This window comes from Acartia tonsa, chromosome 13, assembly GCF_053477335.1.
Source record: "Acartia tonsa isolate MP-2025a chromosome 13, ASM5347733v1, whole genome shotgun sequence".
In the NCBI taxonomy this organism is placed as follows: Eukaryota; Metazoa; Arthropoda; class Copepoda; order Calanoida; family Acartiidae; genus Acartia; species Acartia tonsa.
The window spans coordinates 1,289-126,258 of NC_137272.1; the positions used below are offsets into that span (position 1 = coordinate 1,289).

General features: G+C 33.2%; 6 protein-coding genes and 3 long non-coding RNA genes across 9 annotated transcripts; 5 read left to right on the plus strand and 4 right to left on the minus strand.

Annotated features, from left to right (window-relative positions):
- Window positions 1–25,917: 25,917 nt before the first annotated feature.
- On the minus strand, window positions 25,918–27,679 carry LOC145303690 (uncharacterized). Its single transcript, XM_080145291.1, has 8 exons — window positions 27,599–27,679; window positions 27,401–27,490; window positions 27,203–27,271; window positions 27,078–27,119; window positions 26,897–26,971; window positions 26,717–26,803; window positions 26,437–26,538; window positions 25,918–26,343 (listed from the first exon to the last, which is right to left on the minus strand). Exons 1-8 carry the CDS (start codon window positions 27,665–27,667, stop codon window positions 26,038–26,040), a joined length of 840 nt encoding a protein of 279 aa, XP_080001417.1. The 5' UTR covers window positions 27,668–27,679; the 3' UTR covers window positions 25,918–26,037.
- A 4-nt stretch (window positions 27,680–27,683) lies between these two features.
- LOC145303691 (uncharacterized) lies at window positions 27,684–29,099 on the minus strand. The gene is made up of 7 exons (XM_080145292.1): window positions 29,037–29,099; window positions 28,890–28,955; window positions 28,758–28,805; window positions 28,557–28,625; window positions 28,364–28,462; window positions 28,230–28,283; window positions 27,684–28,121 (listed from the first exon to the last, which is right to left on the minus strand). The coding sequence occupies exons 1-7, from the start codon at window positions 29,094–29,096 to the stop codon at window positions 27,795–27,797; spliced, it is 723 nt and encodes a 240-aa protein (XP_080001418.1). The 5' UTR covers window positions 29,097–29,099; the 3' UTR covers window positions 27,684–27,794.
- A 157-nt stretch (window positions 29,100–29,256) lies between these two features.
- Window positions 29,257–30,697, minus strand: LOC145304365 (uncharacterized). The gene is made up of 8 exons (XM_080146232.1): window positions 30,584–30,697; window positions 30,327–30,380; window positions 30,192–30,245; window positions 30,063–30,113; window positions 29,895–29,954; window positions 29,709–29,804; window positions 29,554–29,625; window positions 29,257–29,463 (listed from the first exon to the last, which is right to left on the minus strand). The coding sequence occupies exons 2-8, from the start codon at window positions 30,333–30,335 to the stop codon at window positions 29,257–29,259; spliced, it is 549 nt and encodes a 182-aa protein (XP_080002358.1). The 5' UTR covers window positions 30,336–30,380; window positions 30,584–30,697.
- A 16,699-nt stretch (window positions 30,698–47,396) lies between these two features.
- Window positions 47,397–75,576, plus strand: LOC145304367 (xyloside xylosyltransferase 1-like). Its single transcript, XM_080146233.1, has 7 exons — window positions 47,397–47,458; window positions 47,546–47,590; window positions 47,724–47,835; window positions 48,038–48,160; window positions 53,645–53,683; window positions 75,314–75,346; window positions 75,454–75,576. The coding sequence occupies exons 1-7, from the start codon at window positions 47,397–47,399 to the stop codon at window positions 75,574–75,576; spliced, it is 537 nt and encodes a 178-aa protein (XP_080002359.1).
- Window positions 63,159–65,411, minus strand: LOC145303804 (uncharacterized). Its single transcript, XM_080145424.1, has 4 exons — window positions 65,278–65,411; window positions 64,433–64,526; window positions 64,102–64,191; window positions 63,159–63,579 (listed from the first exon to the last, which is right to left on the minus strand). The coding sequence occupies exons 1-4, from the start codon at window positions 65,409–65,411 to the stop codon at window positions 63,160–63,162; spliced, it is 738 nt and encodes a 245-aa protein (XP_080001550.1). The 3' UTR covers window position 63,159.
- Window positions 75,577–86,930: 11,354 nt separating the features above from the next.
- LOC145304368 (xyloside xylosyltransferase 1-like) lies at window positions 86,931–93,074 on the plus strand. The gene is made up of 7 exons (XM_080146234.1): window positions 86,931–86,990; window positions 89,965–90,056; window positions 90,450–90,494; window positions 91,410–91,521; window positions 92,008–92,139; window positions 92,579–92,615; window positions 93,049–93,074. The coding sequence occupies exons 3-7, from the start codon at window positions 90,487–90,489 to the stop codon at window positions 93,072–93,074; spliced, it is 315 nt and encodes a 104-aa protein (XP_080002360.1). The 5' UTR covers window positions 86,931–86,990; window positions 89,965–90,056; window positions 90,450–90,486.
- A 1,029-nt stretch (window positions 93,075–94,103) lies between these two features.
- On the plus strand, window positions 94,104–94,749 carry LOC145304094 (uncharacterized). The gene is made up of 2 exons (XR_013873975.1): window positions 94,104–94,210; window positions 94,511–94,749. It is a non-coding gene; the product is annotated as an uncharacterized LOC145304094 (long non-coding RNA).
- Window positions 94,750–105,618: 10,869 nt separating this feature from the next.
- Window positions 105,619–107,155, plus strand: LOC145304234 (uncharacterized). The gene is made up of 3 exons (XR_013874033.1): window positions 105,619–105,753; window positions 105,893–106,003; window positions 107,112–107,155. It is a non-coding gene; the product is annotated as an uncharacterized LOC145304234 (long non-coding RNA).
- Window positions 107,156–108,461: 1,306 nt separating this feature from the next.
- On the plus strand, window positions 108,462–112,824 carry LOC145304321 (uncharacterized). Its single transcript, XR_013874065.1, has 4 exons — window positions 108,462–108,520; window positions 109,020–109,078; window positions 111,620–111,790; window positions 112,075–112,824. It is a non-coding gene; the product is annotated as an uncharacterized LOC145304321 (long non-coding RNA).
- Window positions 112,825–124,970: the final 12,146 nt, after the last annotated feature.

The following is a 124,970-nucleotide window of genomic DNA, read 5'->3' on the forward strand; positions in this document are numbered from 1 at the left end:
TTTTATTTTTTTTGTCAGGGACATTTGGGTGACCCCTCAAAAATTTTTAAAAAAAAATTTTTTTGTCAGGGACATGGGGGTGACCACACCCCCCCAAAAACGATAACATGTTAAACAGAGTAATATTCAAAGCAGATTCATAGGATGGTTAAGGGAATGGGTTCGATCCCTACTTGTTTTAACACAATAAACAAAGTAATATTCCATGCAGATTCATAGGGTGGTTTAAGGAATGGGTTCAATCTGGGAATGGGTTCGATCCGGGAATGGGTTCGATCCCTACTTGTTTTAACACAATAATGGTTAAGGGAATGGGTTCGATCCCCACTTGTTTTAACACAACAATGGTCTAAAAATGTTCAGGGGGGGATGTTTGGTTAGGTCATCCCCCCCCAAAACATTTTTAAGAAAAATCAACAATATTTGGTTAGGTCACCCCCAACCCCCTGAACATTTTTTAAAAATCAAATTTTTTGAAACTTTAAACGAGTGTAGCGCGCGAACCCCTTTAGCTAGAGTCCAGCAATTAATTTCATTCAAAAGCTCTCAAAACGTACATGCAATTTGCCGTCTTTAAAAGCCAAATCGTTCAAGGAATCGCCCTGTACGATTAAAAATCTGATTTTGCTTAAAATCGCCCTAGTCTAACCTAAAGTTTCAAATTTTGCACTTTTTTTTACATGCGCTGATAAATATTAACTGCCCCGTGCCTATGATGAAAACTAGAACCCTCTAGGTTGAGTGAATCACGCAACCTTTCCAAAAATATAAAAAACCTAACCTAATTTTCAAATCGTTATTTATCGGTAACCACTGAACCGAATTGGACAAGACCAACGTGGTTGAACGTGTCTTGACAAGACAATTATTTTGAGTACTTATACGTCATTGTAGCTCAAAAATTGACTGTTTGACAGATGTATTTTTAACATTTTTTAAAAAAAATGTCAAATGATTTTTTGAAACTTAAATGAATGTAGCGGACGAACCACTGGACCAATCGGTTCAAAATCAAAACCATTCAAAAGCTCTCAAAATGTACATGCAATTTGCCGCCTTTAAAAGCCAAATCGTTCCAGGAATCGCCCTGTACGATTAAAAACCTGATTTTGCTTAAAATCGCCCTAGTCTAACCTAAATTTCAAATTTTGCAGGTTTTTTTACATGCCCTGATAAATATTAACTGCCTCTTGCCTATGGTGAAAACTAGAACCCTGTAGGTTGAATGAATCACGCAACCTTTCCAAAATTAGGAAAAACATAACCTAATTTTCAAATCGTTATTACTCGGTAACCACTGAACCGAATTGGACAAGACCAACGTGGTTAAACGTGTCTAGATCAGACAATTATTTTGAGTACTTACACGTTTCTGTACCTCAAACCTAACTGATTTGAGATAAAAAAACTAAAAAGACGTTTTTTTGATCTCATTTCGGTTAGGTTAGACCTAGAAAGCTAATTAAGTACTCTAAATACGCGTCTCAATGAGACAAACAACTTCTCTCTCCATGGTCTGGAGCTGAGACTAATTTAAGACACGTTTAACAAGGTAAAGCGATGAGGCAAAAAATTACGTTTCATAGGTTAAGTAGGTTACGGTGAACCACTGGACCGATTTGGACATGACCAACGTGGTTGAATTCGTCTTGAAAAGACGAATTTTTTAGAGTACTTACACGTCAATATAGCTCAAAATTGACTGATTGGCGTCAATTTTAGAAAATTTTAGGATTTCGAAGAAAAAAATTACAAGTGTCTTTTTTAGTTTTTCGAGGCTGGAGGCCGCCAGAGGCCTCTGGCGAGGTCGATTACATCGGACACTTTTGAAGAGCTCGTCGCGCTGATATCCGTAGACACTTAAAATGTTAGATTCGGTCAACTAGAACCGAAGTTACGAATTTTCTTAATCTGGACAAAAATAGGGATATATATGTAAGTTCAAAATATGGTCTATTTTCTGGGGTATAGGTTAAAAATCGAACCTAACCCAAGAGGAGTCGATTTTTTCAAAATTTTTTTTTATAGGCATCAAGAACATGCCCATGAAAGCTTAAGTTATAAAAAGCTAGGATTTTTGTTGAAAAATAAGCGCGCTACAGGCCTCGCACACTTTTTTTGCTTTTCGCACAGTTTGCAAGTGTGCGGCACAGAGCTAGGTTTGAGGCCTAACCTAAGCTACTTTTAAGCTACTTTTTAGGTTAGCATTTTTTAGGGAAGCCCTTACTAGTCCCAAACTACCTATTAACAAATTTGCTAACCTAAAAATGTTAATATTTAATAGCTAGGTTTACTGTCTTAACCTAGTTTCTGCACAAAAGGGTGGCCAAGCATAACCTAACCTAACCTAACCTAACCTAACCTAACCTAACCTAACCTAACTAAGGCTTTACTACCCTTTTCTCGCACAGAAGCACACTTGCACACCAAGGTAGGTTTGAATAACGTGCGGGCTAAGTGTGCAGAACAGGGTAGGTTTCAACTTAGTCTTTTTTTTATTGGAGTATCAAGGGGGTTCAATGTTTTGGGGCATAACTTCCTTATTTATTGACCGATTTTAACCATCCAGACCTCTATGGAAACGGGGGAAGCTAACCAAAACAGCCAGGGTGTTTTAAAAGGGGAGGGGGGTGGGGGGAGGGGAGAAAAAGGGAAGGAAGCTAACCAAAGTTAACTTTTTATCATATATTGTCTGTTTTAGTGATGAAGTATCCATGGATAGGTGAACTTTGGGGGATTTTTCAAGGGCGAGGGGGGGGGGGGGGGGGAGGGAGAGGGGAAGGAATCTAACCTAACCATCATAACTTCCTTATTTATTGTCCGATTTTAACCATCCAGGCCTCTATGGAAATGGGGGAAACTGCCCAATACAGCCAGGGTGTTTTTAAAGGGGTGGGGGGTGGGGGGAGGGGAGAAAAAGGGAAGGAAGCTAACCAAAGTTAACTTTTCATCATATATTGTCCGTTTTTAGTGATGAAGTATCCATGGATAGGTGAACTAAACAAACATTTTTCAGGGGGGGGGGGGGGGTGACCTAACCTAACATTGTAAATTTTTCTAAAACTGTTCAGGGGGTTGGGGGGACCTAAAAAAACATTTTTCAGGAGGGGTGGGGGGTGACCTAACCTAACATTGTAAATTTTTCTAAAAATGTTCAGGGGAGTGGGGGCAACTAAACAAACATTTTTCAGGGGGGGGGGGTGACCTAACCTAACATTGTAAATTTTTCTAAAACTGTTCAGGGGGTGGGGGGACCTAAAAAAACAGTTTTCTGGAGGGGGGGGGTGACCTAACCTAACATTGTAAATTTTTTCTAAAATGTTCAGGGGGTGGGGGGACCTAAAAAAACCTATTTTTAGGGGGGGGGGGTGACCTAACCTAACATTGTAAATTTTTCTAAAAATGTTCAGGGGGGGTGGGGGGACCTAAAAAAACATTTTTCAGGGGGGGGGTGACCTAACCTAACATTATAAATTTTCTAAAAATGTTCAGGGGGGTAAGGGGACCTAAACAAACATTTTTCAGGGGGAGTTGGTGACCTAACCTAACATTGTTAATTTTTCTAAAAATGTTCAGGGGCGTGGGGGAGTCTCGGCGGGGGGGAGAGACCCCACCAACCCCTCAAAAAAAAATTTTGTTTTTTAATTTTTTAATTTTTTTTGTCAGGGACATGGAGGTGACTCCCTTGAAATTTTTTTTTTTAAATTTTTTTTTGTCAGGGACATAGGGGTGACCAAACCCCCCCAAAAACCTAACTTCTTTGTTTATGGACCGATTTTAAAAATTCTTTCAACATCCCTTAGGGTTGGAGGTGGGGGAGTCTCGGCGGGGGGATAGGACCCCCCCACCCCCCCCACAAAAAAATTTTTTTTCTTAAATTTTTTTTTTATTTTTTTTGTCAGGGACATTTGGGTGACCCCCTCGAAAATTTTTTTAAAAATTTTTTTTGTCAGGGACATGGGGGTGACCACACCCCCCCAAAAACGATAACACGATAAACAGAGTAATATTCAAAGCAGATTCATAGGATGGTTAAGGGAATGGGTTCGATCCCTACTTGTTTTAACACAATAAACAAAGTAATATTCCATGCAGATTCATAGGGTGGTTTAAGGAATGGGTTCAATCCGGGAATGGGTTCGATCCGGAATGGGTTCGATCCCCACTTGTTTTAACACAATAATGGTTAAGGGAATGGGTTCGATCCCCACTTGTTTTAACACAACAATGGTCTAAAAATGTTCAGGGGGGGGGATGTTTGGTTAGGTCATCCCCCCAAAACATTTTTAAGAAAAATCAACAATATTTGGTTAGGTCACCCCCAACCCCCTGAACATTTTTTTAAAAATCAAATTTTTTGAAACTTTAAACGAGTGTAGCGCGCGAACCCCTTTAGCTAGAGTCCAGCAATTAATTTCATTCAAAAGCTCTCAAAACGTACATGCAATTTGCCGTCTTTAAAAGCCAAATCGTTCCAGGAATCGCCATGTACGATTAAAGATCTGATTTTGCTTAAAATCGCCCTAGTCTAACCTAAAATTTCAAATTTTGCACTTTTTTTTACATGCGCTGATAAATATTAACTGCCCCGTGCCTATGATGAAAACTAGAACCCTCTAGGTTGAGTGAATCACGCAACCTTTCCAAAAATAGAAAAAACCTAACCTAATTTTCAAATCGTTATTTCTCGGTAACCACTGAACCGATTTGGACAAGACCAACGTGGTTGAACGCGTCTTGACAAGACAATTATTTTGAGTACTTACACGTCATTGTAGCTCAAAAATTGACTGTTTGACAGATGTATTTTTAACATTTTTTAAAAAAAGTTCGATCCCCACTTGTTTTAACACAACAATGGTCTAAAAATGTTCAGGGGGGGGATGTTTGGTTAGGTCATCCCCCCCAAAACATTTTTAAGAAAAATCAACAATATTTGGTTAGGTCACCCCCAACCCCCTGAACATTTTTTTAAAATCAAATTTTTTGAAACTTTAAACGAGTGTAGCGCGTGAACCCCTTTAGCTAGAGTCCAGCAATTAATTTCATTCAAAAGCTCTCAAAAGGTACATGCAATTTGCCGTCTTAAAAGCCAAATCGTTCCAGGAATCGCCCTGTACGATTAAAAATCTGATTTTCCTTAAACTCGCACTAGTCTAACCTAAAAATTCAAATTTTGCACTTTTTTTTACATGCGCTGATAAATATTAACTGCCCCGTGCCTATGATGAAAACTAGAACCCTCTAGGTTGAGTGAATCACGCAACCTTCACAAAAATAGAAAAAACCTAACCTAATTTTCAAATCGTTATTACTCGGTAACCACTGAACCGAATTTGACAAGACCAACGTGGTTGAACGCGTCTTGACAAGACAATTATTTTGAGTACTTACACGTCATTGTAGCTCAAAAATTGACTGTTTGACAGATGTATTTTTAACATTTTTTTTTAAAAATGTCAAATGATTTTTTGAAACTTTAAATGAATGTAGCGGACGAACCACTGGACCAATCGGTCTAAAATTAAAACCATTCAAAATTTCTCAAAATGTACATGCGATTTGCCGTCTTTAAAAGCCAAATCGTTCCAGGAATCGCCCTGTACGATTAAAAATCTGATTTTGCTTAAAATCGCCCTAGTCTAACCTAAATTTTCGAATTTTGCACTTTTTTTTACATGCGCTGATAAATATTAACTGCCCCGTGCCTATGATGAAAACTAGAACCCTCTAGGTTGAGTGAATCACGCAACCTTCACAAAAATAGGAAAAACCTAACCTAATTTTTAAACCGTTATTACTCGGTAACCACTGAACCGATTTGGACAAGACCAACGTGGTTAAACGTGTCTAGATCAGACAATTATTTTGAGTACTTACACGTTTCTGTACCTCAAACCTAACTGATTTGAGATTCAAAAAACTAAAAAGACGTTTTTTGATCTCATTTCGGTTAGGTTAGACCTAGGAAGCTGGTTAAGTACTCTAAATACGCGTCTCAATGAGACAAACAACTTCTCTTTCCATGGTCTGGAGCTGAGACTAATTTTAGGACACGTTTTACAAGGTAAAGCGATGAGGCCAAAAAATACGTTTCATAGGTTAAGTTAGGTTACGGTGAACCACTGGACCGATTTGGACATGACCAACGTGGTTGAATTCGTCTTGAAAAGACGAATTTTTAGAGTACTTACACGTCAATATAGCTCAAAAATTGACTGATTGGCGTCAATTTTAGAAAATTTTAGGATTTTGAAGAAAAAAATTACAAGTGTCTTTTTTAGTTTTTCGAGGCTGGAGGCCGCCAGAGGCCTCTGGCGAGGTCGATTACATCGGACACTTTTGAAGAGCTCGTCGCGCTGATATCCGTAGACACTTAAAATGTTAGATTCGGTCAACTAGAACCGAAGTTACGAATTTTCTTAATCTGGACAAAAATAGGGATATATATGTAAGTTTCAAAATATGGTCTATTTTCTGGGGTATAGGTTAAAAATCGAACCTAACCCAAGAGGAGTCGATTTTTTCAAAATTTTTTTTTATAGGCATCAAGAACATGCCCATGAAAGCTTAAGTTATAAAAAGCTAGGATTTTTGTTGAAAAATAAGCGCGCTACAGGCCTCGCACACTTTTTTGGCTTTTCGCACAGTTTGCAAGTGTGCGGCACAGAGCTAGGTTTGAGGCCTAACCTAAGCTACTTTTAAGCTACTTTTTAGGTTAGCATTTTTTAGGGAAGCCCTTACTAGTCCCAAACTACCTATTAACAAATTTGCTAACCTAAAAATGTTAATATTTAATAGCTAGGTTTACTGTCTTAACCTAGTTTCTGCACAAAAGGGTGGCCAAGCATAACCTAACCTAACCTAACCTAACCTAACCTAACCTAACCTAACCTAACCTAACCTAACCTAACCTAACCTAACCTAACCTAACCTAACCTAACCTAACCTAACCTAACCTAACCTAACCTAACCTAACCTAACCTAACCTAACCTAACCTAACCTAACCTAACCTAACCTAACCTAACCTAACCTAACCTAACCTAACCTAACCTAACCTAACCTAACCTAACCTAACCTAACCTAACCTAACCTAACCTAACCTAACCTAACCTAACCTAACCTAACCTAACCTAACCTAACCTAACCTAACCTAACCTAACCTAACCTAACCTAACCTAACCTAACCTAACCTAACCTAACCTAACCTAACCTAACCTAACCTAACCTAACCTAACCTAACCTAACCTAACCTAACCTAACCTAACCTAACCTAACCTAACCTAACTTAGGATAAGTCCTCTAAAAATGGGGTTTTGAACTCAAGATTTTGAACTCAACTCATTTAGGGTCTGAGTTCTAAGTAGTGAGGTTAGGGTACCTCAACTAAGTAAAAGTGATGTGGTTAGTTGAGGGTACCCTTCTCAACTCAGGTTAACCTTGCAAGTTTTTTTTTGGTCAGTGACATGGGGTGAATACACCCCCCCAAAAACCTAACTTTGGTCCTAACCTTTGTTTATGGAGCGATTTTAAAAATTCTTTCAACATCCCTTAGAGTTCGGGGTGGGGGAGTCTCGACGGGGGGGGGGACCCCCCCCCCACCCCCCCAAAAATTTTTTTTAAAATTTTTTTTTTTTTTTTAAATTTTAAAAATTCTTGGTGACCACCCCCCCCCCCCAAAAACCTAACTTCTTTGTTTATGGACGGATTTCAAAAATTCTTTCAACATCCCTTAGAGTTTGGGGTGGGGGAGTCTCGGCGGGGGGGGGGACCCCCCCCCACCCCCCCCAAAAAAATTTTTAAAAAAATTTTTTTTTTTTTAAATTTCAAAAATTCTCGACGGGGGGGGGGCCCCCCCCCCACCCCCCCAAAAATTTTTTTTTAAAATTTTTTTTTTTTTTTATTTTAAAAATTCTTGGTGTCCACCCCCCCCCCCCAAAACCTAACTTCTTTGTTTATGGACGGATTTCAAAAATTCTTTCAACATCCCTTAGAGTTTGGGGTGGGGGAGTCTCGACGGGGGGGGGGACCCCCCCCCACCCCCCCAAAAAATTTTTTTAAAATTTTTTTTTTTTTTTTAAATTTTAAAAATTCTTGGTGACCACCCCCCCCCCAAAAACCTAACTTCTTTGTTTATGGACGGATTTCAAAAATTCTTTCAACATCCCTTAGAGTTTGGGGTGGGGGAGTCTCGACGGGGGGGGGGACCCCCCACCACCCCCCCTAAAAAATTTTTTTAAAATTTTTTGTTTTTTGAAAATTTTGAAAATTAATTTTTATGATAAATCGATCAAAAATTAAGCAATTTTAATATTTTTTTTTCCTAAAACCATTGTCTTATAATTATCTTTCGATTCATAAAAAGACCTAACCACTGGACCCAATTTTGAACCATTTTTTTTTAAAATATATATATCAGCTTTAAATGGATTTTGGTTACTATAAAAAGTTTTGAATTTTGCGGGTTTTTTTACATGGGCTGATGTATATGGACTGCCCCTTGACTATGGTGAAGACTAGATTCCTCTAAGTTGAAAGAATCACGCAACCTTTGCAAAAATAGGAAAAACCTAACGTACTTTTCAAATCGTTATTGCTCGGTCCCCACTGGACCGATTTGGATAAGACCAACGTTGTTGAACGTGTTTTTTTGAGACAATTATTTTGAGTACTTGCACGTCTCTGTAGCTCAAACCTAACTGATTTGAGGTTAAAAAAACTTGCTGAGACGTTTTTTATCGTACAGGGCGATTCCTGGACCGATTTGGCTATTAAAGATGGCAAATCGCATGTATTTTTATAGAGTGTTCTAATGGTTTTGGTTTCAAACCGATTGGTTGAGTGGTTCGCGCGCTACGTTCGTGTAAAGTTTAAAAAAAAAAGAGAAAAAAAAATTTTTAAAAAATTTTTTTTTGGGGGGGTGGGGGGTCCCCCCCCCCCCCCGCCGAGACTCCCCCACCCGAAACTCTAAGGGATGTTGAAAGAATTTTTGAAATCGGACCATAAACAAAGAAGTTAGGTTTTTTGGGGTGGGTGTGTTCACCCCAATCTTTTTGAAAAAAAACACAGCCTTCCCCCCCAGAAAACCTAACTTCTTTGTTTATGGAGCGATTTCAAAAATTCTTTCAACATCCCTTAGAGTTTGGGGTGGGGGAGTCTCGACGGGGGGGGGGACCCCCCACCACCCCCCCTAAAAAATTTTTTTAAAATTTTTTGTTTTTTGAAAATTTTGAAAATTAATTTTTATGATAAATCGATCAAAAATTAAGCAATTTTAATATTTTTTTTTCCTAAAACCATTGTCTTATAATTATCTTTCGATTCATAAAAAGACCTAACCACTGGACCCAATTTGAACCATTTTTTTTTAAAATATATATATCAGCTTTAAATGGATTTTGGTTACTATAAAAAGTTTTGAATTTTGCGGGTTTTTTTACATGGGCTGATGTATATGGACTGCCCCTTGACTATGGTGAAGACTAGATTCCTCTAAGTTGAAAGAATCACGCAACCTTTGCAAAAATAGGAAAAACCTAACGTACTTTTCAAATCGTTATTGCTCGGTCCCCACTGGACCGATTTGGATAAGACCAACGTTGTTGAACGTGTTTTTTTGAGACAATTATTTTGAGTACTTGCACGTCTCTGTAGCTCAAACCTAACTGATTTGAGGTTAAAAAAACTTGCTGAGACGTTTTTTATCGTACAGGGCGATTCCTGGACCGATTTGGCTATTAAAGATGGCAAATCGCATGTATTTTTATAGAGTGTTCTAATGGTTTTGGTTTCAAACCGATTGGTTGAGTGGTTCGCGCGCTACGTTCGTGTAAAGTTTAAAAAAAAAAGAGAAAAAAAAATTTTTTAAAAATTTTTTATGGGGGGGGTGGGGGGTCCCCCCCCCCCCCGCCGAGACTCCCCCACCCGAAACTCTAAGGGATGTTGAAAGAATTTTTGAAATCGGACCATAAACAAAGAAGTTAGGTTTTTTGGGGTGGGTGTGTTCACCCCAATCTTTTTGAAAAAAAACACAGCCTTCCCCCCCAGAAAACCTAACTTCTTTGTTTATGGAGCGATTTCAAAAATTCTTTCAACATCCCTTAGAGTTTGGGGTGGGGGAGTCTCGACGGGGGGGGGGACCCCCCACCACCCCCCCTAAAAAATTTTTTTAAAATTTTTTGTTTTTTGAAAATTTTGAAAATTAATTTTTATGATAAATCGATCAAAAATTAAGCAATTTTAATATTTTTTTTTCCTAAAACCATTGTCTTATAATTATCTTTCGATTCATAAAAAGACCTAACCACTGGACCCAATTTTGAACCATTTTTTTTTAAAATATATATATCAGCTTTAAATGGATTTTGGTTACTATAAAAAGTTTTGAATTTTGCAGGTTTTTTTACATGGGCTGATGTATATGGACTGCCCCTTGACTATGGTGAAGACTAGATTCCTCTAAGTTGAAAGAATCACGCAACCTTTGCAAAAATAGGAAAAACCTAACGTACTTTTCAAAACGTTGTAAAATGATGATTCCTTGGACGATTTTTAAGTTTAAGGACAATTTTCGCATGTACTCTTTGAGCTTAGTTCAACTACGTTGGTCTTGTCCAAATCGGACCAGTGGTTACCGAGCTGTGATCGATTGAATATTACAACTTTGAGTAGTTGTAAAATGATGATTCCTTGGACGATTTTTTAGTTTAAGGACAATTTTCGCATGTACTCTTTGAGCTTAGTTCAACTACGTTGGTCTTGTCCAAATCGGACCAGTGGTTACCGAGCTGTGATCGATTGAATATTACAACTTTGAGTAGTTGTAAAATGATGATTCCTTGGACGATTTTTAAGTTTAAGGACAATTTTCGCATGTACTCTTTGAGCTTAGTTCAACTACGTTGGTCTTGTCCAAATCGGACCAGTGGTTACCGAGCTGTGATCGATTGAATTTTTACGTTTTTTAAAGAATTTTAAAAGTCATTTTTCGTGATTTATTGACATAAATTCATGATTTTTTTTTATGCATAGTCAAGGGGCAGTCCATATTTATCAGTGCATGTAAAAAAAACCGCAAAATTCAAAACTTTTTATAGTAGAAAAAAATTACAAGTGTTCAAATCGGTTTTTCGAGGCTGGAGGCCGCCAGAGGCCTCTGGCGAGGTCGATTACATCGGACACTTTTGAAGAGCTTAATGAGACAAACAACTTTGCTTTTCATGACCTAAAGCTCAGACTAATTTTAAGACACGTTTTACAAGGAAAAAGATTAGACGAAAACTTAGGTTAAAAAGGTTTAGTTAGGTTACATAGAACCACTGGACCGATTTGGATGGGACCAACGTGGTTGAATGTGTCTTGGAAAGACAAAATTTTAGAGTACTTACACGTCAATATAGCTCAAAAATTGACTGAATGAGGTCCAATATTAGCTGAGCTAAGGATTTTGAAGAAAAAAATTACAAGTGTTCGAATCGGTTTTTCGAGGCTGGAGGCCGCCAGAGGCCTCTGGCGAGGTCGATTACATCGGACACTTTTGAAGAGCTCTTCGCGCTGATATCCGTAGACACTTTAAATGTTAGAATCGGTCAACTAGAACCGAAGTTACGAATCTTCTTAACCTTGGTAAGATTAAGACATATATTTGTAATTTATATGTTCACTCAAAGTTTTCATGATAAAGTTAGTTTTTTAGGGGTTCGTCAAAACATGCCTCTAGAGGCATCTGAGAGTGATCGGTCAGAGTAACTACCCCCCCTAAAATTGCCGATTTTGGGGGGGTCGTTACTCTGACGTTTCTCAAAAAAACGACTCCTTCACCCCTAAACTTGATGAGTTGGATCTTGAGTTGAGCATGAGTTGACCATCTTGAGTTGAGTTGGGGTTTTTTCGGTGAGGTTATTAACAGGGTTAACAACAACTTTTTTGAGATTTTCTTTTAGATTCTTTCTTGTTGGGCTCTGAACTAACAACTAAGTTGATTAGAATCCCCAAAAAGGGCTTATTAGGTGAGGTTAACCTGACGATTTTTTTGAGTTAGGGTACTTAGCCTAACCTAACCTAACCTAACCTAACCTAACCTAACCTAACCTAACCTAACCTAACCTAACCTAACCTAACCTAACCTAACCTAACCTAACCTAACCTAACCTAACCTAACCTAACCTAACAAGAGCTTACCTACCCTTTTCTCGCACACTTGCACACTTGCACACTAAGGTAGGTTTGAATAACGTGCAGCTAACTGTGCGGACTGAGGTAGGTTTGAAACTTAGCCTTTTTTTATTGGAGTATCAGGGGGGGTTCAATGTTTTGTGGCATAACTTCCTTATTTATTGTCCGATTTTAACCATCCAGACCTCTATGGAAACAGGGGAAGCTAACCAATACAGCCAGGGTGTTTTTAAAGGGGAGGGGGGTGGGGGGAGGGGAGAAAAAGGGAAGGAAGCTAACCAAAGTTAACTTTTTATCATATATTGTCTGTTTTTAGTGATGAAGTATCCATGGATAGGTGAACTTTGGGGGATTTTTCAAGGGCGGGGGGGGGGGGGGGGAGAGGGGAAGGAATCTAACCTAACCATCATAACTTCCTTATTTATTGTCCGATTTTAACCATCCAGGCCTCTATGGAAATGGGGGAAACTGCCCAATACAGCCAGGGTGTTTTTAAAGGGGTGGGGGGTGGGGGGAGGGGAGAAAAAGGGAAGGAATCTAACCTAACTATCATAACTTCCTTATTTATTGTCCGATTTTAACCATCCTGACCTCTATGGAAACAGGGGAAGCTAACCAATACAGCCAAGGTGTTTTTAAAGGGAAAGGGGGAGGGGGGAGGGGGGAAAAAGGGAAGGAAGCTAACCAAAGTTAACTTTTCATCATATATTGTCCGTTTTTAGTGATGAAGTATCCATGGATAGGTGAACTAAACAAACATTTTTCAGGGGGGGGGGGGTGACCTAACCTAACATTGTAAATTTTTCTAAAACTGTTCAGGGGGGTGGGGGGACCTAAAAAAACATTTTTCAGGGGGGGGGGGGTGACCTAACCTAACATTGTAAATTTTTCTAAAACTGTTCAGGGGGGTGGGGGGACCTAAAAAAAACATTTTTCAGGAGGGGGGGGGGTGACCTAACCTAACATTGTAAATTTTTCTAAAACTGTTCAGGGAGGTGGGGGGACCTAAAAATACATTTTTCAGGGGGGGGGGGGTGACCTAACCTAACATTGTAAATTTTTCTAAAAATGTTCAGGGGGGTGGGGGGACCTAAAAAAACATTTTTCAGGGGGGGGGGTGACCTAACCTAACATTATAAATTTTTCTTAAAATGTTCAGGGGGGTAAGGGGACCATGGATAGGTGAACTAAACAAACATTTTTCAGGGGGGGGGGGTGACTTAACCTAACATTGTAAATTTTTCTAAAACTGTTCAGGGGGTGGGGGGACCTAAAAAAACATTTTTCAGGGGGAGTTGGTGACCTAACCTAACATTGTTAATTTTTCTAAAAATGTTCAGGGGCGTGGGGGAGAGACCCTCCAACCACCCAACAAAATTTTTTTTTTAATTTTTTATTTTTTTTGTCAGGGACATGGGGGTAAACCCCTCGAAATTTTTTTTTAAATTTTTTTTGTCAGGGACATAGGGGTGACCAAACCCCCCCAAAAACCTAATTTCTTTGTTTATGGACCGATTTTAAAAATTCTTTCAACATCCCTTAGGGTTGGAGGTGGGGGAGTCTCGGCGGGGGGGAGGGACCCCCCCACCCCCCCCCAAAAAAAAAAAAATTTTTTTAAATTTTTTTTTTATTTTTTTTGTCAGGGACATTGGGGTGACCCCCTCAAAATTTTTTTTTTTAAATTTTTTTTTTCAGGGACATGGGGGTGACCACACCCCCCCAAAAACGATAACACGATAAACAGAGTAATATTCAAAGCAGATTCATAGGATGGTTTAGGGAATGGGTTCGATCCCCACTTGTTTTAACACAATAAACAAAGTAATATTCCATGCAGATTCATAGGGTGGTTTAGGGAATGGGTTCAATCTGGGAATGGGTTCAATCCGGGAATGGGTTCGATCCCCACTTGTTTTAACACAATAATAGTTAAGGGAATGGGTTCAATCCCCACTTGTTTTAACACAACAATGGTCTAAAAATGTTCAGGGGGGAGATGTTTGGTTAGGTCAACCCCCCTTAAACATTTTTAAGAAAAATCAATGATATTTGGTTAGGTTACCCCCCACCCCCCTGAACGTTTTTTTAAAAATCAAATTTTTTGAAACTTTAAACGAGTGTAGCGCACGAACCCCTATAGCTAGAGTCCAGCAGTTAATTTCATTCAAAAGCTCTCAAAACGTACATGCAATTTGTTGTCTTTAAAAGCCAAATCGTTCCAGGAATCGCCCTGTACGATTAAAAATCTGATTTTGCTTAAAATCGCCCTAGTCTAACCTAAAAATTCGAATTTTGCGCTTTTTTTTACATGCGCTGATAAATATTAACTGCCCCTTGCCTATGGTAAAAACTAGAACTCTGTAGGTTGAGTGAATCACGCAACCTTTCCAAAAATAGGAAAAACCTAACCTAATTTTCAAATCGTTATTACTCGGTAACCACTGAACCGAATTGGACAAGACCAACGTGGTTGAACGCGTCTTGACATGACAATTATTTTGAGTACTTACACGTCATTGTAGCTCAAAAATTGACTGTTTGACAGATGTATTTTTAACATTTTTTAAAAAAAATGTCAAATGATTTTTTGAAACTTTAAATGAATGTAGCGGACGAACCACTGGACCAATCGGTTTAAAATTAAAACCATTCAAAATCTCTTAAAATGTACATGCGATTTGCCGTCTTTAAAAGCCAAATTGGTCCAGGAATCACCCTGTATGATAAAAGACCTGTTTTTGCTTAAAATCACCCTAGTCTAACCTAAATTTTCGAATGTTGCACTTTTTTTTACATGCGCTGATAAATATCAACTGCCCCTTGCCTATGGTGAAAACTAGAACCCTCTAGGTTGAGTGAATCACGCAACCTTTCAAAAAATAGAAAAAACCTAACCTAATTTTCAAACCGTTATTACTCGATAACCACTAAACCGAATTGGACAAGACTAACGTGGTTAAACGCGTCTTGACAAGACAATTATTTTGAGTACTTACACGTTTCTGTACTTCACACCTAACTGATTTGAGATAAAAAAAACTGAAAAGACGTTTTTTGATCTCATTTCGGTTAGGTTAGACCTAGGAAGCTGGTTAAGTACTCTAAATACGCGTCTCAATGAGACAAACAACTTCTCTTTCCATGGTCTGGAGCTGAGACTAATTTTAAGACACGTTTTACAAGGTAAAGCGATGAGGCCAAAAAATACGTTTCATAGGTTAAGTTAGGTTACGGTGAACCACTGGACCGATTTGGACATGACCAACGTGGTTAAATTCGTCTTGAAAAGACGAATTTTTAGAGTACTTACACGTCAATATAGCTTAAAAATTGACTGATTGGCGTCAATTTTAGAAAATTTTAGGATTTTGAAGAAAAAAATTACAAGTGTCTTTTTTAGTTTTTCGAGGCTGGAGGCCGCCAGAGGCCTCTGGCGAGGTCGATTACATCGGACACTTTTGAAGAGCTCGTCGCGCTGATATCCGTAGACACTTAAAATGTTAGATTCGGTCAACTAGAACCGAAGTTACGAATTTTCTTAATCTAGACAAAAATAGGGATATATATGTAAGTTTCAAAATATGGTCTATTTTCTGGGGTATAGGTTAAAAATCTAACCTAACCAAAGAGGAGTCGATTTTTTCAAAATTTTTTTTTATAGGCATCAAGAACATGCCCATGAAAGCTTAAGTTATAAAATGCTAAGATTTTTGTTGAAAAATAAGCGCGCTACAGGCCTCGCACACTTTTTTTGCTTTTCGCACAGTTTGCAAGTGTGCGGCACAGAGCTAGGTTTGAGGCCTAACCTAAGCTACTTTTAAGCTACTTTTTAGGTTAGCATTTTTTAGGGAAGCCTTAGTAGGTCCCAAACTACCTATTAATAAATTTGCTAACCTAAAAATGTTAATATTTAAGAGCTAGGTTAGTCAACTTAACCTAGATTCTGCACAGAAGGGTAGGTTAGTTTTACCTAACCTAACCTAACCTAACCTAACCTAACCTAACCTAACCTAACCTAACCTAACCTAACCTAACCTAACCTAACCTAACCTAACCTAACCTAACCTAACCTAACCTAACCTAACCTAACCTAACCTAACCTAACCTAACCTAACCTAACCTAACCTAACCTAACCTAACCTAACCTAACCTAACCTAACCTAACCTAACCTAACCTAACCTAACCTAACCTAACCTAACCTAACCTAACCTAACCTAACCTAACCTAACCTAACCTAACCTAACCTAACCTAACCTAACCTAACCTAACCTAACCTAACCTAACCTAACCTAACCTAACCTAACCTAACCTAACCTAACCTAACCTAACCTAACCTAACCTAACCTAACCTAACCTAACCTAACCTAACCTAACCTAACCTAACCTAACCTAACCTAACCTAACCTAACCTAACCTAACCTAACCTAACCTAACCTAACCTAACCTAACCTAACCTAACCTAACCTAACCTAACCTAACCTAACCTAACCTAACCTAACCTAACCTAACCTAACCTAACCTAACCTAACCTAACCTAACCTAACCTAACTTAGGCTAAACACAGTAAATCTTGCACAGATGAACCTAACCTAACCTAACCTAACCTAACCTAACTTAGGCTAAACACAGTAAATCTTGCACAGATGCACACTTGCACACTAAGGTAGGTTTGAATAACGTGCAGCTAACTGTGCGGAATGAGGTAGGTTTGAATCTTAGTCTTTTTTTATTGGAGTATCAAGGGGGTTCAATGTTTTGTGGCATAACTTCCTTATTTATTGACCGATTTTAACCATCCAGACCTCTATGGAAACGGGGGAAGCTAACCAATACAGCCAGGGTGTTTTAAAAGGGGAGGGGGTGGGGGGAGGGGAGAAAAAGGGAAGGAAGCTAACCAAAGTTAACTTTTTATCATATATTGTCTGTTTTTAGTGATGAAGTATCCATGGATAGGTGAACTTTGGGGGATTTTTCAAGGGCGAGGGGGGGGGGGGAGGGAGAGGGGAAGGAATCTAACCTAACCATCATAACTTCCTTATTTATTGTCCGATTTTAACCATCCAGGCCTCTATGGAAATGGGGGAAACTGCCCAATACAGCCAGGGTGTTTTTAAAGGGGTGGGGGGTGGGGGGAGGGGAGAAAAAGGGAAGGAAGCTAACCAAAGTTAACTTTTTATCATATATTGTATGTTTTTAGTGATGAAGTTATCCATGGATAGGTGAACTTTGGGGGATTTTTCAAGGGCGAGGGGGGGGGGGAAGGGATCTAACCTAACCATCATAACTTCCTTATTTATTGTCCGATTTTAACCATCCAGACCTCTATGGAAATGGGGGAAGCTAACCAATACAGCCAGGGCAGTGGGGGGGGGGGGGTGACCTAACCTAACATTGTTGATTTTTCTAAAAATGTTCAGGGGAGTGGGGGGACCTAAACAAACATTTTTCAGGGGGGGGGGGGAGACCTAACCTAACATTGTTGATTTTTCTAAAATTGTTCAGGGGAGTGGGGGGACTTTAACAAACATTTTTCAGGGGGGGGGGGATGACCTAACCTAACATTGTAAATTTTTCTAAAAATGTTCAGGGGGGTAGGGGGACCTAAAGATACATTTTTTAGGGGGGGGGATGACCTAACCTAACATTGTAAATTTTTCTAAAAATGTTCAGGGGGGTAGGGGGACCTAGAGAAACATTTTTTAGGGGGGGGGTGACCTAACCTAACATTGAAAATTTTTTTAAAAATGTTCAGAGAGGTGGGGGGACCTAAAAAAACATTTTTCAGAGGGTGGGGTGACCTAACCTAATATTGTAAATTTTTCTAAAAATGTTCAGGGCCGTGGGGGAGTCTCGGCGGGGGGGAGAGACCCCCCAACTCCCCAAAAAAAATTTTTTTTTTTTTATTTTTTATTTTTTTTGTCAGGGACATAGGAGTGACCCCCTCGAAATTTTTTTTTTTAAAGTTTTTTTGTCAGGGACATAGGGGTGACCAAACCCCCCCAAAAACCTAACTTCGTTGTTTATGGACCGATTTTAAAAAATCTTTCAACATCCCTTAGGGTTTGAGGTGGGGGAGTCTCGGCGGGGGGGAGAGACCCCCCCACCCCCCCCAAACAAAAATTTTTTTTTTTAATTTTTATTTTTTATTTTTTTTGTCAGGGACATTGGGGTGACCCCCTCAAAATTTAAAAAAAAAAAATTTTTTTTCAGGGACATGGGGGTGACCACACCCCCCCAAAAACGATAACACGATAAACAGAGTAATATTCAAAGCAGATTCATAGGATGGTTTAGGGAAAGGGTTCGATCCCCACTTGTTTTAACACAATAAACAAAGTAATATTCCATGCCAATTCATAGGATGGTTTAGGGAATGGGTTCAATCTGGGAATGGGTTCAATCCGGGAATGGGTTCGATCCCCACTTGTTTTAACACAATAATAGTTAAGGGAATGGGTTCAATCCCCACTTGTTTTAACCCAACAATGGTCTAAAAATGTTCAGGGGGGAGATGTTTGGTTAGGTCAACCCCCCTTAAACATTTTTAAGAAAAATCAATGATATTTGGTTAGGTTACCTCCCACCCCCCTGAACGTTTTTTTAAAAATCAAATTTTTTGAAACTTTAAACGAGTGTAGCGCACGAACCCCTTTAGCTAGAGTCCAGCAGTTAATTTCATTCAAAAGCTCTTAAAACGTACATGCGATTTGTTGTCTTTAAAAGCCAAATCGTCCTAGGAATCGCCCTGTACGATTAAAAATCTGATTTTGCTTAAAATCGCCCTAGTCTAACCTAAAGTTTCGAATTTTGCGCTTTTTTTTACATGCGCTGATAAATATTAACTGCCCCTTGCCTATGGTAAAAACTAGAACCCTGTAGGTTGAGTGAATCACGCAACCTTTCCAAAAATAGGTAAAACCTAACCTAATTTTCAAATCGTTATTACTCGGTAACCACTGAACCGAATTGGACAAAACCAACGTGGTTGAACGCGTCTTGACAAGACAATTATTTTGAGTACTTACACGTCATTGTAGCTCAAAAATTGACTGTTTGACAGATGTATTTTTAACATTTTTTAAAAAAAATGTCATATGATTTTTTGAAACTTTAAATGAATGTAGCGGACGAACCACTGGACCAATCGGTCTAAAATCAAAACCATTCAAAAGCTCTTAAAATGTACATGCAATTTGCCGCCTTTAAAAGCCAAATCGTTCCAGGAATCGCCCTGTACGATTAAAAATCTGATTTTGCTTAAAATCGTCCTAGTCTAACCTAAATTTTCAAATTTTGCACTTTTTTTTACATGCGCTGATAGATATTAAAGGCCCCGTGCCTATGGTGAAAACTAGAACCCTCTAAGTTGAGTTAATCACGCAACCTTTCCGAAAATAGGAAAAACATAACCTAATTTTCAAATCGTTATTACTCGATAACCACTGCACCGATTAGGACAAGACCAACGTGGTTAAACGTGTCTAGATCAGACAATTATTTTGAGTACTTACACGTTTCTGTACCTCAAACCTAACTGATTTGAGATAAAAAAAACTAAAAAGACGTTTTTTGATCTCATTTCGGTTAGGTTAGACCTAGGAAGCTGGTTAAGTACTCTAAATACGCGTCTCAATGAGACAAACAACTTCTCTTTCCATGGTCTGGAGCTGAGACTAATTTTAAGACACGTTTTACAAGGTAAAGCGATGAGGCCAAAAAATACGTTTCATAGGTTAAGTTAGGTTACGGTGAACCACTGGACCGATTTGGACATGACCAACGTGGTTGAATTCGTCTTGAAAAGACGAATTTTTAGAGTACTTAAACGTCAATATAGCTTAAAAATTGACTGATTGGCGTCAATTTTAGAAAATTTTAGGATTTTGAAGAAAAAAATTACAAGTGTTTTTTTTAGTTTTTCGAGGCTGGAGGCCGCCAGAGGCCTCTGGCGAGGTCGATTACATCGGACACTTTTGAAGAGCTCGTCGCGCTGATATCCGTAGACACTTAAAATGTTAGATTCGGTCAACTAGAACCGAAGTTACGAATTTTCTTAATCTAGACAAAAATGAGGATACATATGTAAGTTTCAAAATATGGTCTATTTTCTGGGGTATAGGTTAAAAATCGAACCTAACCAAAGAGGAGTCGATTTTTTACAAATTTTTTTTTACAGACTTCAAGGACATGCCCATGAGAGCTTAAGTTAGGAAAAGCTAGGATTTTTGTTGAAAAATAAGCGCGCTACAGGCCTCGCACACTTTTTTGGCTTTTGGCACAGTTTGCAAGTGTGCGGCACAGAGCTAGGTTTGAGGCCTAACCTAAGCTACTTTTAAGCTACTTTTTAGGTTAGCATTTTTTAGGGAAGCCTTAGTAGGTCCCAAAGTACCTATTAACAAATTTGCTAACCTAAAAATGTTAATATTTAATAGCTAGGTTTACTGCCTTAACCTAGTTTTTACACAAAAGGGTTGGTTAGCCTAACCTAACCTAACCTAACCTAACCTAACCTAACCTAACCTAACCTAACCTAACCTAACCTAACCTAACCTAACCTAACCTAACCTAACCTAACCTAACCTAACCTAACCTAACCTAACCTAACCTAACCTAACCTAACTTATTCTTACCCACCTTTTTTTGAGTTTGAACTCAGAACTCAGCTAAGGTGGGCAAAACTAATTTGAGTTTGCAAGGGTGGGCAAGGAAATAGTCTTTTTTTTAGAGATTTCCATGTTTTGGGGCATAGCTTTCTAATTTAATGTCCGATTTTAGTGATTCAAATATCTATGGTCAGATAATTGTAAGGGGAATACACCAGAAGTGTTTTCATAGGGAATGGGGGTTGGGGAAAGGGGAAAAAAGGGAAAGAAGCTAACCAAACCTTATTATCCACCATAGACTTCTTATTTGTTGTCCGATGTTGGTGATTGATGTATCTATGGTGAGGTGATCTTTAGGGGGATACATCAGAAGTGTTTTCATAGGGGAGGGGGGTTGGGGAAAGGGGAAAAAAGGGAAGGAACTTAACCTAACCTTTAATTTTTGCTATAGAAGTCTTATTTATTGACCAAATTTAGTGATTGAAATATCTATGAACAGGTAATCATAAGGGGAATACATCAGAAGTGTTTTCATAGGGAAGGGGGGTTGGGGAAAGGAGAAAAAAGGGAAGGAAGCTAACCAAACCATACTTTTCACCATATACTTATTATTTATTGTCTAATTTTGGTGATTGATTTATCTATGGTTAGGTAATCTTTAGGGGGATATATCAGAAGTGTTTTCATAGGGGTGGGGGGTTGGGGAAAGGGGAAAAAAGGGAAGGAACTTAACCTAACCTTTACTTTTTGGTATAGAAGTATTATTTATTGACTGAATTTAGTGATTGAAATATATATGAACAGGTAATAGTAAGGGGAATACATCAGAAGTGTTTTCATAGGGAAGGGGGGTTGGGGAAAGGGGAAAAAAGGGAAGGAAGCTAACCAAACCTTATTATCCACCATAGACTTCTTATTTGTTGTCCGATTTTGGTGATTGATGTATCTATGGTGAGGTGATCTTTAGGGGGATACATCAGAAGTGTTTTCATAGGGGAGGGGGGTTGGGGAAAGGGGAAAAAAGGGAAGGAACTTAACCTAATCTTTAATTTTTGGTATAGAAGTCATATTTATTGACCGAATTTAGTGATTGAAATATATATGAACAGGTAATAGTAAGGGGAATACATCAGAAGTGTTTTCATAGGGAAGGGGGGTTGGGGAGAGAGGAAAAAGGGAAGGAAGCTAACCAAACCTATACTTTTTAACATAGAATTCTCATTTATGACCAGAATTTAGTGATTGATGTATCTTTGGACAGGTAATCTTTAGGGGAATACATCAGAAGTGTTCTCATAGGGGAGGGGGGTTGGAGAAAGGTGAAAAAAGGGAAGGAACTTAACCTAACATATACTTTTCACCATAAACTTCTTGTTTATTGACTGTTTTTAGTGATTGATGTATCTATGGACAAGTTATCTTTAGGGGTACACATCAGAAGTATTTCATAGGGGAGGGGTAGAGTGAAAAGGGGGAAAAAGGGGAAGGGAGGGGAAAATTTCTTTACTTTTCACCATAGACTTAATATTTATGGCTGGAATTTAGTGATTGTTGTATCTATGGACAGGTAATCTTTAGGGGAATACATCAGAAGTGTTTTTACGGGGGAGGGGGGTTGAAGAAAGGTGAAAAAAGGGAAGGAACTGAAGGAAGGAACTTCACTTTTCACCATAAACTTCTTATTTATTGACCAAATTTGGTAATTGAAATATCTATGGACAGGTTATCTTCTGCAGACGTTATTATAATGTTTATAGATGTTTAAGATTTCTTTTTATATATATATTTATTTGCTTAAAAATGAACAAAACTTAAACTCACCTCCATGGCATAGAAGTGTTGTCCTCTACGGAAGATTTCTTTAACAGCGTTATAAAGTTTCTGACCATACATTGCCTCATCCATTATTATTTTGGTAGGAAACTTTGACATTGTTTTCTTAACTGAATCATTTAACTTTGGGAACTTTGGATTTGAAACAAAATCAAAGACAAAAAGACGTCTTTGCCCTTGTTTTGGGAAGTAGTGTTTATTGGTAAAGGCTCGTGATGACTCTGGATCAATACAGCTGATGACAGCTGCTGTAAAATTTATAGCAAACTCATCATTTCTTCTCTCTGTGAATACTGGATTGTATTTGAGTTTTGCTAATTTTTGAAGAACTTCTTCATGTTCTACAGTCTCCAAAGTGATGCCTTTGACATTTTCTCCTTGTAGTGATGAATCCAGCACTCTATACTCCTGAGGTTGTTTTAGACCAAGTTGCTCTTGCATATATTTAGAACGTTTTTCATTTCCTTCTCTTCTTTCTTGTTCTTTAGTTTCAAGGTAGTGGTTGTATGCAGTTTTTTTATGGTGCCCAAACACTCCTGGTCCAGACACTCCTGATTTCCATGCTCCAGAGACCTGAGCGTGTCTGTTGGCATTAAAGGTATTGATTTGCTGTCCATCGATGCCTCGCATTTTTCGAACACTACTCAAAATGTTTTTAGTATCAAGATGCAAGATAACCTTCCTAGGAATCCCATTTATTCCTTGTTGTTGTCCTACTCCACTAGTCAGGACAGGGAAATAAAACCATTCTTTTGGGTGGGTATCTTTTGTTATGCCAAAGTAGGAATAATACTTTGCTCGGATGGGCAGAAATTGGTTCTTCAGGAAGTCATACATACCCTTGTCCAAACTGATAGTTGGAGTTCCTGTTTTGGTTGATAGTAATTTGTTTTGTGCCATTGTGTTGCAAGGATTATTTCCAGATATTACATGGACAGTAACCCTATCTAGATGATCACTTCCCTCATTAGCTGTACCTAAACCTTGCAAGGTGAGTAAAACATAGTTCTGCTTTCTGTTTCCATCATTTGTAGACATCAGATGGCATATTAGTTGGTTGGCTTGTTTCCATTCTGTATTCATTCTGTCTTTATCCATCTCAGATATTTCACACTTAGTTGTCAGAGCATCTGTGATCATCTTGTTGACAACTTCAAGCTTAGCTTCCATCATTGGTTTGAGAGTTTTGTTGGCATAATTCATGTTGTCAATCATTTTTTGCAAGGTATCTTCTTCTGACACTAGCACCTTGATTTCTTTTGAACTTAAAGTTTTTTTCTCTAAGTCCCTCATTCTTTGCAAAAGTTTATTCAGTTCTGCTGGCACTACATACTGACATGCATTGCGGTACCTTTCCAACATTATTGCATTATGGTATGCGCCTGCCATAAATGGCTCACTGTTGATTTTATTTAGTAGAAACAATAAGAACTTCTGCAATGCATGTATCTTTATTTTCTCACTGGCAAATTGTTTGGTATGCAAGTCAACACATTGTTTGAAGGAAGAGCCTGGCACTGTAAACTTGAATTGAAATGAATCTTCATCCAGAGGATTAATATCTTTGCCTTCGCAGGGGACCAAATCACTGATCTTGGATACACCATTTTCTTTAAGTGTGGAATACAGTGTTTTTGGTTTGTTACTGAAAATGTGAAAAGCATAATCTGTCAGAGTCTTTGCACTTCCTTCATATTTGAGGAAATCACTGAGAACTTTCTTGTCTTCAGGAACCAAGTGGCTATAGTTGGATTTTTCAAAAAACCTTTCTTTGTTCATCTCTTTGTAAGACTTGGTTGCCATCATTAGACTTTGTCTGTCATATTTTTTTTGTTGTTCTGTTCTCACTGGGGCTGCTTCATGATGAATAAGACTTTCAGTTACAGCTTTCCACATATGCAACTGTTCCTTCTTGTTTGTTGGTAGGAGGCCATCAAATGGGGTAAGTTGTTTTTCTTCTTCAATGTCATCTAAGGTACAAGAAGGGAGTTGGCCATATGGAAAGCCACAGTTTCTCTCAAATTCGGTCACTGAACTCCTGGATAATGAGTTTACATTAGGTTGAACTTGATTAGCAGGAGTAGGTTGGTAATCTTTGTCCTCATAATTGTCCTTATCTTCATCTACAGATTTGTTGATGTTGATATATTTGCACTTAAGTTCCAACATGTGCCGCTTTGTGAATCTGGTTTGTTGTGTTGAAATTGAACACAGAGGACAAGTTTTCAGATCCTCAGCACTTGTATAGTAACCAAATACTTCTTTTGTAATCTCTCTCACTTTGTTGATTTTTTTATCCTTGATTTCTTGAAGAGTTTCTTCAGTAAGTGGACCACTTAGAAGTGCCAAGATCTTAGACTTCCACAAGTTTCTTCGGTCGTGGTTGTCATCTACTCTTACATGCTTTTTCCTTGGCATTGGTGACATTTTTGTTTTCTTGGGTTTCTTTGCCATAGCATAAGTAATTGGTGGGAACTCGTTTTTTAAAAAACACAAGTTTCCAAAATAGCAATTTTCCAAATACTTCATGGCGACTTGTTCAGCAACTTGTTTAGTCACATCAATGTTTGAGTTCCTAAAACAAAAAATTATCAAGCATAAATAAAAGTATTGCAGTTTTCCAATCTATTTGATAATGATGATTACATAACAAATTGAAACACAGTGTTTACTGAAATATAATAATTTGCTTAAATTTACCATTGTTCACATGGAAGATGCATACAGAAAGAAGACATAATTTCTCCACATGATACAATATCTTCTATTGGGATTGACTGCCTGTCGAATCCCCTATCTGCTAAGGTGATTCTGTAGGATAGGGGACTTTCCATTATTCTAATCAGAGATTGCCTTTTCACATCATCAAGAACAAGACAGGGATGAACATCTATGTCATTGAGTATTTCCTTCAACTTAACCAGGAACCTGTAAATAGCATATGGTTAGAAAGAAAACTTAAAGATTATATCACATATGCATTGAAACCATTGTTTAAAAATTAGCATGATAAATTACTCACTCATAGTTTTCATGATAATAATCAGCCATCTTGCTCTCGTTGTCCTTGATGCTGTTCATTGTTTCTTCAATGAAGATCCTCTTGCGATCTACATCTTCAAAACTCATCCTTAAAAAGGAAAAAGATTTGAAAGATTTATGCATTTATCTTGATATTACATTAAAAATATTAGTGATGATGAAAATGTTTGCAATAAAAAGTTACTCACCAATGCAGTAGATCTCTGAACTTGTTAAAACATTCAGGATGCTCAACCAGAAAAGATCTAAGAGAAGGCATGGTATCTGAAAAAATAGATTTTTTTATTTCTTTTATTTTATTTTTTGGTAAAAAAATAATAGTTAGGCAATTAGGTCAATAACAGGTCAACAAAGAGTTGAAGGCATTTCATGGTTATGTTGAATTATTTTGACTTTGGTCTGCCAACTGGTAGACCTTTTTCTTTCATGTTTTTAAAAGCCAACACAGCCATGTAACGCCCAGCATCAGCTTTCATGAATTTTTTACAGAGGTTGGTTTTTTTGTTGCCTTTGGTGGGCTTCCCAGTGTGGAACACATGTTTCAAGATGTTGGTGTTGGTCGTGAACATTCCATCCTTCTTCTCTTTTACATTCTTCCAATCTTCTCCATGTTCTGCAAAGTTCGGGCACACATGCATCTTTAGGTAAGCCAAGGTTGTGCGATAAACCCTATCCTCTCTTTCCGTTTCCTAAATACAAATCATTATCAGCCCTGCAATATTATGAAATTATAAATAAGAAACAAATTCCTAACCATATGATTTTTCATTTAGAAAACATACCTTAAGATCCTGTTCCATGAGTTCATCCAAGGTAGGACGGTCAACCATATCATTGGAGTTTTCATCATCAGTAGTAGAATCAGAGGATATTTCAGAATCATTCTAAACAATAATGCAAGTGTTATTATTTTAATAAGATAATTTAATAAAACTTCTTGCTTGTCTCAGCAGAACATGTATTGATCCCCTAACTACAAATCATTATTAGCCCTGCATTATAAAGAAATTATAAATAAGAAAAACATTCCTAAACATATGATTTTTCATCTAGAAAGCATACCTTAAGATCACGCTTCATGAGAATAGCCAAACGATGGCGGTCCACCATATCATCTTTTTTGATCTTGACTGAACATTTATTGATCTCCTAAATACACATCATTATTAGCCCTGCTTTATAATGAAATTATAAATAAGAAAAACATTCCTAAACATATGATTTTTTTTATAGAAAACATACCACAAGATCTTGTTCACATAAAGCAGCTGTATCTATGAACTCACTATCAGAATAATCTTGTGGTTCTGTTTTGATCTAAAAAGAACACATTGTAATTTTTGGATTCAATGCATTATTTTGATAAAAAAGGATTATTATAATATATATTAATTTATAATATAATGCAATTTATAAAACATACCTCAACATACTCTTCCATATCTTCATCCCTCTCAAACTTAATCTAAATATAATTTATGATAATTGATGGCATAAAATTATTCAATATGCATTGTCCATGAATTTATTTAGTTTATCCCTACATACCTCAATATTAGAAATATCCTTGGAGTTTTCATCATCAGTAGTAGAATCAGGGGATATTTCAGAGTCACTCTAAACATTATTACATTAATATTATTACATTATATTATTACATTAATAAGATAATTTAATAAAACTTCTTGCTTGTTCTAAAGTAGTAGAGTACTTAAAAGTTTGAAAAGTATAATTAATAAATCTTACTTCTACTGTATTGGAAGAGGATTGTTCACAAACAGTTGTGCTTCCAGTAATATCCATACTCATAGGAGTAATCTCAACACTTTCAAAATCCTATAAATAAAACATCACTATAGACAACTACCATGTATAAAAGTGTTACTGCTTTCTAAGCTAAGATAATCAAAAGTCACAGTATAATTTTTATTTTGGATAATTCACCTCTGAATTATAGTTCTCCATCTCCATATCACCCAGATCTCTGAACTTATTAAGGATATTTTCAGCCATATCAAAGTGATTGTATCTGAAAAAATATATTTTTTGAGTTTTATTGTTTTTTTTTCAAAAAAATAATGGTCAAATGGCATCATATCATATCCAATATATCCAAGAAGATGTCAAGCAATACAACTTCTCAGTTGAAAAGCCTTTTCATCAAATTGGCTTTGCCCTTATCTGAGATTGGTACAGCATTCTCGGCTTTGAGTGCTGCATAAACAAGTAGACAGTTGTATCGCTTGACATCTTCTTTCATAAATGCAATACATTTTTCAGTTCTACTATTAGATTCTGGGCCTTTAAGGTGTTTAATCAGATGAGTAGGGTTAGGTAAGGAGTAAGTTTTCCCCTTATGATGTTTTTTGTTTGGACAGTTCTTCAACATGAGATCTTGGAAGATTTCTTTATCCAATGGTATCTTCTTCACCCGGACAGAGCACTCAGAATGAGGAAGGGCAACATCCTAAATACAATTCATTACAATCATATTGAAAGTATATTAATTGTTATTTCATTTCACAAAATATGTAATATTTGACAATTACAATTTCAAATCCATTATTATTTTTACCTGGTTTTCTTTATCTGACGAAACATCATCTTGTTCATCAAAATGAGAATCATCCTAATTAAAATTCATTATAAGACCATGAACTATATGTAAATTAAAAATAATAACTTATGACTTTCAGTTAAAAGACTTACATCAAATTCAAGAATCACTTCACAGAATTTACTGAGGTCTGGTATATCCAATGGGTGGTCCTCCTCTTGTGGCTCTACCTCACCAAGATTGTCTTCATTCTAAATAAGATTCAATCTTTGACCCCACTGACATTATAATCAAAAAACAATAATGTAAATCTTTAACATGAGATCTTTAATTTAGAAAACATACCATTTCGATTTTATCTTCATCACCCATAAGTTCATTCATAAGTTCATTCTCCGTCATATCTATTTTAATCTAAAAAGATCACAATGTAATACCAATCTAAATCATTGCATGACTTTTAACATAAACATATAGGCCTGAATTGGGTCATTAGCATAAATTAATTAAATTATTATTGAAATGTTAAGAGTTAGATAAACAAACCTCTAACTCATCAAGTCTATCTTGATCAGAAACAGTTTCTTTCGCCTTCTAAAAAAAACAGAATGTCATATTTGTAATGCATATAATAATCAAAAGAAAGCATAATTTTCATGAGACTAATTATATGCATACCTCTAGAGGATTATTTTCTTCATTGTTTGTCTCAATCATTGGGGTAATCTCGACTGGAGTGAATTCCTAAAAATAACACATTAGTATTTTCTTTACTAAGTTAAGATAATTAAAAGTCACAGTATTATTATATGTTGGTTGATTTACCTCTAGGTTGGGCTCAATCTCCATCTCCTCATAAACTCCACATTGTTGAGATTCAGACATTGTTGGGCTGAAAAAATTAATTATTTTTCTTTTTTATAATGTAGAAAAAAATAATATCATAAAAAATGATGAAAAAAATTGTTTTTGTTTGGTTTTCTTTTTTTTTTGGTTAAAAAAATATAATTTACACTAAAAAATAAAATGAAATGATGACAAATAATTATTTTTTAGAGGAGAATGACTCTTTTAAGTCATTTATAATTTTCTCCTTGTTTAGATCATATACTCTTCTTTCGTAACAAGATTTCACTCTACGATCATTTGGGTTGATTGGATCCAGATGTTTCAACAAGTTTCTGCGAGTTGTGAACATCTTACCACAATGTGGAAAAATACACACTAACTCTGTTGTACGTCTTTTAGCAACCTTAAAAGTATATTAATTGTTAACTCATTTTACAAGATATGTAATATTTGACAATTATAATTTAGAATCAATTATTATTTTTTTGATTACCTGCTGTTCATCATCGGAAGATTCAATAACTGGTTGAGCACATCTGACACGTTTCCTTTTTATTGGACTTTCCTATAGAAAGATAATTTTAATGTCATGATGTCATTAAAATAAAGGTTTCTATATATTTTCTGCAATATAATGATAAAGTAAACCTGTGAAGTGTCAGATTCTGTAGATGAATTTTTTGTTAGTTTGCAGTCAGCATCATCTGTAGAGTTGTTATACTGTTCATCCTGTAGACTTTCATCCTATAGGAAGGAATGATAAACAAAAATAAATTTTATATATATTTTCTTATATTCTTTAATATCATGATAAAAAGAAATAGATTACCATACCTCTGAACTTTCAAAATCATTTGGTGAATCACTAGAACTGGTAGCAAACATGTCTACACTCTAAACAAATATGTAATTATCATTATCTTATTTAGATAATTTTAACAAAAATAGAATTATTAGCATGTAAAATACAATTAACATTTTGAAAGGATGATAGATGAATACCTGTTCTCTCAATGATTTTGAACAACAAGGAACAGCAGTATCAGGATTATTCTAAAGTAGTAAAGTTAGATTACCTTTTTTAGATATTTTTAATTAAAAATAAGTTATAAGGTGTAAAGAGATGGCTACCTGAAATGAATCTCTCCTATTTCTGCGCAGTATTTCTCCATCATGTGTGTCATCCTAAATTATGTAGAAAATGACTATAGTAAGAGAAACTATTTATGAAATAAATATTTTAAAATATGTTTTGTTTAAACTTACTTCAGACATATCTGTACTAGATGCAGATTGTTCACAAAAAGAACGTATGGAATCCTTAATAAATAATCCTTTATTATTATTGAAATAAAAGCTTTATAATTATTTAAAAGATTAAAAACATTTAAGAGAATTAATTTTATAAAAATTATTTATCAGATGTAAATGATTATGATTATAAATATAGATATTTTGAAATGTGTTTTGTTTAAACCAAAAATTAACTATGTGAAAAAGTTTTATTTAAATTAATTTCTTACTTTAGACAAATCTAATGTGGAAGAATCTTGTTCACAATTAGTAGAACTTTCAGATGTCAGAGTATCCTAAATAAATAAAGATATCAATAATGAAATGAAAACACTTATTTAAAGTATTTACTTAAATAAAAGATATTTAGTAGAATTATAATTATAAGAAATCTTAAACATCTATATTGAAATGAAATTGCCAAAAAAAAACAACCAAATAACGGCTGATTTTTGCCAATCAAAGGCCTATTTCAGCCGATATAGGTTAGGTTAGCTTACACTAAGTTTAAAAATCTTGTCATTTCTTTATTTATTAACAAATCTACAAGTTTTAAGTATCTAATGATATCAGCGCGACGAGCCAGTCAAAAAAGCCCGATGTAAACGAGGTCGTCAGAGGCCTCTGGCGGCCTCCAGCCTCGAAAAACTAAAAAAGGTTTATTCTTTCTAAAATCTTTAGTTTTCAACGGATTTTAACGTTTTAAGCCTCTAGAAGCATCTACTCATCAAGGGAAATCCGATGGTGTTATCGGCTGACCAATTTTAGCTGATTAAAGGCCGATTTCAGCCGATTTCAGCCGATTAAATGTTAGGTTAGCTGACACTTGTCATTTCTCTATTTATTAACGGATTTACACGTTTTAAGTGTCCAATGATATCAGCGGGACAAGCCCGTCAAAAGTGCCTGATGTAAACGAGGTCGTCAGAGGCCTCTGACGGCCTCCAGCCTCAAAAAACTAAAAAAGATTTATTCTTTCTAAAATTTGTCAACTTTAATCGGCCGAAATCGGCCTTTAATCGGCGAAAATCGGTCAGCCGATAACACCATCGGCTTCTCCTTGATGAGTAGATGCTTCTAGAGGCTTAAAACGTTAAAATCAGTTGAAAACTAAAGATTTTAGAAAGAATAAATCTTTTTTAGTTTTTCGAGGCTGGAGGCCGCCAGAGGCCTCTGACGACCACGTTTACATCAGGCACTTTTGACGGGCTCGTTGCGCTGATATCATTTGACACTTAAAACATGTAGATCTGTTAATAATTAGGGAAATGACAAGATTTTTAAACTTAAGTACATTTTGTCAACTAACCTAACATTTAATCGGCAAAAATCGGCCTTTAATCGGCCAAAATCGGTCAGCCGATAACACCATCGGATTCCCCTTGATGAGTAGATGCTTCTAGAGGCTTAAAACGTTAAAATCCGTTGAAAACTAAAGATTTTAGAAAGAAATCTAACCTAATACAGAAAAGTACAGCCAAATGATATTTTTTTGTAAATTTATAAAAGTTTACTTGGTGGAAAATTTAGAAAATATTAAAATATATAAAATATTGAAATTTATAATAATACACATTCTGTCTATCAAAATGTATACCCATATTTTTTTCATATGGATTTCAATGACTTTAAAAGCTCAGACAAGGAGGGCCTACCCACAGGGCATGGCAGCTACTTGGCGATTGCATCCAAGTAACCATAACTCCTACTTGCCCTATTCAGATTTTGGCCTGAATTTCCACTCTAGTGGATAAGCTACCCCTACAGCTTAGCATTAAAAGTCCCCCAAAAACCTAACCTCTAACATCTAACTACCTTGTCTATCTAAACAATATCATATGTAGCTTAATTCTTCACCTATTTAGAAACCCTCCTATAAAAAATAAAAGAGTCTCCGGGACAGCTCACCCAGTCAAGACTTAATTGATATTTAGCTAAAATAGGTGAACAATTAAGACATCTCCAGCCATATGATACTGCCACTTAAAGGGACCATCCCAAGCCTAAAGCACAGCTGCGACGACAGTAGGCACCCTGACTTCTGTCAAGGATTTCTCTGCGGGGGGGAAATGTAAAAAGAAAAAATTGGCCAAGCTCCTTTTTTTCCTAAGTTTATGGAGATGTTTCTATGTTGACATCTAAAAATTAACTAACATAGATTTACAAATTACACCCTATTTATAAACTCACATGTGTTGTTATAAGCAAAATTTGAGTACTGAATAGAGAGCATTGAGTTGAGTTGGGGGTGGGAAATTGTTTTGCAAATACCTAGCCTCGAAACCTGATACCTGCAATAAAAACAAAATAAAAAAAAACTAAATTTTTTTTATAAATCAAAAATGGTTTAACTAAGAGTTTCCTGAATTTTTTTACTGATTTTAAATCAATTTGAATTTTTAAAATCGGTTTATAAACAACCGAGATACAAAATGGTTCAATGTTTGGTTAGATTAAATGTGAAATTTGATCTCAATGAATAAAAATTTTTTTAAAAATTTTAAAGAAATAAAAAATGGTTAAACTAAAACATTCCTGAATTTTTTTACTGATTTTAAATCAATTTGAATTTTTAAAATCTGTTGGTAAACAACCGAGATACAAAATGGTTTAATGGTTTGGTTATGTCAAAAATTTATTAAATCACACATACAGCTTCATGTATCTTTTTCAAAAGGTCTTTAGGAGTAGAATTGAAATCCTTTTTTTTTTTTTGAAACCATTCATAACCAACGGTTTTAGAATATTTAGAACCAAAAATATTGGGTTAGGTTAGCTGACAAAAATGTCATAAGTTTAAAAATCTTGTCATTTCTCTATTTATTAACGGATTTACACGTTTTAAGTATCTAATGATATCAGCGGGACGAGCCCGTCAAAAGTGCCTGATGTAAACCAGGTCATCAGAGGCCTCTAGCAGCCTCCAGCCTCAAAAAACTAAAAAAGATTTATTCTTTCTAAAATTGGTCAACTTTAATCGGCCGAAATCGGCCTTTAATCGGCGAAAATTGGTCAGCCGATAACACCATCGGCTTCTCCTTGATGAGTAGATGCTTCTAGAGGCTTAAAACGTTAAAATCCGTTGAAAACTAAAGATTTTAGAAAGAATAAATCTTTTTTAGTTTTTCAAGGCTGGAGGCCGCCAGAGGCCTCTGACGACCACGTTTACATCAGGCATTTTTGACGGGCTCGTTGAGTTGATATCATTTGACACTTAAAACGTGTAGATCCGTTAATAAATAGGGAAATGACAAGATTTTTAAACTTAAGTACATTTTGTTAGCTAAACTAACTTTTTATCGGATTTTAATCGGCCGAAATCGGTCAGCCGATAACACCATCGGATTCCCCTTGATGTGTAGATGCTTCTAGAGGCTTAAAAAATTTCTAAAAATGTAAAGACCAAAATTTTGTGACACATATTACCATTTTTAGAGAAAAATAAAGAAAAATTAATTTAATAAATAGTCAAACTTTAAAAGGGTCTCAAACCTGCAACCTTTAAGATATAAACTTAATTTCTTGTACAATAATAGGAAATACAGTAGTCTATCAACAAGATTTGAAATTTTTTAAAAATCTTTAAAGGCCTTGAAGCTAGAAGGCTAGTAGGGACAAATCAACAATGTTTGGTTAGGTTAGGTTTGAGTTGACTGACATTCCAAAAATCAGTTGGAGGTGGTAGATAATTATGAGAAATGTATAAACACACAAAAAAAGATTCAATATATCAATAGACAAATAAGAATTAAGTGGTTGAAAAGTAAAAAAAATCTTAGAAACATCAAAACTTTAAAATAGCCTCAAACCTGCAAATTTTCAGATTTGCCCTTGATCTGTTGTACTATAAGAGCAAATAAACAAGTCTATCAACAAGATTTGAAATTTTTAAAAAATCTTTAAAGACCTTGGAGCTAGAAGGTTTGGTTAGGTACAACCAGGAATGTTTGGTTAGGTAGGTTAAAGTTGACCGATTTTCAAAAACTCAATTGGAGATGATACATAATTATGAGAAATGACTGTGCACTATATATTGTTTCAATATCTTAATAGACAAAAAGGAAAATTGTGTTTAAAAGAGCTTACTGCCAAAAAAACCATAATTTTTTTTTTCAATGCTTGGTTTAGAACCTTTAACCTTCCACTAGAGCTGTGACCTGTTAGCATGTTATAACTGAAGGTCAGACATTTCTAAAAATGTAAAAGACAAAATTTTCTAACACATATTATCATTTTTATCAGGGAAAAATGGATAAGAAAATAATTTCAAAAACATCAAACTTTAGAAGGGCCTCAAACCTGCAACCTCTGAGTTATGGCATTCATTTGTTGTACAATAATAGAAAATATATATATTTATCAACAAGATTTAGAATTTTTTAAACATCTTCAAAGGCCTTGGACCTAGAAGGCTAGAAGGGAAAAATCAACAAAGTTTGGTTAGGTTTGGTTTGAGTTGACCGATTTTCAAAAAATCACTTGGAGATGGTACATAGTTATAAAAAAATGTATATACACAATAAATGGTTTCAATAACTCAATAGACAAACAAGAATTACATTGTTGTAACATAAAAAATCAGTAAAAAACATGAAAACTTTAGAATAGCCTCAAACTTGCCATATTTGAGATATGGCATTGGTATGTTGTACAATAATGGCAAATAAATAAGTCTTTTATCAAGTTTTGAAATTTTGTTAAAATCTTAAAAATCCTTGGAGCTAGAATGCTATTTAGGTAAAACCAGCAATGTTTGGTTAGGTTAGGTTGTGGTTGACCGATTTTCAAAAAATCAAATGGAGGTTGTTGATAATTATGAGAAATGCATATGCACAATAAATGGTTTCTATATCTCAATAGACAAACAAGAAATTAAGTTTTGTAGGATCTTATCGTCAAAATATAGCCATTTTCCACTTTCAATGCAGGGTTTCGAAACTTTAACCTTTAGCTACAGCTTTGTCCTTTTAGTATGTTATAACTGAAGGTCTGACAATTCTAAAAATATAAAAACCAAAAATTTTGGTCAATTAGGAGCTGAGCTACGATTTTTTAAACATCAAAATTTCATTTTTGATCGGTTTTTTGAGGCTGGAGGCCGCCAGAGGCCGCCAATCACTGCCTTGAGAAGGAGCAAAAATGACCAGCTCGTCGAGCTGATATCATTAGAAACTTAAAATGTCCAAATCGGTCAACCAGCGCCAAAATTATGAAAATACTTAACCTGGTAAAATTTATAGATAATATTCTATTTTCAAAATATGGTCTATTTTTTGGAGTCTAGGTTAAAAAAAACCATAAGTGGTTGAAGGAGTCAAAAAATGGTTGGCGACCATAAAATATGAAAAATTTCTTTTTTTATTTTAAGAAAATCATCTTAAGCAAAGTTCATTGTGGTGTTAATAGTTTTGGAGATATTAGCCCAACTCACTTTTTTTTTTGATACTCATTTTCTCTATTGAGTTGAGTTTCGTACTTTTGAAGCCTAATCTAAGCTAGCCTAACCAAACTTTTTAGGGATTTTTTCACTAGCAAATGCTTCTTATGCCATAAGGTATCTGCTAACAAAATGCTAAAGTTCCCAGACTGATATTTCTATGCCTAGGTTAGGTCCCCTAACCTAGAAAGGTGGGTAAGAACAACCTAACCTAACCTAACCTAACCTAACCTAACCTAACCTAACCTAACCTAACCTAACCTAACCTAACCTAACCTAACCTAACCTAACCTGAGTTTATGACGATTCTAACGGTGTGCATAACATTTTTCTACTATCAACACAAGCTGGGCAATTTGAATTTGTAATGATCCAAAAATCTTCCAAAAATAGGTACTTTGGAAAAACCGGTTTTTAAGGCATAATTTGTTAAAAATCTCTAAGTTTTTTTTTTATTATACAAAACTCCCCAACCCAATGAAGAAATTAAGATATATATCATTAACTTCTGTCAATAGCAAGTGGGTTAAATTAAGTAAAAATTTTGTCTTATTAAAAAAAACACCCTGTATAAGTATAGAATAGTAACACCTTCATCAGTTTACAAATTAAGATATTATTTTAAGTCTAGATAGATAACAAAATAAAGGAAATAATGTCTTTGTACATCACCATTGATTGATCCAGGTAGAAAACAAAATGATACCAATTGATATCTTGATGGACATGCCCAAGCGTGTTGAATCCTGAAAATTGTCAAAGGTGTCACAGAAAAACACTGGGTTTAAAAGGACTCTCCACAGAAAAAACAACTTTGGATTTTTGAAAATCTAACCTGAAACTATTATTCTCTGTTCAATTTTAGGCATTTTTTGTTTTTGTGGCATCGTGATCGAAGCCCTTTGAAAATTTTGTCCGCCGCCTATTTGTACTACCGCTATAACAATATATTCTACACTTTACCTCCACTCAATATATGTTCGCCGCTAAAGAACATTTTCTCCATTCCAGAGATTTAACTCGCCAACCCCTATTCATTCTCATACGCAATATTCTCTCCCCTCATTACAATTCATGCTACAAATGAAAAAATAAGACAACGTAGCTTGGAGAAGTAGAGAAAAGGCCTAGAACCTGTAAGAAGCTTCACTGCAAAGGGTAACCATATTGGTTCAGTTATTAGTAAGATACTTTATTACACATTGCACAGACAAACAACCTGCTACTTTTATATAAGGATAGAAGTTTACAATGCTATTAAATCTACTCATCAAGTCTTCATATCAAGGATGACAACATCCATAAAAGTGAAGATCTAAAAGCAAAAGGATGGAAAGACAAAAGAGCAATAACTCTTGTAGAGTGTTAGAACTTGAACAGCAGGACATTGATTTCTAAGTCTAAACACAATTGTACATAAATTTGATGCAAAACTGCGTAAATTTAGGAAACAGTAGGGACATTCTTTCATTTATAGGATTTGATTATAGAGACACCTCGCTTATAATACTGTGCCTTGTTGTCATTATTCCAAAAACCAGATAAATAGGATAATCATACTATATAAAAAAATGTCAAAATGTTAAAAATCAGCAGATTTTAAATGGACGTACATACTTTCTGATTATCGAGTTTCTATGCTTTCTAAATGATACCCAACTGTTAGAGGAATCACCAGGCAAAATCGATAGGACTATTCTAACATGTCTTTTTTAATAATTAAATAATATCCAACAATGACTAAACAATACTAATATTTTTGTAGAAATAAATTGAAGAGTTTGGACAGGGGTCTAATGTGATAAGATAATGGACGATAAATGTATTACATCCCTAATGATAATAAATAAGATTACTCCTTCCAAAGATTAAAATTATTGGTTGAAAAATTTCTCAGTCCCCTTTCCAATGACAATAAAATAACTACTCTCGATCATTGGTCAGCATTAAATCTTTGGATATTTATATATTGAATTTTTTATGGTTGGTTCCAAGTTATCAAAGTCCAAACTTTTTTTAACAATAATTTTGATTTATTTCTTTTAGCAATGCTGAGAAAAAATATTTGCACTTTCACTCAGATTACCTTGCTGAGTACTGAAATATCCTCCCCAAATATAGGGAGGGTGAAGATACCCTTGCCCGAAATAGCTATAAACTGTCCTAGGACTTATGAGAAGCTACACTGTAAAGGAGAACCATATAAGTTCAGCGGTTAGCAAGGCCGTACAGAGAAACAGACACATAATGATTCATAAGGCACACCCCACCCAAAGGCGTGTTAGGTTAGAAAAAAAAACCCGCAGAAATGGTTTACACAGGAAGTACTGGGACCTTATGGTGGTTTCAGAACATGCTTTCTCTAAATTGAGTTAGTAGCTTCCGATAGTAGAAAATTTTAAAATTACTTTTGGTGATCAAATATTACTTTTATTTTTAGACTACCTTCACCTAACCTGCTTTATTGTCTTATTTTGTCTTTCGTGTTTATCATGCAAATTTGCTGACATTGCAGTTGAAATGACAGATATTGGAGCTTTCTAAAAAGGTCTCAAACATTTTTCTAGCTCTAATACTTTTTTAGATATCTTATTTCAAAGTAATGCTGTAAAATCATCTTTTACACAGCAAAAAGTTGAAATATAAAATTAGTTATTTTAGAGAAAATTACAAGTATCTTCATGTAAATCTTTCTAATATTGCTCCAAATTGACCAAATTGGACAGTTAAGGTGCCTAAAACTAACTACATTCAATGGACAATCCAAATCCACACTTTTTGAGACTTTAAAAGTTAACAGGAGAAGGCTAAATTGAAATATCAAAGAAACAAATGTAATTTAATTTTAATTAAAAATCACTATTAAGGCATTTTTAATAATGTAAAAGGAGTTTTAAGGTACAATAAACTCAAAATTAATTATGATTTATTATTTTTAAAAATCTCAGCACTAGTTTAGAGTACTTAATAGTGTTTATCAACAAAAAAAAATGTGGCCTAAAAATAAATTGTTTTTTTTTAATATATGTGAGATCATCCAACAAAGTCTTTTAATTACTATGTTTTTTTAGTTAAGGTGGCAAAAACTAATTTTGTTTCATAAGGTTATAAAAAATCTAAAAAGCCAATCAACTTTTCTTATAAAAAATTACTAGAATTAGTAGATTACATTTGTAACCTACTTAGAAATGATTAAAATTCTAACCAATTTTTGGTTTATTTTCAATGTTTATGTCTATTTTTCTTAAGATATGTTTCTATTGGTTCAAAATATCAGATGATTGTGTTTTATTGGCTTTCTAATTACAAAGTGACAACTTTATAAACCATAACTTACCTTAAAATCTTTTCTAAAGTCGATTAAATTTCAATTTTTTTTTTTTTAAATAGGAAATATTTTTTCCTTTAGCATTTTTAAAAATCACTTCAGCATGCTCCTATTAGCTTATATAGTCTTACAAACTATGTATTTGGATTGTCCATTGAAAGTAGATAGTTTTAGGCACCTTAACTGTCCAATTTGGTCAATTTGGAGCAATATTAGAAAGATTTACATGAAGATACTTGTAATTTTCTCTAAAATAACTAATTTTATATTTCAACTTTTGCTGTATAAAAGATGATTTTACAGCAATACTTTGAAATAAGATATCTAAAAAAGTATTAGAGCTAGAAAAATGTTAGAGACCTTTTTAGAAAGCTCCAATATCTGTCATTTCATCTGCAATGTCAGCGAATTTGCATGATAAACATGAAAGACAAAATAAGACAATAAAGCAGGTTAGGTGAAGGTAGTCTAAAAATAAAAGTAATATTTGATCACCAAAAGTAATTTTAAAATTTTCTACTATGGGAAGCTACTAACTCAATTTAGGGAAAGCATGTTCTGAAACCACCATAAGGTCCCAGTACATCCTGTGTAAACCGTTTCTGCGGGGGGTTTTTTCTAACCTAACACGCCTTCGGGTGGGGTGTGAAGGATAAGATCAGGTTCTCATCCAATCATGTATAGCATCATATTCCAGATAATTTTCCACGGGGCTAGAAAATCTAGTATTTATCTTATAATTTTTCATTTAAATCCACGGAAAGCTGTCAATGAATAGCTATTCCAGTATTAAAGTAATTTCTGCGGTTTCACAAATAACAAAACGAAGCATAAAGGGGAGGGGGTTAATGCAACAACTTAGTAATCAATGAGTAAATTGCACTTAGAATTCGAATTTTGATCTGAAATTTTGCATGAGTAATCCTTGGTAGGTCTATTTTCCCTAAATTGAACAAAAATTTGGAAAAGTAACAACTTGGTTTAATTCATGGTAAATTGTAGATGCTGCATCTAAGTTTCAAATAAATTGAACATGTGAACGCTATTTTTAAAGAAAAGCTTCCCTCCCAATTAAATTAAGTAAGTCATAATTATGTGTATGAATAATTTGATACACACGCTGACCTTGACAGACACACTTCTTTTAATTGGAGCAGAGCTTGCCCTCTGACTTTTAAGGCGAAAGTCATAGTTATCACAGCTCAGAATTAGGCAACCTTTATGCACTATTTGGCCTGTTTCTTATTAATATACACATATATATGGACCATGTAGGCAAACCTATTGTAATTTATCAATGTTATAATTTTATATCCAACCATATACCTATTGTAATTTATCAATGTTATATGTTTATATCCAACCATATACCTATTGTTAATTATCTATTTAACTATTTCTGTATATGAGCCATACCTTTTTCTCAGATAACTTTCTTATCCAAAGTACCATGAACAATTTTACGCTCACGCTAACTTACAAACACAGTCTACAGACAGACAACACTCTAAATCCAAATATTTAGTTTTCTTTATAGCTTGCAAGCACTTTAAAACTCAGTTATCATTTAACTTGCAAACCAACTGATTCTCCCTCTTCTCTCCTGGCTTAAGAAGGTAAATGGCATAGTTTATTTAGCATGCATTGTTTAGTTTAAATTTAGGTTCCTTTGTACTTGGCATATATTGTGCATATGACTTTTGTTAGAGGCCTAACTATATGCACAATCATGACTTGGACTTAGGCACATCTCATCCTACGCTACTCACACTTACTATAAGTATTATGTAACATTAATATCTGACTGATCTATATGTAAATACAATTAACTTTATTAAACTGTTATCTTTCCTTTTAATACTTTACTATACTGATCTTATATTGATCTAACATCAAAAACCAACCTTTACTCTTAGGTTAAAGCACTGTAATACCATGCGTGGGTATTTATGAATCGCCACGGATTCAATAAATTTGTATTATAATTGTGGGAGTAAAAGGACAAAGCATTCTATACTGACACTGATGTTGAGAATACTTATGGGTATTTTATTTAAATTCTATTTTTAAGCAGTACTCATGAGAGAGCATTCCCCACATTCAAACCCATGGGCAAGCGCCCTATTCACACTACCAAAATAATAGTGTATCGCTGCGATATGACTTAAGATCTTATACATTCAGTCAAATGGCCGGTAAGATTGCCACCAGCCGCACATCCGCTGAACCGCCTGAGGATGAGCTACTAAAAAGTGGTAATACATGTGGCTGAGCCACAGACACACAGATCATTCCCTTTTTATATCAAATCATCTAGGATTAAGCTAGAAAGGTGTTTAAGGTGTCTATAGAAAGCTCTTTGCATGCCCTAACAAAAACTCTACAGGATATGGGTTCTATCTCCAATATATAAAATAAATCTTCAAGATTTTGTATTTTTTAAAATTCCTGTTGCATAAAATGTGTTGTAATATTAGAGACCCCATATCATTTCAAGTTTATTGTCAGGCAATAATTCTGCATCTTCAGACACCTTAACCACCCTTGTAGGTCAATCCTAGCCAATTTGAGACAAGAAAAAATGTATTGAGAACTGCTACAAAAACTGGCAGGATTTTTTAAATAAAAGATTTTAGGGAAAAAAATCACTTTTGTCAAAAAATTCCAATACATGCGAATCAGAAATTACCTCTAATTTATGAATAAAGCTTAAAAAAACATAATGACATGATAAAAAGTATGATTTAAAAAAAAGTTTGGATGAAAAAAAGGATGTTCTTTAGACTTATTTTTAACCAAATTCTAGTTGCGAGTTCTTAATGGAACCAAGACAGGCATCATCATCATTGCCATATCATTCATTAGCGATCAAAATAAAAAGTTTTTTGGAAGTATGTTTTTTTTGGGTAGAAATAAAAAATTGACCAGAATAACCCCACGCCACCCTAGTTGATTCCTACATAAGGGGGGGGGGGGGGTTTTAATGCAACCATCTCGTAATCAGTGATTAAATGGCACTTAGAATTCGAATTTTGATCAGAAATTTTGCATGAATAATCCTTGGTAGGTCTATTTTCCCTAAATCGAACAAAAAGTTGGAAAAGTAACGGCTGGCGGCTCAGCCGTTTAGCCGTTTTTTGCCTATTTTCAGGGCAAATTCATCATTAATTACGTAGGAATCAACTTTTTAAAACATATCTTTGGTTTAATTCATGTTAAATGATAGCAATAACCAATTTTTAAATTTCTAGTACCAACAGCTACCGGCTAGAACCGTTTGATAAGGTTTTTGAGTGAGAAAAAGTATTATGTGAAAATAGGTTTCGTGACTTTTTTGCTCTTAAGATAGTAATAAAATGGCAAAACAGCTGAGCCGCCAGCCGTTAGCCATTACTTTTCCAACTTTTTGTTAGATTTAGGGAAAATAGACCTACCAAGGATTATTCATGCAAAATTTCTGATCGAAATTCGAATTCTAAGTGCTATTTAATCATTGATTACGAGATGGTTGCATTAAAAACCCCCCCCTTAATGATAAATTTATCCTGAAAATAAGAAAAAAACAGCTAAAAGGCTGAGCTGCCATTAGCCATTACTTTTTCAACTTTTTGTTCAATTTAGGGAAAATAGACCTACCAAGGATTACTCATGCAAATTTTCATATCAAAATTTCAATTCTAAGTGCCATTTACACATTGATTACGAGATGGTTGCATTAATCCCCCCCCCCCCTTTTTACAAATTTTGTATTAGCCAACAAGTCTGGAAATAATCTAATAATATATTTTTTTTAAAGCGAAGCCATTCTATAATTAGGGTCGGTCAGTCCGTCAGTAAGTCCTTCCGTCAGTCCATAACGGTTAGCTCTTTTCGTTAACTTAGGCATGTTAGTTGTCCTATGAATTTCAAACTCTGCATGGTGATTCCTGTAGTAGTTAGGTACAATTTATAAAGCGTAACAACTCTATAATCGTTACCAGAAAGTCCGTACGTCCATTTTAAACATGTTGATTTAACTTTTTTAACAACAAGTTTTATATGATAAAATCATTCGATTGATCTGATTTTTCGAATACTGATTTCTTGGACAACAAAGCATCTCTATACTTAAATCCTAAAAATGTAAGTATTACAGACAATTTTCCACGAATATCAAATTAAGATATCATAAAAATAATACCCGTATTGTTAGGCCGGACCATTTAATATCCACGGAAAGCTGTCTATAATACGACGCGATGAATAACTATTTTTGTTTAATAAAGATGGTTGCGTCTAACAGTAGCGATAAACTGTTTATTTTATGACTTTTAGCCTACTATGTTTTTTTAAGCGAAGCTTTTCTATAATTAGGGTCGGTCCGTCTGTCCTTCTGGTATGTTAGAATTGCCCTATCGATTTGCATGGTGAATCCTGTAGTATATAGTTACGTAGCAACTCTATAATCGTTAGATTGTCCGTACGTCAATTTTAAACAAGTTGAATTTTAACTTTTTTTTAACAACAAGTTTTTATATGATAGAATCATTCGATTGATCTAATTTTTGGAATAGTGATTCCTAGGACAACAAAGTACATTGTTATAAGCAAAGCATCTCTATACTCAATTCCTAAAAATGTAAGTATGTCCTTAAATATTATCATGTATTAGCGTAGTTTTTCAACAAATTTGCTTAAATTTTGTTTATAATTTTATACATTTATATTCTGATTATTCAGTTATGGCACTCTACAAGTGTCAATGTTCGTTTGTCCTACCGTTTCAGAGCTTCGCTTTTATGGATGTTGTCATCCTTGTTGTTTTATTGTCATTGGAAAGGGGACTGAGAAATTTTTCAACCAATAATTTTAATCTTTGGAAGGAGTAATCTTATTTATTATCATTAGGGATGTAATACATTTATCGTCCATTATCTTATCACATTAGACCCCTGTCCAAACTCTTCAATTTATTTCTACAAAAATATTAGTATTGTTTAGTCATTGTTGGATATTATTTAATTATTAAAAAAGACATGTTAGAATAGTCCTATCGATTTTGCCTGGTGATTCCTCTAACAGTTGGGTATCATTTAGAAAGCATAGAAACTCGATAATCAGAAAGTATGTACGTCCATTTAAAATCTGCTGATTTTTAACATTTTGACATTTTTTTATATAGTATGATTATCCTATTTATCTGGTTTTTGGAATAATGACAACAAGGCACAGTATTATAAGCGAGGTGTCTCTATAATCAAATCCTATAAATGAAAGAATGTCCCTACTGTTTCCTAAATTTACGCAGTTTTGCATCAAATTTATGTACAATTGTGTTTAGACTTAGAAATCAATGTCCTGCTGTTCAAGTTCTAACACTCTACAAGAGTTATTGCTCTTTTGTCTTTCCTTCCTTTTGCTTTTAGATCTTCACTTTTATGGATGTTGTCATCCTTGATATGAAGACTTGATGAGTAGATTTAATAGCATTGTAAACTTCTATCCTTATATAAAAGTAGCAGGTTGTTTGTCTGTGCAATGTGTAATAAAGTATCTTACTAATAACTGAACCAATATGGTTACCCTTTGCAGTGAAGCTTCTTACAGGTTCTAGGCCTTTTCTCTACTTCTCCAAGCTACGTTGTCTTATTTTTTCATTTGTAGCATGAATTGTAATGAGGGGAGAGAATATTGCGTATGAGAATGAATAGGGGTTGGCGAGTTAAATCTCTGGAATGGAGAAAATGTTCTTTAGCGGCGAACATATATTGAGTGGAGGTAAAGTGTAGAATATATTGTTATAGCGGTAGTACAAATAGGCGGCGGACAAAATTTTCAAAGGGCTTCGATCACGATGCCACAAAAACAAAAAATGCCTAAAATTGAACAGAGAATAATAGTTTCAGGTTAGATTTTCAAAAATCCAAAGTTGTTTTTTCTGTGGAGAGTCCTTTTAAACCCAGTGTTTTTCTGTGACACCTTTGACAATTTTCAGGATTCAACACGCTTGGGCATGTCCATCAAGATATCAATTGGTATCATTTTGTTTTCTACCTGGATCAATCAATGGTGATGTACAAAGACATTATTTCCTTTATTTTGTTATCTATCTAGACTTAAAATAATATCTTAATTTGTAAACTGATGAAGGTGTTACTATTCTATACTTATACAGGGTGTTTTTTTTAATAAGACAAAATTTTTACTTAATTTAACCCACTTGCTATTGACAGAAGTTAATGATATATATCTTAATTTCTTCATTGGGTTGGGGAGTTTTGTATAATAAAAAAAAAACTTAGAGATTTTTAACAAATTATGCCTTAAAAACCGGTTTTTCCAAAGTACCTATTTTTGGAAGATTTTTGGATCATTACAAATTCAAATTGCCCAGCTTGTGTTGATAGTAGAAAAATGTTATGCACACCGTTAGAATCGTCATAAACTCAGGTTTTTAGATATTAAAGAACTATTCCTTTGCTACACATAGTTCAGGAGCTACGTGGTAAAATGTTCCAACTGACTTAAAACTTTTCAAACTTTCTTACATTTTCCAACGTAGCTTCTATACTACAACTAGCATAAGTATGAAACATATATTTCCAAAAACTAGAGTATATGACGATTCTAACGGTATGCATAGCATTTTTCTACTATTAACACAAGCTGCGCAATTTGAATTTTAAAAATGTATGCATTTTTGCACACCTTTTAAATTTGTCATGATCCAAAAATCTTCCAAACATAGGTACCCGGTTTTTAAGGCATAATTTGTAAAAAATCGCTAAGTATTTTTTTCTTATACAAAACTCCCCAACCCAATGAAGAAATTAAGAAATTAAATAATATTTTTGTCTTATTAAAAAAAAACACCCTGTATATACAACCACTAATTAAAATCTCAGGAATAATTTTTAAAAAGTATTGTAAACAATTATTTAAGAATTGCAGGTGCAAATAAACACAATTTTAAGTATTTTTAAGTATTTATTAGAATTACCTGTTCTTTACATCCAGCCTTAACGAGTAGCTCTTATAGTTAATTGAAGCATATTAGAATAATTAATTTCAAAATTGCACGTTGATTCACTGTAAGTTACTCACAATTTATAAGGGAGGAAATCTTTATAATCATTACTAAAAATTCAGGGTTCATTTAATTTTATTCTGTGAAAGATTAAAGTTTTTTAATTGCAAAAGTTACCATAAAGCTAATTGATTGAGAAAATTCAACCATATTTTATATTTTTAGGTTTTCTATTGTTATCTCCTTTTTTAATGATAAATCACTGTGCCATAATAGTTATTTCTCGTATCGTATTATAAACGGCTTTCCGCGGATATAGAATGTACAATTATAAGCACCACTGGGCACCACTGGGCTAAAAAAAACTAGTTTTAATCTTATGATTGTACATTTCTATATTCGTAGAAAACTGGATATAATACAATGCTAGACATAGTTTTTTCGTATTCATGAGAACCGGTTCCTATCCACCGGATTCAAATGAATACGAGAATAGTTATTTCTTGCATCGTATTATAAATGACTTTCCGCGGATATAGAATGTACAATCATAAGATTAAAACCAGTTTTTTAGCCCCTAGGTGCCGTAGGCACGGGCTAAAAAAACTGGTTTTAATCTTATAATTGTACATTTTTATATTCATAGAAAGCTGGATATAATACGATGCTAGACATAGTTTTTTCGTATAGATGAGAACCGGTTCCTATCCACTGGATTCAAATGAATACGAGAAAATTAATTCCAATCTTCATGAATTTTAAAATAAACAACCTTGAGTGTATCTTGATATCTCTTCTCGTTTCCTAGATAGAATTGGGGAAAGGGTTAAAAAGCAAAATATCTATTTCAAAGTTTAAACAAATTTTATTTGAATTTGTTGCAAAATTTCCCAAAATTTTTAGGACTTTCTTTTAAAGATGCATTGCTTATAATATAATACCTTATAATCCAAGGAATCATTATTTTAAAATATCAAATGGATACAGGCTTTTTGGTAACAATTGCTACCATGTCTGAATTGTACCTTATTGTCATCACACAAATTTTGAAACTAACAGATAAATATGCAAAGATTAATGTTAAGAGCTATCCGTTATTGACAAATAGATGGGCAGATTGTATGGAAAATCTTTGCTTAAAAAATGGTTTTAATGTTAAAATGTTGTCTTTTGCTCAGAGTATAAAAAGTGCTTTATGTATCATGTTTGTTATAAAATCATTAATTTTAAAATATTTTTTTTCAGGATAATTTCTACATTCAATTCCTGATAATGCATGAATTTCCAAAATTCATAAAGAAAATCATTCGTCTTGATATTGATATGCGCTTAAGGTTGGTGGAATTCTTTAAAAAGTTTAATATAAAGTTATGTCTTACAAAAATTAGGAAAATTTTAGTTTTTTTTATTTATTTTTATAGGGTTGATATAGGCTTGTTACATGATCAGTTTAATCAAATGAACAGGTATTTATTATAAACAATACTGAATATATTGAAATCATAATTATCTGTTTTTGGACTAAAATAAATAACAAAAATTGTTTTTGACAATATTGCTTGAATTATAAGGCAAAAGATTGATTTTTTTTATTCTTAGACAAGAAATATTTGGCTTAGCAAAGGATAGGAGTGAAGCCCACGGCATTAGATCTTTGAAATATCTAGCAAAAGTTAGTTCTTCAAGTTTTGGACAGACAGGACCTTATCAGGTAGTTTAATAACCTATAATAAAAAAGACTATGCCTGTTTATTAAAAATCATATTAAAACTATCATTAAAATTGTTTAATAATTATCTTTACCTGGGTGAAACTGCCAGGTTTGCCTTCATTCAGTGCTTTTCTTAAAATGTTTTGCATTAGTAGGGTTTATCAAGAAGTAATAAAAATATCATCACTATATTTATCTATAGGCTTTAAATGGTGGATTACTGTTATTGGATATTGAAAAACTGCGGGCACAACCTGAAATAATTGCTCCAGAATATTTTAACAAGATGAAACAAGAGTTTGGCTATATCCCAATGACTGATCAGGTAAAAGTTCACACAATCTGGCATCAAAATTTCAGGTTGTAACTTTTATAAATGTGAGAACTCATGACTGTCATGAAACACATAGCACATCCATTTGTTGTGGCAAAGGTCATAGGATCAGATCTTGGCCTGACACCACATCATAACTAAAGACTTCCAGGAAAAGTTTGTTCAAATAAAGGTTTTAGTTGGTTGTCTGATGCATTAAACAATAAGGTCAGTCATAATCACTAAAATTAAAGGGACTGTGAACGTAAATTTTTCTCATCTTAATATCAAATCTTAACATTATCTCATTCATAATATCTCACAGATAGAGCAAAACGCGCTTTTGTTTGCTTAACCCATTAATGACAATAGGGTCTTAAACGACGCACAAATTCAAACCTATACTATCACTCTATTTTTTTGTGCTGTCCTTTTTAAATGTTTGTATAGAGTTTGAATAGAGCTTCAAGTTTTGTCCTCTACATTGCTTGGGCTCTCACTTAATTCGATGACCAGATGAAATCATATTTTCATGGCAGAGGTGGAAAAAATAGGAAAAAATTTCCACACCAGGTCTAACTTTTTTCTATTAATGAATTAAAACATACTTATTTATAATTAATTATAGCATTTATTATATATTTTTAGTTTCTGCTAAGTTTTCTTTAATTTTAGTTAGTTTACATACTTTTTTTTGATAATTTGTTGTGCGTCCTATTCGACGCATTCGGACTAATCATTTTAGCCATTGCGTCCTTTTTGACCTTATAGGACTAATCATTTTAGAATTTTACTGTATAATCTCCTATAATCTGCTAGTTGCTTCGCCCCTAACCTCTAGGGTGGGTGGGGGATGTCAGGAAAATAGCACAAAACCATCCCAAGGTGTTTATAAAGCTTCCCTGATAAGTAAAACCAATTCAGACCCGCAATTTCTGTAATCTTTGGCTTGAGACAAAAAACCTTACTACTTTTTAGTATGGAATACAATACAAGCAGCGGCTACGCCCCTAGAGGCATCTAGGGGCCCTTAGGTTGCGGGGGGAGTCAAATCCCCTCTTTCAATTACAATTTTTTAAAGAAAAAGTTTTTTTTTAATTTTGTTTTTTTTTATTTTCTAGGGGTGATTTCTCTCGGGATGGGGGTGGTACCCTCCTTCAAAATAGCTATAAACCTTACCAGGACCTAGTAGAAGCTACCATGTAACGGAGCACCATATAGGTTCAGTGGTTAGCAAGGTCCTTTGATACACACACAAAGACATACAATAACCTGTTACTTTATTTTAAGGATATAAAAATAGTAGCACAGATAATCTACAACTAGGGTCTGTCTGTACGTCCACCTGTCTGTATTTCCATAATTGCATCCAAATAAATAATAGCTACCTTACAACTAGGGAAAGTATGTATGTCTGTCTATATATCAAAATTACAGCCAATTAAAGACTGTAAATATGTTTATACTTCTGTAATTTTTATTGTAGCCTAGCTGTTAAGGGATTCATGAAAATAGCGCAGATACTCTACAATTATGGTCTGTCTGTATATACACAATTGCATCCAATTAATTAACAACTACACTACAACTAAGAAATGTATTTGTTAGGGATCTAAAGTAATAAGTCAATGGCCGATAAATTGATGTACTTACTCAGGGCTATTATACCATAAAATCTTTCTGTAGATTACATTTAGTGGTTGAAACATTTGGACACTTAACTTAATAAACCAACCAATCAAAATACAAATACAATTCCCCAAAGTTGGCAAGACAACAAATAAGAAAAAGTTATTATTAAACTTTGGGGACTAACAGGGGCTGGGAGGGGGGGCGAGGGTTTGTCATGTATTGGGTTGTTCAATATAATTGTCGACAAAATCATATTTCTTAGCTAAAGCATTGTAATAGAGTGATAGGATATCTCTCTGTGTATCTGCTTAACTGATATGCTTCTTTTTTTACTTTGTAGCTTCTCATAGGTCCTGGGAAGGTTTATAACTATTTTTTGGGAGGTTACCTCCACCCTCCAAAGAGAAATCGCCCCTTAAAAAAAACAACCAACACAAGAAAAAATAGAATAAACTACATGAAATTAATTCTTTTTAAATCTAAAATAAAAAAAAACATTGTTGTTGAATTCAATGACCTCTCCCCATCTCAAGTGCCCCTAAAGGCCTCTAGAGGCGTAGCCATTGGTACCAAATAATTATATTCTGAATTGTTTTATACAGACGAATGGACGTAGAGACAGACACTGATTCTAGAGTATCTGTGTGATGTATCCTTATAATAAAGTAACAGGATATACATTCTACATGTGTCTGTGTGTACTAAGAGATCTCACTAACCACTGAACCGATATGGTTCTCCTTTACATGGTAGCTTCTCATAGAACCTGGTAAGGTTTATAATTATTTTTGGGGAGAGTATCACCACCCTCCAAAGAGAAATAGCCCCTTAAAAAAAAACCAAAGAGAAATCGCCAACACAAAAAAAAGAATTAACTTAATTAAATTAATTCTTTTTAAATCTAAAACAAAAATATTGTTGTTGAATTCAATGACCTCTCCCCATCTCAAGTGCCCCTAAAGGCCTCTAGGGGCGTAGCTACTAGTACCAAATAATTATATTCTGAATTGTTTTATACAGACGAATGGACGTACAGACAGACACTGATTGTAAAGTATCTGTGTTATGTACATCCTTAAAATAAAGTAACAGGATATACATTCTATATATATGTGTCTGTGTGTACAAAGGGATCTCACTAACCACTGAACCGATATTGTTCTCCTTTACATGGTAGCTTCTCATAGGACCTGGTAAGGTTTATAACTATTTTGGGGGAGAGTACCACAACCGCCCTAGGAGAAATCACCCCTAGAAAATAATAAACCCCTCTCAAATTTTTTTATCAATTTTTCTCTAAAAACTGTAAGTAAAAGAGGGTGTTTGACTCCCCCCCAACCCAAGGGTCCCTTAATGCCTCTAGGGGCGTAACCGCTGCTAGTATAGTGTTCCATACTATAAAGTAGTAAGGTTTTTGTCTGAAGCTAAAGATTATAGAAATTTCGGGTCTGAATTGGTTTTACTTATCAGGAAAGCTTTAAAAATATCTTGGGATGGCTTTATGCTATTTTTCTGACATTCCCCACCCACCCTAGAGGTTAGGGGCGAAGCAACTAATAGATTATACAGTAAAAGCCTAAGATGATTAGTCCGATATGGTACATAATAGACGCATGGGAAAAATGATTAGTCCGAATGCGTCGGAAACGACGCAAAAAAAAAACTTCTTTGGTATGCCACAAATCAAAAAATCTAAAAATACAAATGTCTTACAATCCCTTAAGGAAGCTGAGTTTAAAATTTGAAGCGATTCTGACGACAGGGGGGAAGTTCGGCACTAATGGGTTAAAAAACGGCTTTTTCCAAGGATTTTTATAAGGTACAGGGAATGGAAGAAATTTTCCGTATTATATAAAATGTCCATTAAATTGATTTTTCCTCCCATTATAGCTAAAATTAAACTTTTTCACATAGTTCTAGATTTTTCCTAACAGTTAAGCTGACTTTTAACATAATCCTGCTTTAAACCAATGTATAGTTACTTAGAAATTGATAAAATAAGCAATATTTTTTATTGAAAACCAAATACAATAACAAAGCCAGAAACAGGTTTTTTATTATTATCCAATTAACTTTAGATGGTCCATCTCTCGCCCACCTTTAATTACAAATTTGTAAATAATAAAGACGCAATATTTCTTTATAAACAGTCTGATAAAAGTGTAAACTAATTCTCCAAAGTGGGTTATTTATTGTCCAACACAATAAAAAAGGATATTATTATTTTAAATAACCTATGAGATTCAACCCTTTGTAGACAGTGAGGTATTTTTTTGTTAATAATACGAATTTAAAATATGTCTTATCTTACCTAATTACTTCGTTATAAAAAACTAATTGGCAATTTTATAGCATAAAATAAATCCTTAACAGTAAGTAAATTGTTTCAACTATATATGACAAGTTAAATATCCTTACAAACATTATAAAGAATCAAAAACGTTCAGATTTTCCCTGTTTTTTCCTTTTTCCCTCTCAAAATACCATAAAATCAAGGCATTATTCCTGGATATTTTTGTTAATAGGACGTTTTTGGTTGATCAGTGTAGTGAAATGTGCTTAGTAAATGTTAAGATTTGATAATCAGATGAGAAATTTTTACGTTCACACTCCCTTTAACAAAACTTTTTAATGATAGTGAAGTAGTTACCTTTTATAATACTAATAAGGATTTTAATTGCCATTTATCTGAAAATGTATTTCTTCCATATTAATCTAACATTAAATTTTATAACTCTGCACACCATAAATCTTGATGTAATTTTTAATATATTAATCAGGTTAAGATAAAGCCTATGCTGTTATAGATTGCTGCAATCGTTTTTTTTGGTCCTAAAACTATACAGCTAGACCTTTATTCTATTTCAAATCAGTGCAGAAATCAGGACTTTAAAAGTTATAATAGGAGAATAACTTATATAAAAAAAAAATATTTTATTGAAGCATTTACTCTATAATTTTATTATGCTTTTTGAAGCTTAATCTTTTTCTGTTCTTTTTAATTTCATTGTAGCTAGGGTGATAGAATGCTGTTGATCTCACCTGTAAGCTTTCTTAACATCTTTTGTTATCTTTTCAACTCTCGCAACACTTTGTGAATGAATTGGATAGTCAGGAGAAACGCCAGGAAAGATTACTGTTCATCATTACTGACAGTTTTAAGATTAGTGGAAAAAAAGTTTTCTTACAATAAAAATGCTATACATATAAGAAAATTTTGAAAAGAATGTATATGGTAAATCCTTATTAGTATCATAGTAGGAAACTATTCCCCATAATTCCATAAAAAAGGGAATAGTTATTTCTCGCATCGTATTATAAACGGTTTTCCGCGAATATATAGAATGTACAATTATAAGATTAAAACTAGTTTTTTTAAGCCCCGAGGTGCCGGAGGCACCGGCTAAAAAAACTGGTTTAAATCTTATGATTGTACATTTTTATATTTGTAGAAAGCTGGATATAATACGGTGCTAGACATAGTTTTTTCGTATGGATGAGAACCGGTTCCTATCCACCGGATTCGAATGAATACGAGAAAACAATTACTGTACTTAACAAGCAATGTTTTGTTCAGAGATACACTAAAGTAAGATCTTGTGGTGTATCCCGTACTCATAGGCATATTCGAGGCTATTATATTTATGAAGATATTACCAATAGCTGGATGCAATGCTTGGATTTTATAGCTACCAATAGCCAATTTACACATTATTTACACCAGCACAACAAAATAAAATATTTAGGAATAGCAAAGACTCATCAAATGCTCATAAAATCCTAAACATTAAATGTATAAAAATAAGCAAGATTTCTGTTTAATGAAAGCCAAATTTATATGTGAATTAAATATTTTACTTTTAGGGAGGTTATCACCTGATGAGATATAAACACCCAGAGAAGGTAGAAATTTAAACATGTTACAACTTTTGTAACACCTCCGAAAAATATAAACCACAACCATGCATACTGCGCGTGCGGACAACCAGACAAGAAGGAAGCACAAACTACCTGTAGAAGAAGCCAGTCTTTTTAACACACTCAAAGTTTAACCATATATATACTCTAGTTGAAATGTCAAATTAGTGAAATATACCTTGTTGATAAAATATCTTAGTTAATTAAGTACGTAAAAATGTAATATGGAGGCTTAGCCACCGTCGACTTTTTCGAACCGGTAAGTTTTATTCAATTTTTATATATTCATTTTATATAAAAATTTATTTTTTTTTCCCGCGGGGTACTGTCCTTACTCAGTCCCTCATAAAAAGACTCATTTTAGTATATATATAATATCTAAAGTCACAAATCCCTTTTATAACCTAACCTTTACACAATATAATATAGCATCACACTGCTATAATTGTTTGTAAAAGTTATTGTTAAACTAATTCAATTAATATACCATATCTAAAGTCACAAATCCCTTTTATAACCTAACCTATATATTGTACTATAGCATCACACTGCTATAATTGTTTGTAAAAGTTATTGTCAAACTAATTCAATTTATATAATTCTGTACGATTTTTTACATATTACACATAGCGTCATACTGCTATAATTGTATGTTAAATTTTGTCAGTTATTATAAATATATATTTTTAACAAAAATATCCGTTTTGAATTCATCCCTAAATCCATATAAATATTTAAGGCTACATACTGCTTTTAATAAGTCATGGATAGGAACAGAGATTATGACGTCAGCGATGACGAAGGTTCTATAGGAATGAGGGATAGATGGAGAACTTTCGGACGAAGATTTGTAAGAAACACACCTAGAGCACCTTTATTAGTCCCTTCGGCCCCTACTCCACCAGTTAATTCCCAAAACTCCAATTCTAATAATGAAGATCAATTAAATGCTTTAAAAAATAATATGGGAGAAATTGTAAGTAGTTTTAACAAAATGGCAAGTGACATATCCAACCTGCAGGTTGGTTCTAGTAATGCAATAAGGAATGATTTCAGCCAACCCCCTCCTAGCCTAAACCCTATACTTAGTTTTGGCCCTCAGAATTATCGCTACGCTACAACTGATATTCCCGTCTACAGGTCAAACCAACGAGATTTATCTCCTACGGGATTATCCACAATTCATGCTAGGGAACTTCTCTCTTCAATAGAGGACCATATAAATAAGGCTAAAGGGTTGGATAGAATAAACAAAGAATTACTATTAGATCAAACTAGCCAACAAATAAAACAAATCTTTAAAGCACAAAACACTGAGAATACTTACAACGCCCCTCATTTAAAGTGTAAAACCTTTAACAACCTTGAGCCCCCTTTCTTAGCAAATAGAAAAAACACGTATAATGCAGATAAACTTTTCCAAAAACAAAGGGTTATCCATCGTCAATTGATGTCCATAGAAACAGTAGGGCTTAAAGCCTTTTTAAATCAGTTGGATAGTTTTGATCTTTCGGACTTTAGTCCATGTGAATACAATATGTTAATTCACATGTCCATATCTAAGGAAATCAAAGAAAAATTGGAAATGGCTGGGGGTAACCCGTTAGATCTCCCTACTAGCGAATATTTAAATAAACTTAATCGTCTTCTCAATGGGTCTATTACAAATATGCTAGACATCGATGAAAATTTTGCAAAATTTAAACCTTCTTCTAAATCCATTATGTCTATTTTGTATGAATACAAAAGATATATAGAAAATATTTCTGATGCTATAATTTCTGAAAAAGAAAAAAATAGGAGAATTATTAGTGCGGTATACAAGTACATCCCTTACGGCTTACGTCATTTTCTCAACTCAACCGCTGCCATTCAAAATGGCCAAATTACCCTTGCAGCTTTCGAAAATTTTTTGCGCACCCACGAAGCTTCGATCGACAGTTTTCTTTCTAAAGAGTCTAGAGTACATAAAAACGTCGTTAAAAGGGTCGATGTAGACTGGGAGCAGGTAGACATTTGCGCAGAAGATCTTTACGATCACCTAAGTGATGATGAATGCAATTATGGCCCACAGAATGTTTTTAAGTTAAACAGCTATCAAAATAAAGCTTCCCTAAAATGCGATATTTGCAAAAGGATAGGACATAAAAATAGTCAATGTATTTTTAACCCTAACGATAGCCTTAGAGTAGCAAATCTTCAGAATGTGAAAATAAAATTTTGTCTCCTTTGTAGAGATAAGGCTCACACTGACACTAAATGTCCAAACTTCCCTAATGTGAAACCTATTCCAATTGCTTGTCCCAATTGTCAAGATGCTGGATTTTATATGTATAATCACCCTGTAGATGCTTGTGTAAAGAATAATTTTTTAGAGAAGTTAAAAAGATCCGAAGTAAACACATAAGAAAACGTTGCAAAAAACTTAATACTTATGATACTGACTATCTTTCTTCTTCCTCTTCTGATAATGAAGATATTAATAACAAATATAACAAAAAAACCTGTTACAGATTGTATGGAGAATCATATCGTCACCACAGATATGGAATCTGGTTTAATTGTAAACAACGATAAAAATATTGCCAATACAGATATTATGTTAAATAAATCCGTCCTTGTCGAAAATAACGATAACAATATCGCCAATACAGATATTTTATCTAATCAAACCGCGTCTATTACAAATGTATCTAAATTAATAAATACAAATATAACAGAAAGTAGTAATGTATTGACAAAACAAACACTTTTCATGGAAAAAGATGATTTAAATGTGAAATATACTACTACAAATGCTCCCTTTAATAAAAATTCTTATCTCACAAAGAATTATATACAACCTTCCCTGTCAAAGTTTATAGGAAAGACATCTTTTATGTGTTCTAACCTTTGGAATATTATAATTAATTTTAAATTCATTTCTCAAACAGGTTTATATTATCTAATACCTTTCCTACTATGCGTCTGCTCATTAAACCCTGAAATAGCAATATATATTTTTGCTTTATGTGTTAATATAATATGCGCCAGTAGTTTAATGTTAGGCTTATTCCCACTGTATAAACTAAAAATAATTAGTAAATTAACATATACTATTCCTAATAAATTTAAAAAATCAAAATTGAACAGGAAATGCAAATCTTCCAAAACTAGATTTAAACCTGCACATTTTAGCGGCCCTTTAAAGCGTATTTATAGTAACCTAATAAAAGCGCCGAAAAATTCAAAAGATTACATTAAACAAGTGGATCATAGAACTGGTTTAGAGCCTTATATTTTTGAAATTTATCATAACAATACAAAACTACTGTTCGAAATTGATAGTGGTGCAGGTTCTAATCTCGTATCCCGTGAGTATTTAGAACACTTAATCCCTAATTATAAGGAATATTTTTATAAAAAGGCTAAAAATACCCTTCAGTCAGTAACTGGCCATGATATAAAATGTTATGGTTTATTCAGAATCCCTTTTTATCTCCCAAACTATGGTGATATAGTCTTGGACGTCCTAGTAACTGACAATGTTATTGATAATTGCTTCTTATTAGGTAGGGATTTTATTAAGGCAGCCTGTGTTACAATAGTATATGACGATAGCATAAACAGTGCCAGGCTGGAGTACAACAGAAAATTAGCCCCTAAAGTTAAAGTTAACGACCATTTAACGTTTCTTCCGTTTGAACAAAAACTAATTAAGGAAAGATTGTCAATAACAAACAAAACACTTCTTATGAAATTAAAAACAGTTTTTCTAGCCCTTTGCTATACAAGCAAACTTTTAAAGAAAATAATGATATTTATATCACCGCTACCAATAAACTAAATATCCCAGTTAGTCACAAAATTTCCTCTATTACATTAATAGAAAAGCAAAAACAACCTTGTAATAATAATAAAAATAATGCCATTTTTATTTTTGAAAAAATTATTTCCAAGAATTGCTTTAATTCTATTTTTCCATTATTAGCCTACCTTTATACACAATTCTGGATAGCTTTGATAAATATTAAATTTACTTTGGATGATATTATGACAGTCTTACCCCTAAATTTTATATCAAAACAAATACTGTTATTCTTGAATAAAACCCTTTTGCTAAATAACTTAATTTCCCATATTTTGGTATTGTATACTGACAAATATACAACTATTAATAAAATAGATAAAACAATAAAAAAAGAGGTTAAACCATCCCAAAATGTAATAGATGAAAATGAGTTTTTTCAATCTTTTCAAAATGATTTAGACATCGGACTTAACATCTCAGATGTTTTAGAAACAAAGTTGTCTACAGTACAAGATATAAAAGATTCAATTACATGCCAATTTGAAAAGGTTAAATCAAGAATAGCTAATTTAATTTATGATCTGCAAGTTTACTCAAAACATACCTTTGATTGCGGGTCCCTCAATGAATCTTTTATACCCAAAATGTCAGTAAAATTATCCAGCCCTGTATATCGTAATACGAAGCCTTATAGCCTTAAAGCAACAGACAGAGAAGCTGTCGATAAATTCTTTGATCTACTTCTTCAAAATGGGTATGCTGAGATAGCTCCCCCACACATGTCATTTGGCAACCCTGTCTTTACTGTCCCTAGCCGCAGCGAAGATAAGTCAGAATTGCCTCGCATCATAATAGATGCCAAATACAGCAATGAAGCTGCTTTTGGGGGAACAAGTGCCGCACTCCCTGATTACAAAAATCTGTTAAGCCCAATCATTAAAAAATCTAAATATATAACCACAATTGACCTGAAAAAATGCTTTTATAGCATTCAGGTAGACAAAGAAAGCATGGATTCTGGGGCGATGAATGTTTTGACAGAGAAAGCAGCATACATAATGAAACGCGCTCTTACGGGATTCTGCCAAACGCCGTCCTACCTCGTTCAGACCATGCAAAAATACTTGCACTTAGACAAAAATGGTCAATTAGATTTTATTCAAAATTTGCTTATTTTTATGGATGATATTATCTTATATTCTGAATCAGAGGAAGAATTACAAAATCATATTTTAGAAATAGAAAAACTTTTAAACAGGTTACACCTGATAGGAGTAAAAATTTCAACTTCTAAATGTACACTTGCTTTTGATTTAGATAGTTCAGATGAAATTCATATTCTTGGGTATAAAATTAAGAATAGAAAAATCCTTTGTCCTGATAAAAAACTTAATGAAATAACAACTTTAGGGGAACCTGATTCTTTGAAAAAAATGCAAAGCTTGTTAGGCAAAATAAATTATTATAGATCTATTTTTCCCCTTTCTGTTCATGAACAATGTAATCTATTATATAAAAAATTAAACCCTTTTATTTATGATTCAGAAGCTAAACTAGCTTTTTCTAAAATTAAAGAGTTATTATCAAAAACCGAAAGGTTTATTGATGTCCCTAGTGAAAACAGTGTTAACGTCTTACTAACAGACGCGTCACATTATAGTATAGGGTCAGTACTGCTGAATGTCAATATGTCAGAATGAGTTAAAAAATTCCCTATTAATTCGCACAAAATTGATCCCAATATTATTCATCCCTATCCTAAAGATACAGAATATATATGTTTAAATGAAAACATTATAGAAAGTATTTTTAAAACAGCGAGAAAACTTAATCATAGATCTTTTCCAGAAGATTTTACTAGCGCCATGACACACTTATATACCATCCTAAATCTCTATGATTACGATTTTGTAGAGTTCATGCCTTATACCAATAAAAAGAAATGTTTGTCTACGCTACATAAGGAAGTTTTCTGTAAAACAATTCAGCAATTAAATACTGATTTTTTGATTAACAATGATCATATTTTGTATTACCTATTATATGGGTGTACAAAAATGTTTAAAACAAATATAGTATTTTCTACACCCTGTAGTACAATTAAAATCGGAAATTATAGCGAAGATATATGTTTCTTACTCCATGATTCCTTAATTTATGGATTGAATGTAAAAACAACCAGCATTCTCTGTAAAAAAACTGTGCTACGCTTCGGACCTAATCTTATGACATTATCAGAATTTAAAGACTATTTTATAAATATCATTAAAAATAACACATATGAAATGAACAAACATTTGGTTAAAATAGTTAGCTTTTACTCTAAAGCGATTCCCTTAGGTTGTTTAGAAAAACAAGGTATAGCATATCTAGAAATTTTTAGTGTATATGCTAGCCTAAGATATTATGAACCTCAAATTACTAACAAATGCACTTACCTTTTGTTAGATTCAATGGTAGTCAAAGGAGTATTAACAAGACATAAGTTTTCATCACGAAATGTCAAAATTGATAATTTAGCTAATAAATTATACTTCTGGTATAAAGGTACGGCGTTATATTTCATACATGTAACAGACAAACAAAATTTGGCTGATGTTTGGTCGCGCCTCTGTCCTATAGAAATTTCAACTTTTAATAATAGTGTAAAGCCTTATTATACTGATGATTACCTAACTATATCAGAATTTCCAATTTTGGGTAATAACAGCAATGAAAAAGAAGGTTATTCAATAAAAAAAGTACATACTAAATTTCCCAACGTAGGAAAATACTTTTCAGATAAATTTAAAGAGTATTTGTCTACGCCAAATTTTATAAAACTACAACTGGCAGAAAAAAACTGCCCTGATTCCCTCCCTCATACAATAAAATTTATAGATGGTAAAATTTTACTACCTCAAATACTATATTTACCTTACATTTGCTTTATCCATTACTCGCTGATGCATATGGGAAATCAAAGGCTCTGGAATTATGTAAACAATTATTATTATTTCAATAACAGAAAATTAGCAAAACTCATTTGTGATAATCTAACTGCTAACTGCCTACTTTGTATTCAGAATAAGCCAAACTCTTTGCGCCTAAAAGAAGGATCTACCTTTGACAACTCCATTAATTCTCCTAATAAGCTCATTTATTCTGACCTTCTCGAGCTACCTACCTTTGAAAATAAGGTTAGAAAACAAGACCCTAAAGCATTGCTAATAATTAAAGACGTTTACTCAACGTATACTAGTATATATATTCTTCAATCTAAAACATCTAGAGCTATTATGAACTGCCTGAGTAACTACTTCTCAGTACATGACATACCTGCTTCATTTATTAGCGACAATGCTTCAATTTACAAAAGCAAGTTAATAATGAATTATTTTAATAATCTTAATATTAAAGTTCTTAACAGCTCAATCCTTAAATCTAAATCACGTGGATTTATCGAACGCGCCGTCCGTACCACAAATGAAATGTTGCGAATTTATAGAGAAAAATATACTACATTAGATCTTAGTCATATATTGTCTATAAGTTGCGCAATGCTAAATAAAATCCCCTTTTTAAATGAAAAATTGTCACCATATAATATTCAATTTAATTCTTTAGATGGAATAATGGATGGTGAATTTAAGGATCCGACCGAAAACGTTTTTCAGTATGTGTTGAATGATAATTTAAATCTATACTCAGAACAATATAAATTAGAGGTCCAACAACTAATCAAAGATTGTAGAGATAGAGTAGTTCAATACAAAATGCGCAATTCCGATAAGAGAAATAAAAATAGAATAGACCATAGTTTTCATATTAACGATATTGTTTTTACCAAATTAAACGACAAAAGCTACGGTTTTAAATATAAGCCACTGTTTGGCCTTGTACCTTATAAAGTTGTTGACCGTAGTGATCAAACAATACATATTCAAAATCAAATTTCCGGTCAAGTGGTTATGCGTCACGCAAGCGATTTAAAGAAGGTTAATTTTAATAAACTTTCTAAACTCGATATTGACAAATCATTGGCAGAAGCCTTTAAACTGCTTTCATATGAAAATATAAATGAACTGTTTAACATACCAGTTTTAAAACCGAGGAATTTAGATAAAAATAAAAACCAAGATCTCCAAGAACCAAATTACCTAGATTCTTCATCTAGCGAGGATGAATTATACAGTAACGAAAATCACGATTTAGATAACAATGAAAATAGCATAAATGATTTAGAAACTATATTAGAGGAATAAAGAAATCAATCTCTTTCTTTTCCTTTACCTTTATTTACACAGAAAAATGTCTTTCATACTAGATATTTATGTGTATATTACTATATAATGTATTCCCCCTTTATTAAAGACCCTTTGTATGTATCTTTCCATACTAAGATATTTATGAGTATGTATCCTATTATTATATCTACTGTACATAATATCCCAAAAATTGTGACTTATGGTTTATTTATTCTGAATGTTAATAAAAAAAATAATTGTAGAAATTATCAAACCTCATAAACATTTTTTCTAAAATTGCCTTTTTCTTTCAGACGGAAGGATAACGCATTCATCGAGTTATATCATCAAAATAACACACATCCTATACTATTAAAAGACTTAAAGGTAAATATTTGACGGAAATTATTTTCGCTCAATTTTTATATTGTTATATTTTAAAAGACAACCATCTTCATGTCTGATATGAAATCTTTTCTCCATGTTGAAAAATGTCTTTTTAAAAAAAAAAAAAGAACAATTAAATCTTTAATGTTAATCTTTTAATATTATAGGAACCCTGAATACCCCCGTGTCCTACCTATCTTGTATAAAGGCAAAAAACTACAAAAACATAAAAAGGTAATTATTAAAATATATTTAAAATACGCTAAAACGATATTTATCAAACATAATGTGTAAAAATTTGTAGTACATCCATAGCTAGCCTAATGGTTTAGTGGTAAACCTATCCGGTACGGTACGCACTTTCTAAAAAGGCGTTTCTGTGCCAGGGCAAGCTATGCAGGACCGCCGTATATTATTTTTTGCAAATGTTTTGCAAAACTGGCTAAAAAGACTTATATACCAAATATTAGTATTACGTCATTATACTAGTGTTTTTGTATTTTAAATCGTTATACAAGTATATTAGTTCTAAAGCCAATGCAAATTCTTTTACCAATTATTTTACACATAATTCCATCCTTTATATTGTAAATTAAACAATTTGCGGAAAAAATAAGAACACCTTCTTGTGCAAAACAAGATATTCTACCTAGCACGAAATAGCATGACAAAGCAACATAAAAACTAGCTTTACTAGGCTTGGCATCCGGGTTAAGCTAATCCCTACTAACGTTTTACAATTTCCGCAAGTTAAAAACAAATTTGCAATATTATTTTATTTTTAAATTTTATTACGTGTAATGAATTTTAATAACATATCAATAGGTTGTACATTTTTATAATAGATAACAATTAATGATTGACATACAAGAAAAACGTCAATTACAAAACAATTATTTTATTATTACCTTTACATCAAATTAACATTTAATAGTTATTTTTTCCTACAAACAATAAGGGTTTGTTAAGCAATGAAAGAATCTAAGCAAAAACGGAAATGATAACTAACCACTACATATAAAAGTCCTACCAACAGGTTACTAATTTCAAACATTAAGTTAATTGTCATTTACACTGTCCTTAACATTGTCCTTGCTTACAGGATTTACTGGGTCATCGCACATAGTAGATACAAAATTATAATCAAGACCTTCATTAGCCTTTTTCTGTTCATAACAATGCGCCCTAATTTTATTTAGTCTCCATTGGTGGTCAAACTCCACCAATTCCTTAGAATCAGAATCGGTGTCTAACAAATGTTCCGGCTTAACCGACTCAGCCTTGAAACTTCTGTTTAAAGTGGACGCGGCCCTATGGTTTTCGATTTTCGCATCTATATGCTCGAGTTTTTGTAACAATGTTTTCCCCTGCTCCATATGTTCCAATTTCTTCTTGCGTCTCTCGTTAGCCCGTCCTTGATAGTACTCCTTACATCTCTTCAGGCTGAAACCTACAGCTGCTAAAACAACTGCAGAAACCTAAATAAAATTAAAATAAAAATAGAATTATTTAGACCCTATTTTTCTAACTTGTTAGTATATTATCTTTTGTTGTTAAACAACTAGTTCCCAAACTTCTTTGTGTGTGTAAGAAAATAAAGGCTTGAAAATTATTCTTTGTTATGTACCATAAATAATATATAAAACTTAGTTAGGAAATTATGTTACCAACATTATAAAAAAGGGGGGTAACTAATCACGTCCGCGATTGCGGCAAGATAATTGAGTCTTACAGTTTCGCCTAGCCGTTGAATGAAAAATTTTTCTCCCCTTTCGTTCACAAGGTTCTTTTTTTGCTTGCGGAATTGATTCTTATCTACGCAATTAAACTAAATCAAATTTCTATTCTTTGTGATACATAAATAAACGTTTTTATTTGCTTATACCGCATCTTTTATATTTACACAACAAAATGCTTATTAATTATTTATTATGAAGTAAAATAATAATTATAAGTATTTGCTTTTGAAGCCAGTAAAAGTGTTTTGTAAATTATCTTACCAAGAAACATGAAAGTACAAAAACAATCAGAAGTAACCATCCGTTAGCTTCATTCTTGCAAGTCTGACGTCCATCGAGTCCATAGGTTTCCTAAAAATTAACTATTAAAAACTTTTTCATAACAAGTTGTATATTGGATATAAAAATCTCTTGCAAGTCCATCGAGTCCATAAGTTTCCTAAAAAATTAACTATTAAAAACTTTTTCATAACAAGTTATATATTGGATATAAAAATCCCTAAAAATATTCTTATTTTTCAGGATCGACCATCCTCCATAAAACATCGCAGATTGTACCTAATATTGAAGAATTATACAAGGTAAAACTCACCTTGAATCCCAATAAAGCATTGAAGACCGCTTGTCTAGTATCCGAGGTCAGATTCATCTTGTTGTACTTGATCTCATCACCGGTTTCTTTTTCCCTTAAAAAATACGTAAATTTATAATATGTATCTAAAAAATATATCTATATAAAGACAGATGTAAATATATATATTACATAACCAATCTGCATTAAGATATATTATTTTATATTTTTATGTCTGCACAATACGCAGATATGGAATAAATATTTCAGAAAAGTATTTGTCTACACATTACCATAACGATCGATATGGTCTTATATTTGTATACAATTTGTAACGGTTTTTAGTTGGGTTTCGTGAATATCGGAAAATTCAAATCTCAAAAGTGGTCAATGTTTTTACACTACTCACACAAACAATAAAGTGTGCGCTCATAAAATACTATCTTCCTGATTTTTCAAGTAAATAGTGTTTTTATGCTCAAAAACATACCAAAAAATCGCGAAAAAGTAATAGAAATTGCACATTAATGTACATAAATTATATTTTTGAAATAAAAACCCCAAAAAGTTCCAACCCTTTAGGTATAAAATTACCGGTTTTTCGAGTGCGCACTACGTTTATTGGAGCGCCAATGTCAAGGTACATTATGAAATACAACAACCCCTTTTTGTGACGCAAAATTACATACATATATATACATACATACATATATATATATACATGTACATGGACAATTTAAATATATTTTTCTTCTCATTTCATATTATTAAACAAAATTCAGCGCCTTATTTAAGCATTTCAATTCAAACTTTAATAAGTAATATTTGTACTGAAGTGGTTTAAATTTTAAATACTATAAATTTACCTTAATAAGTCAATAATGGAGGTTAAAGAACTTTCAGACTTAACAAAATATTCGGCTGTCCTTTGTGCCAGAACAGCCTGGCACTCGGTCACACACGACTCTTTGTCGCGGCAGGAAAAAGTCACATCCAACATTCTTGCTATATGGCTATTAAAGAACTAAAAGTTTTTTTTCATATATTAAAATAATTAAAAAGCCTTACTCTTAATATTAAATTAAATTAGGACAAATCAAAAGAAAAAGAGGGGTGATACAAGTTATACAAATTAAATAAAATTAAAATTGTATTCAGGTACGCTCTGATTTCACCTTCGCTCCCTCTTCCTTCACAGTAGGAACAGACAACTCGCTCATTTCAATACTGGTTTGCTTCGCAGGTAAATCATTCGCCGTATCAACTTTACCCTGCACCATCAATTTTCTCTTACTGTTTAAACCTGAAATGACATTAAATAATTAACTTTACATAGCTAAATCCCTAGTTATATCATTTTAGACCAATATTTCCATGTTGTTTTAATATTACATAGCACAATCATTACTGTTTAAACCTGAAATGACATTAAATAACTTTACATAGCTAAATCCCTAGTTATATCATTTTAGACCAATATTTCCATGTTGTTTTAATATTACATAGCACAATCCTTAGTTAAAATCATATTAAAACAATATTTTTCATGTTAAGGAATTAAAAATGAATCAACCGCCAACAAACATCGGAATCCCCATGGACAGCCCAAAAGTTCATCAAGATTTCTACCGAGAAGAAAAAAAGGATTCCCCGGTTGACCCTTATATAGCTACTAACCCAAACCGAAATAAAATATTTTTGTCCCTTCCTGCAGCCGAGCCTGATCTGTGCTCGGCTAACACGCTTCACGTAATATCAAAAACTGGCGGTATGTTTGTATCTAGCCAGCACAATGCTAAACTTCCCAATTCCTTAAGCAACAATTTTTTCATAGTCAAAAAAAAGTATAACCTTGCTCCTAATGATCTAACAGCTCTCACCCAACAAATTGTAGCCCATGTAAAAAATGCTGGAAAAAATCAAGTAGTATTTTCATCCCTCTTATTTGATATCAATGTATTTCATTTTAGAAAAAAGATTGTTGATAAAAAAGATGTTCTATCGAGATTTAATTTGCCCAGCAATACCCAATCGAACATAGTTGTTGACTATATAAAAACTGTGTATGAAAAAGTTTCCCCTTTTCTTTCGAATGAAAAACACCTCGAAGTGGTGTACCTTGAGTCCCTGGAAAGCAAATCTTATTACACAAAACCCCATACTACTCGTTCTGTACATCTGATTGAAAAATTAGTTTTTAAATGCGACGAAGTACTAAAATCTTGTTTTACCAAACTTAAACATGCCCTTTTTAATTGTACCTCATTTAATGTAACAACTAGTGACACAATTCTTGTAATGTTAGCACATTTAAGCCGCAACCTTTGCGATGAACTTGAAAACCTATATTCCGCCAGAACTGGTATCGTGTATTTGCACGGCTACTATGTTTATCAGGAATGGTTTAAATCCGAAATAGCAGCTCAGTCCCTTCTAATAACCTTTGCTTTGATTAATTGTTCGGCGATTGCATATTTTATGCACAATATCTGTTCCATTGATTTAATGAATCTTGCTTTATTCAACAAATGTAAATCTCATTTAAAAATCAGTTATATGCAAAGCCACCGCTATGTTGGCAAAGAGGGTTTCAGATTTGAAATCAATACAGACTGCGTTCATTGGCTGAGAAACAATAAGTTATACCCATTACCACCCCACTTAATTGATCAGTATGAAAAGCGATATAACATTCAAACAATCCCTTCCTTAAGGGATCTTAGCCCTGTACCTACAGTGTGTACTAACACCACGGTACCTGTAACCATACCTGCGGCTAATGTTGCGGTCTCTGTAGCACCGCACAGTAGCTTTGCTGTCTCTCATGTGACGTCAGCACCTTATGTAGCTACCTCAAATTCAATTTCCCATTCTCAAATAAATGTCCCACCTCAACAAAATGTTCCACTTTATAACCAACAAATTTATCAGCCTCAACAAATGGTTATATCAGGCCCATATGTAACATCTACTGCAGAACAATCCCAAACATTGACTAGTCCATATCATTATATTCAGCCATTAGAACAAGTAGCAGGACTTTCATTTGTTAACCCGTCTGAAACAATAGCGGGACATTCTTATGTTAACCTTGAAGAAGACACAGAAATGGTTGAAAACAAAGTACTCTCGGTTAATACAGAACCAACCATTCAAGATTTGCTTGCTAATAAATTTGATGACCTGTCTAACAAATTAATGACAAAGATATCAAATATTAGTTTTAGCTGTACACTCCCCGACAACGAAAAACAGCAACTTGAATGTGAAAAACAAACTCTTGAAAACACCATACAATCATTAAAAGAAGAAATAGAAAATCTAAGAGTACAAAACCAAACTTTATCTGAATTGGAAAATGATTTGCATGTTGCTAGGCAAGAAATAAGCAAACAAAATGACCAAAACTCTACTTTAGAGCTTGTCCAAAAAGAATTAGATCAACTGAAATATGATAGAGATCAAGATGAAAAGTTTAAAACCAGAATTATGAGAAAACTCAATGTTAAAAGTTCAACAGATATATTACCTGAAATTACATCCTTACAGGAGAAATATGAAGAATCATTAACAAATTATACAATGAAGGACAATCAGTACACTCATTCGCTAGAAAGAATAAAAAACATTGCAGATGATAATAAGAACTTAGAAATTAAAGTTGAAACAATTCAAAATACTCTTAATGACAAAGAACAAACTTTAAATGCTACAACTAGGCTACTAAATATGTGTAAAAAATACATGCCAGCGAATTACAGCATTATGTTCCATGCCTTTGACATTGAAAATCCTGAAAACGAAATTTTTCGGGAATGTGAAGACACTGGATTTCAATCCTGCAAAGAAAACGCTGATGCCGCACTTTCTGTGGTTAAAGACATCACGATAACATTGAATAATACCCTCAATGACCCAGAATTTGGAAAGAAAACCGATTCTGAGCAAGCCGCAGATTTCGCTAATTTAATGACAAATATTTTAAACAACCAAGTCATAACGAAAGAAATATCAGATGAAAAAGGGTTTATTCAAGCTATACAACATTTTCTATCCATAACTGCAGCCGGTCCTACACCAGCGGGAGCAGCCATGACCAATAAAAAAAGAAAAGCCCATAATTAAATATTCATATATGTTATATTTACTTATCTGTACTTATAAAAATTTTGTAAAATATTATATGCATATTATATGATAATAAATCTATTTAAAAGATGGATCATTTGCAATAAATGATTATGAAAAGTTTTTGTAAAATGAGCTGTTGTTATTGCAATCAACATTTTAAATAGTTAATAATAAAATAACCTTAATTACGCCCACGGATTAATATGGATATTATAAAAACTTTTGGTCGCCTAGAAATATAAAATCTCTATAAACCTTTAGTCGTCATACAGACTAAAAATATAAAAAACCCTATAAACCTTTTAGTTGTCATACTGACTAAAATTCAAAAATACACATAAAAATGTGAAAACTCTGTAAACTTTTAGTCATCATACAGACTAAAAATATAAATTTTCTATAAACTTTTAGTCGTCATACAGACTAAAAATATAGAATCCCTATCAAACTTTTTAGTTGTCATACTGACTAAAATTACACATTAAACAATTGGTATAATAAGTTTTGCTAAATGTAGCACTAATTATAGATCAAATAAAACTTTTTGCTTGCATTAGAGTATAACCTATTTTATTATTATTTCAAGAATCAAATTGCGCTTATTAATTAAATAAGTAGAATATGACACTTATGCACAAAAAGATTTTTAAGGATCTATTTCCCTACGTATTTATTTTGATACAATATAAACCTATAATGTATTATGCAACCATACTTGCAAAAATGTTATTGTAAACGTATAATATATCATGCAATCATACTTGCTAAACCTTATGTATTATGCATCCACGATTGTAAAAATTATTGTCGCATAATTATAATGTATAAATGTAACAAAAAATGCAGCCAAACATGCTAATAAAAAAATAAAATAAAAATTTGTTGTTTTATTTCTACAATATGTAATATTAAAAAATACCTTTGTATAACAAATAAAAAGTGATGATGCAGGAATATGTAGCGAAGAAAGTCAAGGCTATCAATAAAGGATAAGACCTATCTTCATCTCCTAGCTCAAGCTGCTTCACAACGGCGTTGTTAAACCCCACTCCACATACATCGTTTAATTTCGGCTCGAAATCCTACGAATTATTAATATTAAAATATTTGTTTTTCAACACACAACAATTAATGGTTCCTTAAACGCCCTAATTTAGTATTATTATTTAATAAAGTAAATTTTTGCTTTTAATTTCACATCAGAAATCGAAAAAAAAAGTTAAATTAATATTGTTCTTAATACCTTAATATTTAACCAACTTTAATTGTTACTTACTACGTCATATAATAGCCTATAAATAAAAATTACAAAAATACCTCTGGTTTTAAAACATAATGCAAAAATAGGAAAGGGTTACCATCTAGACACTTATCTGGGTCTAGACCTAACACTATCAAATTTTGCATATTTTGCAACAATTGGTACGCATTTATTTCCATTGTTATCTATAAATATTAACGCTTTAGTAGTAAAATTAATGATCGGTTAACCCCCTTCCCTTATTTTTAATATCACATAAACATATTAATAATATTTCTTATCACTTATTCTCTATTATAACTTATTAATTATTTTTCTATAGAAATATTAATTATTCCAGATCTGTAAAATAACTATTAAATAAATTGGTTTATATAACAAAGTTACCTTACAACTTACCGCCCTTTTCCAATAGTAATACCAGTTTTTGTAAAAAGGGGGGTGTTATTATGGTTATAATACCAATAGCGCCGTATTATACCTATTTCTGATTTAATTATAATTTTTAATTTTAAAAAATTATTCCTTTTACTTACGATTTTGTTGAGTCGTATAATATTTACATTACATGTATAATGTTTTGTACAAAAATTATATTAATTTTTGTGGTCTCCTTGATACTGTTTACCAAAGCCGTATTATATAAACAATAACAAATATTTTAATTTTATTTAAATCATATTTTTATTTCTTTCAGACAATATGAAAATAAAATGGCTGAATATCCTTTTGCTGTTTCTTCTCCTACACCTAGATAAAGCAGATATAGAAGGTGACATAAAATTGAAACTTGGAAAATCCCACTTTTCACCCTTAGTAGTAGTAGACGAAATATTCACCGAGAGAAAAGGATTTTCATTACAAGTCCTCGCCATAAGTGATTTGATTAAAGTAAAAACTCCTAGTAAATCATTTTTTACTTCAATCTTACCTAGCTCTTCTACTCCAAAATCACTTGATTTATGGAATGAGATTATTGCCGAGGCTAAAAGGGTTAAACAATCCTATAGCCCCTTTTTTGATTCCAGCCAAACTACTTGCTATATAACTAACATTCAATCAGCCCTTAAACACGCTCTAGATGAAATATCTGATGGCAGAGTTAAACGTAATTCCGATTCAGATAGTTCTAATCAAGATAGTTCCACTACTACTACTAGTACAACAGAAACTAGTACCCCAGACCCTTACACAGAGGCTAAAATTAATGAACAGGTTAAGCGTGTAATTGATCTTGTAAGAAAATTAGATACACACTATAATAAGCCGAAAAAATCTTCAATGCAGATTAAAGCTTCAACGTACCACGCTATTAAGATTATACTCGCTTGTTGGGTAAATAATAGGCATAGAACATATCTTGTGCACACTTATGAACAGGTATTAAAACACACTGGAGTAGCCTATTCAGAAACAACTAAATCAGAACAAGAATTTATGCCCTTAAATGAATTGAGGAGACAGCTCCTTGAACTTATACTTATGTCTGTATCAGGTACACTCAGATTAGACTTTACAAACATTCCCTTAAGTGAACCTGAAAAAGCGTGTACCGTTGATCTTGAAAACCTTACCTATGAAGAGTTAAGATCAGTACAGGATGAACAAGACATAGCTTCTTTTTGTACTTCTACACCCCAAGTTTGCATAGAAAAGGAACCCAAAATGAATGTTAGGAAAAAACTCCTTGATTTTGGCTTAGGGGAGGCTGATGCTACCAAGCTAATTTCGGAATCCCAAACTTTGGCTGACGTATATAGTAAAGCTATGGACATTAAAGCCACTCAAAACACATATACCTTAACTAGAACCGTAAATTACGGAGAAATGGTTAATATTGACACCACTAAATTAAGTAATAAATTTAAGGAAGGCTATAAATCTGAAGACGCTATGTTCAATATATTATCACCCATATTAAATGAATTAAAATTTCTAAATATTGTTTACGCTACCGAGCTAAAATATCAAGATAAACCTTTGTCAGCAAAATTTTTCAAGTGTGCAGCCCTACAAGATAAAACACATTTTTCTCGTCATGGAAATAAGCTTTATTATTACCTTAATAAATTCGAAAATAAAAATGTTTTCTACCCCTTGCCTTTTTGTGCTGAAACCTGTAAAATTTTAGTTGCTGATCCTTATGTAGAATTAGACGATAATAAATTTGGAACTATATCCACCTCCTCTGATGCTAAATATGGTTATGTAAGTAAAATAACTCAAAACAAACCTACATGTTCTATGATAAAAAAACCTAGTGATATATGTATCTTTAAAGATATATCTTATGCCAAACAAATCTCTATACTCGACCTATTTGTATACCACTGTACAAAATCGGAAGGTTGTAATTATTTTAATGAAGGCATAATAGTGTCAAAAGGTTTTATCACTATATCCGAGTTTAATCTAAACTTTATTGACACAGAAAACGATTCTAATATATCCTTTTTCCCAGAGGAAAATGAAATATTACTCAAAGGCTTAATATATTCAGCTATATCTGGCGCAGTTCTTGTTTTATTCGCTGCCGCTAAAAAATTTGTTATATTTTGTTATAACAACGCCCGCTCTATGGCTACTTGTTCTTGTTGTAAAAATAAAACTGAAAATACAAGAAGAAGTACAAGGTATACGCCAGCTAATACACAAGAACCTGTGTTTATATCTCCCCAAGTCAATCCTAATCAAGAATAATGATTAAAGCTGGCACATTATTTACCTGTCCCTAAATTAGGCATTTTATAATTCACTCTTTATAAAATTGCGTCAACATTTTATAATTCACTCTTTATAAAATGATTAAAGCTGGTATATTATTTACCTGTCCCTAAATTAGGCATTTTATAATTCACTCTTTATAAAATTGCGTCAACATTTTATAATTCACTCTTTATAAAATCGCGTAAAATATATCAGCCGTTAATTCAGTCTTTAATTGGCTAATAATCAGTTATAAATCAATCAATAATCCCTTCTTTATTCGATTGAATAATTATTATAAAAAGATAATTCAAACTTTATCTAGTTGTTGTAAAACATGTCAGCCGTTAATTCATTCTTTAATTGGCTAATAGAATCGAAAAATAAATCAATCAATAATCCCTTCTTTATTCGATTGAAGAAATTATTATAAACCATTCTTTATAATTAAATACTTGTTCGAATCAATATAATAACCAAGTTGTCATACTTTATTTGGTTTAATAAAAAGAAAATCAACAAAACAAAAAAATCAATATAATAACCAAGTTGTCATACTTTATTTGGTTATAATATAAAGAAAATCAACAAAACAAAAAAAAAAAACAATAATTATGATATTCAATTCTTATTATAATTATAATCAACAATTCGTATATACTATAATTTTGGCGACATTTATTTATCTTTGTTCTTAATTTTTTATTGTGTTACATAGTACTGCAAAAATAATAAATTTTCTTTAACAATTCAAACATTTTCGCCAGTAATTATGATACAAAATTAATATAATTCACTGATAATTGTAATACAAAATTTATGTAATTTAAAACATTTGTTAATATGTGATCTATGTATTTTAATATGTTAAATATAAATGAAAACTCAAAAAGAAAAATTGAATCAACTTTTTGCAATTAAATTAAAGTTACAAAATCATTTACTTTTGATATTTTTTATGCTTAATGACAATTACCAATTAAATACAAATAGTAAATATTTCCCTTTGATTAAGAAAATGATATTGATTAACATTTTTTAATATTTTGTAATATGTAATATGTAATTGCTTACTATGTAATAAACTAATCATAATGATACGAAGCAGCGCCACTTCTTCACAATTGTTCGTTGTAGTTCTCCTTCAAATTATTCATATTTTCCGCGAGCTTCTACCTTGCAATTTTGGTTGAATCATCATATTGTCATCGAAACCTGAAAACAAAAACATTTACTATGTTGAAGACGACTTTTGAAAATAACTTCTAAATCTACAAAAGATAATCCAGGTTACTGAATGATTGTAAGTTCCTGCCTCGTTGGCCTCATAAAGAGGGGGGAGCATGTTACAACTTTTGTAACACCTCCGAAAAATATAAACCACAACCATGCATACTGCGCGTGCGGACAACCAGACAAGAAGGAAGCACAAACTACCTGTAGAAGAAGCCAGTCTTTTTAACACACTCAAAGTTTAACCATATATATACTCTAGTTGAAATGTCAAATTAGTGAAATATACCTTGTTGATAAAATATCTTAGTTAATTAAGTACGTAAAAATGTAATAAACATGATATTTAATTTGAAAAGTTGCAATCTTATTAAAAGCGAAGATAGATAGCTTTTATTCGTTAATTTAGGCATGTTAGAATTGTCCTATCAATTTCAAACTTTGCATGATGATTCCTGTAGTAGTTGGGTACGATTTAGAAAGCGTAGCAACTCTATAATCATTACCAGAATGTCCGTACATCCATTTTAAACATGTTGATTTTTCTACTTTTTTAACAACAAATTTTCAAGTGTTTTAATTATCCGTTTGATCTGATTTTTGGTATATTGATTCCTGGGACAACAAAGAACAATATTATAAGCGAAGCAACTCTATAATCAAGTCCAAAAATGTAAGTATGTCCATAAACATTATCCTACTAATTTACCTACAATTTTGATTCGACATTTATACATTTATGTTCCGATTTTTCAGTTCAGATACTATACAAGTGTTAATGTCCGTTTGTCCTACCGTTTCAGTGCTTCGCTTTTATGGATGTTGTCATCCTTGTTAGATTTAAATTGGTAACAAAAAAATTTAGGATCAACAAAGTATTTATTTATGATATTTTAAAGTGGTAGTGCGAATGGGGCGCTTGTCCAAAATCTGGTATATGGAGATCGCTCTTCTATGAGTACTACTTAAAATCTACTTTTATTGAAATACCCATAGACATTCTCAAAATCGGATGTCAGTGAAGAATGCTTTTCCTTTTATTCCCACAAGTATAATACGAATTTGGTTGAACCCGTGGCAGTCCAACAAATACCCATGCACGGTATTATATTGCTTTAAACTAAGAATAAATGGCTGGTTATGATGTTTCGATCTATATAATAAAAAGCCAAACATTTTACCCTAACTTATTCATTTAATAAAAAACGAACCGTGTAGTATTACCCATATATGGTGTTATATTAGTAATGATAGGTTGATATTACATTAAAATACATTAAAAATGCCTAAGGGCTGACTATATTATCTGTGTCTTGTGCCCTGAAGCGCGCGCGATAATTACACTGAGCTGTCAATCAGAAGTTGGAAGAATATCCCTTGTTGTATAAATTTATGATGAAATTTATAATAAAGTAAAGTAAGATTAATCTAGAAGCGAAGCTTTTCTTTAAAAGTATTTGTCTGTACGTTCAAATCGTTTGAAATTTAGATCTTGCATCTCCAAAAGTGTGTAAAACTATCATGTATTGGTTGTTTATGTATCTAATATTACCAATATTTAATTTACTTAGGTGTATATGCTCCCATGTCTGTACAATTATATGGTAAATATCATCTTATTTTTTTTTTTTTTTTGATTTGACAACATTTTGACTAAATATCTAAAACAATTAATCATAAATGATTTCTTATAGCTATTTTATTTCTCTAGCCAGTTTTTTGGATAATTGAAGAACAAAACTTAGAGTATCATACCTGCCTTTCCAAACCTTATATTGAACATTATGCTGGAGAAAGCTTATATGCAGAAGAAGTTCTATTTTTATTCAAGTAAAATTTATAATGTTTAATTTTATTGGATTTACTAAATAACATTTTGTATGATAAAAAAACCTTGTATCTTTCTCTTATTTGTACTTTGTTGATATATTTTTTTTTGTTTACATCTTTGCAAGGGTGGTCTAGATTTAGGAATACTCTGCATGTTGTGAATTAAATAATCTAAATTATGAATTTACTTACAAAACTTAGGTTTCCTATTCAAAAATGTAAAATTCTGTTTTTAGATACAATTACCTACTGAAACTGTCTTTCTGGTGTTGGAATCCAACTTGGCATCATTGTTATTAGTTTAGTTGGAAAATTTGTAAAAATAAAGAAATTTGTAAAAATAAAAGTCAGAAAATATTGCTTAAAATAACCATGAGGAAGTGATATTCCCTCCCCCCCCCCCCCCCCATCCAAATTGTACTCGCATAGGCAACCCTAAAGAAAGTAATAAGTAATCCTTATGATAAAGTAACAAGATGTTTGTTTGTACTGAAGGATCTTGCTAACCGTTAAAACGATATGGTTCTCCTTTACAGGATAGCTCCTGGGAATATTTATAACTATTTTGGGGTAGGGTACCACCACCTTCCCAAGAGAAATCGTCCCTAAAAAAATCCCCCCCCCAAAAAAAAATTTTAAACCTTTTTTCAAAATCTAAAGTAAGAATTAAATTCAACTCCCCTCTTCTTAAGTTACCCTTTAATGGGCGTAGCTACTAGTATATGCATAAATCAAAAATATCATTGTGTATCCATGCACATTTCTTTATTTTTTTTATAGGTAAAAAAAAGTTTATGTGTTTTTTCACATTGTACTTGTCAAAATTTTAAAATCCCCAACTCCTTATTTCTAAATAAATTTATCTACTTCTGAAGGGAGCATTTTTAAAATCAAATTTTTATTTTTAACCTTTGATTGTCTTTTTAAAAGCGAAGCTTTTCTATAATCAGTGTAGGTCCGTCCATCTGTCCGTCCGCTCGTCCGTACATCACAGTTAATTTCGTTAATTTAAACAGGTTAGAATTTTCCTATCGATTCCAAACTTTGTATGATGATTCCTGTAGTAGTTAGGTACAATTTAGAAAGCGTAGCAACTCTATAATTAATACCAGAATGTCCGTATGTCCATTTTAAACATGTCGATTTTAAAATTAATTGGTTCTTCAGATTTTTTGAAAACTGATTCCTGTTACAACAAGGTACAATGCATAAGCGAAGCATCTCTATAAACAAGTCCCAAAAATGTAAGTATGTCCTTAAACAGTATCATCTATTTATGCAGTTTTGCAACAAATTTACTTATAATATAGTTTGTAGTGATGCATTAATATTCTGATAATTCAGTTCTACAAGTGTTAATGTTCGTTTGTCCTTCCATTTCAGAGCTTCGCTTTTGTGTATGTTGTCATCCTTGTTTTCAGATGAAAATGCAGTTTTTTCTTCTAATTTTTCTATTCTACAGTGCTGAAACTTATTCTCCTCTGAATAATTTAGAAATTATTCCTAAAACAGGTAAGATTTCATTAAAGTTGCATGATGATTCCTATAACAGTTAGGTACGACTTTAAAAGCGCAGCAATTTTATAATCGTTACCAGAAAGTCCATTTAAAACATGCTAATATATTTGGACAACAAATTTTTGTATGTTAAAATCATCCTATTCATCGTATTTTTTGAGTACAGATTCCTATTACAACATGGTAGAACAACAAAGTACAATGTTATAAACGAAGCATCTCTATAATCAAGTCCTAAAAATATAAGTATGTCCTTAAAGTGTATCATGTATTGCAACAAGTTTACTTACAATTTTGTTTAGACTTGTGCATCCAATTGTGCTTATTTAGTTCTTGCACTCAACAAATGTTAATTTTCGTTTGTCCTTCCATTTCCGATCATGGATGCTGTCATCCTTGTTTTTATATACAACTAAAATATTCAAAATTTGATCAGGACAAATCCCAGAATAGAAGCTATTCTACAATTCAATGTTAAATATTGAACAACAAGGTCTAATAATCAAAGAAAATATGGAAGAAATTACTAGAAATAAAGAAGACAATCATCTTTTCAAAGGAATTATTTTTATATTTACAGATTGAATAAATGAAGATTTTCTAAATCCGGAGGATCTTTGTAACTGCTAAACCGATATGGTGCTCCTTTATGGTGTGTTTTTTTTTTGAGGGGGGAGTTTACTCTAAAGTACATAGACAGGGTATGAGCTATATCTAACTCTGCCAACTTTGAGATTTTAACAGAAAAAGTAAAAAAAAAATAAGGGGTGATCAATTTTTATTGGGAGGGTGGAGATACACCAAAGTAGTTGATTCTCTAGATCTATAATAAGCTTCTCTGTAAAAGGAGAACCAAATCGGTTTAGCAGTTAGCGAGATCTTTTGCTACAAACAATAAAAGCTTACTACTTTATATAATATAGCATAGAGTGATCAACACAGTTTAATTAAACAAGTTGTTTTTTTATTTGATAAGTCCAATACACAGTGTTTCATGATAAAAAAATCTTCAGTTGGTTAATAAATAAAAAGACATGATGCTTTAATGAGCATAAATTGGATACATTTCCAATCTGTAAATACAAAAGTGATGATTTAAGAATTATTCAACAAAGATTTAATACATCCAAATGAAATAAAAGAATTAAGTGAAGAATATAAAACACTATTTATCCCATTTATATTAAGTAATATAACTGAAATTGAAGAAGATAGTCAATTAACAAGGAAAAAAGATCAATTTTATTTATTAGCAGTGCAGCTACTCTATAGTTTAGATAAATTTGGACTTTTTAAAAATATGAATAGCATAATAGTTATTTCTCGTATTGTATTTTAAACGGCTTTCCGCGGATATAGAATGTACAATTATAAGATTAAAACTAGTTTTTTTTAGCCCAGTGGTGCCGAAGGCACCGGCTAAAAAAACTAGTTTTAATCTTATGATTGTACATTTCTTTATTCGTAGAAAACTGGATATAATACGATGCTAGACATAGTTTTTTTGTATTCATGAGAACCGGTTCCTATCCACCGGATTCAAATGAATACGAGAAATTTTTTATACTCTTTAAATATTGATAGTTTGATCGGGTAGGAAAGCAACATTCCATAATATGTTTTTACCCAGGGACAAGGGAATGATATTCTGACAAACAATTCTAATGGAAAATTTCCCCACAACCCCTTCCTCTTTGTATCCCTTTCTTACCCACTCATTTTTAGTTAAATGAAACACTTATAAAAGTTTCGTAATTTTTTTGTAGAAAACTTTAAAAGGTTTTGTGATTTTTTGAAGAATTTATTGTTTTAAAAGCTACCCCTGGTTTTTACCAGTTGTTTTAAGAAAAGATATGTTAGGTTAAATGTTTTACAGCTATAATACAACTTAATTATCTTCTAAGTCCAAATTTACATGATTTCGAATCTTTAATGACCTTGTTAGTCCCCAAAGCATTATAGTAACATATTCTTTTTTGTGCGCTTAACAATCGTGTGGGGACTTTTAATTAATTCTGATTAATTGGTTCATTTAGTTCAGTGTTCAAATGTTTAACCACTAACTGTAATTTTGTGTATCATCATTTGGGTTGTACATGGGTTAAACATTAAGAGATATAAGTTTTCCGGAATTATAATGTAGGGAGTAGATTTGAAATCTGCATCAAATTTTAAGGATTTTTTATAAAATTCGTTTTTTGTATAATTCTTTATCTAAAAGCGGAAATACAAATTAAGTTAATTAATTTTGGCATTTGTGATTGGTGGATTTAAAAAATCTGCGCTCTGATTGGATGTCGTACATCATTCAACCAATTAGAGCGCAGGTAGTTTAAAATCCACCTATCCTATTGGTCAAAATTAATTAACTTAAAATGTATTTTCGCTTTTAGATAAAGAATTTTACAAAAAACGAATTTTATAAAAAATCCTTAAAATTTGATGCAGATTTCAAATCTACTCCCTACATTAAAATTCCGGAAAACTTATATCTCTTATTAAACATGCCTAAATTAACGAAAGCAGCTAACCATTACTGATTGACGGACAAACAGACAAACCGACCCTAATGATAGAAAAGCTTTGCTTTTAAAAATATGAATTGACTCTTTGTAACAGATTAGAGAGAAACCTGCACAGATTTGTTTATTCTTTATTTTCTGAAAGTCATGGTACACACTTACATCTTCTCTTCTTCACTAATAATTATTCAAAGGTATAATGTATAAAGGGAAAAGTAGGTTGCGGGTAAAATCTGTACAGGCGTGTGTTTTAAGGCTTAACAAGGATGACCAACATTTATAAAAGCGAAGCTCTGAAACGCTAGGACAAACGAATAATTATACTTGTATAGTGTCTGAACTGAATAATCAGAATATAAAAGTATAAGAGTTAAAGCAAAATTGTAAGTAAATTTGTTGAAAAACTGCTTGATACAGGATAATGTTTATGGACATACTTACATTTTTAGGACTTGATTATAGAGTTGCTTTGCTTATAATGTTGTTCTTTGTTGTCCCAGGAATCAATATACCAAAAACCAGATCAAACGGATAATTAGATCACTTAAAAATTTGTTGTTAAAAAAGTAGAAAAATCAACATGTTTAAATTGGACATACGGACATTCTGGTAAAGATTATAGAGGTGCTACGCTTTTTAAATCGTACCCAACTACTACAGGAATCACCATGAAAAGTTTGAAATTGATAGGACAATTCTAACATGCCTAAATTAACGAAACTAAATTAACGAAAAAAGCTATCCGTTACAGACGTACGGATGGACGGACATACCCTAATTATAGAAAAGTTTCGCTTTTAAAAACAGTAGTAGAATGATAATATTCACAAAATATGTGTATTCCTTATTGAAAAGAACTATAGACAAAAAAAAAATTTAAATTAATTTTTGTCAGCTTGACATTAGCAAACCTTTCAGTGAATTTTTCAGGTTTTATTAACAATTTTCAGGTCTTGTTAACTTTTTTTTAAAAATTGTCTATAGTTCTTATCAATAAGGAATACACATATGTATTTAGTGAATATTATCGTTCTACTACTGTTTTTAAAAGCGAAACTTTTCTATAATTAGGGTATGTCCGTCCATCCGTACGTCTGTAACGGATAGCTTTTTTCGTTAATTTAGGCATGTTAGAATTGTCCTATCGATTTCAAACTTTTCATGGTGATTCCTGTAGTAGTTGGGTACGATTTAAAAAGCGTAGCACCTCTATAATCTTTACCAGAAGATTTTTGGTTGATAGGCAGGATTGATTGATTTATAAGATTAGATTTTCAAGAAAGTCACATTAGACAATTAAATATTCTTAAAAATTTATTCTAAGATTAAGATCATGAATTAGTAATTGATAGATAGATGGATTGTTAACCAACGACCATGTGGCTTAACATGTCAAAACTAAAGACGTTAAAAATGGTTCCTACTGCTGCTATGTCACGCTACATAATTAGTTTGATTATGGGGAATGCCTTGGCCCACAAACAGGCGCAACTCATTACCATGCAAAGTTAGGACTCTAAGACAAAGGTCGTGCAATCACAGGGTTGGTTCTCTCTTGGACATTGCTTAACCCAATATCCACCAGTGCAGTGGGTTTTAGAGTATTGTATCCCATTATAAGTGGATGATGCCCTTGGATTGTCTAAATTTTCACTTGAAATCGAAGGAGAATCCCGCCCCGATTAGGTAATAGATAATGGATAGTTTGTTTGATGAAAAAAAATTATTTCATTGGCAGAAAAAAATATTGAGAAGAAACATCAGTTAAAAAAAACAGTTTTAATAAATTTTTTTTGATGTTATAATTTTTCTTTAGAAGAAAATATCAGTCATTTTAATGAAAGAAATAGGAAGAATTTTATCATACAAAGTAATGAAAGGTAAGAAATGTTGGATCAACTGCAGTTTACGGTAAAATATTCCTGGTAACGAATATTTCTAAATAATTATGATTTTTAAAGGCTGCTAGCTGCCAAACGGCTGAACATACAGATCATACCCGCACACCATTTTAAGCGGCATAAGAAGGCCTACAAATAATTTTGAATAGCCAAGATCAAAAAAACGCGTAAAATAGGTCTTTTTCGCGCATACCTCTTCACTGCGAGATAATTATGCATTATTAATTTATGGCTATTCCAAGTTATTTGTAGGCCTTCTTATGCCGCTTAAAACAGTGTACAGGGCATGATCTGAACGTTAAGTCTTTTGGCAGCTAGCAGCCTGTAAAATTAATAATTTTTTGGAAATATTCGTTACCAGGAATAATTAACCGTGAACTGCAGTTGATCCGAAATGTTTTATAAGATTGGAAATAAAGATCAATAAAATCAATGGTTGGATGCAATGGATATAGAGTATACGTGGATATTAGGACATAGGAAAAATTGTCGTCAATTTAGGTTGCTAACATAGACTTCATTTCTTGGTCAGTTTATTCATCCAGTAGTAGGAGGTGAGGGGATTAGAAAGTTATTAGAGAGTACATGTTATCTGGTGTAAGATAAATGTAATAATAAATCCATTTAGAAAGCTTATGTTTAAAATTTTAACAATTACAACAAAATATATTGAAAACCATAGTGTTGCATTTTGAATTTTTAACATTTTTTAACACTCCAAATTATTCTTTGTTAATCTTAAATTTGTTGTATTGCCAGGAGGAAAGGATGAAAGTGTAGCTAAACAAGATTGGAAATTTCCAAGGTAATATACATTTATTTTATTTTAAAAATAGTTTATTTTTCAACCTATTTTTAAAAAAATACACTATTCTAAGACATGGAAATATATTTCGATTTTAGCAATCATTTTCAAATAATTTTGCCTAAAAAAATATAGGTATGAGACATTAGATAACAGCAAATATGATCAAAGATATTAAACATAAATTTACATAAAACAATTTCACAAATCATTTTGAACCTTATCACCAAAAAATCTAAATGACAACTGGAGAAATTTGAAAAAAGAGAATAAAACATGACTTTTTATGAGGAGGAGAAGGGAATAATTGTAGGAGAAAGATAAAACTGGGAGGAGAAAAATAATGGTGGTTTATACAGGGCGTTTAAAAAAAAACTGCGTTTTCCGGTTTTGGGAAACAACCAGTAGGAGTATGAAAAAAATAATTATATATTCTTATTCTCTATAAAAATATGGATTAATTTTATAAAAGGTGTTTATTGATTACTCTAAAAACAACGGCGCATTTTAGAGTTGATCAATTCTAAAAAGCATGAATGATAATTTTTTCGGTCAGTTTTTAAGGCTTTTTATATTGTTTTATAAAAAAAAATACTATTCCTATCTGTCTAAAATGATAAACAAACATATTTTATTTTCATTTCAATTTTTATTCAACTTATTTACAGGTTTACTGAAACATAAAATGCATTTTTTTATCATAGACAAAATCTTTAAACTTTAAACTCTCCGCCCACTTTTGGCATCTAATTGAACGTTCCATTAACGGACATTTATAATCCACCCCTCCCCTCTTCAAATACGGATCAAATGTTTAATATTTACGGTCAAACCATAAATCTCAAGTGCATACATCAACATTTAAGCTATTAATTTGTAGGTTGCACTTTTAAGTAAATAAAACAAACTGCTGTAATTTTTTTGTTTTTAAAGATAACTTCTTGGGATAAAAAGTATTTTAATTTTTATGTTATAATCTAAAATACTATAAAGAGTTAGTCACCTAAAGTTTGTTCAACCAAGAGAAACGAGAAATATTGCAATTTGCAATTAAAGGATCTAAAAAGCGTTTTTCAGAGAAAAAAAGGGAAATAATGACAAAAAATTAAACATGCACTTTCATTTAACCATTTACCATATTATTAATGGGATTTTAAAACTTTTTTCTCAAAAATTTACAAGTTATTTCAATCAAATTGATATATCAAATTTAACATCAAGCATTTTTCTCCTACATGTACCTATCAGAAAAGCCGTATTTTTAGAGATATTAAAAAACACCTTAAGCAAATCTGGTGTACATTTATACATAGAATATGGACCTATAATCATTTTTTTCATACTCCTACTGGTTGTTTCCCAAAACCGGAAAACGCAGTTTTTTTTAAACGCCCTGTATATAAATATACATAAATTTAACATTTTTTCAATAAACGTGTAGTGTAGATGAAAACAAGAAATGTATAAATATAGATGTATAACAAAACAACTGTACCTGGATTATTTTCTGCCCTTTTTAGTGACTTGGCTGTGTTTCTATTCCCGACGCTATTGGTTGATTTTCAAAGACCCAAATAAAAATCGGCACAGGGTCCTCCAGGTGGGGACAGTTATCTAACCCCTCCCCCTCTATAGATTTACTCTACTATGAAGACAAACACTTGGCAGCTGCATGCAGTTGTTACAACATCCTCTGCTGCAGCCAGCTTGCCTAATATGCTACAACATAACAAGGATGACAACATCCATAAAAGCGAAGCACTGAAACGGTAGGACAAACAGACATGAAAACTTATATAGTGTCAGAACTGAATAATCAGAATATAAATGTATAAGAGTTAAACCAAAATTGTCAGTAAATTTGTTGAAAAACTGCTTTTTACAGGATAATGTTTATGGACATACTTACATATTTAGGACTTGATTATAGAGTTGATTCGCTGATAACATTATACTTTGTTGTCCCAGGAATCAGTATACCAAAAATCAGATCAATCGGATGATTAGATCACATAAAAATTTGTTGTTAAAAAAGTAAAAAAATCAACATGTTTAAAATGGACGTACGGAAATTTTGGTAATGATTATTGACAATTCTAACATGCCTAAATTAACGAAAAAAAGCTATCCGTTACGGACGGACAGACCGACCCTAATTATAGAAAAGCTTCGCTTTTAAAAATTCTCAAATTATTATTTCACAATCTGCAGTCACAACCACCACTCTCTAAAAAAATTTCAGCACAGCCCCCTAAAAAAGACAAAAAAAATGTATAGTTGGTTATTTATCGCATCGTATTTTAGACATTTTTTTGATGAGATGATTTTTCAGTATGGCTAAGAACCGGCTCTAATCCAGCGGGTTTCGAAGCAATGCTGGCTTATAAATTTCTGAATTTAATTAAGGTTTACAATAGAATATCTCTCTGATGAATATTACAAGACACATTATGCTAATGAACTAGGGAAACAGTTTTAATTATTAATTTGTAAAGTGTTTGAACTATGCTTTGGTTAATAAAATATGTAAGACTAGCGGGATTTTCTAGTGGTGATTTATGTTAGGGGGGTGGTGGTAACCTCACCCCCCCCCCAAAAAAAAAAAGTTTTTAACCTTCCTAAAACCTATGAGAAGCTACATTGTAAAGGAGAACCATATCGGTTAGAGATATCCTTCAGTACAGACACACACATTGAGATCCTGTTACTTATTACTTATCAAGATTATTTTTGTCACATGTAAATCGAAAAAAAAATTTTGTGAGCCATTATGTTATTCTACAAATCTATTTTGCACTTTAAAAAGTAAAGACAATAACTTTTTTGTGTTTGTGTATGTGTGTAACCAAAAAATTTATGACACTGAATTTCTAATTATTTTACTCAAGAAAAGTTATTTAAAGCATCGTTTTGTGGTCAGCTTTCTGTTGATATCTATTTATGATACAAAAAAGAACAATGTTTGTCTGTCTGTTTGTAGCGAAGGATCTCGCTAACCGCTGAACCGATCGGGTTCTCCTTTACAGGGTAGCTTCTCATAGGTCCCGGGAAGTTTTATAGCTATTTTCTTGGGGGGTGGGACACCCCCAACCCCCCCAAAATATGAAAAATACCCCCCCCCAAAAAAAAAAAAATTTTTTTTTTAAAACTAAAATAAAGGGGTCGACTAGCCCCCCCCCCCAAAAGAATTTTTTTTTATTTCTTTTAAATCTAAAATACGAAAAATTGGTTTAATTAAACCTCTTGGGGCTAGGGGCGAAGCCGCTAGTTAAAAAAAGGAATAAGATTAAAACTGATATTGATTTTAAAATCTTTATTTTCTATTCGTAAAATGTTTTCTATAATTCGATGTTATACATGATTTTTCAGTATGGGTGAGAACCGGTAACAATCCACCGGATATAAATTGGTTTCGAAGCAATACTGGAAAAAAGAAATATGGCTTAATTTAATATTAATTGTCCTCTTCCTCCCTGTAAATTAAGAAAAAAAAATATTAAAACTGTTGTAAAATGTAGAGGATTACTATGAAACTTTCTGCACCGAAGATTATTATTCTATTGTCAAGGAAATTATATTTCTTAAATTTTAGAGACATATATGTATATATGTAAAGAACAAGGATGACAACATCCATAAAAGCGAAGCACTGAAACGGTAGGACAAACGGACATGAACACTTATATAGTGTCAGAACTGAATAATGAGAATAAAAATATATAAGAGTCGAAGCAAAATTGTGAGTAAATTTGATGAAATACTGCTTGATACAGGATAATGGTTATGAACATACTTACATTTTTAGGACTTGATTAAAGCGTTGCTTTGCTTATAACATTGTACTTTGTTGTCCCAGAAATCAATATACCAAAAATCAGATCAATTGCATGATTAGATAAAAATAAAGAAATAAAGAAAATAATAAAAAAAGGAAAAAAATCAACATGTTTAAAATGGACGTACGGACATTTTGGTAATGATTGTAGAGTTTCTACGCTTTCTAAATCGTACCTAACTACTAAAGGAATCACCATGCAAAGTTTGAAATCGATAGGAAAATTCTAAAATGCTTAAATTATCGGAAAAAACTATCCGTTACGGACGGACGGATGGACGGACCGACTCTAATTATAGAAAAGCTTCGCTTTTAAAAATCAAAATTACGTGCCAAAAAAGCGAAGCTGTTAAAAATTATGGATGCAACCTATAGGGCCAAGAAATGAGAGAGTTAGATAAAGAAGAAGAAAAAATGAAAATAAGTGTTGTTAGCTCTGATGTTATACATGATTTTCCATTATGGCTTGATCCGGTTCTAGTCTAGCGGATATTATTCGCTTTCAAAGCCATACTAAAATAGTTATAAATCGTATCATATCATAGACATCTTTAGGCGGATTAAAACCAGTTTTGCTAGCCTCTAGAGGCCGAATACCAGGGCTAACAAAACTATCTATATCTAAACTATATATTTATTATCTTTATTTTAATATTCGTGGAAAGTTGCCTGTAACCAGTTATAATCGCTTTTGAAGCCCTACTGGACACTTAATTTTGATTGAATTATGAAAACAATTTAAATCATCTGAAATATTTTTAAAATGAAAAAAAGGTTCCGAATACCACAAATACCTTTCTAGAGCTGGAATTTTCACCTGGTCATGAGTGTAAGCAGGTACGCCTACCAGATATCTTTATGTTTGTCCGTCAAGATCTCCAACAACTTAACTTCACTTTAGGGAAGCTTCACATAGGTCCGGGATGATTTTAGGCTAGTTACTATCTTTATATTTTATGACTCCTGAGATATTGGATTGTTGTAGGATTTTGTTTACCTACTAACCACTCCCTTCCCCTAGCCTCACACAAACACAACTCTTTAATTAATAAGCCCCTGGATGCTAGTGGCACAACCACAACCACCAATTCCTTCGCCCATGTACTCCAAGGTACGACTAGGGAGGTAAGGAAAATAAGAGGGGAGCCAAAGGGGGTATAGGGAAGTTCTTCTCTCACCCCCATGACAATAGATGTATAAACGGATAGCTAACCCCAAAACTTTTTCAAGGACCTAAAGTATTGCAGAATGTTTTTTAACGATAAGAATTTTTGTTTTCTCACTTAGCTGCTAGAAAGCTCATAAGCTGTCATTGGAATAAGGTTTGAAAGAACTTTAGTAGGAGAGGGGTAGGTTTCTGGTAGAATCCGTAAAGGTGTTTGTTTTAAGGCTTAAAAATAGTAGTAGAACGATAATATTCACTAATTATGTGTATTTCTTATTGAAAAGAACTATAGACAAATTTTTTTTAAGTTAACATAAATTTTTATCGTTCTACTACTGTTTTTAACTTATAACACATAACCTTTACGGATTTTACCAGAAACCTAACCCTCTCTTAATCAAAATCTCCAAATCTTTCTAAAAATGAAAAACCCTCTATAAATTTTAGGGTCTAAGCTGTCAAATTTATCGGGCAATTCGGTTGTGTTGCAATAGTTCTATAAAGTCATATACCTAACTTTGTTCCCATGACAAAAGACTGTGCACGCATCTGCTTAAGAATACCCAAAGCTTGGATCAACATTTCACCCTCTTAGTCATTTTACAACATACAGAAAATTGTAGAGTAGCCTTGCAAGGGAGAAAAGTAGATCCTAATTTAACTTCTATATTATTTTCCAAAGAAACATCAAATAAATAGATAATCCAGATAAATCTAGTTATGTTTAAAATGATTAATAATTATGTGCTTATAACTTTTCCACCAATAGAATATGCTTATTATTTTGCCTTCTTATTTATGATGAAATTATATAATTCTTTTTAAAATAAAGATTTATAAAAACATCTGGTTAAGTTTGAATTCAATAAGCTGGAAGGCACCATAAGAGTTTTCCACGAGTTAACACATGAAAAAATAAGCCTTCCCCCATGTCATAATTTTACCCACATATGTGCAAATTAATACTTCCCTTTAAAGATCTCTCTTTATGCATTTAGTCGTTGAATCAAAACTTAATCCTTTTTATGGTAATTCCTACAAAACCACGAAAATAGTTAAATCAATAGTCAAATATTTTCTAGTATAATAATAACAATGGTGTGGTTTTTCTGGTTTCAGAGAGTTTCTGCTTGTGATCTTATATAAGTTTAATAGTTCTTTAAGATCACGAGAACAGTTATTGACTTAAATCTCTCAAGCATAGGACTCGTTGAAATCACTGATTCCATATCTTCATTTTTATCATGTGCAGAAATACAATGTGATCACTTTACAATTTTTAATTTGTTATCTTGTCACTTTGTATAAACACCCAATGATTTTTCAAATGTCTCAAAGAGAAGTTAAAAGAGAAGCATTTGGTGATACTCTGCTTGGATAGTAGGCTCTGCCCAGTTAGCTGGGAAGTCAGGCCTATAAAATGCGGCCCATTCGGGCTATACAGTCAGTTGTGATATAGCACGTCAAATCACCAGTCGAATTTCTTAAGGGATAAGTCGGGTTAAATCTTTGACTAGAACTTAGCTTGAGTAAAACTTCTCTCTGAGATTTTTGGCCATAACATACCTAAAATAAAATAGATTTTGTTAAATAAAATTATTCAATTTCCTTAAAAATAAAAATCTGAGATATTAAAAAACTTTGTTTATATTTTAGGTATAGGGGGGAAATAATAGGGTTTAAGCCCCTATGGGCTAATATTAATAGGTAGTTATTAAGATTAGGTACAAAGAATAATATTTGTTCGGACCTTAAGATATCACAATAGAATCCATATTCCGGAATCGCCTGATGGATCTGAGGCTCTGACAGGTTTTATTCTTTTAGCAGTATAATTCCATAAGATAACACCAAAGACGACATAAAAGTTGTCTAAAGGCTGGTTAGTGAACCTACACGGGGATCTTACTCTGAGGTTGGACGGAATTTTATTTCTCAATAATTTTGTACTAAGTTTCTGACATAACACCAGAGACGACCTAACGTTATCTCACGGTTGGTCAGCCGGGTCTGCACGCCCAGATCTAGCTTATTCGACGAACCTTAGTATAAAATATTAGGGAATTTTGTATATTTGACGCCAAGACTTTAAGATAACACCATAGGCTACCTAATCGTGGTCGAAGGTTGGTTAGTGAATCCGCTACAATATAGTGTAAGTCGGTGAGATCTTACTCTATAGATCTTGGCCTAAAATATTTAATTAAAATTTTATAGGGCATCAAAAACTTAAAAGTTTGATTTCCAATAGACGTATGATCGTTGATATACATTCCTGAAACCGTTGATAACACGCTATTTTCGGAATAGGGTTTTTAGGCAAATTATATATCTACTGTTTAGTAATCTATTATCTAGTGATTTGGTTTTTGAGTATAAATAGTCATTTCATTGGATGGTATTTCTAATCAGACAGATATTAGTGTTTCACTGAATCGAGCTTGGACCGGGAGAGGAGGTGAGAGCGCTGCGCCTTGGCCATAGTAGTGTGACTGAAGGACGCGACTGTTCCGGGAACCGGGTAGTGAAGCAAGCTTATTATATAGCTTTCCTTAAAAGTGCAACAATGTTGACCTCTGATGTCTGAGTTATTAATCTTTAGACAAAAAACCTTACTGCTTCATATAATAGGTTAATTTATTTTAGGCTATATACTGGTTTTCTCAGTTTTTATTATGGAAGACTTTACCAAAGTACATCAATAAAATTATCATTTTTGATGTGGATCTTAGGTTTAGGTAAATATATCCAGAGTAGCCTCAAAGCGGATTAATATCTTCTGGATTAGTTCCGGTTCTCAGCGATATTGAAAAATCATGTATTTTAGACAATGTCCCTCAAATATTAAAAATTAAAATTCATAAAATTAATACCAGTTTTGTTAGCCTGGGCCTTCAGTCCCTATTTCTAACAAAACTGGATTTGATTTATAATTTTTCTTTTTATTTACAATGCGATAAATAACAATTATTTGTATAGAAATTTTATTTTAAATAAATATATTCATGTTCATTTTTTTAAAGAGACCCTAAAATCTTATTACGTTTTTTCTCACAAAAATAAAAATTAAATAGAATCAGAAGTTTAAGTTTAAGAATTAGTTTTATTATAAAACAAAATTTTTTTTTTAGAACTGATATAATAGAACTCTACAATTTCTTTGATCAAATGAAAAGGTAAGAATTAATCAACCTCAAACTTTTCATTAGACCTTAGATAGAATTTTTACATCTATATATCTATCAAACTATCTGTATTGGTAATTTAGTGGTTTTCAGAAAAGAAAGAAAAATCTTTTTTGATATTTTGATTGGTTGACCTGAATTTTGTTTGTATTTTAATGTCTCTTCTGAATAAGTTTTCAAAGACGACTTTTGTTGTGAATTTTGAGAATTGTGTGTGGCATTTTGATTGTTTACATACGCGTAGCATCATATTGTGTTTGGATTTTGTTGATAGAACAGGATGGTTCCTTTTTTTGAGTCAAAATGTTGTATTTTTGTGCATATGAGAGCTTGTGTAGTGGGATGAGGGCATGATAAATGAACTGAACAATACAGGTACCTGTTTTAGATTTATCCTTTTTAAACCCACCCAAAAGTAAGAAATTGCGTATTCAAGCATGGTATAACTAAAGAGGCATTTTAAACATATTTTTTAAGCCCTGATATTTTTAAAAATTTTGCTACACCTCAGAGTTTTTTATATACCAAAGAATTTTACTTTTTAGCTTTAATTTGAACAATGCCAAAGTGGTTATGAATGCAATTTAGATTTTTTCAAACTGAATATTAATAAGCATTTTGATATCTTATATATGACATTTATTAAACTGTACTAATTATGTATTTTTTGTTTTAGATTCACCACCGTTTTTTATCACTTCAATAAAACTGTTTTGTCAATTATCTCATTCCGGGCCAAGTATCTCTAAAACCTGGATCCGTCCTAATTGAAAAGTCGACTTGCAGCCGCGACACTATCTCTCTTGCTAACTTTCTATCTATCTACCTATCTCTCTATCTGTCTTTCTATCTATATATCTGTATATAAATCTATTTGCCTATCTTACTATCTATCTATTTACCTAGGGATGAGTTTATTGGAATAGGAAAAGATTGGGGAGACTTTATGATAGAGACAGAATGGTATAATCAGGAATATTCGAACAATATAGAAATTGGGGCTCCTGGTATATTTCAGGTTATTTACATTTTATATAAAAGATTAATCAAGAAAAGTCGTCTTTAATAACCAGAAAATACACGAAATTTGAGAACACAGTAATAGTGTCTGACTGATTATGACGTAACAAAAAAAATTAGCCAATGAGAGGCCTTTATTGACCAATGGTAAAATCTATAGTGGCCTCTCATTGGCTATTTTTTTTTGTTACGTCATAATCAGTCAGACACTATTACTGTGTTCGAAATTTGATCTCTAATATTTTTGAAATAATAAATATATTTTTCTAGAAACAATCCTATTAAATAAAGAAGTAAGTTTTTTTTCTGTAGCTTAGGATTTAGATAGCTACTGAGGTTTTTTTATAAGTAGGAATTAAGATGTTCAACTCTTTAAATCCTTCGAATCCAGAGCCACCACATCTTTAGGGCTTAACATGGGTCCTGTTTTGGTTTTATGCTATTTTTGAATGCTTGGAGCAAAACAATGGATTTGTAATTTCAGCATATGAATTCTGGAGTAGTTCTTCTTGATTTACAAAAGATTCGAGAAAACCCAATTCTACAAGATCTAATGAGTGCAAACAAAATGAAGAACTCCATGCTCAAATATAACATTCCATCCTGGGGGGATCAGGTAAACAATAAATGAAACCAATATGGTTCTCCTTTACAGTGTAGCTTTTCATAAGTCTTGGGAAGGTTTATAACTGTTTTGGGGATGGTTTTAGGATGTTTTTGCTTAAAATATAAATAACTATTAATTCAATTTCAACCACGTTTTTGTAACCATAGAATGCATTTCCTAATAATAACTTTAGCATTATGTGTCTCAGAGCCATCACTCAAACATTATCTTATGTTTAGTTAGTATAGTTATTTCTTTCATCGTATTATAAACAGCTTTCCATGGATATAGAATGTACAATTATAAGATTAAAACCAGTTATTTTAGCCCCGAGGTGCCGAAGACACGGGCTAAAAAAATGGTTTTAATATGATGCTAGACATAGTTTTTTTTGTATGGATGAGAACCAGTTCCTATCCACCGGATTCAAATTTTTATATTTGTTTAGATATTGTATACTGTAATAAATTGGGAACATCCAGATAGTATGTATTCAATAAGATATATATAAATTTTACGGATCTTTTATAAAAATCGTTTTTTTATGTAATTCTTTATTTAAAAGCGCAAATACAATTTGAATTAAATAATTTTGACCAATAGGATAGGTGGATTGGAAACTACCTGAGCTCTAATTGGTTGAATGATGTACCGCACTTCTCCAATCAGAGCGTAGATTGTTTTCAACCCACCAATCACAGATGTCAAAATAATTACTAAATAATTGTATTTGAGCTTTTAGATAAAGAATTACACAAAAACGAATTTTATAAAAAAAAATTCTTAAAATTTTCTGCAGATTTCAAATCTATTATATACATTAAAATTTTTTCCAACTTACACAGCTTAGTATTCAATGCAAAATTTTTTTTACCAATCCTAATTTTATTTATAACTGATAACATACAATTGTTTAAGGTATTTGTACTACCCTGCTCCTTTAATTATCAGGTATTACTAAAGAAAAACATTCAATTTAATTGTTTTTAAATACCCTTGCTTTTAACATTTTCTTTTTGTAATGAGTAAAAGGCCTATTCTTCACTGATTTTTTGCATCATATGATAAACAGCTTTCCCAGATTAACAAAATTAAAAATTTTAAGATTAAAACCAGTTTTGTAAGCCCCGAGGTGACAAAGCCTCGGTATAACAAAACAATCTTATGATTTTTATTTAATTATTCGTGAAAATTGTCTGTAAAACGTTGCTATAGAGGATTTCTCACTATGGCTGCGAACTGGTTCTAATCTTGTGGAAATTATTATTATTATTATTTGATTCTTCATTTGTCTTTATCATTTACTTACAAAAATTACATTTAAAGTGTAACAATATTAATTTAAAACTCATTCAAAATATTCAAGTTGGATAAAATTTGTTTATGTACACATATATAAAAGAATATTATTTGAAAATTACATTGGTTAAAACAAGATTTTCACATACTGTGACATTCCCTTTCTTTAGTCATATTTTAATTCTTCAAAAAGTAATAGTGGAACACATTTAAGATGTGATTGGCAGACTGAGTAAAGAAGGGAGGGGTAGGGACAGTTTTATCAAGAGCAGAATGCTCTAACACTGTTAGGTACAAGGGTCGCCAGAGGATGAATAAAGGATAATTTTCGACTGGTCCCTTACCTTGGTATTGTCCCTATAACTTAAGTCTCATATCCTGTGATATACCCTTAGCCCAATCATATAAGTCATCAATAAAGCCACCAAAAAAATAGTGTATCATATATAAGATGTGCTAGGCAGGCTGAATAAAGATGAGAGGGGCAGGGACAGGTATTCTGAAAGTAGACAGCTCTGACCCTGTTAGGTTTATGAGTCACCAGAGGATTAATGATGGGTCATTATCGACTGGTCCCTTACCTAGGTATTTACCCTGTAAAGCAAAATAGAGCTGACTAACAGAGCTGTGGTAATTGATCGGATTCGAAGCCATACTGGAAAAAATATTAATAGACTATTATCCTCAGCATACTTTTTAAAATTTTGTAGCACTTGCTTGCAGCATGTGGAAAGGTTGAGAAAGTTAAAGGTACAGAGAAGGAAAGAAATGTTTTTACAAGGTAAGTAAAATTTCCCTTCAAAAAAGCATTAAAATTGTGTCTTTTTCGATTTTTGAATATTGGGATATAGTAGGTCTTTCGTGGCAATGCCCCTTAAGGGGCGTTAATCCTATTTTCACAATACCTTTTCTCCTATTTCTAGCCCCAGGGGGGGGGGGGCTCTAACCCTGCGGTGCCAAATGCCTAACCTAACCTAAAATAACCAAAAGCCATTTTGAAAATACGATGAATCACTCCTTAAGGGGCATTGCCACGAAAGGGACTATATCCAAATATTGTATTATTATTTTTTTTTTGAAGGTATCAAAGAACAAGCTTTGAGACGTGTATTGGAGCTCCAAAGATTGAACATTTGGCTATGGATTTGGCCTCAAGATCTGATGATTATTTTAGTACTCTGTTTAAATATAATAATATTTTAAAATTATCTTTCCAATGCTGGAACAACTGTTGGACACATTGTTATTAACTTTTAATTCACAAAATTTCAGATAAAATGAAATGATTAATAATGGAAATAAATATAGATATATAACTAATATTTTTTTTAATATTCCTCTCATGCTTAATTCATATTTAGAAAGCAGAATATGGAATGCAGGAGCCGATCTTTTATGGTGGGAATTGGGGCCCGATCTGTAAGGGTTAAAAAACCAATCGCTTCACTTTTTCCAATATAAACCCTACAGTTTTGGTCAAAAACAGACAAAAAATGACCCAAATCATGTCCAAGCAATTTAGCAGCCATTGTCTTATCCCTTCAGATCCCTGAGTTAAAATATACATTTTCATAAGTAGCCCACTGTCCATAAAAGTATATGTGGTACCACTGCTAATTTTTAGAAAGTTTTTTTTTCAAATTAAGCTTGTTTCTCTTTGGGGTAAAGGATCCCCCGCAGGGGAAAAACTGCCTCCCCCCGCACACAATTTTTTCATCAATTAAAAAAAAGGGAGGGGTTGTTCGCAGGATGCGTGAAATTAACGAAAATTATGTAACACATTGTTCATATCATCAAAAATTGGAAGGAGAACTCCCCTCCCCCCTCATAACACAATACTAAAGGCTTCGCTAAAATGTCCGTTGCAAGGTTACACAAGCTAGTTGAAAGATAGCTACGCTCTTGACAAACAAGGATGACAACATCCCAGTAGCGCTGAGCACAAAATCATGGTTTGACAAATGGAAGTTATACAGCAGATGTTCAGTTGTTAGAATAATAAAAAGTATTTTAAGTATAAATTATGAAAGACAGACAGACTGACTGACAGACAAAGCAAATTATATACTGGAGGATGATTAATAAAAATCTTCACAAATAAATTCAACCATTTATCTTGAATAGCAGTTTTCCCCATTTCTAACAGACAGACAATTCCATTTATAGAGGAAATTTGCTACTATCAAACCCCTTCATTGCAGGAATCTAAAGGGTTAAGACAATGGCCAATAAATTGATGTACATTGTACATCCCTAATGATGATACACAATATTACACGTTCTTTAGATTACAATTAGTGGTTGAAACGTTTGAACAATCACCTAAATTAACTAACAAAACATAATTTACTAAAGTCCCCAAAGTTGTTAAATCAACGAATAAGAAAACGTTATTATAAAACTTTGGGGACTAGTGTAATAAATTTCCAATGTCCCTCTCTCTCTGCCTTCATTGACCCACATAAATGTATCTATATAAGTTACTTATCGCATCGTATTATAGACAGTTTTTTGCGGATTTTAAAAGGAAAATTCTAAGATTTAAATCAATTTGTTAGCCCTGAGGGGCCGCAGACAAGGCAATTCTTGGAAATTCATTCAAAAATATAAACAAACACATCAGGAAAGTAAGGGACGGAACAACGAAATAAATTTAATCTTGTGTTAATTTCTCCCTTCCCTCCTTTTTTCGTAATAACTATAAGCTACTAAAGGCTGAATCTTGTAATAATCAGAGAGATGATTAATTTACCATCCATTATACTATCCTTGGGATACCTGCACTTAGATAATGCCTACCCTCGCTATATACCCACACTATACCACTTACCCAGGGAAGGAGGAGACACTGGACTGTAAATTATACTTGTACCCAAAGTTTTAAAATCACATTTGCTTCAAGGTTTTTGGTTCTTTACTTCTATACAAAAACCCCCAAATGGCCCCCAAAAGTCGACTACTAAGGGGGGGGGGCGGGGGGAGGTTGATACATTATATTACTCTCCTTTGGGGTGAGTAACCCCACCAATATTAATATTTTTACCAAAAAAGCTTAGATATCTAATAAGATTATGAATTATATTCCGCATATGTCTGAGGACAAAAAACCTTTGGAAATGGTTATGGACGTCTAGAACTGATTCTACCGGCAGTACAGTGAACCAAGAACTCAATTTTAAAATTTTTACGGTTCTCTTCTTTGGGGGGGGGGAGGGTGAATTTCTCCCTCTGGTTGAGATAATGCCTCCAAATTTTAAAATGTTGTAGTACATGTCCCCAATAGTTTTTTGCGGATTTTAAAAGGAAAATTCTAAGATTTAAATCAATTTGTTAGCCCCGAGAGACCCACAAACAAAAATAGATTACGTTTATTATTTTGATTTAGAAAATTCTCTGTAATACGATGTTTTACATGAGTTTTAAGATTTGCTGAGAACCGGTTATAATCCAGCGGATATCAATCGGTTTCGAAGCATTTCTTGAAAATTCATTCCACAATATAAACAAATGTATCAAGGAAGTAAGGGACGGAACAATGAAAGTATAATTAATCTGCTGTCATTTCCTCCCCTCACCCCATTTCCCTCCAAATTTATAAGTTATATAAATGCTGAATTTTACTATAATTCGAGGGATTGATAATTTACATTAAATTGTTATATCTCTTAAATCCCTGCACAGACAATATACCCCTATACCCACACCCTTCTCACTTATTCAGGGAGAGAGGCATACTTGTACCCAAAGTTTTTCTTTCCAGTTTTGGATACTTTTTAAAGTCTTGATAGTTGGGTTCATACTAGGAATGTCTTTTATAAAAGAGGAAATTTTGTTATCATGATTAAGAGTGAAGATAAATGTATGGTCCATTGTCTTATCCCTTAAAATCCTGCACTTGCCCAACAAGCTTTTTTTTACTGCCTGATAAGTCTATTCATGGTGTCCAAATTTGTTAGATCAAAATTTAATTTTTTTAGATACATACATGATACATTTTATCTGTAATCCTATATTAAAAAGTAGGAATTATTTTTTGTCTGAAGCTAAAGACATACTGGTCCAAATTGGTTGTTATTAATAGGTAAGCTTTATACATGTCTTTGGGTGGTTTTAGACTATTTTCCTAGAGGCTTTGGCGAAGCAACAAGTAATACTATAAGGTGTTATAATATATGTATGTGTAATGCCTATTAAGATCTTGTAAATATTTAGACAATTCGTGTTAGTTTGGCTTAAGTCCAACCAGGTTTTAGGCTATATTTGAGCGGACACAAAATAACCCAAGTAATTTTTTCAATAAAAAGTTACCAAAACCTTTTTCTATTAAAAAGTAATGAAATTTGTCTGTCTGTCTATGTTTTCAGATAAAGCTTATGATCTTACTAACCACTGAACCAATTGGGGCATATGACATGTATAAATAAAATATACTAATTTATAATTTCTGGATTTAGGCTATTTTATTGCGGGAATGAGACACCACTCTCCAACAAAATATTGTCTTTAAAAAGTAAGTTAAAATGTTATTGTTTTCTTTTAGTAAGTTAAAATGTTTTTGTTTTCTTTTAGTAAAGTTTTAGTTTGGCAACCTTAACATCCAATACTAGTCTGACTCAGTGCTTGGGTTGCTTTAAAAGTTGAAATATCAATCCAGTTTGTGTTTATTTTATCAAAAAGGAAGAATTGAAAACAGTTTACTCTGTTAGTCATAAGATTTGTTCAGACTTATTTATACATATACTATATTATTATGTGATTTGCAGTATAAGGTACTAATAGTATTTATCCCATCGAATTATTAAAAATTTTCCGCAATTATTAAAATTTTAAACTAAGATTAAAATCAGTTTTGTTAGACCCTAGATTCCGGGGATCCAGGCTGTCAAATCTGGTGTTAATTTTATGATTTTTTTCAGAATGAATGAAAACCGGTTCTAATTCAGCAGATATTAATCAGTTTTGAAGCAATACTGGAATTATAATTACAGATTTAAAAGTATATATAAAAAAGCATTTTATCCTATCCTTATTATAAAGTAACAGGATGTCTATTTGTCTATGTGTTTGTGTGTATGTTTGTACTGAAGAATCTCGCTAACCGCTGAACTGATCGAGTTCACCTTTACAGGGTAGCTTCTCATAGATTCCGGGAAGGTTTATAACTATTTTGGAGGAGGGTACCACCACCCTTTTAAGATAAATCACAAAATAATTGAGAAAAAGTTACGTAGAGACTTAGTTGCAACATAGAAAAGATTACATATTTTGAATAAAAAAACAAACATTTAAAGTGCCACTAGAGGCATCTAGAGGCGTAGCCGCCAGTAGTATATAAAAAAGTAAAGTTTTTCCTGTCTGAAGCTTAAAATTTCCATAACTACACTGAACAAAATGAGTAAGGGAAGCTTCACATCGGTTTTTAAAAAAGACTTTGAATGGTTTTAGGCTATTTTTCATCATTAGGATAAAAAGCCTCTAGTGTCTTAAAATTGTCCACATAAGAAAACTTGGGTCATGTGAAGGAAACGAAGTGGCGGGTTTTGTCGTATTTTCACAGTAGCTTTTGAAAGATTATTTTAGGTTAGGGGATGTGATTGCCCTGCAGGCTTAGAGCCCCCCGTAGCGGCTAGAAATAGGATAAAAGCTGCTGTGAAAATATGACGAAACCCGCAACTTCGTTTCCTTCACATGACCCGAAAACTTTACTGAACCTTACAAGGGATCTAGAGGGATAGGACAATGACCGATAAATTGATGTATATTTCCAATGCAATGATTATAAACAATCTTGTCCCTTGTGTAGATTAAAATTAGTGGTTGAAACGTTTGAACACTCAACTTAATGAATGAACCAATCGAAATTCGCTAAAGTCTCCAAAGTTTTAAGGCGACGAATAATAAAACATTATTATAAAACTAGTGTAATAAACAGGCTATCGTTCTTTTATCTCTCTTTGTCCTACTTATATATATCCAAATTGTTGATAACTTATAATGTTGTTATTATGATGCGTATGAACAAAATTGTCCTTATTTAACAAACACATCTTACATATAAAAGTACCAGAATGTTTGTCTATCTCTGTGTTTGTACTCAAGGATTTCGTCAACAGCTGGATTGATATGGTTCTCCTTTGCTGTAAAGCTTTTTATAAGGTCATAGAAGATTTATAACTATTATGGGGAAAGTACCTTAACCCTGCACTAGGAAAATAATCTCACCCCCCAAAAAAATTTACTCTTTCTTTTTTATTTTTTTCTCAAAGATTTCTTCTTAATTCTATGTATTGCTTTATCAAAAAATTAAGATTTTCTATTATTAGGGTCAGTCTGTCCGTCTCTCATTGTTAATTTTGGCATGTTTTTTTTGACAATGATTCCTTGGACAAAACCATATGATATTTTAAAAGTTCTTAAAAGTAAGTGTTAATTTACATACAATTTTGTTTAGAGTTTTAAATTTATATTATGCTTATTAAATTCTCACACTCTATAAGTGTTAATGTTCATTTGCCCCAATGTTTCATTGCTTCGCTTTTATGGATGCTGTCATCCTTGTTATTTTGTAAAAACCCTTTTGATGCTTACCAACACCCCTTCCCCATGTAAATATCTGTGCACGCAACTGGTTGTGAATATGTATGTATACACAGAGAGAGAGAGAGAGTCTACAAAGTTTTTGATAACGTTTTTTTTATTCGTTGGCTTCACAACTTTGGCGACTTTAGTGAAATTTGATTGGTTTATTCATTAAGATGATTGTGCTAACGTTTCAATCAACCAATAATTTTGATCTACAGAAGGGTAATTTTGTGTATGTCTGATGTATACAGCAGATATTTCAATTTTTGTTGAAATAGTGGCCCCATCCCTTCCCCTTTCCCCGGTAAATATCTGCATAAAAGCAGAGAGAGAAGACAATTGGCTGTTTATTACACAAGTCCCAAAAGTTTTATAATAACGTATTCTCATTCGTTTGATTGACAACTTTGGGTACTTTATTGAATTTTGATTGATTAGCTCATTAAGTTGAGTGCTTAAATGTTTCTGCCACTAATTTTAATCTACAGATATTTTGTGTATTATCATTTCGGATGTACATTACTTTATCGGCCATTGTCGTATCCCTTTAGATCCCTGTTGTATACAGCAGATATTTCAATTTTAGTTGAAATAGTGGCCCCTAACCTAAAGTTATACTACAACGCATATTTCATTTGAAGATGAAATAATAAACTTGAAATGGTCACTTACACTCCCCACCCATTATCTGTGCACGCAAATGGCTTAAACAAAGGTACATGGTACCAGATATTTCATTTTATGTAGAAATAACACCCTCAAATATTTTCCTTATCATGAAGTAACAGGATCTGTGTGCGTGTGTGTGTGTACCAAAGGATCTCGCTATTCTCTGAACCAATATGGTTCTTCTTTACATTATAGCTTCTCATAGGTCTTGGGAAAATTTATAACCTTTACAAAAAAATATTAATTTCAACTTTTGGTTATTAAAAACTATAATTGCAAGTGAGGGTCTACTTACCCACCTCTTTCCTTGAGTGAGCCTAAAGGCCTCTAGGGGCGTACCCGCAAGTCTTTATTATCATACAAAAACAATTTTTTAAGTGAATTTTTTCTACATTTAAGAATTGGTTCTTAATTCCGTCCGTAGTAATGGTTGGTTCTTATTATTAATTAAGGCATGTAAGAATTATCCTAAGGGTTTCAAACTTGTTTTGTTTTATCAAATCTCCGATATAAGTAATCGAAGCATCTACTAGCCTAAAACCTGGCCTTGATTAATAACAAAATCTCCTAAAAATGGCTTACAATTATTTTAATAAATTCTACTGTATTCAAAGAAATAAGTTCGAAAGGGGAAAGAATAGCCTAAAACCATCCCTTGACCTAAAAGAGGCCTCCCTAAAAAGAAAAACTCAATCAGTTCAGTAATTGTTTACTTCTTAAACTTTAGACAAAAAAATAATACTTGTAAAAAAGTAACAGAAAACCTGTTTGTCTTTGCACGAAAAGATCACGCTAACCGATATGGTTCTCATATTGATTAAAAAACCTAAAGTTATATACTTTAAATAAAATAGCTTTGAAAAGATTTATAAAGTTGTGTTTACAGGGCGGCAAGGGACAGTCACACACACATACACTTCTAACGCACACACATACACTCACTTCTAACGCACACACACACACTACGTTCTTTACACACCCACAATATGCAACCAACTCCAACACACACACACTTACTCAATTCTAACGCACTTACACACACACGTACACTCACTTCTAACGCACACACACACACTACGTTCTTTACACACCCACAATATGCAACCAACTCCAACACACACACACTTACTCAATTCTAACGCACTTACACACACACGTACACTCAATTCTAACGCACGCACGCCCACACTACGTTCTTTACACACACACAATAAGCAACCAACTCCAACACACACACACTTACTCAATTCTAACGCACTTACACACACACGTACACTCAATTCTAACGCACGCACGCCCACACTACGTTCTTTACACACACACAATAAGCAACCAACTCCAACACACACACACTTACTCAATTCTAACGCACTTACACACACACGTACACTCAATTCTAACGCACGCACGCCCACACTACGTTCTTTACACACACACAATAAGCAACCAACTCCAACACACACACACTTACTCAATTCTAACGCACTTACACACACACGTACACTCAATTCTAACGCACGCACGCCCACACTACGTTCTTTACACACACACAATAAGCAACCAACTCCAACACACACACACTTACTCAATTCTAACGCACTTACACACACACGTACACTCAATTCTAACGCACGCACGCCCACACTACGTTCTTTACACACCCACAATATGCAACCAACTCCAACACACACACACTTACTCAATTCTAACGCACTTACACACACACGTACACTCAATTCTAACGCACGCACGCCCACACTACGTTCTTTACACACACACAATAAGCAACCAACTCCAACACACACACACTTACTCAATTCTAACACACTTACACACACACGTACACTCAATTCTAACGCACGCACGCCCACACTACGTTCTTTACACACACACAATAAGCAACCAACTCCAACACACACACACTTACTCAATTCTAACGCACTTACACACACACGTACACTCAATTCTAACGCACGCACGCCCACACTACGTTCTTTACACACACACAATAAGCAACCAACTCCAACACACACACACTTACTCAATTCTAACGCACTTACACACACACGTACACTCAATTCTAACGCACGCACGCCCACACTACGTTCTTTACACACACACAATAAGCAACCAACTCCAACACACACACACTTACTCAATTCTAACGCACTTACACACACACGTACACTCAATTCTAACGCACGCACGCCCACACTACGTTCTTTACACACACACAATAAGCAACCAACTCCAACACACACACACTTACTCAATTCTAACGCACTTACACACACACGTACACTCAATTCTAACGCACGCACGCCCACACTACGTTCTTTACACACACACAATAAGCAACGAACTCCAACACACACACACTTACTCAATTCTAACGCACTTACACACACACGTACACTCAATTCTAACGCACGCACGCCCACACTACGTTCTTTACACACCCACAATATGCAACCAACTCCAACACACACACACTTACTCAATTCTAACGCACTTACACACACACGTACACTCAATTCTAACGCACGCACGCCCACACTACGTTCTTTACACACACACAATAAGCAACCAACTCCAACACACACACACTTACTCAATTCTAACGCACTTACACACACACGTACACTCAATTCTAACGCACGCACGCCCACACTACGTTCTTTACACACACACAATAAGCAACCAACTCCAACACACACACACTTACTCAATTCTAAGGCACTTACACACACACGTACACTCAATTCTAACGCACGCACGCCCACACTACGTTCTTTACACACACACAATAAGCAACCAACTCCAACACACACACACTTACTCAATTCTAACGCACTTACACACACACGTACACTCAATTCTAACGCACGCACGCCCACACTACGTTCTTTACACACACACAATAAGCAACCAACTCCAACACACACACACTTACTCAATTCTAACGCACTTACACACACACGTACACTCAATTCTAACGCACGCACGCCCACACTACGTTCTTTACACACACACAATAAGCAACCAACTCCAACAACCACACACACACTTACTCAATTCTAACGCACTTACACACACACGTACACTCAATTCTAACGCACGCACGCCCACACTACGTTCTTTACACACACACAATAAGCAACCAACTCCAACACACACACACTTACTCAATTCTAACGCACTTACACACACACGTACACTCAATTCTAACGCACGCACGCCCACACTACGTTCTTTACACACACACAATAAGCAACCAACTCCAACACACACACACTTACTCAATTCTAACGCACTTACACACACACGTACACTCAATTCTAACGCACGCACGCCCACACTACGTTCTTTACACACACACAATAAGCAACCAACTCCAACACACACACACTTACTCAATTCTAACGCACTTACACACACACGTACACTCAATTCTAACGCACGCACGCCCACACTACGTTCTTTACACACACACAATAAGCAACCAACTCCAACACACACACACTTACTCAATTCTAACGCACTTACACACACACGTACACTCAATTCTAACGCACGCACGCCCACACTACGTTCTTTACACACACACAATAAGCAACCAACTCCAACAACCACACACACACTTACTCAATTCTAACGCACTTACACACACACGTACACTCAATTCTAACGCACGCACGCCCACACTACGTTCTTTACACACACACAATAAGCAACCAACTCCAACACACACACACTTACTCAATTCTAACGCACTTACACACACACGTACACTCAATTCTAACGCACGCACGCCCACACTACGTTCTTTACACACACACAATAAGCAACCAACTCCAACACACACACACTTACTCAATTCTAACGCACTTACACACACACGTACACTCAATTCTAACGCACGCACGCCCACACTACGTTCTTTACACACACACAATAAGCAACCAACTCCAACACACACACACTTACTCAATTCTAACGCACTTACACACACACGTACACTCAATTCTAACGCACGCACGCCCACACTACGTTCTTTACACACACACAATAAGCAACCAACTCCAACACACACACACTTACTCAATTCTAACGCACTTACACACACACGTACACTCAATTCTAACGCACGCACGCCCACACTACGTTCTTTACACACACACAATAAGCAACCAACTCCAACAACCACACACACACTTACTCAATTCTAACGCACTTACACACACACGTACACTCAATTCTAACGCACGCACGCCCACACTACGTTCTTTACACACACACAATAAGCAACCAACTCCAACACACACACACTTACTCAATTCTAACGCACTTACACACACACGTACACTCAATTCTAACGCACGCACGCCCACACTACGTTCTTTACACACACACAATAAGCAACCAACTCCAACAACCACACACACACTTACTCACTTCTTACGCCCGCACAAACACACACACACACATACACAATTGTAACGCACATACACACTATGCAATCACCCACAGACCCCAACTTGCGCACACAAATATCCAAACAACCACATTTACAATTCACAAAATTTCATTAAAAAGTGAAATACCTATTTTTTATTTGGATTTCAACAGAAACCATTTCAAAATATAAATTCAAATTAACGAACTTAATATATTAACTGTATTGTAACCAGTGGCGTACATATTACTCTACCTTGGGGTTGCACAATCATGAGGGGGTGAAAAAAGGACATCCCCCATAAAGCACGCCAATCATTATTTATTGTTTTATTTATGAAAGAATTATTTTTAATCTAATTCTGTATTTATTCAGTTTTGCAACAAGTATTTATACCTTTAAATTAATATTCTGCCTAATAAGTTTTGACATTCTTGTTCGATTTGCGTACTCCTGGATTATGAGCTTCACTTTTATAGATGTTGTCATCCTTGTTATAAATTTATTTATAGTATGGTTATTGTGAAAATTTTAAATATTTATTTTCAGAAAATATGTGAAAATGTTGAGCATTTGCTTACATGATATTGCATTGGAGTAAATTTTGTTTATCTCAGGTAAAGAAATATTGGTGGTTTTCCTCAAAATACCTAGTCCATCCTATTCTATATATCAAATTAAAAGTATAAATTAATATGACCCACTTACCCCTTACAGAAATAATATTTATTAAGCAAATCCTATAATATTGTTTAGTTATGCAGAGTGGACAACAAAGCAATATAAATAAATTTCTTGATGATGGAAAAGTAAAATAGGTCAAAGATACAAAAATATTGGCTTCAAACTCTGAATTGTATTTAGCAGGTAAATAATTTGGTATACTTAAAATCTTGATGGAATATCCTTCTTTTTAAATGCGAAGCTATTCTATAATTAGGGTCGGTACGTCCGTCTGAGATAGATAGCTTTTATTCGTTAATTTAGGCATGTTAGAATTGTCCTATCGATTTCAAACTTTGCATGGTGATTCCTGTTGTAGTTAGGTACGATTTAGAATGCGTAGCAACTCTCTATAACTCTAAAATCATCACCAGAATGTCCGTACGTCCATTTTAAACATGTTGATTTTTCTACTTTTTTAAAAACAAATTTTAATGTGATCTAATAATCCGTTTTATCTGATTTTTGATATATTGATTCCTGGGACAACAAAGAACAATATTTAAGCGAAGCAGCTCTATAATCAAGTCCTAAAAGTGTAAGTTTGTCCATAAACATTATCCTGTATTAAGCAGTTTTTCAAAAAATTTACTTACAATTTTGCTTCGACTCTTATACTTTTATATTCTGATTATTCAGTTCAGACACTATACAAGTGTCAATGTCCGTTTGTCCTACTGTTTCAGTGCTTCGCTTTTATGGATTTTGTCATCCTTGTTCATCAGGAAATGGTAGGCATTGAAGTGCAAGAATAGAAATATGACTAGTTAATCTATGTTTTAGTAGTGGCATGCACAGTATTTTAATAGAGGTTTGATTCTTTATTGAGAAAAAAAAGGACCTCTTCTGCTATAAAGAAAACATTGGATTAAAAATCACTCAGGCCAAAAACTACCTTACCCCCTTCCCTTATTTTTAAGTTTTTTACCAAACAAAGGGGAGGGGGGGGGGGGTAGGCGTACTATGCTTGCTAGGCACATTGAGGGAAACAGTCTAATAAAAATAATATTGGTTCCATTAGGAAATTTGAACAGGTTTACTTATCAAAAAATAATCATGTATAAATTTTGCAAAATGTCTCTTTACAAACTAGTAAGTCATTAATTAGTCAAAACACTTTTTTTTTATTTATTTGAAGCAATTAAAAAACATATCTTTAATCTAGATGGTTGGTTTTTAAGCACCTAAATAAATATAGGGAAATAGATAGTCCCATAAAAATACATATATAAAAACATATGATTTTTTTCAGGATTTCTATAACAATAAGGACAGCAATAAGAAGGGTAAATCAAGTAAGTTCCTATGCAGCTAACCTACTCTATAAATAAGGTTTGTCTGTACGTGAGACTATTCTTTAAGGACTAGTAATTTTACAAAAATTGAACCAACTTTTGTACTCAAATTTTCAAAATTGAAAAAAAATTTCTAAGAGGATAATATTTCTTATCTTATTTTCAGTTTAAAATATAAAGGAATATAAATATAGTGATTATGCATGACATACTTAAATCAATTAAAAATCTGCTGACTGTCGACAGCAGCGGCTTGCAGCTTTCGTGCCACTGCTGAAATTTTTGCTTGGAAAATTTTATGTAAATTTAAAGCTGTTTTTAAAGAAAAAAAGATTGTTTTATAAATGGTGAAAAATCAAAATACGACTTTGACAGACTTACAAGCAAAAATTCGGAATCAAGCATAGGAACAGCAAAATATTGTTTGAACTTTTGCCAATGGGAGCTGAGATAAGGGGGGAGGGGCGGGGGGATAGATTTTCTACTAGATCTATTTGTCCATTTAATCCTGACATATCGGGGAGGGGGGGGGGGGGGGGGGTGCTAAATCAGCACCCCCCCCCCCTCTAATTCTTTCAATGTCATTTTTTTTGTAGGTAGAGAGCTGAGACTTCATGACTTTTTAAGTTTAGTAATTATACGTCGCCAAGAGTTGATTTTATAAGGATATCAGAGGTGAATTCTAAAAAAGTGAGGCAAACTGATTTTAGTGAGGGAAAAGTTTTTTTTAAAGAATTCACCTCTGTTGTGTGTCGGTCGTGGTGTCCGGTCAAAGTTGATTAGGTGGCATCAAAATTAGAAAAAATATCAATGAACATCTGAGAAAAGTGGTGATATGAATGTTTGACTGCTCCATGACCGATTTTTTGACCGATTTTTAGTCCAGCTTTTATTATAGACATATATCATGAATATCGTGGCTTCTATTACAGCTAGAGACCTAAAAAATGTTTGTGGTAAATCCTTGAGCAGTAATCCCCCCCATTCCCCCCTCTCTGATCTATTAAGGTGGGAATTGGGGCCCAATCTGTAAAGGTTAAAACATTTTGATATTTATATAATTTCTTAACTTTTAAATTATGATCACTAAAACAATTAGACATAAAATAAGTAACTCTATAACCAAGTCTAATATTCTGTCTCTATTCTATGTACCTACATATTTTGTATTAACTTTTATTGGCTTATAAAATTATTCTGTTTCTTTGATATTAAAAATGGTTCCATTGTGTTGATTTTACATCTACTTGTTCAGCTTTGCTTTTATGGATGTTGTCATCCTTGTTTTAATTTTTTTTTTCTTTTAGGATTCAAGTAAGGGAATATGACTTAGCTCTGAGCTGTTGAGAAACTATCATATAAAAAGGTAAATCTGTTAATCTTTGTATTGTCCTACAGGGATTATGTAAATTATTCAGCTGCATTCGAGAGAGATTGTTGATCAATTGTAAAACTTGCTTAGATATTTAGTCTATTTGTTATAATCTAATGGGAACAAAATCTCTCCTCCCTTTTTGAAAATGAAAGGTTGATAAAAAATAAACAACAATACAATCTTACAAAAAATTTACTATCTTTCCAATCATTTTTAACATGTTGTTTTTAAAACATTTTGATTATATTACATGTGTGTTACAATTATTCTTGTAATGGTTATTCCTAGGATAAATAGTCATGTAAATAGTTATTATGTCAATATCAAATATCCTGTATTTAAACTCAAGTTTTCAGCAGATTTTAGCTCGTGTTTAAAATACCAAAAGAATATTTCTCTATGTTTCTTAATGTAGGTTTTTTGTTAGATTTGTTGAGTTTTGCTTATCTAGTTGTTTCATCCTTTTTCATAATAAATTTGCTTATTTTAGGATTTAAGTGTAGAAATTTTACATAGCTCCAAGCTGCTCTGAAAATATCTTCTGAAAAGGTAAAATTTATCAGATCAATGAAAGAAAATAAAGTTGTAGGTCTCATCATATTTTCACAGTGGCTTTTGATAGGTTATTTTAGGTTAGGTAAATGTCAATGATTGCCCCGAAGGGTTCGAGCCCCCCTCTGCTACTGTGAAAATATGATAAAATCCGTTATTTTTTTCAATGATCTAATTAATTTCTTATTGAGGATAAAAGGCTGATTAAAACTAGGCTGTGATGCACATTCACTTTTGATATTTCAGTAATGTAGTTCATTATTTTTTTATAGGAAATATATGTTAACCCTTAACAGTTGGGCCCCTTGCCACACCTTAATCGGTTGGGTATTACCTAAGTTCCCAATAGAGCTAGAGGGCTAAAAAGTCCCCTGTTTGATAATGAATTTCCGACCTTAACCCTTAACGGTCGGGGGGGGGGGGGGCGTTGAACGCCCCCCCATCCGGTTTTTTCTTTCTCATTTTCTGTGTGTGAAAGATAATGAGCCTAAACTGCTTGACTTTTTAAGTGTGGGTATGACTGAGAGTTGAAATTTTTTGAATATCTCCATCCTGGCGGGCACAGGATGCCAGCAAACCTGGCAGGGTCATCCAGGTAAAGAGCAAAAATATTTTTTTGATTTAAACAAAGCATTTTATCATACCAAAATATTAAAATATACTCTAGTAGTACATCCTCATATTAAATACAGGTGTTCAAGTCAATTTTAGGTTCCAGGTATGATCCTGCAGGTCCTGATCCTCCAGGTCTCCAGAAATCTGCCAAGTACAGCTGCGGCCGCTGAAATTATATTTTGATATTTCAAATATAAAATTTACATAAAGATAAACATTTTCTGCAAATAAAATTTTATTCTAGCTTCAAAAATAAAAAAATTACAGCCTTTTGAAATTTATAAGTAAAAAAGGACCTAAAAACAAAGGTTGTTAAATAAAAGGGCGAAGGAAGTGAAAATTGACCTTGACTTACTTAAAGGGCGGAAATTTATCATAACACAGGGGACTTGCACAAAAGTTTTTAGCCCTCTAGCTCTAATAGGAACTGAGATAATAGGAGGGGGCGTTGAACGCCCTCCCCCCGACTGATTAAGGTGCGGCAAGGGGCCCGACTGTAAGGGGTTAAGTAAGTCAAAGTCAATTTTGCTTCCTTCACCCTTTTATTTAACAACCTTTGTTTTTAGATCATTTTTTACTTAAACATTTCAAACGACTGTAATTTTCTTATTTTTGAAGCTAGAAGAACAATATTTTTGCAGAAAATGTTTATCTTTATGTAAATCTTATATTAGAAATATAAAAATATAAATTTTAGCGGCCGCAGCTGTACTTAGCAGCTGCCAGCCGCCGCAGTCGGCGGGAAAACGGCAGAGGATCTTTATAAAATTTTAATACGATATGTAGACATGTAAGAAGTTATAAATTTGAAGTCTCTAAGTCAAAAATTGCGGCCACAGGATCCTTTTAAAGATTTCTGGAGACCTGGAGGATCAGGACCTGCAGGATCATACCTGGAACCTGAAATTGACTAGAAAACATGTATTTCATATAGGGATGTACTATTAGAGGATATTTTAGTATTTTGGTAGGATAAAATGCTTTGTTTAAGTCAAAAAAATATTTTGCTCTTTACCTGGATGATCCTGCCAGGTCTGCTGGCATCCTGTGCCCGCCAGGATGGAGATATTCAAATAATTAACTCTCAGTTATTTGTCATACCCATACTTAAAAAGTCACGCAGTTCGGACTCTTTATCTTTTACACACAGAAAATGGGATAGAAAAAACTGGAGGGGGGGAGGCGTTCAAAGCCCCCCCCCCCCCCCAACCGTTAAGGGTTAAAAAAAGATTCAAAGCTGTTATCAAAATAAAACTATTGTTATTTTTTTAAAGGCATCTACTCTACAACTAGCTATATTTCTTCAATCTATTTGATATGCTATTTTAGATATGTATTTTCTCTAGGGAAATATGGTTAACAGTCGGGCCCCTTGCCGCACCTTCATCAGTCGGGGGAGTTATCTCAGCTCCTATTAGAGCTATAGGGCTATTTTTTTTGTGTATTTCCCCTGTTTGATAATAAATTCCGACTATAAGTGAGTCAAAGTCAATTATTGCTTCTTTGACCCTTTTATTTAGCAACCTTTGTTTTTTGGTAAGATAAAAATGCTTTGTTTAAGTCAAAAAATATTTTTGCTCTTTGCCTGGGTGATTCTGACAGGTTTGCTGGCATCCTGTGCCCGCCAGACATTCAAAAATTCTAACTCTCAGCTGTCTGTCATACCCATATTTAAAATGTCACTCAGTTATAGCCATTTATCTTTCACACACAGAAAATGAGATAGAAAAAAACAAAGGGGGGGGGGGGGTCAAATCCCCCCCCCCCTCCCGACTGTTTAGGGTAAAAGATAGATGTTTTGTAATTCCTGAAAATATTTCCATGACAATTGTGCATTTATTCTTTTTCTCCCTCTATAAGCTTAGTTGTTTCTTTTATTTTCATGTTATGAGCTTACATATTTATAATGACATACTTTTTTAGGAATCAATGTATTAAGACAGGTTAATTGAGGAGTCAAAATAAGAGAAGACAATGAGGGGTATAAACTACAACATGACCTAATGAAATTATTGGTGAAGAGCAAGTGAAAGAAAACTGAAATACAGTAGCATTTTCCATTGCATTAAGCACACTTGTGTGCTTTTATTATAGGTAAAAGTTTTCTCATAACTACTGCATTATTCATTTATTCTATAAAGAAAGGAATATTCAGAGTAAAAAATTTTAAAATAAATGGATAATCTTTATTTCTAGCCTAAAAGTTTTAAATTAGAAATGAATATAGTTGAGTATATAAATGTATAAAAGCTGTTTAGTTCAGTAATAATTGTCAATTCTTAGGTATGTGTTTAATATTTTAGGCATAGACAAGGTGTCTTAATCATTCAGTTTTGATGATAAAAATATCTTCCACTAATACAAAAATGTATTTTTAGCTTGTGAAATGGAAGGAGCTGGCTCAGCAACAAGTTCTTCCTGCACGTGTGATTTTCAATTTGGGTTATATCCCCTATCTTCACAAGATTCTCAAACATTGAATTTTGCTGAAGAATTTAGTAACTTGAGTATAAACTTTCATGGACCTGCAGGAGAAAATCAAAGAATTTTAGTCAAAGAAAAGATAGAAGAGATAAAACAGAAAGTAGCTGATTATTATTATGATCCAGAGTGTAAGGTTATAGCTATTCCAAATCATTTTGTAACACCCAAAAAACCAACTGTTTTAGGAAACAAGGGCAGGGAAAAGCTAGATGCTCAGATTTTGGATAATTATCTTGAAGAACATTTACATCATGAGCTTGTCAATGCAGCGAGAAAATTAAAAATGGAGTCATTCATCTTCCTTGGCTTTCAAGCAGCTGATTGCATTCACCAATTAGATAAAAAGGGAAAAGATACCAGAGGCAAGGATAAATATGCAGAATTTAATGAGTATGAGAAAAGAATGAAGGAGATCCTTGACATAGAAGATGTTGAAGAGGAAAAATTGAAGTCTTGTATTGATGAACATTTAAGGTGGAGAGAAAATCCAATGCAATTTGAAGGCCCCGATAACTGGTTGTTTAAACAGGAATGTTCATATTTCATATAATAAATTATTTTGTCCTTAAAACCATAGATTTGTTTAGCCAGATTGATCAGTCATTTAAAGCACAATTTTTTAATCTTTTAAACATTTTCTAAATTTTAGTTTGAAATATCTCTTAAACTTGCTTTCTTCTCTATGATCTTTCCACCATTATTTCATCTCATTTAAAGGGTGTGCACAAAAAAATGCGGACCTTTTTAAAATTTAGATTGGGCGGCTTGTGTTAATAGTAGAAAAACGTAATGCATACCATTAGAACTGCTATGAAGTCTATTTTTGGAAATATGAAAACGATTCCTGTGCTACGTATAGTTAAGGAGCGATGTGGTAAAATGTCCCAACTGCCTTAAAACTTGACTTGCGAGTAAATCATTAAAGATTAAAGTATATAAAAAAATATGTACATTTTTCAAATTCAAATTGCGCGGCTTGTGTTAATAGTAGAACAACGTTATGCATACCATTAGAACTGCTATGAAGTCTATTTTTTGGAAATATAAGAACCATTACTGTGCTACTTATAGTTTAGGAGATAGGTAGAAGAATGTCCTTTTTAAAATTTAGATTGGGCGGCTTGTGTTAATAGTAGAAAAACGTAATGCATACCATTAGAACTGCTATGAAGTCTATTTTTGGAAATATGAAAACGATTCCTGTGCTACGTATAGTTAAGGAGCGATGTGGTAAAATGTCCCAACTGCCTTAAAACTTGACTTGCGAGTAAATCATTAAAGATTAAAGTATATAAAAAAATATGTACATTTTTCAAATTCAAATTGCGCGGCTTGTGTTAATAGTAGAACAACGTTATGCATACCATTAGAACTGCTATGAAGTCTATTTTTTGGAAATATAAGAACCATTCCTGTGCTACGTATAGTTAAGGAGCGATGTGGTAAAATGTCCCAACTGACTTAAAACTTGACTTGAGAGTAAATCATTAAAGATAAAAAAAAGTGTGTGCAAAAATGCGGACATTTTTAAAATTCAAACTGCTCGGCTTGTGTGAATAGTAGAAAAATGCTATGTATATCGTTAGAACCATCATAAGCTCTATTTTTTGGAAATATAAGTACGATTTTTGTGCTATTTTTAGTTTAGGAGCTTTATTGATAAATGTGAGAAAAGTGGAAACATTTAATCTTTAATGATTTACTCGCAAGTCAAGTTTTGATTCAGTGGGGACATTCTACCACATAGCTCATAAATTATACGTAGCACAGGAGTCGTTTTAATACTTCCAAAAAATAGACTTCATAGCGGTTCTAATGGTATGTATAACGCTTTTCTACTATTAACACAAGCTGAGCAATTAGAATTTTAAAAATGTACGTATTTTTATTTGCTTATCCTTTAATTTAATCTTTGATGATTTACTCACAAGTCAAGTTTTAAGCCAGTTGGGACATTTTACCACATACAGGGTGCGCCACATAAATCCGGACTTTTTTTAAACGGCCATAGCGCCAAAACTACTTGACCAATCAGGACGTTTGACCCCACTATAAAAAGCTTAGGTAATGACCTTTTTGCCCATGAAAATCTTTGGACGATGGAGGACGTGTACGCCTAGCTGGCCGCGCATATGTTCAACAAGGCAGATTCGAATTGCGCAGATTAATAACCGTGGATTTATGACTTGGGCCTACTAATTCTGACCTCAGCCTATCTGTAGTTGAGATGGACTAATGAAACTTGCTGGAGATACTATCAGAAACCTAGTGAAAACACTAAAAAAGACTAGAGCTCTCTATCTCAGCTGACTTGGCTGTAGTTATCCGACAAAGTGGATCGTGGTAGATTTTTAGATGTCAAAAACGTCAAAAATCTTGAAAATTTATCGGTTCTTGACTTCAGGGGCCCATATGGAACCTTGAAATCGTTTTAGACTATGTATTGCGCTCTATAATATAATGATAACTCTATCTTAATCTTCGTGCCATTTTTAAAAAGGTATTAAACGTTGTTCTAGCTCAACTGTGGCCCAAATGAGAGCAGCCGTGTCAAAGGGTAGCTTTAAAGATGGGTTAATTTGGATCCTGTTGTTACTCACTCTTTAAGGAGATGTGGCCTCCCAACAGCCCCGATCTTAATCCAATGGACTTTTGGGCCTGGAGCGCCAGTAAAGCATGAACCAATAGACGCGCCCATACCAAAAAGACCTCTCTCATTGCTCCTATCATGGAGAACTTCGCCTACCTGAACAGGGACATGGTGACCAGGGTCGGCGGGCGGTTCAGGGGGCGGGTAAAGGCGATGATTGAGGCTGGCGGTGATTTTATTAAATAATCTAATAGTCATATACCTAGGTTGCTTCCCAGTGTTTAAAATTCAATAAAATCTTTAAAATTGACGATTTTATGTTTATTTGTTTAAAAATAAGAAAAAGTCCGGATTTATGTGGTGCACCCTGTAGCTCCTAAACTATACGTAGCATAGGAATCGTTTTTATATTTCCAAAAAATAGACTTCACAACGGTTCTAATGGTATGCATAACGTTTTTCTACTATTAACACAAGCCGCGCAATCTAAATTTTAAAAAGGTCTGCATTTTTTTTTGCACACCCTTTAACAAATAAATGCCTTTTAAAAGTATGTGAAATATTAGCTTTATGATTGTTAGGTGTATAAGAGTCAGATAGACAGTAAACGTTTCAAAATTAATTCAAAGCAAGAGAAACAAGCTTGTGATGACAGTCAAAATACTGACCAATCAAATACAAATAAGTGTTCTTCCAGTCCACAATCTAAAAGAAAGAGTATAAATAAACAAACATTTCAAACAGGCAATATCAAAGAATATCATAATAATATTGAAAATACTTTCCTATATAAGATCCCTGATGATAAGTTAAGAAACTTTTACAAATATCAATTTTATAATTTTAGCCTTCAAGAAAAAAAAAACTGAATGGGACACCATCATGATAGTTCCTGAGTCTAGTGCTATTATAAACATAGAGGTCAAACGTGGTTGCAATGATTCTAATGATAAACTCAAATTACTAAAAGATGCTTCAGATCAAACAAAACAACACTTTTCTTTCATTCAGAAATTGTTTGGAAGTATGCTTTCTAAAGATTGGGTTTTTGTCAGAGCTGCATGTGTTTCATACTTGAAGATTGATGAAGATACAACAAAACCCTGTGTCAACTGTCAGCAATTTATTCTACAAGATGTTAATGACGCAACACCTTGGTTGAAGCATATAATAGAACACAAGATTGTTACATCTGATAATCATGATCATACAGTATATGAAGAACTTGTAGCTGAATTGATATATCACATTTCAGTAAAGGAGTCAAGTAAATTTAATAAACTAATATCAGATCCATTGTCAATTAGCAGAGAAACTGAGAAAGCATTAACAGGAAAAACAGAAGGAATATCAGGAGAGAGTGATGTTCCTGTGTACATGCTCAACAATGAACAGCTGCAAGCAGTACACTCACCAGCTAAATGCCTTATCATAGATGGTGACTATGGTACTGGTAAAACATATGTACTAAAGGAAAGAGCTAAAAATTGTGCAAAAGGTAATAGTAAAGATAAATTATTTTACGTTGATATGACAGCACTTTCACATCTTGTTTTAGAAGATTTTAAAAGAGTTGAATCTTCTGTTATGGAAATTATAGCTCTAGTAGATTTTGAATCTTATCCTAATATCAGAGTAATTACTGCTAAAGATTTAGGGATTAGTTATCCAACTGATGTAATAAATGCATTAAACAGTTTTTTTAAAGATAATCACTGTGATCATTTATTCATTGATGAAATGATAAATGGAGAAATTATTTTTCCTGGCTTTATAAAGACAATTTGTGTTAACTTAAAACTATATAATTATTATAGAGAAAAAAATTCTATTTATTGTAAAGATTTCATTAATAAGAAAGCAAAGTGGTTAGAAACTATGAAAGTGGATCATAATGCTGTACATGTTAAACTCACCAAAAATATGAGAAATTCTAAACAAATTATAAATCTAGCTAAAGCTTTAGAAGAGGATTCTACTCAACAAGTGGCTTGTTCTCCAGATACTAATGTCATGGGTAACCATAATTTTTACTACAGAAATATGTATGACATTGATCCTAGTTTATTAGTTGTTGCTGCTGTAAACAAATATTTCATACATAAACCTACAGAAAGTGTTGTTATATTATCAGATATTGATAGACGTATTGATAGAGTATTTCAATTGTTACACAAACACTTTTCCTCGAGTACATCAATTGTCAGAGATTTTAGAGAATACATGAAAAAATCTGAAGGAATTTTGGTAACAAGTATACATGAATTCCAGGGTGCTCAAGCAAGGAACATTATCCTATGTAATATATATAGGAATTTATGGGCTGACCAAACACAGGTCTCCTTAGCAAAACCTTAGATTTAAAAAAATCTCGAAAGAAACGGACAACAGGGCCTTCAAATAGGGTAAAGTGGTGGTCAGAATCCGTTGGAGATTAAATCTTAGCTGCTCCTTCTTGCCAGATATTGCAATTTGAAGTTTTGTGGTAAAAATGCCTAAAATTACAAGAATTCCAAGGATATATGCATAAGTGAACACCTTAATTCATCAAATCAAAAGGGTGAGTTTAACATTTGAGGAGTTTATATGTCTCTGCATATGTAAACTACACAGTCCCTCCCCATTTAGAAAATTTTAATACTTGAAAGAAATTATTCAATGAAAAAGGTACATTTTCCAGTTTACAACTTTAAGCTAGAGGCTGTACCCTCTAACCAGTAGAGAAAACCTCAGTTCAAGTTTACATATAGCTAAAGTTAATTTTTAAAATACTCTCACCCCCCCCCCTCCTTCAACCCCCCCTAGCAACCCATAAATTTTAGGGGGGAGGGGGGGGGAAAGTAACAGTATTATGTTTTACTCAAAACTACTTGAAGTATTGTGAGAAAAAAATTACATGAAGAGTTCTTTAGATATCACTAAAGAAATATATAAGCTTTAGTACTTAAACTTTAGAAGGCATCAAAATCTCTTACAAATATTGCTGCAACAAACCCCCTCCCCCCTTCTTAGACCAAAAATTATTAGGAGGTGGCAGTGGATGTGGAAAATACTCTTATGTTACTTGAAATCACTGAATTATATTAAGCAAACTTTGGATTTAAGCTTTTTTAGGATATAAGTTACTTTCACAAATATTGCTGAATCCCCCCCCCCCCCTCCATCTGCTGGAAATATTGGCTAATGGCATAGGTTAATAATATTGTATATCATTTAGAAACCATATTTACATAGTAGGCCCAGATTTACTTTTATAAATATCTATTCCAACTACAACCCTCTCAATCTAGTACAATTATTTTGCTTTATAATCTCCTCCAACCCTTTGGACTTATAAAAGAAATATTGTCAACCCATTGCTACTTCCCCAAAGCAATTTGGAAATCCGAAAGCTTTATTCCAAAGTTTGCTTCTTATTGCTTTAGTGGTTTCTGAGTAAAACACAGGTGGTGAGGTTGTATGGAGGATAGCTGGAGAGGGAGGGAGAGGGAAAGCAATATTCTAATATTTTTTTTATGGGGGTGGAGGAAATTGTGCAGCAATATAATTTTTCTGGATGGGGTTGGTTGAGGTTGGGGAAAGGTCAGCAATATTTGTTCAAGTATGAAGTAATAATGGACCTACTAAAGTTTAAATCCAAAAGCCCTCTATATCTTGAATATTCTCAAAGTAAATCACAAGGGTATTACTTAATTTGGGGAGGGAGGGGGGAGATTGTAAAGCAATAGGAAGGGAAAGGGGGTCTGGAGGAAAGTTTTATCAAAATTTGTAAAAGTTACTTTTGACCTAACAAAGTATATCTTAAAGGTTTGCTTTGATGCTATACTTCTAGTGGTTTCTTAGTCACACAATATAGCAGTACCCTTTCAACTGTAACCCATCCCCCCCCCCTTTCTCTCTTTACAAAATGTTTTTATTTATGAGGGGAGGGCAAGAGGTCAGCAATATATGTAAGAGTGCTTTGGGTCCTACAACAATACAAATCCAAAAGCTTATATATATCTCCAATAGTTTTTTAATACACATTGGAATGATCTTCTGCCACCCCCCACCCCCCATTTAGGTTAGGACAAGGGGGAGGGTTAGAGAAGGTGGTCAAAATAATTTCTACAAAATTTTGGCCTAAAAACCTTACATAAAAAATTTCCCCTTCCACCCTAAAGTTTGTAGGTTGTGAGAGTATGGGGGTTGGGGAGCAGAATTAATTAAAGTAACTAGGGTCATATGTAAACTAAAACTGAAGTTTTTTTCTACTGGTTCCAGGGTAACAAACCTTTAGGATAAAGTTGTAAATTGGACAAACCTCTTTAAGCTTATTTATTACTCTTATTGAAGTTAAAAACATCACTTATAGTAGTAAAAATTGTTCTAAATGGGGATGAAGTTTGTAGTTTACATACACATATCAATTTTGGAAAGTAAATACTTTCTTGAAGCCAATCTTAACAAGGAAGGTGTTTTTGGAAAGGGGAAAATGTGCAGAAAACACCTATTTAAATTAGAAAATCCGCAGAAACCATTTTCAAAAGTTATTTGCAAACATTTGCAATGTTAATTTGCAAAATTAATTTCATGCCTTAAATGACATATTTTGAAATAAATGTTCTTATGAAAGTTTTTATCTATGAGTTTAGGACATGTTCAAGACATACATTTTATTTTCAGTGTTAGTTTTTTCGCCCTACGTGTGAAAAAAGGCATTTCTCACATTTTATTATAGAAAATTGCATATAAACACAAAAATAATTTTTTTCTGCAGTAAACATAATAATTGGTATAAAATCTATCATTTTAAATGCAAAAGTCAGATATGGAATCCTTTTTAGAGCGAATATATTGCAAAAAGTAACCAGGGCATTTTAGCAAAGTATGAATATTTAAAGAAATAAATACTTTTTATTTTTAATATACATATTATATAAATGAATAAAAAGAGAGAGAAAAAAAACTATAAAACAAGGTATATGTTTTTTTCACTCTATCATTGAATAAAATGCACTTTTAGGTTTGATTATAAGCAACGCATCACATAAAACCTCATTTTTTACAGTTATTAAACAAAATCAATGCAATTCTACAATCAAGGTAGTTTTATAAAGCAGTAATCCTTTTTGTAGCTATATTTTTATCCAAATTTATTCTTTATTTTTATAAATAAACTTAATTAAAATCTAATGATTTGAGATTTCGTAATAAAGAACTTCATATTTTTACTGTTTAGACATATAAATTTCAAAGAAAAAGATTAAATCTTTTAAGTTTGAATAAAACTTTATTCATTTTTACAATAAAAAACGTTAAAATCATTAAAGAATCTAAAAAAAGAAAAAAATAAGTAATTTTTATAAATGTTTTTGTGTCGTCTTTATAAACTCTTTCCGCTTTTATTATTAGACTGATAGAATTTAAAATTATAAATAACACTTGTTGGGCCTATCCTATTATATAAACTTAGTAAGATATTTTGTCAGTATCTTAAGGTTTGATACTGCTAAACTGATTGAGTTCTCCATTTTAGGGAAACTTTACATTGGTCCCAGTATGGGTTTAAGCTATTTTACGTTCCCTTCTTAACCCTTCAGAAAACAGAGCCCCTAGAGATAAATATATTTAAACAGTCAGACCCCTTCCAAAGCTTAACCCTTAACAGTTGGGCCTCTTGCCACACCTTTATTGGCAAGGGGGAGAGGAGTTCAATGCCTCCCCCCCCCCCCTATTATCTAACTTCCGATTAGAGCTAAAAGGCTTAAAATTTTTGTGCATGCCCTCTGTTTGATAATGAATTTCCGACTATAAGTGAGTGAAAGTCAATTTTCGCTTCCTCCGCCCTTTTATTTAATAACCTTTGTTTGTAGGTCCTTTTTTACTAAAAAATTTAAAACAGCTGTCATTTTCTTATTTTATCTTGTTCATACAATGTTTAATTTTATGTAAATTTTATAATAGAAATCTCAAAACATAAATTTCGGCAGCTGCAAGCCGCCGAAATCGGCGGTTGGAGATAAAAACCTGGATAACCCTGCCAGGTTTGCTGGCATCCTGTGCCCGCCAGGGTGGAGATATACAAAAAAATCTAACTCTCAGTTAGGACTGTTAAGGGTTAAGTGGATGGGTTGGGACTTGGGAGGGATGGGGGGGGGGGGCTAAAATAACATTATAAAACCTACTAGAGGCTGCACCTCTTGCATCTAGGGGCTCTATAATCGAAGGAATATGAAAGTGCAGAAAAAACAATACCCAGACTTATTTATAAAACTGAAATAGCCTAAAGCTATTTCAGGGCTTCCCTGAGATTTTCAGCTCGATCGGCCCATAAAAGTGGCGCTCGGCACTAATGGGTTATGCAATACTTTTGTCCTATTAAAAAAAACACCCTGTTTGATATAAGATAAGATTATTTATCAAAACAGATATTTTTATGGTGCAAGCTAACTGTTTTTCGTTTTTTAAAAATAATTTAGACAATCCTACTTCTTTTTGTCTTAGAATATAATTTGTTTAGAAACACCTAAAAATATTATTAATGTCTTGATACAGACATTGTGTCGACAAACCCAATGCATTGTTTACTTTAAAGGCCATATGATCCAACAAACTATTACATTGTTTTTATCAGGTGGAACTATATTGTATTCAGAGCCATGATCATGGACATCAAAGCTTTTTTATTTGGGCGGGGGAGATAAAAAGACGAAATTCTTTAAAATCCTATTTTATTTGGGGAAGGGAGGGTAAATACTTCCACCAAAATGGTTGTTGGTAATTTTTTTGGTTGGGGGGGGGGGATGAGTAAAATAACATTTTTTTCTTCTTAAATATACATGGTGCCTATGACATCCCCAAATGCGTTTTGGGTGTGTGTATGTGGGGAGGGGGGTAAACAATAAACACACCCTTGGACATACCTGACAAAACAAAGTAATTTCATTTTTACCTTTTTAGGGTGTCCCAAAGTGAAAAAAAATGTGCATAAATAAGACACAGTTTTAATCAGTAATTAAAGGCCTGTTTTATGTCACTTGGAAACAAAGTAATCAAAAATTAAAAATTCTTAGTACAGAAAAAAAGTTTATCTAACAAGATTTAATACCAAAAAGAAGAATTGGAGAGAGCTAATAAACATACAGACATAGTATACAGTATTGGAGCCATTACAAATAAGCTGCTGAAAAAATTAAAGGCATTTAATTTTCATAACAATGCTTCGCTACTAAATGAATGACTGTCCCATAAAAAAAAACATATTTAATTATTTGGGAATCATCCCTTTAGTAACATGGCCCCATAAGGGGTGATTCGTCGCATTTTTAAAATGGCTTTTTATAGGTTATTTTAGGTTAGGTTAGGTTATATTTGGTTAGGTGATTTCCCCACAGGGTTAGGTAATTGGCTCCGCAGGGTTAGAGCCCCCCCGCAAGGGCTAGAAATAGGAGATAAGCTACTGTTTTGAATACAAAGAATTGCCCTATAAGGTGCGATGTTACGAAAAGGACTACACCCGATTATTTTTATATTACTATGTCACCTCACTGTTTAATAATTCACTATATTTTTCAAAAACCTTTTTTTCACCCTTATAATTAAAAATTTCTTTTGCCCACAGGGAGAAAATATTCTTTTTTTTTCTTTCTAGGTATATCAAATGGCTGGATTTTTTAATCATTACGACATGCATGTTTAAATATAAAATAGAGACAATGCGGGTTTTTTTAATGTACAAAAGTAACTTTATTACAAGAAAAAAAGAGTATCTTTCATTAGAACTAAAAGTAGTTTTTTGTTCATGTTAAAAATCCTTTTTATGTTTCTCAGAAAAGAATATTATAAAATACATGCATGCCTGAAAATTAGTTTTAAAAATTTGTATTAAACAGGAAAAAGAAACTAAGTCGTCGTTATATTTATTGTTTGTTCTTTTTGGTGTAAGGTTTTTTTTAATGAAACTTTTTTGGATCTCGTTAATTCGATTTCTGCGGATTTTCTGGTTGCCAGAAATGAAATCTACGCATCTTTTTTAGCTAGATGGCATTTGTCTGGTTAAGATTGGATAACAAATTCTTTGGTTGGTTAAATTTAATAAGTGTGCATATGAAGAGATATCTAAACTCCTCAAATGTTAAACTCACCCTTTTTACTTGATGAATTAAGGCGTTCACTTATGAATATAACCTTGGAATTCTTGTAATTTTAGGCATTTTTACCACAAAACTTCAAATTGCAATATCTGGCAAGAAGGAGCAGCTAAGATTTAATCTCCAACGGATTCTGACCACCACTGTACCCTATTTGAAGGCCCTGTTGTCCGTTTCTTTCGAGATTTTTTTTAATCTAAGGTTTTGCTAAGGAGACCTGTGCAAATGAGGAATGCAATACTAAGAACAATGTCCCATGCAATTATTATTTCGGAGAAACATAACAATCAACTAAATAGTTCTGGAGCAATTGAAGATAAAAATCTACATGAATTTATGTATCCTGAAGGAAAAGCTCCAGCGTGTCATCACTATTATAATGAATATAAACATAATATTTTTGTCAATATTATGGCAATATCAGAGAAATTGAATCTATGAGTTGTTGCAATCATAACATACTCAAGAATTTCTAAAGATATTATCAGAGAGGCAAATACAGAGAACTTTCTTAGTTTATCTATATATCAAAGATTGAAAATAATTGAAAAGAATAAAAATTTAGAAAATAGAGAACTAAATGAAGATGTAAAGAGAAACATTTCTAGAAATTATGCTGATATATCTTGGAGCTTCTATGAAGGAAATAAGTCAGAAGATATAATAAACAAGCCAAGACATATAAAATATATCAATATGGGTTATGCAAGAGATATAAAACAACTCAGTGAATTAAAGAATATAATTGTATTTGCTGATGAAAATATTGATCATAAGCATAAATTTGTAGCTTGGGGTATAGAGCATATACTAAACTATTCAGATGAGGAGACAAGCATAGATGTTGAGCGGAGTAAGAAGAAAAGAAATGAATATGATTCATTTTGTAGAAATTTAACCCTTAACGGTCGGGGGGGGGGCGTTGAACGCCCCCCCATCCGGTTTTTTCTATCTCATTTTCTGTGTGTGAAAGTTAAAGAGCCCAAACTGCTTGACTTTTTAAGTATGGGTATGACACATAACTGAGAGTTGGAATTTTTTGAATATCTCCATCCTGGCGGGCACAGGATGCCAGCAAACCTGGCAGGGTCATCCAGGTAAAGAGCAAAAATATTTTTTTGACTAAAACAAAGCATTTTATCATACCAAAATACTAAAAAATCCTCTAGTAGTACATCCTTATATGAAATACAGGTGTTCAAGTCACTTTCAGGTTCCAGGTATGATCCTGCAGGTCCTGATCCTCCAGGTCTCCAGAAATCTTTAAAAGGCTCCTGTGGCCACAATTTATGACTTAGAGACTTCAAATTTTAAACTTAAGCTTTTCTTACATGTCTACATAACGTATTAAAATTTCATGAAGATCCGCCGCCGTTTTCCCGCCGACCGCCGACTGCGGCGGCTGGCAGCTGCCAAGTACAGCTGCGGCCGCTGAAATTTATATTTTGATATTTCTAATGTAAAATTTACATAAAAATAAACATTTTCTGGGAAAAAATTTTTCTTCTAGCTTCAAAAATAAGAAAATTACAGCCGTTTGAAATTTTTAAATAAAAAAAGACCTAAAAACAAAGGTTGTTAAATAAAAGGGTGAAGGAAGCGAAAATTGACTTAGACTTATAAAAGGTCGGAAATTCATTATCAAACAGGGGACTTGCACAAAAAAATTTAGCCCTCTAGCTCTAATAGGAACTGAGATATTTAGGGGGGGCGTTGAACGCCCCCCCCCCGACCGATTAAGGTGCGGCAAGGGGCCCGACTGTAAAGGGTTAATAATGTTATCCCAACCAAAGTTTGCCATAGTTGTTCATGATTATAATTTTGATATGTTCAGCGGTCCAAAGAGAGCTCTTAACCTAATTGAAGATAAACACATACCTGTAACAAACACTGAACTTTCAAATCAATAAAAAACACATAGTGTAATGAAATCTTAAGCTTAAGACAAAAAAAACCTTACTACTGTTTATTAGAAGAAAAAGAATCTAATAATTTATACCTCTGTTCTTAAATCTTACTTGAAAGATAAATTTTAGAGTAGATACATAAAAATTGAAATAAAAAACCT

Coding starts and splice junctions, on each gene's coding strand:
- LOC145303690 (XM_080145291.1), bottom strand. CDS start 27,667: ATGGCTGAAAATATCCTTAATAAGTTCAGAGATCTGGGTGATATGGAG. Junction 27,272..27,400: donor CCTCTTCCAATACAGTAGAA/GTAAGATTTATT, acceptor AATAATGTTTAG/AGTGACTCTGAAATATCCCC. Junction 26,539..26,716: donor TCATGAAGCGTGATCTTAAG/GTATGCTTTCTA, acceptor ATTATTGTTTAG/AATGATTCTGAAATATCCTC.
- LOC145303691 (XM_080145292.1), bottom strand. CDS start 29,096: ATGTCTGAATCTCAACAATGTGGAGTTTATGAGGAGATGGAGATTGAG. Junction 28,626..28,757: donor ATAGACTTGATGAGTTAGAG/GTTTGTTTATCT, acceptor TGATCTTTTTAG/ATTAAAATAGATATGACGGA. Junction 28,284..28,363: donor AAGTGATTCTTGAATTTGAT/GTAAGTCTTTTA, acceptor AATTTTAATTAG/GATGATTCTCATTTTGATGA.
- LOC145304365 (XM_080146232.1), bottom strand. Junction 30,114..30,191: donor ATAGGAGAGATTCATTTCAG/GTAGCCATCTCT, acceptor TTACTACTTTAG/AATAATCCTGATACTGCTGT. Junction 29,955..30,062: donor CAAAATCATTGAGAGAACAG/GTATTCATCTAT, acceptor ATATTTGTTTAG/AGTGTAGACATGTTTGCTAC.
- LOC145304367 (XM_080146233.1), top strand. CDS start 47,397: ATGCATGAATTTCCAAAATTCATAAAGAAAATCATTCGTCTTGATATT. Junction 47,459..47,545: donor GATATTGATATGCGCTTAAG/GTTGGTGGAATT, acceptor TTATTTTTATAG/GGTTGATATAGGCTTGTTAC. Junction 48,161..53,644: donor ATATCCCAATGACTGATCAG/GTAAAAGTTCAC, acceptor TTTTACTTTTAG/GGAGGTTATCACCTGATGAG.
- LOC145303804 (XM_080145424.1), bottom strand. CDS start 65,411: ATGTTGGATGTGACTTTTTCCTGCCGCGACAAAGAGTCGTGTGTGACC. Junction 64,527..65,277: donor TCCATTATTGACTTATTAAG/GTAAATTTATAG, acceptor GTATTTTTTAAG/GGAAAAAGAAACCGGTGATG. Junction 63,580..64,101: donor TTGTACTTTCATGTTTCTTG/GTAAGATAATTT, acceptor AATTTTATTTAG/GTTTCTGCAGTTGTTTTAGC.
- LOC145304368 (XM_080146234.1), top strand. Junction 92,140..92,578: donor TTCCATCCTGGGGGGATCAG/GTAAACAATAAA, acceptor ATATTTGTTTAG/ATATTGTATACTGTAATAAA. Junction 92,616..93,048: donor AAATTGGGAACATCCAGATA/GTATGTATTCAA, acceptor CAATTGTTTAAG/GTATTTGTACTACCCTGCTC.